At 36.6% G+C, this 144,179-nt stretch overlaps 5 protein-coding genes and 1 long non-coding RNA gene across 13 annotated transcripts in view; 3 read left to right on the forward strand and 3 right to left on the reverse strand.

Moving 5' to 3' along the window:
- nmu (neuromedin U) overlaps window positions 1-3,859 on the forward strand; it is a 12,367-nt gene extending 8,508 nt beyond the window's left edge. For all 5 annotated transcript variants that reach the window (XM_082146544.1, XM_082146546.1, XM_082146547.1 and 2 more), the window contains 3 exons: window positions 2,907-2,960; window positions 3,249-3,308; window positions 3,615-3,859. In XM_082146544.1, coding sequence (XP_082002670.1) covers window positions 2,907-2,960; window positions 3,249-3,284 — 90 coding nt within the window. In that variant the 3' untranslated portion in view covers window positions 3,285-3,308; window positions 3,615-3,859. The remainder of the gene's footprint in view (window positions 1-2,906; window positions 2,961-3,248; window positions 3,309-3,614) is intronic.
- A 4,640-nt stretch (window positions 3,860-8,499) lies between these two features.
- clocka (clock circadian regulator a) lies at window positions 8,500-72,619 on the forward strand. 4 transcript variants are annotated; one of them, XM_082147562.1, is made up of 24 exons: window positions 8,500-8,631; window positions 19,989-20,092; window positions 39,497-39,558; window positions 39,864-40,090; window positions 41,230-41,322; window positions 49,670-49,729; window positions 50,265-50,413; window positions 51,182-51,273; window positions 51,392-51,481; window positions 52,300-52,420; window positions 52,595-52,708; window positions 54,662-54,780; window positions 55,107-55,189; window positions 58,338-58,444; window positions 58,618-58,765; window positions 58,931-59,006; window positions 60,739-60,883; window positions 61,001-61,101; window positions 61,278-61,367; window positions 63,197-63,355; window positions 63,432-63,671; window positions 64,453-64,637; window positions 66,664-66,937; window positions 69,031-72,619. In XM_082147562.1, the coding sequence occupies exons 5-24, from the start codon at window positions 41,303-41,305 to the stop codon at window positions 69,352-69,354; spliced, it is 2,697 nt and encodes an 898-aa protein (XP_082003688.1). In that variant the 5' UTR covers window positions 8,500-8,631; window positions 19,989-20,092; window positions 39,497-39,558; window positions 39,864-40,090; window positions 41,230-41,302; the 3' UTR covers window positions 69,355-72,619. The 4 variants fall into 4 exon arrangements, with proteins under 4 accessions (XP_082003688.1, XP_082003690.1, XP_082003691.1 ...); XM_082147564.1 differs by having other exon boundaries at window positions 64,456-64,637; XM_082147565.1 differs by having other exon boundaries at window positions 63,221-63,355.
- A 5,856-nt stretch (window positions 72,620-78,475) lies between these two features.
- On the reverse strand, window positions 78,476-84,660 carry tmem165 (transmembrane protein 165). Its single transcript, XM_082146527.1, has 6 exons — window positions 84,346-84,660; window positions 82,486-82,711; window positions 80,650-80,825; window positions 80,346-80,531; window positions 79,844-79,949; window positions 78,476-79,737 (listed from the first exon to the last, which is right to left on the reverse strand). The coding sequence occupies exons 1-6, from the start codon at window positions 84,484-84,486 to the stop codon at window positions 79,661-79,663; spliced, it is 912 nt and encodes a 303-aa protein (XP_082002653.1). The 5' UTR covers window positions 84,487-84,660; the 3' UTR covers window positions 78,476-79,660.
- On the reverse strand, window positions 83,194-83,786 carry LOC309481563. Its single transcript, XR_014200056.1, has 2 exons — window positions 83,648-83,786; window positions 83,194-83,481 (listed from the first exon to the last, which is right to left on the reverse strand). It is a non-coding gene; the product is annotated as an uncharacterized lncRNA (long non-coding RNA).
- Window positions 84,661-85,388: 728 nt separating the features above from the next.
- srd5a3 (steroid 5 alpha-reductase 3) lies at window positions 85,389-88,564 on the reverse strand. The gene is made up of 5 exons (XM_082146526.1): window positions 88,313-88,564; window positions 86,660-86,811; window positions 86,172-86,363; window positions 85,834-85,959; window positions 85,389-85,712 (listed from the first exon to the last, which is right to left on the reverse strand). The coding sequence occupies exons 1-5, from the start codon at window positions 88,507-88,509 to the stop codon at window positions 85,453-85,455; spliced, it is 927 nt and encodes a 308-aa protein (XP_082002652.1). The 5' UTR covers window positions 88,510-88,564; the 3' UTR covers window positions 85,389-85,452.
- A 9,823-nt stretch (window positions 88,565-98,387) lies between these two features.
- kdr (kinase insert domain receptor (a type III receptor tyrosine kinase)) lies at window positions 98,388-125,319 on the forward strand. Its single transcript, XM_082147091.1, has 30 exons — window positions 98,388-98,675; window positions 100,925-101,021; window positions 101,193-101,407; window positions 101,968-102,089; window positions 104,393-104,561; window positions 104,832-104,968; window positions 106,777-106,969; window positions 107,173-107,290; window positions 107,449-107,621; window positions 107,818-107,974; window positions 110,148-110,262; window positions 110,855-110,963; window positions 111,071-111,415; window positions 111,618-111,764; window positions 113,615-113,746; window positions 116,056-116,162; window positions 116,557-116,689; window positions 117,253-117,357; window positions 117,446-117,559; window positions 117,809-117,897; window positions 118,176-118,344; window positions 119,272-119,363; window positions 119,482-119,604; window positions 120,080-120,191; window positions 120,299-120,398; window positions 120,609-120,714; window positions 121,662-121,780; window positions 121,997-122,081; window positions 122,990-123,075; window positions 123,160-125,319. The coding sequence occupies exons 1-30, from the start codon at window positions 98,612-98,614 to the stop codon at window positions 123,374-123,376; spliced, it is 4,050 nt and encodes a 1,349-aa protein (XP_082003217.1). The 5' UTR covers window positions 98,388-98,611; the 3' UTR covers window positions 123,377-125,319.
- The last annotated feature ends 18,860 nt before the right edge of the window (window positions 125,320-144,179 follow it).

Genomic DNA, 144,179 nt, shown 5'->3' on the forward strand with positions numbered 1-144,179 from the left:
CGCTACCCATTTCCCAAGCACCAAGGACCCTGTCCTAAGCTAGTGCTGGACCCCGATCTGCCCAAGCATTCCTGAAGCCTCGGGCACAAGGAGGAGGAGACTAAGTCCCGCTGAGGCTGGACCACCCCCAAAGCTTCTATATGTTCACTTCCCAAACCCTGTTCAGTTCCGGGAATTGGAGGCGTTGTGTTGCTGTCAGTACTGGGTCCTCCCCACCAGTGGTATGTGTGCCCAGACCAGCCTCCATCTGTGAGCCTTCACATCTTTCCACGGTGGTCATGAACAAGATCTCAGTGGCTATGGTGCCTTCTACCAGGCCTCGCACCCAAAAATGGTCAATTTTTTTCCGGCTGTTGCTCAGCTCGGAATGTAGACCCTCTGTCTTGTGAGATCGCTTCTATTCTCTCATTCCTACAGGTGCTGTTGGATGGTGGACGCACCCCGTCCACACTCAAGGTATACACGGCAGCTATTGCAGCGTTGAGTTATCTTAAGTCGGCTGATCGCTATGATTTTCAGGAACAGAATTTTGAGAAAAAAAACGGGTTTAATTAACATGTCCTGCTAGCTGAACGATTGCAGCTCTTTTTTATTATTATTCATATCACATATTTGAGAAATCATCATGGATTAGGCATCATTCGAAAGCTTACAAACTCAAAATTCATCTTGTGAAAACCATTTTGAAATTGGAAGATTGAGAGGCGAGCAAGATCTTTTAAGCGAGCAGCTACTTCAGACTCCGTTGTTCTCTTGTGCTCTGCTCCGCATCTCACGATAAGATTCGATAAAAAACTAAAAAAACTTGCGTGCCATTGTAGTTTACACAGGACTGGTGGGAAATGGACATTGATATATCTTTATTCTGTTATGTGGTTTATTTTGATAGGTGAACTGTCTTTGTAGTGTTAAGAGAAGGAGAGCTATGGGACCCTTTTCAGCTTGCCACTATAAATTGCTATTTTTCTGCACTAAACTAGTGAATTTTGCCAAGATATATTCAGAGATGATAGACAAGATGTTATAGAATAATAATTTAATGAAAACCCAATTTTGACCAAAAAAACTGACATTCAATCTATTTTTAGATTTTACTGAAAACGTACCAGCGCGACATCCGACGGGTTTTCCCAGATCGCATCACATATAGCTGGCTAGTCAGTTGGGAAACACGACCTGGTGGTCAGATTTCTCAGGGGGACCAGGAAGCTAAACCCGCCTCACCCCAACACGCTTGCTTCCTGGAACCTGTCTATTGTCCTGAGGGTACTTTGTGGCCCTCCGTTTGAGCCGCTCAGGACAGCCGACTTTCGACCTCTCTTGCTAAAGACCACCCTTCTGCTGGCTCTGGCATCGGTCAAGTGAATTGGTGATCAGCAGGCTCTTTCAGTAGATGCTTCCTGCCTCAAGTTTGGGCCCAACGACAGTAAAGTTGTCCTGAGGCCCAGACGAGGCTATGTGCCTAAGAAGCTTTTTACGCCCTTTAGAGCACAAATCATTTCACTCTCTGCTCTCCCCTCTGCTGAGGGCGAATAGACGCCACACCCACTTTGCCCGGTTCAGGCCTTTAGGGTGTACATTGAGTGTTCCTGCCAGTTCAGGCAGTCAGAGCAGCTGTTTGTGTGCTTCAGAGGCCACTCAACGGGGCTGCCTACTTACAAAGCAAAGACTATCCCACTGGATAGTGGACACAATAGCACCAGCTTACAAGTCATTGGACTTGCAGTGCCCTATCAGGGTGAGGGCCCACACCACCAGGGAAATGGCCTCTTCTTGGGCTTGGTCTAACGGAGTGTTCCGGTTACTAATGTAACCTTGGTTCCCTGGTTCCATTGCGTATCTTGCCATGCTACGGCACCTATGCACTAGTCAACGCTGCCACGCACAGTTGAAAAATTCGGACAAAAATGGCTTTCAGCGCGACTTAAATAGGCAGTCGGCTCCACCCGTTTCTGTGGGCTGAAAAGCCTTTTGTCTGACGTGAACCAATCAGGCTTCAGTATTCAGTGAAAAACGAGAAAACTTTTTTTCCCATAAGCGGAACCAAGGTTATGTTGGTTACGTCTAGTAATTGGAACGTTTTCTATTTGAATTTTAAAATGTAATTTATTCCTCTGATGGCAAAGCTGAATTTTCAGCATCCAAGGTTACATTGGTTACATCCAGTAACTGGAAAGTTCTCTATTTGAATATATTTTAAAAAGTAATTTATTAATATATAATCAAAGCTGAATTTTCAGCATCATTCCTCTAGTCTTCAATGTCTAATTTGCTGATTTGCTGCTCAAGTAATATTTTTTATTATTATCAATGTTGAAAACAGTTGAGCTGCCTAATATTTTTGTGGAAACGTGATACATTCTGTTCAGGATTTTCGGACAATTAAATTTAATATATTTATTTATTATATTAATTTATTTTACATTCCCAGTGTAAGGTTAAATATTTTTTATATTTAACTTTGAAAAAAAAAATTATTTTAAAAGTATGCATTTCTACATACTTGTACACATACACGGTTGCACGAGGCTGACATGTGCATGCATGAGTTTGAGTCCATCTAATTAAATGTACAGGATGTGAAATGGCTCAACCTTAGTTTGATTAACTGCTTCTGTCCATTTGAGAGGTAATTGTACGCTAAAAGTGTTATTGTGCTGTAAGGGTAAAACACAAAAATGAACAAGAATAAATGATGACTGCCTCACTCTCACAAAGGAAATGGTCCTGATGGATTTTGTTGGGTAGATAAATTGTTTTTCCCTCTTACCAACACTGCCTTCATAAGACCTTTAATTCACCTTCGATTCAGTTAGAAACAGTTAAACAATGTTCAGTAGCAGCATCAGAAAGTGTGGTCTGATATTTGAGCATAACTACAGTATAACAATTCCTTCTGTGTGCAGGATGATCTTCAAGGGCCTGGACGGATCCAGAGCAGAGGATACTTCCTTTATCGGGTAGGGTAGGCCTACAGTATATATGACAGCTGATTATTGTCCAACACAATAAGGAATATCTTATTTACTTTGATTAAGTTTTGAGTTAAACCTCTTAACTGTCACCGTCTCGCAAGCGGGATGCGTGGCGCTCTTTTTTATTGTCTTTTTTCCCTATCACATATTTTAGTAATCATCATAAATTAGGTATCATTCTTAAAAATTCAAAATTCATCCTGTGAAAATCATTTTGAAATCGGACATTGCATTACCATGGAAACGTTTTTTTTTCTTCTTTCTTCTCTGCAGCCACGAAATGGAAGAAGATCTGCTGAATATGTGTAAAACAATAAAGAATGGAAAAATCAGGTATTTCATGATGAACTGAGATAATCATTTAAAACTGCTTCTTCAAATCTCATGTGTTTTCTACAAGTGCACTGCATGGGTCTAGAGTCACGGGACAACAATACTGAAAAACAAATTCAGAAACTATACATTTAAATATACAACAATACAATATACATTTTCATATACTGATATACAACAGGGCATTGGCCTTTAATGGCATTAGAGAGTGCACTTAAACCTACAAACACATATTTGAGCTATACTAATGTCTCTGTATATTTAAAAATAAAATAAAAACAGTCTCTTCTTCATTAACAATTTCAGTAGCACCAGACCCCTAACCACAGATGTGATGATCCAAAGCCAGTCAACCTGAAACATCACACAACTCGTTCCAGAAAACACCCTCCTGTTAAATTGTGATGTTGAATGTACAGAATCCAAATAAAGTCTTTTATCTGTCCAAATGTCCTGTTTGTGTAACTGTGCTGTGCCTTTTGAATTAAAAGCATTATAAAATGTTTCCTCATCGTGCCAGTGTGATTTTGACCAAACTGACTGTACGTGTTTTTCCCACCAAAAACAAAGAAATAAAATCTTTTTTTTCTGTTCAGTTATTGAAAGCACTAGTGAGACTCTGGCTGCTCATTCCCTCTTTCTCTTGATGAATGTGTGTGTTTTTGTTATCGTGCTATCTACAACAATTAGTCAAAAAGCATTAATCAAACTTCACTTCCGATCACTTCCATTTTAATTAGATTTGACCATCCAAACAGCATGTTTCAAGAACTGCATCCTTTTTGATAAACGTCTCTTTTCAGTCCTTTATCGGTTTAGCTGAATCTTGCTCATGGTCTATTGTTCTCATAAATAATGTGTTTATTAAGATGTTGTCATACTGTGAGGACGAACAGGGGCCTGAAATAATGAAGTAGGTTACGTCATGGATCGTGACTGCATTTCCTTTAAGAAACTTGTGACAGAAAACATGGGTGTGTAGATGTGGAAGATCACTTGACCGGTTCTAGACAGACCTGAGGGTACAACTCGAAACACATTAGTCCTGTAGTGGGTGTTTTGTAGTGGGCTGGGTGTGAAAACGGAAGCTTCGGGGTTGTGAAAAGACGTCGAATGCAATTAATCTGAGGTTATGAGAAAAATACACAAATGAAACACACACACAGAACCTGCTGAAGATCTCATTTGTTATAGTCTAAGAGCTAATTTGGGTTACAAACACTTCTGGTTTATTGGTAACCAATGACCCAAAAACTGAGATTACTTGCCCCCTCTGATATTTCTATGCCCTTGAGTAAGATATATTTTTATAATAGAAGATTAATTAGCTTAATTTACAATCTTATAATGAACCACTTTCTCCAACCTGCATTTTAAGTGTTGTTTAATTTGCAGTATTTACCTGACAAATGACTGTAACCCATACATGTACAATCAAGATTATAAAGGAAAACAATTCTAGTAAAACTCATTTCATTTTGTGCATGGTTGTATTTGCAAAATTAAATTATTAAACATGGCTAAAACAATAACTGAAACTAATTGTATACTGCCCTATGGACCCTTATAAAAAAAGAAGTGTGCTTATAATTGTATCGAATGTGCACTTAGTGTACTTCAAATCTTAAAAGGTAGCCTACGTTTTTTTTTTTGCAGATTATATAATAATTATGAAATTAAAGGCCACTTAAGTGTACTTAAAGAGTATACACTTTGTAGAAATGTTCAATTAAAAGTTTTACTTCAAAGTACAGTGAAGTTCAAATCATTGTTTCAATCATTTTTGACTTACTTTAAACAAGTACACTTCACTGTAAAAAAAAATACATGATCAATATGTCATGACAACATGTTTTTACATTACTTTAACTCGTCAAAATAAGTTAAGCCATTTTAAACTATTTTAGTTTAAAACTAAGTTTTAATTTAAAACTGTAACTAAGTTGTATGAGATTTGACTCAATTTCCAGTGTTCCAAAGTCAGTTATATTTTTAAGTTGAAATGGCTTACATTGTCAAGTTGATTGTACTTTGAAATTTTAAGGTAGCAAGTTTTTTTTACTGTGTTGATTTGATGTCTTGACTAACATGTAAAGTATCTACTTGATTATAATTTTAACTGTAGTGTGTTGTTCATCATACATTTGAAGTTAATACATTTTATTTGTTTTAAATTGCAACTTCATTATTACAAATGTGTAATTACAAACATATTTATATAGGCTATATGACACAATTTTCAATAGAAATGACATTAAAGTATTTCAGTTTATATGCTTGTCATTCAGCAGTACACTTTAACCTTATTTCAAAGACAATTGAAGTAGGCTAATTATGAGATTTCGTATAAATTAGGCTTCTACTTACGTGGGTAAAAAAAAAAACCTAAAAAAAACATTAATATAAAACATTTAAAATATAGGCTATTTAAAAAATAAATGTTCATTTAATCAACATGTTAATGTCCAAAAACATTACATTCAGTTCGCACTTAAGTAGCCTATTCTTTAATGTATTTTTTAGTAGGCCTATGCAAAATTGTACTTCTTCCACAGAAAAATAATAAAAGCATAATTAAAAATTACAGATAATTTCTTAGTGAGAGTTCAACTATTCAATCTGAATTCTTCAGGTGCCCATTGTTTGCAGAACCAGCACTGCATCCAAACCTCAGCAACTGATCCCTGGATAGTGTGGTAATGTTTTCAAGTTTGAGGCAAGAGTAAATTTATAACGCAAAAATCAAGCCAACCTCACTATAAGTTCAATAGAATGAATTTAATATGATAACAGCACCACCGTGTGGTTATTTTGTCACTGCATTATAGTGGCTCGATGTCTGAAGCTTTGTGCCACTGGGTGTCACGAGATCTCCACTCATAATAGAAACAGTGCGTGACAAACAGTCAAATCGTTTTTTGTTTTTTTATTAAAAGAAATATAATATTTTCATTTTCCGTCATGAAAAAGTTGTGGGCTAAACAAGTTGATGTCTATCGTTACTATTTACAACAATAGTTGTAGGCCTAATAATCAGTCTATTGCTTCACACACGGTTAGCATAGCCATTTTAAATAAGTTTTTTTCATCTTTTAGATGCCATGGACCCCCAAATATGATCATCCTCGAGTGAGGGCCCCTATTTAAAAGGCGTCCACCTTTTATAAACACCCAATGTACATAGCTTACATAAATATATAAAACAAAAATATAAAAAAATGTATAAATCTAAAATTATTTATATTAATCATTTTTATTTATTTTAATCTAATTAAACATATTTAATAGATTAATAACTAACACTTTTTAAACACTATTTAAAAATGTAATCACGTTTTTATTTATTTAGGCCTATTTATTTTAATCTAATTTATTTTAATATTAATCATCTTAATATTTATTTATTTATTTATTTACCTCTCTGGACTTTTCCTCGGACCCCCTGTCACTCATTTAAATAATAATTAGCAGGAAAAAAAAGAAAAAAAAAGAAACATTGTGCAAAATGTGCAAATCATACGAATGAATAGGCCGATCTTTTTTTTTTTCTTTTACCATGAATAATATAATTGTATGGTCTACATCATGTTGAGTTAGATTTAAACATGAACAGTCAGACACTAATTTCCACACGTCTGTGCGTGCTGCTCTCGACCCCACTGATTTGTATGTCACTGAAGCATTTACATGTTTTCACTAAGAAAATTAGTATAGGCTACTATGGACTTAATGCAAATCAAGTAAAGGTTTTTAAATCTTTAAAACAACAACATAGAAATTGCCTTGGTTCTCGTTTAAAACGAGCAATAGGCCAATTATAATTAATATATAATTGTACCTGGCTTCCATTAACAGCTCTGCAGCATGTCGCGCACTCGCATCATCTTTCTATTGGACAAGACAAATGTCATTCAATACGTCATGCACTAACATTTTCGCGCGCGCTGTGCCACATTCAAGATTGGTTGACGTGCGTATTTGACCTAATTGGCATACGGCCAAGAGAGAGAGAGCGACACATGTGGGCCAAAGATTAGGAACGTTTGTATAACATAAAATTCACACCAACACACAATCATTAAAAGATAGCAAGGTATTGTCTTTTTGAAATAACTGAAATTTTAAAACCGCTACGGAAGCAGTGAAATGTAGGCTAAAAACTTCAAACAAACAGAAAGGCTAAACCGCTGCACGCATTTCGTGAAACACCAAGCAATCGCTAAAAATGATTTCAGATGATTGATAGGCAAATATGTCAAGCATTTTAGTGTTACATTTCGTGTATACATTTTATAGTTGATTCTTACAAAGACTGATTCATTTTTTCTTTTTTTTTTCTTTTTATTAAGCCTATTTATGCGATTTCTTATGTGTTAGAGCTATTTTCTTCACTTTAAAACTCAGATTATTAGCAGGATATAACAAAATTACAATATATATATATATATATATATATAAAACTTTATTTATGGTTTGATTTTGTTAAAATTAGCTAAGCTGTCAGGCTATTATAGGACTATATACTGTATGTATGCATATATATATATATATATATATATATATATATATATATATATATATATATATATATATATATATATATATATATAAATAAAGGTTGCCAAAACCTAAAATGCATGATCAAATCTTAGTGTTTATATTTTTTTGTTTTCCCAGTTGTGCCTATTTCTATTATTTATTTATTTAAACTATTTCATTTTTATTATTTCTATAAAGGTGGACAGTTTTATCCTTTATTTATCTGTTATAAATAGCCTAAGGCGTTTTAGGCACTCTCTATGATCTGCTAGGCTACATATTTTATGATTTAATTCCCTAGGCGCTAATTAACCTTTCTGTTTATTGTTTATGAAATGTCGGTTGTATGTTCCCAGTTGTGCCTACTTTTAATATATGTATATTTTTTAATTTAATGTATGCAATGTATTTTTTATTTCGTGTATTTTTCGTAATTTCAATACAGAGTTTCTCTTTTCTCTGGGATTCGATTTGGGCACTCCCCATGATCTGCTATATTTCTATATTTAATTTCCTTCCTGAATTACCTTTCTGTTTCTTGTTTATGAATTGTATTCTAATCTAAACAATGACAAGTAATTAAAAAACTCGCATACAAACTCGAAGCCAGCTCTTACTGTGTGTTGCCAGATTGTGTGGGATTCAGCGCTGGTGGTACTGCGCATGCGCGTGGGAAGCCTAGGGTAGGCCCTGCTGTTTTTCTAACTCTAGTTCAATCCTACACTGCCGTCTCAACCAAAACAAGGCGCAAGAAAATCCCCCTCCTGGACGGCAAATAACCGAGGTAAGGGCACAAGCGGGTTTGAAAGATAGCATTATTTTGAGAAGGAGCAGTGCAGCTCTAGTGTCTTATTCGTGTCGGATTTGTTTCAAGCGTTCTTGCGGTGAAAATACGGTGATGTGTTTTTTAATGCTTGCCTGGGAAGAATCCGAAGGCCCGGTGACCCACATTTGTTCTACCCTAGTGAGACAAGGGGAGTGTACGATGTTGCGCTGCCAAATGTTCGCAACCGATTTAAAGCCCGGACACCTCTTATGCATCGCATGATTTAGTCCCTGCAGACGCTATATCTCTGTGGTTTCGCATTTTTAAACTTTGCTACTATATTTATCAGTTATGCACGCATAACCCCTGTTTATACTGATGATGACGCGCATTTGTCAGACTGTAAACTCGCGCTTCTCCAGGTCATATTTTAATCTGTATTTCAATGAACATATTGATCAAATAACTCGCTCTGAACGGTTAAATGAGTATTTAATTAATCGTGAATCTGCTGTTAATTGTAGCACCATGCAGCCGGACGCTTTCGCTGGGATTGCGACTCTGAGGATGGGAATTAAATCCAATTTAAGCTGACCATTTTATCGCGGCTCTAGCAGAGCAACCTGTAGCGAGCTTGGCTGAATATATCCTTTTAGTAACCACAGCGTGGAATAACCAGCCACACACAGGATTAGTTAACATCTCGGAGATTTCGGTGTTTATTTCAGCCTAGCATGTCGTTCGACTGTTTAACTATCATGCGTCCGGGGAGTGAAGCGACAAAAAAAGAAGATAGTACCGGTAATTAATTGCATTGATTTAAACTGGTCGTAGTGCACATTTTGCGTGCATGTTTCTGTTAGGGCTTTGAGTTTGACGAGAATAAAAAGGTAAAATCGAGATATCCACTGACAGCATGCCAGAGGTGTTTCGGTTTCTATGTGAAGGTGAATTAGGGTTATTTGGCGTTGAAGATGTAGGCTATCTCTTATGGACGGTGACATACTGGAACTGATTACCGGTTACCCCCGTTACGTTTTATATTTGGTGTATGACATGTCTATAAGCGAATGCAATTGTTGTAACATAAAAGCGCCTTGCTGTGTGTCATAACGGCGCGTGCCTAAATGTCTAAAATGTTGTCTTGGTTGCCAGCTGTCTAGATTTAGTCTATTTCACTTATTTCCTCTCACTAATGAACTGATTAATGATTTTTAAATTGAATTAAGCGTTTTCGACTTCCTCAGTTGTAATGTCTGTCATAGGCTACACGTTGATTGTGACGTCTGGAAATTAAGTCTTAGTTCTTGAATATTAATTAGGCAGGCTAATGCACAAAATGTATGCAATTGTAATGTAAAAAAAAAATTGCTGTTACGATATATAAATAAATAGTGATGTATTAAACAGGGTCAGTAGCAGAATATTTGGTACGTTGCTATTAAAATTTGATATTGCATTAAGCATAACCCCTGTTTATAGGATGAGAGGGGGTTATTCCTAATGTTATGTGACAGTGCAAATGCCCAGAAATGCATTTTCTCCCCAATGTAAAATAATTCTTATCATCTTATCACAGAGTAATTTAGATTTTACTTTCCCATATTTCCCACTGTTGGTCCTGGGATTTTGTAGATCAGTGGATACATCCATGGCTCAGCATTTAAAGACAAAATATGATTTATTGACCAACACTGATAACATTTTCCCTTTGAGTTCAAGAGGTTCAATGTTCTAATACTTCCTTATTTAACTTTTTATTTTAATAAATCAAAAGTGCCACTGTATGTCAGTGCTTATCATGAGCATGGACACAAATGCATTGTTAAAAATTACATATAGCATCTGAATTTTAATATAAGATGTATATCCCACCTGGCACTGTTAATTGCGCCTTTGTTTTTAGGTTAGCTCTGGATATGGCGTGTTAGTTTATCATCCGGCATTTCTTATCTAAAAAGCTTGTGTGTACACGTGAGTTATGAATAACACTCTGTAAATAAATGCAACGACCACATGATCCCAATAAAAAGAATCCCAGAAAACAGGTTGTTTTTCACCTTCACAATGTTGTTCAACAGTCATTCACTTTAAGACTGTGGTGGAGAAAGTGTTTTTCTTTGGTGTTATTTCATAGTGGTGGCACTTTATTCCCCTTATTGCACCTTAATAACCAAGAATACAAAATGTTTTACTGTCATGACTCATGATATTAATATCGGATCTCCTTCAAACTGTCTAAGAAATGTATTTGTTATGCCAGTGGTACCAAGCACAGTTTCATTCTAGTAACTGTGTTTTGTGTTTTTTTTTAAGCGATGCCTTATTGTTATGCTATTGAGAAAATCAAAAACCTGCTTCCTATGACTTTTTCAGTGACTTTGTGGTTTATTTGAGTTGTTTGTACTGTATATCCCCATTGTAAGAACCTTTACATTTTTGAAGTTGGTGTCAATGAGGGCATTCAGGAACAAGTCACTTGCAATGACACCGCAGCAAAGTCATGCCCATCTGACTTAACAGGTTTGGCTGATATTACTTTTGGCAGAATGTGCAAATCTCTTATAACCTTGCACCCTACTTTTATCATCTGCAAGTGTGTTCGCTTTGGCTCAATTGTTAGTTTACAAAACCAAACCAGTCTCTGGGTTTTGTTTTGATGTATTAAAGGTATGCCACTCAAAGTGTAAGGTCAAGAATATTAACAAGAAATAAATGAGGTGTGTGTTTTATGTTTAGTAAATAAACTGTAATTTTAGAAGGAAAGGCAGGAGGGCACAGGAGGTGCAGGTCACTGAGTGCATAATTCGTATTAAGACCTTTCAGTGGTTTGCCATGCATACTGTACCCTCTTGGATTCTTGTATCATTTGACACTATTTTCTGATATTAGTACTGTGGTTTTAAAGGATTCAAAGTGGTCTTTGAGGTGATTGGCTTACAAAAAACCAAAAAACCAATAAGCAGCAAGACTGAGTTGATCAACTCATAACGACTTAAACGGATCATTTACCCAATAATTATATATATTTTTAAAAACGAAAATATTGTCATAATTTACATACCCTTGTGTCGTTCCAAATCTGTACGAATTTCTTTTTTCTGTGAAATACAAAAGAGGATATTTTGAGAAAACTGCAGTTGTTGTTCTTTTTGTCCGTATATGGAAGTCAATTGTGACCAAAACTGTTGGTTACCGACAATCTTCAAAATATTCCCTTTTATATTCCACAGAAGAAAGTAAGTCATACAGGTTTGGAACAAGTGAATAATGATAAAATAAAAATTTGTTTGGGTAAACTATCCCTTTAACTGATTGTGTTAACACAGATTGTGTTAACAATAATGTTGTGTTAAGGCCGTCAGTGTGAGTGAGTTTAGCGAAAGAGTCTGCACGAGAATTAAAGCGGAAGTGAAGAATTACTCCGAAGCGGCACAAACAGAAGGCTGATCCTACCCGAGCAATCCAAAACGTGAAACAATTTGATCCCTTAAAACTTTGGTCACCAAAATTACATATTTAAACGTTTTTAGCCCTGCCTCCACTCACTCACACCAGCTCAGAGATCCACTCGTTTACGATCACATGTTGGCGTGATTGGTTACAAGGTAGTTTGTGACGTCAGAAACACCAGCGATTTCAAACCGTGATTTTGAGACTGTCTTTGTTTCACTGCAGTTTCACTGCAATGGTGTTGACTTGTGAATTTGCAAATGGTTTATCTTAAAGCATATTAAAAACAGCACATAGACATATACAAACAACATTAAAACCTTGTTTTTCACCACAGGGGGACTGTAAACATCTTACTTCAATAAAAGAAATGACAGTTGTCCAGTTCTTAGCTAGTGAACAGTTGCCGTATTTGGTTCATTAGCTAAAAGTTGCAGTTTAGTTCATTTAAATTAAATTAGAACAAAACAACAGACTGGCAAAATGATTTATTCATAACATAAGGATAGAGATTAAGATATAGTATAAGTCGTGTAGCCTACTACTTAAAATGTTGTATTTGAGGTGAATTCCTCACAGAATTCCTCGAAATCTAGAGCTGGTCTAGAACGATAGAAATCATTCACCATTCTTGATTATGTTTATACAAGTCTGAAGAGGTAACTTGTTATCAAACCTAATTATTTAAAAACAAATATTAATATATAATTTGGCCTAAATGAAAGTCAAAAATGTTTGTTTATTAAAGAAGAAAATTACATTGAGAGCACTTCATAAGTGGAAGTTTTGATCCGAATCATTTCTGTTACTCATTATGAAGAACTTCTCAAAGAAACGAGACTTTGAAATCTCATTAGGTAGTCCTGTGCACAATGGCGATCAAAGTTTTCCTGTTGCATTATTGTTAAATGCCCCCCAAATCATAGTTAATGTTTAGCTTTTGTGAGTAAGTCTTTATAATACAGGGAAAATTGTTATGGGTGATGAACTGTGTGGTTTGGGATATGGAGCCTGGGCATAAATGCAACCATTGTAGTAGCAGAAGTAAACCAAAGCCATCCATACGGAGTGGTCAGTGTGCCCTGGCAGGACTCTTAAAGCCTTGTTGTTCTGGTCAGTTGGTCTTGAGGCCAGGGTCATGCTTTCTGACGTCTAAGGAATATCTCATTGGTTAAATGTTCACACGTAAGGAATAATCTACAAATTGTTGTCTAACTCTTGGGATATAATGTGATTAGATTTTTTTTTAAATCACGGTTTCCACAAAAATATTACGCAGCACAACTGCTTTCAACAATGATGATAATAAGAAATGTTTCTTGAAATCACAGGAATAAATTAAGGTTTAAAATACATTAAAATAATAAATAAAAAAACTGTTATTTAAAATTGTAATAATGTTTCAGAGTTCTGTATTTCTGATCAAATAAATGCACCCTTGATGAGTATGAGAGACTTCTTTCAAAAACATTTTTAATAAAAAATCTTGCCGACCCTTACCGAAGATAACATCTAGATAGTTTATCTAGTGAGATGCTGTGGTTTAATTTCTCTTTTCCAAACCTGAAACATTAGTTCCTTAAAAATATAATTTTCTGGCCACCCAACAAGAGAACAACAACAGATCTTGATTAACCTATTTGATCTACAAAGATACCTTACTTGGAAGGCCTTACAGAATACGCAGCCGTGACACAATACCTTTCTGATCTTGTCAGCTCTATTCAAACACACGATTCAGACATTTGGTTAAATGTTTATGGTGCTGTTTATATCTGGACAGCATGTGTTCAGTAATAAAATAAGTATAGGGAATGTAGAAATGTAGTTTTACAGTAAGATTTGATTAACATTAGTTAACATTAACATTAGTTTATCATTAGGTATCATAAACTAGTAATGAACAATTTATTACTGCATTTTTTTTTATATGTTAATTTTAATTGTTCTTTCATTTTTTTATAGCTATTGATATATTTTTATAATTTGTAATATTTTTTATTCATATTTGTTCTTAATACATTCATGTTAACCTATACAACTTATAATGGTAAATGTATTAATATGTGTTGAAATTTACATTACACTAGATGAATAAATGCTGTAAAGTATTGTCCAATACACATGATACAAGCTAACTGAAGTTTAAAAAGTTGAGGTGATTGGCTTACAAAAAAAAGACCCAATAAGCATCAAGATTTAGTTGATCAACTCATAACAATGACTTAAAGGCATAGTTTATGTATATAAAATGTATAGTGTTGCCAAAATGTCTGGAAATAGATTACAGTTTTTTTTTTTTTTTATTGCTTACACACTTAAAGTGGTACATGAGGCCCACTCAGTGAAACCATTCACTCATCATGTTTTCAAAACTTTTTTCGGAAATAAATAATTTGTACCCTCTTGAATTTCTGTTTATAGTGTAAATATACCTAATTTGATCATGTAGAAATCAAAACTCAATGTTGAAGATTTTCACCCTAGCATTTCTGTTTATTTTGTAAATATATGCTGACTGACTACATATAAGTCATCACCTTTATTTCTATAGCTCTATACAATACAGATTGTTTCAAAGCAGCTCTAACAAGCCAATAGTGTCATTATTCAGCTCCGTTCAATAACTGTGGGGCAACCAATGGCAATAATAACATTACATATCTTATGGTTTTTCCCTCTCTTTTCTGTCTTTATCTTCATAATGTCTTTAGTCTTTGTTCCTAAACTTACCTTGAAGCTTTTTTCTCTTTGTGCCTTCAGTTTATTTATAGTCGGATTTGTTTGTGTACTTTGGCCACTTGTTAACATTGTCAATTGTGTTGTATTATGGACATTTTTAAAACCATATGCTTGTGAGGTCGGCAGCTCTCAGATGTTTGCTTTTCTTTTTGAGAATGATTTTGGGTCAAGAGGCCTTCTGAGCTCTTGTTCTCTTGCATGCCCGCCATTTCATAAGACTCTCTGAGATTGTCTTTCCTGCAGTGCCAACCAAATTACATTTGCTTCAGCCCACATAGATGCCAAACCCTCAAAGAAAAATTAACTTTCCATTTACAGATCTTCAAATGTCTAGTGCCCATGTCCTATCAACTTGTGTCAGTCATAGAGCGAAGGGAATGATAGTTTCCATTCAGCTTTTTGTGTTTTGATGACATGTGATAGTAACGCAGGAGGCTTGTTTTCCGTACTGCTTCCCATTCCCTGGCAGATGATGAGTTTAATTTCCGATCTATTCAGAAAAGTAAAATTTCCACTCACACTGTAATTTTATTGGGTGGTCCAGGGCAGGCTTTTCCACAATTATCCTACATTTCTCTCTCTGTGTTTTAAGGGATAAAACTGGAGTCGATATCGGTTCAGTTTGGCTGTCTCAGGGGGACGGTATGACCCGATGCTGGGCACCAACCTTATGTCCAGAGGGACATGTGACTGCATTGTGGGAGAGTGGGTTGGAGTGACGAGTCCTTTTGGATGCCCAGAGCTCTAAACATCCACCCACTCCACCAAACCCGCATGTATGCATGCCTCCATCTGCTCGCTCTGCGTTTCACATCGGACTCTGCTTTCAGAAGGCTGTGTTGTGTGTAAGATCAGAAGCATGTTATGCTTAAAGGCACCATGCAATCACAATTCTTATTTTTTATGGAATATTTAATATAAATGATTTATCCATGCAAATCATTATTTATTTTTAATTCATGTCCCCTCGTAATCTGTAACCAAAATTACTTCTATGTTTATTGGCATGTTTACAACCTGCCACTCACATGAGATCACAACAATAGCAAACGACAATGATCCAATCAATTCCCGATGGATAAAACCAAGTCCCGCGGCCGCCCTACATTTTTATTCTTGTTCTAAAAGTTGTTTTCATTTACGTCACAGAAGGGAAAAGGGCGTAACTTCTGTTTCATGCCAATTTAAATGTTGACAATCAAGCCAGTTTTGTTTAAAAGTTGCGATGTAATTGAAGTAGCGATAAATCCTTTCTTTCGTTTTGTGACGGACATCTGAGTGAAACGGATTATTGAAAAGAAAAAAAGAGTTTGGCTGGGACACTTCATCAATTGTTGATTAAGCCGGGGACACACTTAAAAGACTGTAAGGCCGATTATGAATGTAATTTGATACGTCTGATCTTGCCCAAACGCGCGGAGTCATAGACAGTTACGTTCAGTCGGTGTTCACAGTCAGCGTTTAAAACCTGCTCCAGTCGTTGAAAAGTCTGTAAGTGTGTTCAGTTCAGTCTTAGAATGTTTCTGCTAGTCGGTTAGTGTGTCCCCGGCATTAGATGGAGGCAGATCTGAATGCGAGCTTGCATTTGATTGTAAGAAAGGCAGGTTTATGTGGCCAAACTGCGTGTCATAGTCTGTCAATGATTTCTTTCTTTTTAATTTTATATCTTGGTTACATTTGAATTATCTTCATATCAATGGCTCAATAAAGCAGTTCTATCTTTGCCATTCTAAATTTGATATATGACTGCTTTTTTGGTTCGCTATAAGCAGTTGTTTGAATGATCAGATGCATGGAGTTGAATGCTGTAAACCAGTTGGCAAGGATCCAACACACAAAGCCTATATGCTTGTAAATCAAAGATGGCATATTGCAGAGGAATATGAGTCATGTTTTTATCCATTTGGGTCATTGTTGGTTTCCCAGCTAGGGTTTGGCTTTTTGTCATTTGAAGACAAACATTTTTATTATGAGAATATTGTAAGCATTTAGCTTTCACACAGATTCATGAGCTGAAAATGAATTGCGAGTTACTTCCCTGTTGATGTGAAGCTTAATTGCTGTGTGAGTGTAAACATGAGTTAAACCACCTGGGTCCATATAATAGCAGTGTTGTTACTATTAGCAAAATTCACTTAAAAAGATATAAGTCGACAAGATGTTTACATTTTCAGTCAAATCAAGTTTATTTGAATGGAGCTTTTCAAAATATAGCTTTTAAAGCAGCTTTACAGAAATGTTTGTCTCATTGTTTCTTAAGGCCCTATAGTGAATAGCTTTAAACAATTTTTATTGACCGCTTTCACAGTAGTTGCTAAGCTATTGCTAATGTGTTAACAGAGGTTTCCTAGGCCATACATCTTGTTACAGTGTTGCTAGGTGGTTTCTGAGGTGTTGCGAGTGGTTGCTGGATAGTCTAATTATGACACTAATTATGACTAAATGGCAAAAGGCCTGGTCTACATAGATTTATTTATTTTTTCTGGTCAAGAAATGCCTACTTTAAAGATCAAACAAACGGTTCTTTTTTACATGGGATGGCTTCTAAAATAGATTGTACCACAAAAATTGATGGGCATGGAAAAAAAAAAAACCTTAAATAATAGCACAGTTATTATCTGATGTTTTTAGTGTCTCAGAGCAACTCTATTTGCAGCACATGCTGCTTCAAGCAAACTCGTCTCTGCATCTGCTCTGAGTTTGGGTCGCTTTGGAACGCAACATGTTCCAACTATCTTTCTATAATTGTAATGCAAAGCGCTTATAAACCTGCTATTGTCAACAAAAGAGAAACTTTAAAGACTAATTCACACTGCATTGATTCCGGCCAACGGCATTGGAGATGTTTGTCGGATCAGTGTGTTACCTCTGTCTGCGTCAGTTGCCATTTGTCGGCGCCTGTTTTTGATAAACTCGAAATCTTTAATTAAAAACGTTAACCTCCCCTCCACCTCAAAATGATGTTATCTTCATGATGATGTTTTCTCGGCGGAGTTTGGGACTAAATATTCGCCACAACTGAACTGACTGCTAACTGGCATTTAGATCTGCCTCCATAGTTAGCAACACCCAGCTTACTGCTATCCAATAAATTCCAGAAGGATGAAATCCCGCCCTACATAATTTTTCTCATGTTTTGGGGAAATGTCCTGCCCCTCCATAACTGCAAGTGTAAATATTGAGGATGGCGTCAATTTCAGACCAATTCAAGCCCGATTCAGACCCTGACAATGTTAACGAACAAGAGGATCGTCCAGAACGGATTTCATGCACAGACTTTGCAAGCACTGATTTCACAGGACGTAGAGTGGTATGTTTTTTGTAATTTTCTTATACATTATAGATACTTCTATTTACGATATACGATGTTATCCACCATTTAATCATGATATTTGTCGGAAAACTAAGGTAATACAAACCTCAGTCGGTAAAAATAACCATGGTTAATTTTCCTAAGGAGCGGTGAGCCGTCTTACAAAAACGAGAGCTTACAAAAGCAACAGAAAACAAGCTGTTCTCCATGAAATGTGCAGCACACAGATAAACGGTGGGGTTATAATGTTCAGAAACGGTGTTTTAAATAAGTTCTAACCACTCTAAGTTTGTCAGCCTTAGGAAGGTCAAACAAATGAGTTTTGGAAATGTTGTGGAAAAAGCAGTGTCTCTTTGACATGGCCACAACACAGTGACTTCTCTAATGCAGCTCAACCAGGCCTCGTCCCCCTTTTTGCTTATTCTGTGGGTGGGGATTATTTAAATGAGTACCATTTTGACTTCATAAGATCCGGAAAAATCGCATTGTAGCCCAAACAAGTCGTTTGTTGTAATTCCTGGAAAGTGGATTCTGTTAAATAAAATATCTCCCTTTGGAGTGGACTTTGATCTTTGTAACCTTGCAGATCTTTTTTATGCTCAAACAGCAACATTACAGACTAGCTAAAGTTTAAAAAGTGAAAAAGCATAATAGGACACCTTTAATGGCTCCCTGCTGTTTTCCACCAAAATAAAAGTTAGATGGTTTAATGTTTGAAATTTGTAAGAAATTAAGATAGCCATAAATATTTTATTTTACAGTAGTACTGTAAAGTATTATTATTATTATTATTATATTTGTTATTTTGTAGTGAAATATGACAATAATAAACTTTCTCTTTTTTTTTCTTTTTATTATTATTATATATAGTCGTGATAGTCTCAGTTATTGAGAGATAAGCACACATTTTTTGTCCAAATTGTGCAGCCCTACAAACAAGCACAGCAAACCTGGAGCTTTTTTTTATTATCTCATTTTAAACCGCAATAATTTTTTATCAGAAAAATCACAATTCGATTTTTGCCCCAAATCGTGCAGCTCTAAGTTAACTTGTTAGTAAGTGCTTCAAACAAAACTCTGATGCCACTAATTTGGTAATCTGGCAAATTTAGTGATTATTTCATCCCTCAAAAGTGCTGATTGTGACAACCAGTTAAATTTACTCTCAGCTTTTGTCTGTCCTTGTTACCGTCTCCCCAGGACAAATGGATTTTGTTGTAGTATTCGGATAAAAACTGAAAAAGGAATACATGTACTTGGGAGTGAACCTGATCCTTCTGTTTTACCCGCCAGTTGTCAGCTCTTGTTCTTCAGCGCTAAGAATTCCCCTTTGGGTTGGACTCAATTTATGTTTAGAGGCAAAAGGAGTAAGAGCAAGATGTTTGCATGGAGGGACAGTAATTTCTCAGTGCAACGGGAGCCCCATGATTTGTGTGTGTGTATGTGTGAAGACTCAGAATGACCCAGATGTTTTAGTTGTGATTTCATCTCTAATCAGAACCTCTGGGAAGTGTGGAGAAGCTAGCGGGTGGACGCAGAACTTTTCTTAGAACTAGACATAAGGTCTGTTCACTTACACAGCAGCACACCGCATATATAACCCGTGACCTGGTGGTTTGTTGACATTTCGCTGCAGAATAATAGTCAGCAAATTGTGATTGGACGCATTTAAATATTCTTAAAGCTAACATTCACACACACCCAAAATCTTGCAGAGAGTGTGCTGTGGTTAAAGTTACATGCATTCAAACAGTTTCTTTTGTTCTTTTTGCTGTTGATATAGTCATTTATTTCTAAATGTCAGAATAAGGTAGTGGATACACCTGATGTAAGCTGAGTGCTTAACAATTTATTTTTGCCTTTGCAGGGTTGGATTGCCATTGCCATTGGATTGGAGTTACTTTGTTTGGAATTAAAACGCTCAATGACAATCTACAAGAGCCCTTCTGCAACTTTTCCAACCTAAAGAAGGTAAGGTGGAAATGGTGAAATATTCTTTTAAAAACAGTTTGACAGTCCCCAAATGAAGATAATGCAAAGACATTTGTTGTTTTTGGCCATTGCATCACGTCCATGGTATGTTAGAAAGAGTTCATGTGTCCTGTGTGAATGGCTTCTTAGTCATTTTGTGCTACCTTTATTTTGTTATTATGATATGACGGGCTGTGTGCTTATGACGGTGTTGTGATTTTCATGTTGACTGCACTCCAATATTGCTAAGGGTCTGACTCACTTAATAGCTTAATACCCTGCAAGCCCCAGAGATGAAACTACAAATGGCTGAACTGGAGATGGAGCATAGCGTTGATTTGAAAGGAGGATGTATTATTCGGTTAGATATACAGTTCGGCTTTGAACGAGAATGGCAACCATTCTTTAACTGAAGTGAAGAGCAAAAGAGTTTTATTTTTAATGTGTGATTAATCTAGTTCATTTTTTTTTTTATCAATTGACAGCACTAATGTATATGTTGCAAACAGTCGCTTAATATTTTTGTGGAAACCCTGATCTTTTTAAGGATACTTTAATAAACATTTAATAGAAAGCTAAAAAGAACAGCATTTATTTGAAATATAAATCTTTTGTAACAATGTTAAAGTCTTTTTAACCAATGTAATGTATGTAACCAATTTGACCAATGTAATGCATTCTTGCTGTATAAAAATATGAATTACTTGAAAAAGAAATCGTACTGCACTGAAAAAAAAACAATAAAATGCATATTATTGATGCAAAATGCATGCATATTTTTAAAGTAAATTTCACATATGGAATTAAGTAAACTCTATTTAACTAAGTTAAGTGAAAGTAACAAAGAAAATAAGTGATTTTAACCTGGCTAGTAAAATGTTGATTAATATATATATTTAGTTTAAGATTCCCTCGCAATACATTTCTCTCAAACAATATACCATTGAATTAAACCACACTTTTAAAGTATAAATGATACAACAGTGTAAATACAGCTGGAAAACAGTGAAAAATCAACCTTTGCCCAGTGCATGATGGGAACACCAGTATCAGAAAAGTTGAGTCATTTTACTTAATTTTATAACGTTGATATTTACGCTTTCACTTCTACATACTTGAATTGAGTACAAATATAGATTTTGCTTAGTTTTTTTTAAATTATTGCCTGAACTAACTTTTTCATGTAAATAAAAAAAAAAAATATATATATTCTGTAGTATTTACTTCACCACTAAATAATTTGTATCAGTGTGACCTCAAACTTTATCAGTAGTACCAAACATTCCTCTGGCATAAAAATAAAGAAATAAATAAAAGAAAAAAATTATATTATGCACTTATGTAAAAAAAAAAATGTGTAAACTTCAGTACATATGGATGATGTTACATTTAAAAAAAATATATAGTTGGTTATGCAAACGAGTATCCATTTGTATCCTTTGTACAAATTTTTATTGATTGCACACAATTAACTTAAAACTGTGACGAAATGTACAAGAATTATTGCATTCATCCATTTTAATAAGTTAAATCAAACATACAGCAGAAATGTAGTTTTTTGGAGTGTACCAGTCAAAAAGATCAAACTTGCCTACATTACAAACCTCATGAAAGAACTGAAATCATTGTGGTTAACAAACTTAATTCAGCAACATGCTTTACAAGGAAACATTGTAAAGGTCCATTTACATCCCGGTGCTGCTGCAGTGGGAATGCTTTTCACATTATTATTCAATTTTCGCACAGCTTTTTTGTTTTGTTTTTCAGACCTACAGTGTAATTTGCATGAAGATGCCATGCTTGCATTTGTAAGTGATGTGTATTGCGCTAAGCACTGCTTCTGTATTTTCATGTGGATCGATGTGGCTGCAGGCTACAGTCCTGATTTGGGATTCGGAACTGAGAAAAAAACCTTCCCTTGAGATCCCACACACACACAGTTTCCCGTGATCTCAGTGTCTAGGCTTCAGCCCACCTCACGTCACACTTATTTCTGTGTTTTTCTCTCACTAAGAGGAAAAGGGGTGATTGTGCACTAGGGAAAAGTGAGGAATTGGAGAGGCCGTATGACTCGGCAGAAATCGCCTGCAGCGTGTCGTTTTTGAAGCCAAAACACTGTATTATAGCTCTGAGGATGGCATAGCTTTGCTGACGACAGCCCTTCATGTCTGTGGCAAGCCTGTCAGCTGTATGCTAATTTTATATTCTGGCCACTAAAGACCTGCAGGATATTTACACATCATGTAAGTTTAGCCTGGGTTGGGTATATACGGTATGCTAATGGTTCTCTGAAAGGTTCTGACCACTGTGTGGAAAAAACAAAGGCTTTGCAGTTGCCTTCATTTTTATCGGGAAACTGATGAGAAATTCTAGCCTGGCAAGCCAGACCTACATCAAGATGTTAGGTCTGGCAACTCACCATAGACACGGCTCAATCCGAGGGGCGGGATAAACGGCTGTCTTTCAAATTCCCTCTGCACGCAATAGGACAGCGCTTCAACCAACCAGAGCGTTTTCCCAACAGCGAAGCTAACGTTAGTTGATAGATTCAACTTTTGGCATATCTGGCCGGCAAAACTACGAACACATCTTCCTTTTTTAAGAATGACTTAAGTGCCGTTCTTTGCTCTTTTCTCAAAGAAAAACTTAACTCCAAGTCCTCCAGAGTCGCGGCCAAAGCCGATTCAAAAGAGTTTTCCAGCAGCAGCCGCCATTCTTTGTTTTCAAGTAGCGGGGAACCGTCGCAACTCTGTCGTCGTTATGTTAAGCCCGCCCCGCCTACTCTATACACGATGTGATTGGCCTGACCTAATTTAGGTTTTTCCAGCTCGAAAGTCAACGGAGAGTTGCTAGACTACCCTGGCTGCAAAATATATTTTGCTGCCGCTAGGGTGAGTCTGGATTTCTAGGCTAGAGAAATTCTAAAGATTTGGCAAATATTCCTAAATATTTGGTAATAAAAAGCACAAAAGATTTTTTTCACCTAACAATTGAATTAAGAGCTAAAAGAAAACTGTAGTAGATATAGAAAATAAATAAATAAATAAACCGGGGCAATAAGAACTAATCACACTCCTATAAAACCAGTTCACACAACTTTTTTATTTAGTATTTAACACATTCTCTGCCCCTAAATGTGCATGTCTTCATGAAATGTTGTTCATTACCTTTTCCGATTAAATGATCAATTATGTGAATACAACACTTAAGGTTCTGCTGTATTCGGAAAAGTACCGTTGCGACTGCACCAATTAATGGCCAAACATAGAGCATCCTGTGGGTTGACATTTTAGACGATTCAATTACATTTGCTCAAAAATGTGGGGTAACATTTTTGTTGTCCAGTTAGTCCTCTTCCAACTGGAAGTTGTTAAAGGGATAGTTCACCCAAAAATGAATATTCGGTCATCATTTACTCGCCCTCAATTTGTTCCAAACCTGTATGAATTTCTTTCCTCTGAATTCTTTCCTCTAAATACTACAACAAAAAGTCGATGGGGTTCCCGACATTCTTCAAAATGTCATCTTTTGTGTTCAGCAGAGGAAAGAAAGTCATACAGGTTTGGAACAACTTGAGGGTGATTTGAATGATTTACAGAATTTTCATTTTTGGGTGAACTATCCCTTTAAGGTCTGAAAGTATAAGCCATATGAGTAAATGTAAATGTTCAGATTCAGTGTATTGGTTCACTGTCTTATTTTTGTGATTCTGCTCCCTGTATGTGTATTTCCTAGCATGTAAAGAATAAAATAAGTATTTTAGAGCTCTTTAGCAGGAGACTGACATTATTTTTTTTATTTGGAGTATTTTTTTGGTTTTGGAAAAACTTGGATAAACAACATTTTAATCAAGCTCAGTAGTCTTGGATCCCCAAGTTTGTACTACTTTGAAATGTCAATTAGTTAAGATATTCACATGCATTTAACATTCTTTTGCTCTTTTTGCATAATTAAATTATTAATCATTTAATTGCACATTTTAATTGAAGTACTTAACGTTTGATTAATTTAGTTGATGCTCTTACCCAAAGCAACTTTTAAATGAGGAATGCTTTTGCTTGTGTTTTTGCTTTCATGTTTCATGCTGAAATTCTGAAATTTTGTTCCTTTGAGCCATTTCCGTTATGAAACTAGGTCGCGTTTTTGAGAAAAGTCTAATTCTGAAGATTTGACTGGAGATAAAACTGCTTGATTATGCTAGTGGTTGTTTTATTCTTAATTATTAATAACATTTTTTAAAAAAGCGACTAGTAGCTGAATCAAGCGGTTTCCCTTCCATTCAGATATTGTGTGTGTTTTTGTAGGATGTTATATGGTGTGTGTGTGTGTACATACCATAGTTATATTATAGTTAATTCTGAGAAAAGTGCGAGGAGAACATAATGGATTACAACTGTAAATCTGGTGCTTGTAAATCTTTATGATGTTTGTTTTCAAGCGTTTGTGCTGACAAATTGCGCTAGTAGTTTTTTGTGTGTGTATCAGTCATTATTTTGCTTGATTTTTGATGTCTTAAATATGGCAGTTATAAATGATTAGTGGATTATTCGGCTCCCCTTGATGGCTATTGTTTATGTATTTGCATGATTGTGCAGTTTTTGTGTGTCATTCAGGCGTAACAGGTGAGCAAGGGAGAGGAAATAGGATGTTTGTCTGCGTTTGACCTGTGGACACAATCAGCCGCCTTTAGACTGGGAGAGGCTCACGTGAGCTTGGCTATAACAATATACAGAAGCAAACAGGTACACACGTGAGGCCTTTAACCTGAATCACACAATGACTAATGTTATTTTAGTATTTATGTACTATTAAAGTATCAAATTAATATATCTTTTATTTTTATTGTCAGTTTTCATTTTCATTTTATTTGAAGTTTTAGTAATTTTAGTACATCTATTTAAACATACTTATTTCAGTTGGTTGCGAAGACATTTCTTATTTTTAAAAGGGAACTGTGACAATCCGTAAACATTAAAATACTCACTATTTTCAAAAGTATAGGCACAAGACATAAGAGTTAACATGATTTTAGTGTAAAAAACAAACACATAATGCCTCAAATGCTGCTGGTTGAGCTGATTCATGTACTAAACTAGGAATATTCCTTTACTATTTTTGTTTTGTTGATTTAACAATACATTAGTTAGTTGATCTACCTGAAAAGTGTAAACTCTGTGACAATATCAAATCATTGCCATTTTTGAGTATCACAACCAGCTCAACACTTCATTGCTCAACCAATGGTGTGAGATTGGAGCGGGACTATCTCTTTGACCGACCAATGGCAGATGGGGGGAATGTTCGGGGAAACCTGTTTCTGATTCTGTTTTGGAGGCATTAGCTTTCCTTAGTATGCCGGTCCATATGCTCATAGAGGTGAATAAATCTATCACCTGCACAAACAGACCCAGATTTTCTTTGTAAGTTCCAGCAAATCTGTTTTAATGAACAATTTTGAGATCTTTAGAAGTCACCTTATTTTGCCTCTAATCCTCCTTCCATTCTCCCGTGCTCTCTGCCTCCCTCTGGCTGGGATCATGGCTGACCCACTTGGCGTCAGTGCCAGCGGCTGGCTCCTCGCCGTTCCTCTGAAAGACCAGACCAACAGCCGCAGCAACTTCACCGTGGGGCCTCCTGCCAGTGGCGGTGTGAGGCCCTGCCAGTGGAAAGCAGTATTGCTCAGACATTTTCCTGTCTGCAAACTGCTGGACATTCACACTAACAAAGGGCGCTTTTGTGAGATCCAGGCACAGGGGCTTGAGGTTGACTGCAAGCCCACAGAAGGGACTCTAACCCTGGGAAATCAGGGTGTGGTGTAATAAAGTGTCCTGGAGGAAACAAAAATGACCTTTACTTGGTGATTATCGGCACAGAGATAAGAGATGGCCACGAGTACATGGACATAACAACAATAATTGATAATGAAAAACACATCCCAACTTATTTTTGTTGAGCTTGAAAACGTTTCAGCAAAAAGTCTAGCATCTATACACAGTGTCAAATGGAGCCTCATTTTATTATTATTTTATTTTAGTTTTTTTAGTTTTTTTGTTTTTTTGTGGCATCGTACTTTGCAATTCGAATGGGTTAGAACCTGGGGAGTGGCAATTTGTGTCTGAACAGAAGACACAAGTCTTCACTATCTTTAAGATGCAATGTCCAAAGATGTGCATATGATGCATATCCAAAAATAGTGCATCGAGAACATTTTTTTTTTGGTAAACCTGTATTGATGCATTGACAGCATTAAAATATCAATAGCTAACAAGCCAATAACTATTTTCATGGCGATTACGTGATAAATAGGAGTACACAGAGGCTCTCTCTTCTTTCACGTGGAAATCTTTTCCGCTTAATCACAATCCGTGGAGATCAGACTTGACCCACGGATGAAAACACACTGGAGAGCTGCTTTAGGTAGATAATGAAGTTGTACTTCAGATGAAATGAGACACTGACACTCTTTTTCATGTTTATGGTAAAGCTGCATGATTTTAAGCAATCTATCGTATAAAGTGCTCTAAATAAACGTGACATGACTTTAGAGTGCCGAATTGCAGAGCTCGTGCAAACTTATTGCAAACCACATTGCTATAACCAGATGTTTTTTCATGTGCTTTATTTAAAAGAATGCTTGTTGTTTTCTCAAATTTGTTGTTTGTTTATTTTGTTTTTGAGAGGAAAGCGCACAGCACATATTTACATATTCATCTAAACACTTCTCTCAGAAGTTTGTGCGCCGTCAGATGTTCGATAACAGTATATCGTGGATTCGAACTTTGTTTTACCCCAAGACGAAGAATGAAAAAGAACTTCGCTGTGAGTATATCGGGGCCTTAAATAATGACAGAATTTTAATTTTTAAAGGGGTCATATAATGGTACATGCACTTTTACAAGTTGATTGTACTGAAATGTGTGTTGGCAGTGCCTGTACACAACCATCATAAAATGATAGAAATCCATCCAGTGTTTTTTTTTAAAATCTTCTTATGTTTCCCCCCATCTCAAATCAAGCTGTTCGATATTGTGACGTCACAAAATCGACGCCCCTCCCACAATTGCTGATTGACAGGAGCGTTTCAACACAGACCCGCCCTCACTCGTGAGCGAGCTGTCAATCATAGCCCGCGCGGACCGGCGCGGTCATTGTTGAGCAGAATGACGGTGTTCTGTTCTTCGGTGCAATAACGAACACAGCAGTCATATTGATGTTCCTAAATCCGAACCGCTGAAGACGCAGTGGCTGAGTTTTTTTTCGAAGGGAATATTACTCACGATCAACGTCAATGCTTTCATGTTTGCGAGCGTGAATCATTTCACACACCAGACTGCTTTACAAACGAGGGTCAGTATAAAGCTGTTTTTGCTAAGAAGCTGCTCCTGAAAAAAGGATCGGTACCAACTATTCGTGTTCCTGCTGCACCTCCAGAAGAACTGAAGTGAGTGTAACGTTTTACTAACCTTTATATTAATATTTATATTAATCTTTGCAAATCGCTTGCACGCTTCACGAATGCGGCTGTTTACACTCAGGGTACATTACAACATGTTTTCTATGTACGATGTTCTCAATATAATTCATAATCCCACGTTTATAATGAACAACGCGTTATGGTTATTGTGTTATTATTACAAACGGTGTCCGCACAGAACAGAGGGGCGGGGTGAGCAAAGCTCATTATCATTTAAAGACACATGCACTCAAACGGCGTGCTGAAAACAGAGCTGTGTTTGACCAGGTAAAATGAGTGTTTTCTTACAATACTAATGAGATTTTTTAATTAAAGTATATTACAAACTTTTAATTTAGACCCTAAAGAATCATATTAGCTTGTACAAAAATGGCATTATATGACCCCTTTAAGGGTTAAGGCTTTTAATCCTAGTCTTACCTATACGTGATAATGTGGTTAGTTAAACTATTTGTTTGCCTTCAGCATTTTTTTTTTTTCTGCAAACCAATGAGAAGAGACATGTGACCCATTAATATTTCTTATTTATTGAATGCAGTGTGGAAAAGTTGTGCAGAGGTTTCTGGGAATGACAGTGAATTGTTTTATGGCTGAAGTGTTGGCACTGTTTATATAAACACCTCTCTGCTGTGTTTGGATTTTAGAGAACTCATTAAATAGATGTGTTTACTGCTTGCATCTACTGAACCATCTGATTACTTTACTGTCACCCTGATATGTCTCTGTGTGTGTGTGTGTATTTATGGCTGTAGGACCAATAGTAGTTAGCGTGATTCCCCACCATCAAATGTGCCGGTAGCTTGTTTCTGCTTAAACTGTGTCCTTTATCTTGTGTGCATTATTTGGGCATGATGAGCATTATTTGATTTAGATTTTTGAACTTTTTTATTGTACAGTATGTAAATGTTTTGTCACTAAACTAGACTAAAATTGGTTTGTGTTTGGGTCCTCACTTCCCAGCCATGGCTGGTTTTAAATGTCGGCCGTGGTTGCTTATGGACTGATCGTCATGGTTACGGTGTTACAGTCATCCCCGCTCCCGCCCTGTGAGAGCGTTTGACAGAGACGGCAATCCCAGCCTGTCTCTGAAGTGCCACTTTTGCTCTGTCATCATCACCATCTCAACCACCAACCACACCCATCAACATGTTAGTGGAAACTGTCGATATGAAAGCTTTTATGTATTTCCTATAGGGGTGAGAATCTTTATTCACCTCATGATTCCATTTGATCTTGATTCACAATCTGATTCCAAATGCAATTCTCTGTGCATCTCAAGTTTTCAGCAACAGTGAGGGGATACATAATTTTTGCAGAAATTTGGCTTCTTGCTAATTTTGTGTAAAGAATCTACATAAAATTTTGTTTGCTTTGATCAGCCACTTTAGATAAAAATACAGGGGTATAATAACTAAAAGGATTTAATAGCAAAATGATTTAACGCACCCGCCCCGCCCCAGTACTACGAAGGTCTTACAGTTGATTGGTGATGAACATGAATGCAGGACAACAACTTACTGTGTGATGTAGCCTATAGATTGCAGTTAGAATGACCCTAAAATTCAAGATATCAGGGCAAACATGCCCCTGTATGAGTCTTTGTCTCATATTTATATCATATTATATAGTTTAGCAATATCACACGATTGCAAAAGTGATATTGATTTTATACAACAGTTCAAAAAATAAGTTGTTAATATTGTGTTCTTTTAGATACAGTATATCGTCTGTTTTTGCACAATGTTACAAACATAAACATCACCTTTAAAGTCAGACCAGAACTGTTGTGTCTCCAAGCAGCACACAGTGTTTCATTTCGTTTTTCGTTTCTGAATGAATCGCCGTTTTGAACGAATCAATCGGGTGAACCAATTATTTAATTGCCAATTTATAAAGAGAGCCATTTACTCAGACTATAGATATAGAGAGACGGTTCACTCCTATTACTTATGAATGGGAGAAACTGCAACGCACAATATGGCGGAATACTTAAAAAATAAATACGGCCTTCTAAATAAAAGAGCCAATCGCTGATTGGTAAAGTCATTGCGCATAGGACTGCACAGGCGCGTTGGCTGGTCTAGCCTGAAAAGTACGCTTTTTTTAACGCTATTGGAGCATAAGAAACAACATTTATGGGACAGTTCATGTCAGATTTTGTTGCAGATTTGAAATATGTTATTTAATTGTGAGCTCTGCAAGCAGTTTTTGAGATTTCAGGATTCCCCTTCAAGAAGATATGACTTGATCTTGGATGCCCGAAATAGCTGCCCGGAGGCGTTGCAAATATGGCTGCCGAGTAAACAGACTTTCCTTAAAAGGGACTTTTTAAAGAATCGAATGAATGAATTAATTAATGAATGACTCAATAACTTAATGACTCAATGACTTACTCATTTAGACATTTACCGCAACCTACTGGCAGCTTTAGTTTCTTATTTAGAGTATCATTTCATTAAAAATAATTGGGTATAGTTTGCCCAGAAATTAAAATTCTGTTTATACTTACCCTCATGCCGTTTCAAACCTGTATGACCTGTATGTCTTTCTTTTGCTGAACATACTTTTTTTTTTTTCTCTATATCTAATTATATCAAAATAACAATTCAGATACAGCTCCTGAAAAAAAGATCAGGCCATTGTAGCCTAAAAATTGTATAATAAATTCTGTTGAATAAAAAAAAACTTTCTAAAGCTACTTTTCGTAATGTCTATTTAATGCTTTTCTAATTTAAAACAATAATGATTTCAAAAGATCATTTGGGGATAATTTCTCAGCCAAATTTGATGTGTGATTCATTTGCGATTCATTTGATTTAATTAATCCGCATATCATGTAATTAAAAGATTAAAAGTTTTATTTAATTTATTTGATTTGATCAATTGAATAATGTATGTGTTTACAGTCTTAGGTTTACTACTAAGAGTTGACTCACAAAAGAGAAGAGTTCTTCTCCACTTAAATAAATACCATCCATTTCAGTTCATGTTCTCTTGCCATTTTCTAAAAGATGTGCAGAGGTGTGACTTGTGAATGGAGTTTGCGCTGAGTGATGAGTGAGAAATCCCCTGCCTTTCTAGACTTCAATGGGAGGGATGTCATTTCAGGTTGATAAGGATAAATATGGCTTACATACTGCACTGTATTGACAATTTAACCAATGTTATCTTAACGGTAGTAACTACACCTAAAGATAACAACGACGTCCCTAGAAAAGAACAATTACATGTTTTCCGGGAAAATGGTGTTGGCGTGGAATGTATAAAGGTAAGAGGAGAGCAATGCTATAAATGGAAACCTCTTCATACCTAAGCATGGGAATCACTGTGCTCTAGATTTGGGCATAAGAGTTTCCTCATGATTTTCAGTGCACATTTATTCTTTTTCAACTGTGGTCATACTTTTGTGAGGATAAGTATACATTTAACCAATATCTGTGTTTCAGCTGGTTGCGTGATGTATTTTTGTGATTTATCCAGGTAGAAATAAATAGCGAAGAACCTCTCTTGAAGAGCGTTTCTAGATGATTGTGTAGATTGCCGCATGAGTAATGGAGAAAATGCTGAGAGAGAGAATATGAGAGGGAAACTCTGCTGTGGAGGAATTCAGTACATCTATTTTTACCCCGCTTGGTGAGAGTGGTTGCTATGGCATTGCCGATGGACACCGTTGTCATGCCGGCGTCTCCGTGCGTGCAGAGCTGCACCGAAGATCCATGCTGGAGTGACTCACATCCTCAGAGCTTTACTGACCTACATCTGAGAGAACACACGCACGCAAACACACAGCGAGCCTGTAGAGACTCGATCTGACTGAGAGAAGGCAAAAAAAGGGAGAGTGAGAATGTGTGTAGGCACCTTGCATGAATTTATTAGAAATGGAAAGCAGACTGTGCGGTGGAAAAAAATGAATGTGGACAGGACCGGAACAGGAAAAGCCATGTTTGGTTTTCTCGACTGTATGGATACAGTTAGTAATGGTGGTGATTAAGTTTGTGTTGAAATTAGACATTTTTTTCAGAGAGTTTAAAGAAAAACTTAGATTTGAATGTAATTTGACTAATCATTTAACCAAAAATGTCTTGTGTGAAACACGAAAGAAGTTTTAGCTATCTGACGAAACACATCGCGATACGTCATGCATGCGTAACAATTTCATTGACATTTTTGTGCATTTTTTGGATAGACGCTTTTATCCAAAGAGACTTGCATTGCATTCAAGAATACATTTTATTATTTCATGAATTTCCTAGAAATTGAATCCATGAGTTTTACATTGCTTGCGCCATGCTCTGTTGAGCTACAGGAATATGCCACCTGTTGTGTAACCTAAACTAAAACTATAAGAATTTTTTTTTTTTTTTTGCAAGTAAAAAAAAAAAAAAAAAAAAATAGATAGATAGATAGATATTAATGAAATTAATGAAAATTATAAATGAATTAATGTTCCCTCGTCAACTTGACATAAAACTGAAATAAAACAATTAAAACAATTTAGAAATATTTTCAAAATGCAAAAGCTAATAAAAATGTCAAAAGCACATAACAATATTAAAATCAAATCAAATGAAAATGGAAAATATAAAAATAAGAACTAATTCAAAATATGAATACAAAATGAGATGAATAGAGATAAATGATTATATAGGGATGCACCGATATGAAAATGTTTACTGATACTGATAACCGATAATCTTTATATTTGAAAGCGATAACCTATAGATTGGCCGATAACTCTAACTCTAAATTTGAATCCAAACTTTGGTATAAATTTTGATAGCCTGATTACAAAAACATAAATCAAACATATACAGTACAGTAGCCTAGTTTGAACCAGTGTACATTTTAAAATTAATTTTACACTCCTATGGCCAACTTTTTTTATCAAAAAAAAGAAAAGAAAAACTCTGTTGCCTTACAAAGAAATAAAATAATGCCTAAATAATGCAGACAAATCATTTGACATCATTACTTGCATATAAAGAATCAAAATGCATGTGTCATAAATAAATCGAATTAGCTTCCGCACAGATAATAGCCTAATGAAATGATTTTAATTAAACCATATTGATGGTGAAAATAATACGAGAAAAATGAAAGTGCTAGATGTAAATAATAATGTGTCAAAGCTCAACATCTAAAATTGATATTACTGTTTCAAATAACATCATTGCTGTTTGAGCTAGGCGCGCTGAATCTGAATAGCTGAATGAACACCGGGAAACTAAAGCGCTTTATTAGAAGGTTAATTAAATCAACAAAATGCATATGAGATTAATCAGATATTTATACAAAATACAAATAATATTACAACTTATATATACTCACTTCAACTAATTTATGCACAAAAAGGTGCAAATGTACAAGTGAACTTGAACTAAGTTTTGTAGTCAGAATGTGTTGTGGATGAGCTCTTCCCTCAACATGGCAACTAAACCCAAATAATTCACAGCACTTTCTTACAATAGTGTTCTATTTATAAAGTTATGTATATGACAGTCCCATTCCTAGTTATTAATGTCTTGCATTGCTGTTTGAGCTGCATGCGCTGAAGCTAAGGATGGTCACCCATTTTGATATACATCACTGTATATGTGTATGTGTATATATACAGTGATGTATATCGAAATAGGTACAGTATGTTTTTTCCCATTCAAATAAATGATGATCATATAATGAAAATGAATGCTGACCACAGAGAGCAGCTTGGACATAAATATCTCCTTTATGTTTTACACAAGAAAAAACACGAGGATGAGTAAATAATGACAGAATACATTTTTTTGAGTGAACTGTCCCTTTAAGAGCTAAAATAAAAGCAAATGACGGCGCAGTGGAATCCTTACATGCAATTACACAGTTGAAACGTATATATATCGTCCATCTGTGACTGTTTTAATACGGTAATTCAAGATAATGCGCTATTGTGTGAAAATATTCAAGAAATAGGGCAGTTTATAGCGTACAGAGCACCTAAGGGTAGCTGTGGGTGTGTGTGTGATATAAAAGAGACCTCATTTGTTTGAGTGTACTGAGAGGGCGGAGGAAGAATTTGTTTGTTTGTCGTGCTTGTTATCTGGCTTTAACCTAGTGCTTTAGGCAGATCTTTGGTCGAATAGGTAAATGTCACTCTGTCGCAGGAGAAGCCTGAAATACTGTTTCCTTCTGCTATTTCTCACATTTTCCTTCCTTTCTTGTTCTTGTTCGCTTTTTACTCTGCTTGCTGTTGGTTAGCCGAGAGTTTGTAGACTCTGCGTTTGATTGGCTGGAAACCCCTTTTATTTCTACCTCAGCATATGATTGGCTGCTGTTTGTCAGTGGTGAGCTACTCCTGATTTCCTGATTTGCTGGTGGTGAGTGTGTGGTGACTCAGCCTGCCGCGTGATTGGCCGCAGCTGCCTGTTGAGCTGTGCTTAAGTCGCAGTAGAAGAGAGGAACAGTGAGCGAGCGAAGCAAAAGTAGGTCACTAGGTCAGCAGGTCAGTGAAGCATCTACTGACATCACAGTTACAAAACCATTGCTCAGCCTACTGTTAACGCCACAACCGCTCTGCAAGAAATGCTGGGGACTGCCTTACTTCCTATTTCTTTTGCTCTTTCGCTTTTATGTCTTGATTTATCCTTTTTCACCATGATGGGGTTTTTTTCACAAGCCTTCCCCCTCATTTTTTTCTTCTTGCATGCCTTCTTATCCCTTTTTCTCTCGTACCCTCTTTCATGGCTTTACATGCCTCGCTTTTTCTTGCGAAATTCACTCCATATTTAGGTGAACAGAAAATATTTGACTCTATCCTACTTCTTTTTCCAGTTCTTCATCGCCTCTCCACATGTGCCCTTCTCTTGTTTTTCCCAGAATACTCCCTGTCCCTCTCCCTTTCTGTGTTCTCCCCCATTCTAAGAAATCCTTTGGATATCTATTTTTGTATGTGCAAATGACATGTTTTATGTGTTAAGGAAATATCTGTGGCACAAAGTCGGAGGATTCCTCTTCCTTATTTCCCCTGTAGTTTAGCAATTGTTTTCATATTGGAATTCAATTCCACCATCATTTTAAGTTATTGTGACTCATATCTGGAAAGCATCTAAACGCCAGATATCTTCATTTCACAGCCCACAAACATCAAAAAGATTTCAATGAAAACTGTCAGGATTTTTTTTGTGCCTTGTCAAACAATCCTGAATCCAATTTTGAGCATTCCTGTCATAATTTGGAACCGATCCTAAATGATCCTAATGGAATCCAAAATGATCCTCCTGGATGAACTGAAATTCCCATAGGATTTTCTTTTCTTTTTTTTATAGTCCTCTATGTATTAGTAGTCTTTGTAGAGTAAAAACTCTACTTTTATTATTTTGGAATCATGTATTACTCAGGACAGTTGAAGAAAAAAAATAAAAATAATTCCTTTTGATATTCTACAAGGATATTTTATTATATTGCTACTCATAATAGTCGTGAATATGTTCTAGAAAATGTGATTTTTATGTTGTAATCCTGTTAGAAAATTCCCATTTTGTTTTTGTCCAAAATTTTAACCAGGGGTTTGTGTTCATTTGTTTTTAATTCTTAGAATCCTGTTGTATGTTGTATATGTAGTCTTTCTTAGAACTCCATGTACATTGTATTGGAATAATGTTTCGCTTTGGACAGCTAAAGGAAATCTCAAGAGGAGCTGTGGGTGTTTTAAAATTCTGACGGATTTATTTTAAATCCCTTTTGATGTTCTACAGGGATATTTTATGCTATTGGTTTCATAATAGTCCTACTGGGAATATGTGCTGGAAAGATCTAGTTTTATTTTGTGTTTATTTGGAATCCTATACACCAACTTTCAAAATATGTTCACCAAGGCTGCAAATTTGATAAAAAATACAGTTGAAAAAAGTAACACCATTACAGTTTAAAACAGCTGTTTTCTATTTTAATGGTTTTTTTTCTTTTCTTGTGATGGCAAAGCTGAATTTACAGCATCATTACTCCAGTCTTCAGTGTCACATGATCCTTCAGAAATCATTCTAATATGCAGATTTGCTGCTCAAGAAACATTTCGTCTTATTATCAATGTTGAAAACAGTTGTGTTGCTTAATATTGTTGGGGAAATCATGTTACTTTTCTTCAGGATCCTTGATGCGCAAAAGTATTCATTTGTTAAAAAATTTCGTACCATATTTCCATATTCTATTCGAAATTCCAATACTTTTTTGTGCTTTAATTTAATTTAATTTAATTGTTTTTCTTCATTTACACACTGTAATTTAGTATTCTATTAGTTTGTGTCGTTATGTTTCTTGTTTGCGGTTGTTTGTGTCGGCTTTCTCTTTCTTTTACTGAATGTTGCAGGAGTGGCGGAATTGGGTGTGATCTGAGTCGGTATGCCGTTCTTTATTTTGTTTTTGTGTGTTATCTGGGTCAGTAGTCACATGTAGTGATCAGTAGGGGGACATAGCTGGTGTGCAGCGTGCCGTGACCGGAGCTCCAGATCTGCATGTGACACTCATAGTAAAACTGAGACCTTGAAAGTGAGATTTCCAATTATTACCAGTGTTATCAGTAGCACACTTGTCAAACACCTCCGAGAACCATGGACCATAGTGCATTATGGCGATCATCATGAGTTAGTGTGTCTTCCACTGAATCTGTGCATTTCAGCTAATGGAATGTGGCTATGTTAGCAGCTAATTAAACTCATCCAATCAACTATTTCCTTCTCAGAGGTTTCTTTGTTGTTAACCCAGCTTTATAGAATTTGATGAGACTTATATACAAACCATTCAAATGCAGTTAGTACATATATCTAGATATCTTTATTAACATTTCTGGTGTAAATTTGTTTAACATTTGTTGTACAATATTTCTCTTGATCCTATTTTGGAAGCTGGATTTAATAGGCAGTTGGGTCATTCTTCATTTGAGGTGGCAAGTGGTGTCCCTCTACTTTGCAACTGTTGAAATAAACTTTAAATGGCAATAAGTCATAAAGAGTTTGCATATTGGTATTATCTAGGGTTAAAACAATTTGTGAACTCTTAAAAGTTGAATTTTTGGTTTTAAATATTTAATTAAGTTGGAGAGATTTCACATGTAATAAAATCTGCCTGTTCCCAGTATACATCAAAGAGTTATCCTGGGATGTAATTGCAATTCACAAATAAAGGGGTTATATTGTGAATATAGATTTTGTTTACCATGTACAATTTAATGAAATTGTTATATATATATATATTCTTTATTGTCATTCTTTCTTATTAATTTTCATAGGCCTAAATGTTACAAAATTCCAGACAATTTCATGTTTTAGAGTATGTGATGTTACCTGGGTGGTGCACACGTATTTGACTAAAATTATAAATCAAGATGTCCCATGACACAACACAATTTAAATTGTGCAATTTAAACATAGCAATACATTTTATTATAAAAAATTACAATCATTTTGTTTTTCAAATTCTGTCTCTCATCACTCCAATTGAAGAATGACCCAGTTGCATGTGCTTTTTTTTCTTCTTCTTCTTTGAGCTCATAAGAATCTGTGGGTGTGTTTAGGTATGCGTGTCCGTTCTGCGTGTGAATGTCATCCGAAAATGAACTGACGCCACTCCAGAACTGTTGCTCAATCTGCGTGGTAGCTGATAAGTCACGCTAACTTCTAGCATTACGCCATACTCTTTGCTGTTATCCTTTTTATAGACCATTGAAATGCCCATAAAGTACAAGCTTGTAAACAAGAACAACTGACTGTTTCTGGCAGGGGGACAAATACAGTAATGGGTTCTATCATTATGCTGTATTTGAGTGCTAATGAGAGGTGAGGTGTTGTGTGACTGACTGACAGAAGGCTTTTCTCTGCATTATGCAAAAAAGAAATATCTTTTTATGGGAGTTTTAAGAGTGTCTTGTGTTGGGAGCTTTAGTGATGCTTTCACACTAGAGAGGACTCGTTTCATTTGGTTGGTGTGAAAGTGGTTTTCTGAAGTTGGGTGAGCACTAGCGAATCATAAAGGTGCAAAGGCTTGGAAAGGTGGTCTGAGGTTTATGGGAAGCAATCCCAGATTATAATTTTTTTTTAAAAATTTTACATTTATTTTTATTTTATGATTTTTATTTAATGATTTGTATTTTATTGTATTTTTTATGTTATTTATTTATTTATTTATTTTTTATTATTTCATTTTCACTGTGCTTTTCATGCTTCATATTGCATTTTATTTGTAGTTTTAATTATTTAATTAATTTTAATTTAATTTGGACCCAAATAATTCAGTGTAAAAAGAGACTTGCGGCGGAAATAGGATAGAATCAAACTCTGGTTCAGACTAGACTATCAAACCATGCATGAAAATAGCCTAAATGTTAAGTATTTAAGAGAATTAGCCAAAATACAGTCTGTAACCTGTATTCTGATAGTGGTAATCTTGAAAAGCACATGCACTTTGACCCAACTTTTATCACAAACCTAATGCTTATTAAAGAACTGAACTGGGTCAAAGTGGCTACTTTTGTTTGCGAAGTTGTGTAAATTTTTACTAAATTTTTAAGATATTTTTAATGCATTTTTTATTTTTTTATTTTTTTGCATAATGAAGTTTATAATAAAGAGAACAGGATGCTGTCATCTCTATTCAGAAGATGCTCATTGATTACTGCAGTCTGCCTGTTCAAGACATGGAAACCTAATATCAGTGATGTGAAGGCAATACCGCACCACCACTGCTATATATAGACTCCCCTCAGGGGTGTGTGCCTTTGACACATGCACTTCCCTGGACACGTCTTTCAGCTTGTCTGTGTACTACAGCTTCTTCACGTCTCACCCAGCTCACTCTCACGGCTTCTTTCATGCTGGGTGATTTCCATAGAGAACGAATGCCTGTTCTCATTTTACCAGAGTTGTATACAGGAGTACAAAGAGTTATGCACTCCCACATGAAGGGAGGCACTCATACATTTTATTTATTTAATACATTTATAATTTTTATTTTATTATTATTTTGATATTTTATTTATATATATATATATATGTATGTATGTATGTATGTATATGTGTGTTTGTGTGTGTGTGTGTGTGTGTGTGTGTGTCATTTGTTATATATATATTTTTTATATTTGATCTTTTTAATTTAATTTAATATCTTATTTTTATTTTATTTTATCCTTTTAATTTACTTTTTTTTTTATGCAAACAACAAAAGGACACATTTAAAAGAAAACAACATTACAAACTTATATTCTTCTGTGGAACACAAACAAAGATTTTTAAATTTTTTCCCCCTTCGTACAATGAAAGTAAATTATAAAGCAAATTAAGTAAATTATTTCTAGGTGAACTATCTATTTATAAATTTTTTTCCCCGGCAAATGAATGTGAATGACTACTGTGATTAGTACAGCGCACATCAGACTGCAGTTAACTGGTAATGCCAGTGAATTCTATATGTTCTTATGAACGTTTGAACTTCGGCTCTGCTTTTACTGTATTAAGTGTTTATCTTTGGTGGAGAAAGTCTGGCCAAGTCATCTATCAAGCTTGGCAGTACATCACAACATCTGTGGCCTTGTAAAATATCCTGCAGGGTTAGGCTGAATAGTTTATTTTGGGATGGACTGTTAGTCCAGGGTGAAATGTTAAATGTCAGTTCATCATTTAGGGTATAGCGGTAATTATGCTTTTCTCCTCTGCGTTGCAGAATGTTTACCAGTTTAACTTTCAATGTCATGACTCTTCCTAGGCTTACTGAGTCAAAGTGATGTTTTTATCTTGAAACCTGAACGCCTAGTTTTATGAATTCAGATGTTTTTATTTCATTTTATTTTGGTTATAAACTCCTTAGGCTCCTGAGAAAACTGCTTCAATTACATATTAGAGGAACTAATAATACATTAGCATAACTGGTGCTGATGTTTATATGACTAATTTCTGTTTCTGTTTCAGATTTAAGAGCAGATTTACCGTGGTTCAGGAGCGTTGCTGCTATTACAGAAATAATGACATGAGTGAGTGTATTTCTTCCCAAATTATTTCATAAATAACAATTCAGTTGTCTTTAAAATCACAGCATAATTTATTTCTTGCCAGCTATGCTTGCATATTAATTCACAATTGAATGATTTACAATTTAATTTAGGCTTTTTTATTTCATGTCTGGACAGTTATTTCATGTGACATATATTTTCTTAAATTAAGCATCATCTCTTCTAAACCTAAAGTGATTTAAGCAATATATATTTAACATGCTACCTTCATTACATACAGTATAAAATGTGTAATCATAATGCAGATTGTTTCTGTTTTTTCTTAGGTAGTGCTAACATGTGGTGCTTCCAGTCTCACACCCGACTGAAAGCACATACACCCCACAGGGACCCACAGCAGGCCTTTCTACCTTGACCTCAGAATCCTCTGATTGACCCCGCACACGAAAACATTCATATTCACACGCACCTTCTGTCTTGCCCACCGATTGTCCTCATCCTACATCCTGTGGCAAGCTTCTCTCTTCCTTCCTTAGAGCAAGCACGCCTGAAGGTTAGTTTGCTTTTGAATGAATTAGCGTATTTAATTGTTGTTTATTTCTCATGGGTCATTGTTGCATTTTAATTTAATAACTTCGTGGACACTTTTATATAAAATAAATTACAAATGAGGAAAAAACACAAGCAATTCATCGTACAAGAGATGCTTAATATCAGGAGCAGTAATATTGTAGCAATATTGTAACCACATTAGTGAAAAATAAGGACGTCAAAAAAAGTACCAGAACTTCACTACAAGGTAGTGTATTAGTAAAATAAAAAAAGTATGAGTGAAAAAAAAAAGATCGGCATAGTAAAACTGTCATTCTTTCTGCTTTATAAACACAGTCATTTTGTCTTATGTTAAACAAGTCGGCATAGAAAGGAAGTTTCATCTTTTCTTCCCTATTGTGACGTATATATTCGAGTGAAACAGCTTCTTGTTCTCAAGAAAAAATTTTGGTCGGGACTTGATTTTGAGTGACTGGTTGTCCCGCCCTCACGCCAGAAAACATGTCATCAGAGAAGAGAAGAGATCATGTTGCTGCAAGAGGGAGGAGAAATTATTTTGATTAAAGATTACAAGGGAATTAAAAAAAATATAATGACGTGCACTGATCAATTATTTATAATAAATACTGCAATATTTAATTAAAAAAATAAGAATTGTCCATTTTGATTTTATGGTGACTTTAATGTAAACAGATGTAAAACAAACAAACAAAAAACAAAAACAACAACAACAAAACAAAAAAAACAGATGTGTGTCAAAGTATGAGATCTTTACATTTACACCTTGCAGTCTAAATGCAACTTAATAGATCTATGTTTTTTATTTTTCATTATTATGAATGTTTTCTAATTCATTCTGAGACTTTTATGCTGTTAGATACCTGAAAAATGTCAAGCATTATCTACTTTATGTCTTTATTCAATTTTGTTTCTTGAAAAACTGGAAGCACTTACTACTACATTTCATTTTTGCAGTAGTAAATAACTGGTATTTGTATTGACTTTGGTATCATGACAGCCCTAATAAAACAGTAGAAGTAGAGAAGATTTTTTAAATGTATTTTAAGGAGTGCCTTTTAAATAAACACATTTAAATTGCATTAAATAAAAAAAAAAATGTGTTGTCATTTTGTTACCCAGGTTAATGTACAAATGTCTACCTCACGCTTAAAGATCCTCTCTCTACAACTGCGACCCTGAACACACTACAAAAATGACCTCCAGCATAGACCGGTAAGTCCTTGGTCGACCCCAAACCATCCTTTAAAGAATCGATTAAAGGGATAGTTCACCCAAAAATGAAAATTCTGTCATCATTTACTCACCCTCAAGTTGTTCCAAACCTGTATGAGTTTCTTTCTTCTGCTGAACACAGAAGTAGTTATTTTGAAGAATATGGGTAACCAAACAGTTGATGCTCCCCATTGACTTCCATAGTATTTTTTGTCAATGGGGCCCATATTTTTTGGGTTACCCATATTCTTCAAAATATCTTCTTTTGTGTTCAACAGAAGAAAGAAATTCATCAGCTTGAGGGTAAATGATGAAATAATTTGTATTTTTGGGGAACTATCCCTTTAACAATAGCCAAAATCTACAAAAAACATGTATCAGAAAAACACAGAACATCTGTAAAATGGCTAATAAACATCTCCATTATTATTTTCATTCAAACCAAGACAGTTCCTGCCCTCCACCGCATAACAGCATCTTTTGCCTGACACCGTTACCATGGTTACAGTTACGGCGCAGCAGAGATGAAGCGCTCCTATTAAACAATCTTAATATCCCTGTTCGTAAACAGCTTTCCTTCCCTCTAAAATGCAAATGTAACACACCCATGGCCGGTTGCTATAGAGACAGCAGTGAATGGAATGACATTAAACATGCCCACTCTGGCCGGCCTCGATGCACCCGGCTTTTTTCTAACTGGTCGAGCCTGTTGAGTGACAGTGAGATGGGCCGTTGTGTGGCAGCGGTGTGGAATTTTTCAGGCTAATCTCTGGATTACCGCCACGCTGAATAGAGCAGCAGCTCCATTTTCCTCTCTCAAAGGTTTCCTGGTGAAGTAACTGGAGATGGCACCTACGGTCGAAAACAGAGACTTAAAACCATCACCATATGGCGCTTGAACAATCTGTATTTTCTTACCTTATTCAGTGAACTCCTCTCGTCTCTCAGACCCTCGTGAGCTCTAAGTGGCCCTTCACACAGGACACGTTCTAGGCAGAACACTGGGGGATTTCATATGCATTTTACACAGTCGTTTTAACTTGTACGAATTTTTTTTTTGCTCATGGTTTGTGTTGATTGATTTGAGTGAGAGAGAAAAAGGCAGCATGTGAGAATGAAGCTCCACACCTCTGACATGGGTTGAGAAGTCATTGTTTTTATTTTCCCCTTTTTTTATCTAAAATATTTTTTTTATTTGTTATTCTTAACAATTTTGAATATTTGATGTTCAGCATACTGAGTTGCATTTTATACTAGCATCTTTATTACATGCATTGCATGTTAATATAATTACGATAGAACTAATAGCAATGTTTAAGCTGCTTTAGAAAATAATTGCATATTAAATATTTATTTTAGTAGTTTATTTAGTTTATCATAATGTAGAAATTAGAAATTAATATACACATATTATTCATTATTATTTAGCTAATAATGATGCCAGATAAATAACACAATAAATGTGCTCTTTGCTGTTTATCTTTATTTATCAGATTTCATGCGTTTTCAAATCCAGAATCCAATATCCTGGTACTGGATAATAAATATTATATGTTTCCGCACCATCGAAAGAAGTTATTGCATTTTGATATTTAATATGCAGCAGTTAACATTATTCTTAATATAATATTAAAAAAACACACCCCACTGGAACTCTTAATTATTTTTTTAATTATGGTAAATCTTTCATTTTCATGATAGCGCTTTTTGTTCAAATTCAGTCTGAGTTTGTGATTAACTTTGGTAACACATTACAATAGGTTTCATTTGTTAACGTTAGTTAATGTATTAAATAACATGAATTAACAATGGGCAATACATTTGTTACTGTATATTCATCTTTGTTAATGTTATAAAAATACAACTGTTCATTGTTTGTTCATTTTAGTTCACAGTGCATTAACTAATGTTGACAAATAAAACTTTAGATTTTTATAATGTAATAGTAAATGTTGAAATTTACATCAACTAAGTTTAATAAATGCTGTAGAAGTGCAGTTCATTATTAGTTCATGTTAACTAATGTAGTTTACTAATATTAACTAAAGAAACCTTAAGTGTTACCTTAACTTTTTTAATGTGGTAAGCTGTTATGCACTCATATTCGCTCATCCTGAAGTGATGGGACTGGTCCTGCTGTACAGTTAAGCCAAAGTGAAAAAGTGCAAACGGATACATTTAGACTTCACCACGCAGTGACATCTATCATGATTGCATTTGTTAATATCTACACATTTTAACCTCTATGACTTTGGGACACGTCACAGTTTGTTAGTTAAGGTTCTCTGGTTTTTATCTGTCATTAATTCTCAAGCCGTTCATGTCACATCTCATGTTATAGAGTTTATGTCAGGTTTAAGTTTTAAATATGCAAAAATATAAATATGCACATAAGTGGGGCAAGTAAAACATATCAGTAAAGCAACACATGTCAGATTAAATTTGACTAAAAACCTAAAACTACTTGTTAAACATCCAGCGGGCTCGATGATGTACATTCCAGCATTATGACACATATTTTCTTGTTGATACAACCAAATTTGTTCAGACATTGTTCTTTGGGATGTCTGATGAAGTTAATGATGATTTATTTGAATGGTCATACCTGATATTTTTCTTCCGCACACATATTTGGCACTTTCCAAACACCGTCTGACAGAAACTTGGGTGAAATTCAGTCACAACTTCTTGTGATTGTCCAAACTGGCAAATGTTAGTTTTAAGGATTGTAATGTTTGCCAGGTCAAGCAATAGGACTTGAGTTTAAGTCAGGAGTCTCAAGTCCACATCTCTGATATCCACTGATAAACATTTCATCGAGCAAATCTAGGTCAAATGTGTGTTGAACAGGTCTGGGCTGCTTTAAAAACTCTTGAGGAAAAGTTACAATTAATGTGAATACAGATGAAGTTTGGACACTTAAGCTTTATTGAGAATTATGTGTACATTACTTACTTAATTTATTCCTGTGATGGCAAAGCTGAATTTTCAGCATTATTTTTTTTTTAACCCTAAACTTTTGAACAGTGTTGTAAATGATGACAGCATTTTCATTTTTGGATGAACTATTATCTTAATTTTATCTTAAATTAAATTAAATTTTTATCTTTAATTTAAATGAGCATGGGGCATTGATATTGCCATTTGGATCTCATTTGAAAAACAATGTCCAATCAGGAAGTCCACTTTTATGTGGCCAACACTGCTAAATTATGTTTTCCTTTTGGTTTCTAGTTAAATATTGGCTCTTAATATTTGCCAGTAATTTATGCCTTTTGGTAAACATGCAGCACTATAACACATACTCCTCTTTTTCCAGTCCTTAGCAAAATTTACTTTTGATAATAATAAACATTTGATAATAAACATCATGGTTAATTGACCCTTCGCAAAGAACTTTGAAATAAACATGAATAAACATCAAGAAGGTATGTTGTTTCAACCGCGGAAATGCGTCAATACACACCATTTTTCAAGTTCAAGTCCACCGACGACAGTCTACTAGCTCTCCTGTCTGGTTAGTTTGTCGGACACAATGGCGGATTCGGCGTTATGAAACTGTGAATAGAGTGATGCGGGTATGACAACACTTATAGGCCAATAGGTAGTTAGCATCACACTGGTTCCCTCTCCAAAAACCCAATAGGATTTTCCCATAAGCTTTTGGATTATCGCTACAAACAAGCTCTGTGATCAACAAAAGTTTATGATACTTGCACGTTTTGTCCATCAAGATAATTATCACAAATGAACACAACTTTTATGAATTTTGAAGCCTAAATGCATTAGCCAGAAGTAAAAAGCTAAAGGTAGGCTATAAACGAACCAAACAACGGTCCCACGACTTCAACGTCACCATCACTAAGCTTCCGACAACTCTTTCAGTTATCTATAAAAAAAAAAATTCACAGAAAGTTTGAGTTAGAATAGTTTAGAAGAGCACAGTTATAAGCATAACAAGGCTGTAAAAGCGAACTGAGTTTACCTTTTCGGCGTGATGACGTTTACTCTCCTCGACAGCCTCTGTAGTCTCATTTAGCCACTTGTTAGCCACCGCCTTTTTCAAGACATGTAACAGCTTCAAAAATAGTACTGATGTAGAATAAACCGTGAAAGTGTCTTGAGCTTGTGTTCACCACATACCTTATTTCAGCCATTTTACCAAAACCCCATTTAAAAAAAACATTGTGACTTCGGGACGATGGAACCAGAAGTGCTAAAATCCTAACTCGTTTCTGTGTTTTGGCCTACAAAGTGATGTCATTCCTGCACTCTACCACTCTATTCAGGGCACGTCGAGCCTCTGTGAATGCATTGTGATCAATGCTGTGCTTTGAAACTAGATCTCTGGCATCAGTTGACATCTTTATTGCATTGTTGTGGTCAACTGTTGGTGTGTTTGCTTTCCAGGAATCAGGAAGATGGCAGATTAAAACGGTCACTCTGTCTATCTCACGACACAAACACTATTAAAGTTAATAATCAGCCATCCACATCCTCTAGAGAACTGTGAAATTAATACACAAGCACTGCATTGTTTTTGTAGTATAAATGTAGGTCATAATTTTTCTACTTCTAATTGCTCAAATTAGCTTAATTTTAGTATACTTAAAGAGGTGCATGTTCAAAACAAGTCGTTCGAAGGGTAGTTGCCTAGTCGGATAGATTGTTTGAGAAATAAAATGCCACACAATGAGCGTGCAGTGACTAATGGACTTGTTTGTGTCTTCAAGACAATTACAGCTCTCCTCTCACTTTAATTTGTGTGAGTGTGTGTGTGTGTGTGTGTGTGTGTGTGTGTGTGTGTGTGTGTGTGTGTCCTGTCACTGTGTGGAGGGTCTTTTAGATACAGCAACTTTAAGCCTAAAGACAGGTGTGGAATGAGGTCAGTCATGAGCCGATACACAATCTCTAATGCTGGCTGTGTGTCACGCACGAGGCTGTAGTGGCAGACGCAGTGACGCATTTGGAAGTGAATGATGAATGTTGAGTGTGTGGCTTTAAATGCAACTGAAGCATTCAATTGCAATTCATACATAATGCGATGGTACTACGGCTCCAAGGCTTGAAAACGTACTAAATGCATCTTATGTTCAACAAATGTGTCCTCTCTTTTGTGATGGAAAGTAGCCAATCATGATTTGTGGCTATGGTTTTACACTAATGTTCAAAAGTTTGGGGTCAGTAAGGATGTTTTTTGGAAAGAAATTAATAATTTCATTCAGCAAGGACACATTAAATTGATCGAAAGTGACAATAAAGACATTTGTATTTTTATGTTACAAAAGATTTATATTTCAGATCAATTCTGTTCTTTTCAACTTTCAACATCAAAGAATCCTGAAAACAACTGTTTTCTAAATTGATATTAATTAGAAATGTTTCTTGAGCAGCAAATCGGCATATCAGAATGATGTCTGAAGGATAATGTGACCATTGAAGACTGAAGCAATGATGCTGAAAATTCAGCTCCGCCATCACAGGAATAAATTTCATTTTAAAATGTATTAAAATAGAAAACAGTTATTTCTAATTGAAATCATTACTATATTGTTTTTTTAGAAAATAAATGCAGCTTTAATGAGCATAAGATACTTTTTTCAAAAACGTTAAGAAATCTTACCAAACCTAAACTTTTGAATGGTAGTGCTGACTAAAACATAATGGCTATTTTTATTTTTAAATAAAAGACAAGGCATTTGTAAGCCCTTTGCAAGCCACTAATTAGAAAAATAAATCAGTACTGGAAAAACTCGAATGATCAATACATCATTTTATGGGCTTTTTTTACACTTGTTTTTCTGTGTTCACAATGTAAACTGAAATTAGGTGAAAATATTTAGCTTTTTCTGACTCTACTACTTGTACTTGACTCTACTACTTACTAATTGTTTCGTTAAAATTTTCGTAGTCAATCTTGCCTCTTCGTATTATATGTGGCCACCATTTTAAGCAGATTGCTTTGTGTTCACAGAGCTGATATAAATATATTTTAGTTTGGCAGGCAAATGACGTCAGTGTATTTTTAGAATCACTAATAGATGTTAGACATTATTTGCATTTTTTTTCCCCTTTATTTTCTGTTTCTGTTTCCTGCAAAACTGCATATCTGTAATCTAAATTGAAAATGCAGTTTTCACATGCAGCAATAATATCGAATATATTATGTGGCATTGTTAGAGTAGTTGGTGCTTCCTCACTCAAACACACATTCACACACCCACAACCATTAATGCAAATGGACTGGGGCAAACTCGGGATTGTTTGTGTAAGAATGTTGGTAATGGACACCCAGCGGCAGAGCAAAATGCACATTGGTTTATTTACCCAGCCTGTTGTTTGCACTCATTAATTTGTAACTTTGCAAATACACATTCATATGGTTGACTTGCATATTGTCTCGCACACAAACACACAATAAATGAAAGGTCATTATGATCTCTTCAGTTCCAGAGATAGACACACATTTGAACACCCTGTGTAAAAGACCAATTATCTCAAAGCTGAAAAAGACAGAGTGACTCTTGTCGTGTTGAGATGACCTTTAAAAGATCATACATAAACTGTAATTTACTCACTCGACCTCATGTCTTTCCAAACCCATACTGTTACAAACTGTTCTCAGATCCTCTGCCATGACCAGCTGGTCTTGCTTTCTGTCTTGTGCTCACAAAGCAGCTGAGTCAGAGAACACTGGGTGTCTAAATATATACTGACACACACACACACACACGCACACGCACACGCACACGCACACACACACACACACGCACACACGTACACACACAGAGCGCCCCTACAGACCTTTATGTCCGCCTCTCACTGCCACCTCCACTGCTGACCTACTGCCTGTTTTATCAATGATTTATTGCCTGATCTGATTATGATGAAATATTGTGGGGCATCAGAAGAAATGGCTTAAACATTTTCTCGATTTAGTCGTTTTTATATTTCCTCATTAACTCGCTCACTCATTTACCCACCCTCATGTCGTTCCAAACCTGTATGATTGTTGTTGTTTTTTTCAGTGAAACAGAAAAGAGGACATGTTGAAGATTGTTCTGGCTGCTCTTTTCCATGCAATTACAATGAATGGGGGACAGAAAGAATGTCAAGATAATGATTCAAGCATCAGCAATATTTGATTCAGGGAATTAATTTTACCTTTTGAGTTTGATCTTGCAGTTCACAAAACCATTCCGAATGATTTGTTCACAAATCTGACTGATCTAGTTTCAGCAGTTAAAGGGATAGTTCACCCACAAATTCTGTTATCATTTACTTACTCTTATGTCGTTCCAAACCCATAAGACTTTCGTTGATCTTGGAAACACAAATAAAGATATTTTGGTAACACTTAAGTTTAGTTTGGCTGTTTATTAGTACTTTTGAAGCACATATTAATGCCTTATTCTACATGACCATATTCTACATGACCATATTCTACCCAATACATTAAACTTAACGGTAACACTTTATTTTGATGTTCCCTTTTGAACATTCTGTTGACTATAAGTAACTTTGCAACTACATGTCAACTTATTCTAACCCTAACCCTACCAGTCTACTAATACTCTACTAATACTCTAATGAGAGTTAGTAGACATGTAGGTGCAATGTTACCTCTAGACAACAGAATGTGTTAAAGGGACCATCAAAATAAAGTGAAACCAACTTAACAACTACCTTGCAAACATTAATAAACCATATTTAGGAGTTTATTGAGGCAAAAGTCGTAGTTAATAGTAAGTTAATAGTGAGAACTGGACCCTAATCTAAAGTGTGACCGATATTTTTAATAAAACATGATAGATTTTTGTCCCTCTAGTGACAGGCCATTCCACAAAAACATTGATGCTTCAAAAATTTCATAAAATTTCGTAGAAGAAATCCAAGCATGTTTGAGCTTCCGATACCTGATGTGCCTTATGAATTAGCGTTGATCAGTGTTTATATGTGAATAAAAGCCTAAATTAAATCTGTTCATCATATAAGTGATCATGTCTCTTCAGAAGACTCTGATTAAAAAGTAAGATCAACGTTTTGGTCTTATGGGTTTAGAAAACATGAGTAATTGGCAGAATATTCATTTTTTGGTGAACATTTGAACAATGAAAAATGATTTCAATTTCAGTCTGTTCCTCACACAAAGCTATCATATGACTTCAGAAGACTTATTGTGCCCTGTTTGAAATCTTGAAAGCTTTAGTTCCTCATTAATTCATTTTTGGGGAACAATCCCACTAACATTGGGATGGGTGAAGAATGAAGCTGTCTTTGATATAGCTAGGTAGAGCTCACTCTGGTCAAGCTGGTCTAACCGCTTTTACTATTGGTCTCTTTTCAGGGATGACAGCAGTATCTTTGATGGGTTGATGGAAGAAGATGAGAAGGACAAAGCAAAAAGGTGATTATACAAACAAAACATTATGATTATGGTTGCTCAATGGGAATTTCTTTCTCTTAACCAAGACAAACTTCTATTGTGAGCCAACCCCTCATTCCATTATCTCATGGAAGAATGGATTAAACATGATTCATTACACTAGAGGATTGTATAGACAAGTCCTTTTCCACGTTAGTATATCTAAAGTGGTTTTGCATCAGGAATAGAAACTAAAGTGTGACCTAGTTATGACTGTTTAGACCTGAGTGCACAGATTCACCCTCATCTTCTGTATACAATCACAGAACCGTGAAATGGTTTCTCTCAGCATTGCAAGATTTTTCTCAGATCAGATAGTGTCCCATTATCACTTTTAGGGGTAAATTGAAGAATTTAAGATACTTAATAGGTAGTTACTTGACGTGCAGTTTAGAGCTCAACTGTGACTTTGACAGCTTCTGAAATACCAATGAAATTATGTCATTATCTTATTATCTTAAAGTCAACGATTGATTTCCACTGTGGAATTTTCCACCTCTTGTTTTTCCACCTACAGAGTATCTAGGAACAAGTCGGAAAAGAAGAGGCGAGACCAGTTCAATGTGCTCATCAAGGAACTGGGCACCATGTTGCCGGGTAACACCCGCAAGATGGACAAGTCTACCATCCTACAAAAGAGCATCGACTTCCTGCGCAAACACAAAGGTTACTGCAGTTTCATACCAATTATTAGTTGCCATATATTTTTTGATCTAGATTTGTCATGCGTTTTAGATCAGTTATCATTTTGAAAATACAAGTCAACTTAATATTTTCATTGACTAAAAACAAAACAAACAAAAAACAGAAAACTCATTCAACATTTCATATTTTCAATCAATAATGTATTCAACATTTTTGACATCCAACTTTTTCTCTGTAATTGTTTAGTTGACTAGTTACTATCGATGTATTCTGGCCAAGAACCGCCCACTTAGACAGGAAGGAGCCGTCTGATGACATGTAAAACGTGTAAAACCTCCACCACAGTTTGCTTTTCTCACTCAACATATAGAAGTAGATATTTCTGATATAGTCTTATTGATAGACAAAAGTCTGCATACAACAATTAGTCTGCATACAACAAATTGGAAGCTGCAGTCAAAGCAAAAGTTTGAACAGGCACCACCAAAGAAATTAGGACATCTTTTAGTCGCTATATTCCTCAAATGGAAGGATTGCTTTTGGTATTATTTTTGGGGATTATACCATTTTTGAAAGAGATTCAAAACTATAAAAACCCTGTTTTACGGTGCTAATATTGATAAGTACATAATTATGCTCTATGAGTTCATTCTCTTATAAATAAAGTAAACGTTTTATAATTAATCAGACATTTAGTTTATTAACCTTATGAAAATAAGCTTGTATTGTAAAGTTTGTCCTGCTGTATTTGAAACCGAACTCTTGTTGTTTTTATTGTCTTACCATCAGAAATTGCTGCGCAGTCTGAGTCAAGTGAAATCCGTCAGGACTGGAAGCCGCCCTTCCTTAGCAATGAGGAGTTCACACAGCTGATGCTGGAGGTGAGGACTTCCTCTTACTGGTACACACACTTGCCTAAAGCCTCTACTCATGTGTATTAATTCAGTAAACGCTAAAACGACAGTATTATGGATATTTTTCATTGCTTTATTCTTTTAGGCGTTAGATGGCTTCTTTCTGGCCATCATGACGGACGGCAACATAATCTACGTCTCAGAAAGCGTTACGTCTTTATTAGAACATCTACCTGTGAGTATGAACTCACTTCATTTATCTGATCAAAAATACTGTGAAACAGTCATATTGTGGAAATGTTATCACAATTTTAATATATTTAAAAATGTAATTTAATCTTGTGATGGCAAAGCTGGATTTTCAGCCTCGTTACTCGAGTCTTCAGTGTAACATGATCCTTCAGAAATCATTGTAATGTGTGTGTGTGTGTGTGTGTGTGTGTGTGTGTGTGAGATGTGAAGGCCTAGTACGGTAACCCATACTCGGAATTTTGTCCTCTGCATTTAACCCATCTAAGATAGTGCACACACATTAGGAGCAGTGAGTAGTGAAGACACACACACTGCAAACCGTGGACACACACACCCGGAGCAGTGGGCAGCCATTCACTGCGGTGCCCGGGGAGCGATTGGGGGTATGGGAGCAATTGGCATTGGTATTGATATGCTGATTCGCCGCTCAAGAAATGTTTCTGATTGTCAGTGTTGAAAACAGTTGTGCTGCCGAATATTTATGTGTAAATACATGTTTTGAGGATTCTTTGGTAAATAGAAAGTTCAAAAGAACAGCATTTATTTGAAATAGAATTTTTTGTAACATTAAATGCAAATGAGCAGTGCAAATGAGCAAATGAGCAGTGGCACAATGCAGCGAGCACTAAAGGTTTTGCAATTGTCCGTCACCTGATCAGTTATGAATACAATGGTTGATACAGAATGTTTGCTAGAAAAAATAACTCTGCAACCTCCAGCAATTTAAACACTGTCCACGTGAATGCAGCTTTACTGTGCAAGTATGAGAGATACTGACAAAGTCTGTTGTTGTTTTTTCAGTCTGATCTTGTGGATCAGAATCTGTTGAATTTCCTCCCACTTGGTGAGCATTCAGAGGTGTATAAAGCCCTGTCCACACACATGCTGGAAGGAGAGACCCTCACCCCAGACTACCTAAAGAGTAAGAATCACTCTCATACATGTTTATCATCTCCTCATGACCAAATCATTGGTTTCATTCTCATTCTGTTTCCTCTGTTCTCTCTTTCTCTCTGTTATTGTCTTATTTCTGAGACTAGACTAGCTCATTAATGCTGTTTTCTTGTTTTGTTTTGTTTTGTTTGCTTCCCTGCAGCAAAGAACCAGTTAGAGTTCTGTTGTCACATGCTCCGGGGCACGATCGACCCGAAAGAGCCGCCCGTTTATGAGTATGTCAAGTTCATCGGAAACTTTAAGTCCCTCAACACTGGTGAGTGTCAGAACGAGCACCCGCGGCATCAGCCGAGTCTTTCATATGGATCCATTTATTGAATTACCCAGCCAAGTGCTTGATTGCTTGTGCTTCTTATGAAAGAAGATGGAGCAAGGATCATTATTTCAATAGGAAGTGTTGTGTAAAGCCAGTGTGCCAGAGAAACAGGCTTCTGACCCAGATTTTAAGATGGAAAGTTTACCATTTGTGGCTAGAAGTGAAGTGTGTAATTTGACTTGTGTCAGTAAACATAATTTAAAAAAAATAAGTGTGTGTGTGTATATATATATAATAATAATTATTTATTTATATATTTATTTTTATTTATTTATATATATATATTTATTTATTTATATATTTATATATATGTATTTATTTATTTGTATATTTATTTGTATATTTATTTATATATATATATATATATTTATATATATATATATATATATATATATATATATATATATATATATATATATATATATATATATATATATATATATATACATATATGTTGTTGTTCTTGAAAACAGATAGCCTCGTCCTAAACTCACACCATTGGTCGAGCCAATATGGGTTAGGATGATCAAACAAGAGAGTTGTTTCCCCACAGCGCCGCTGTGTTCACACTTTTCCCCCCAGGGGAATCAACCTACACATAGACTTAATTATGGTTGATGGGGGAATATTAAAACTTTTACACCTTTAAGATGTATTTATAAGCACAGGAAGCAGTTTTTTTCAATTAAATTACTGATACAAATGTTTGTTAATTAAGTTTTTTTTTTAGCAACAATAAAGATAAGACAAAAAGAACATCCACAATGACAATTAAATCATTTTACTTAAAATTTTTAAGTAGATCTTACCTTAGGATTCTTCTAATTATATGCTATTATTTCATAAGTTCAGGTTTTCATAAGGACAATTTTCATGTTATATTTTATGTTAAGAAATACGTTATATGCTTAATGCTTGACACATTAATAAATGTTTATAAATGTTTTAAATCATGGAAAAACTTATGTGTCACAGTTTAACGTGTTATTTTTGCTGAAATATTTTTTATGAATTATTATCCTTCAGAAATGGTTCTAATTTACTGATTTGGTGATCAAGAAACATTTCTGATTATCAATGATGAAAACGTTGTGCTGATTAATATTTTGAAGAGACTGATTCTTTTTATTTTTATTTTATGTTAAAATTATTAGCATAATTTTTGTAACATTTTTAGATGTCTTGCTGAAAAAAATAAGTATTTCTTTAAATATTATCTTCTTAAATCTTACTGCCCCCACATTTGATTGGTAACTTCTCAGAGAGATACCATGACAGTTTTGTATACTGTATGTGTGTGTGTGTGTGTGTGTGTGTGTGTGTGTGTGTGTGTGTGTGTGTGTGTGTGTGTGTGTGTGTGTGGCCTGGTAAACCTTAGATTTTTACTAGAACAAAATGTTCCCACAAAAATGCCAATATCCAAAATCCTTGCCCTTGTGGGGAAATTTTTTGGAAAACAGCTTATAAATGTTATAAATGTGAAAATGTAAAAATGCAGAAAATTTTGTGTGATGAGTAGGTTTAGGGGTAGAGTTAGTGTAAGGGGATAGAATATACAGTTTGTGTAGTATAAAAATTATTATGACTATGGAAAGTCCCCATAAAACATGGAAACGCACATTTCCCATTTCAGTGAGAGTAAAATGAATGAATATGATATATGATAATAATATAATATTGACTAAATTTAACAGACATTTTCATCAAAAAACATTAACTACGTGTTAAAATGAACACTGCAGGAGCTTGCTGTTTTAAATACAAAAAGTGTTTGACGTTTCCTCACAGTTTGCTGCCCCCTAGTGGTAGACTGAAGAAAATAAGCTTACTGTTCATTATTTCTCTCTTAAAAAACTTCCTTTTATAAAGATTCGCTTGTCTTTTTGTCTTTAGTGCCTAACTCAACACGTAACGGCTTTGAGGGAGTGATCCAGCGATCGCTGAGGCCCGCTTTTGAAGACAGAGTGTGTTTCATAGCAACTGTGAGGTTAGCCAAACCTCAGTTTATCAAGGTGGGTTGAGCAAAAGCCGACTTGGCACCTTCTCATTGGTCCTGTGACTTCTAACATTTGCCTGACAGACAGTGACAACCTCAGTGAGATCTGCTGTGTACATGTTCATCATGACAAAAGATGAATACGTGTGGGGGTGTGTTGATGATAGACACTGTACATGTTTGTGCAAGTATTAGCTTTGTTTGTGAAGACACTGATAAATGACCAGCATACAAAACACTCAGTGTGAGAAGTAGGTCACTTGGTTTCTGTTCTCGTTTTTTTTGTCTGCTAGACGTGCTCATAAGTTCGAATGGTCCTGTTTATAATCTCTGTTTCGACAGGAAATGTGTACTGTAGAGGAGCCCAATGAGGAATTCACCTCCAGACACAGTTTAGAGTGGAAATTCCTCTTCTTGGACCACAGGTACAAACCTCATCTGTTCTCACGACTGGTTTTGTGTTGCTATGAGCTCATTGTCAAGAGCACGCATCACCTTCCCCCTCCAGTAAAACTAAAGAGTACCTCTGCTAGTTTGTTGTTCCACTTAGGCCTTGCTTAAGTGGAACAACACCGGATGTTAAGATCTGTCTCAGGTGATTTGATCACTAGAGGTCAGACGAGGACAGGGTCTATGATTTCATGACTAAATAACTAACTATGTCAGTGTGTTACTAGTTTTTGAAAGACAGACAGATAGATAGATAGATAGATAGATAGATAGATAGATAGATAGATAGATAGATAGATAGATAGATAGATAGATAGATAGATAGATAGATAGATAGAAAAAGAAAGAACTAAAGGATGAAATTAAACAAAGAAGGGAAGAAAATTACAGGAAAGATGGAAAAAGATGGAAGTAAGAAAGGAAATAAAAAAGAAAGTGAGAAAGAAAGGAGAAAGAAGCAAATCATGTGACTGATCTTAACACGTGCGTGCCTTAAAGGTGTGTGTCTTAAAGGTTTTGTGTTTTGTTTCCAAGCTGTGTGTAACCATCAACGTTTCAAACCTCTTTTTTTTAGCACAATGGTTGATTGACAGTTGAGTTGGTGACAGATTAACATTGACACTGTAATATAGATCTTAATGCCAGGCGTAAACTTAGTGCAGTGGTTCTCAATAAGGGGGCCTCGGCAAACTTTCAAAAGGGCCTCAAGATGACTTAAAATGATTTAAAACAAGACAAACCAAGCATTAAAATATGGCCAAACAACTAAGAATCAAGTAAGGCATAATCTACGGCTTTAACCGATTTGAATGCACTACGTTTAGGCAAAGAACCACCCGACTCGAAGCACTGAGCCATGAATTATCCTGCTTATACCATGGTCATTTGCCAGCAATGACAACTTAAAGATGTTATTGATATTTGCTGCATAATAGTTGACCGGAAGGGTAAAAATTATGGTTAGTCAGTTACTGCTCTTTAGATCTAGCATTCTGCCTGCTTTGAATAAGACTAAAGTAAAGTACTGTGTACAATTACTTTTATTTGAGTAAATGAATTTATTTGAATTAATTACAGAGAGAGAGAGAAAGATACCTTCATCTGTTTAGAGTCTCCCTCTATTAACAACGAAGCTGTGAGTTTAATTACTTCAAAACCAGCAATGGTACCCCCTCATTCGGTAGCGAAGCTAACTTATTAATAAAGGTCGCAGGGCAGTTTCTGTGCTTCTGAATGTCTGTGTGTGAGGCGCAGCATCATCTCCGAGTGACGTTTGCGTGCGTGTGTTTCAATGAAAACAGCGCATTAATGTTATAGAACGGTGCTAAAACTAACTTTGAACTACCCGTGTATTAAATGGTTTTATTGTACACCTTCCAGCCAATCAGAATAGAGTATTCAGAGAGACTAAAGTATATATGATTTTTTAAATTCACCCTCGCAACAACTGTTTGTTTCCTTTGAAAAACCAAGATTCACACTATTTTGGAAAACCTTCAAAAAAGAGGTAGCCCATTTAAGGTAGCCTAATTTTTTTTATTATTTTTTTTATTAATGTAAGTGTAACGTAAATTAATAAAATCATAAAACTCCATGGGCATTTTTATAATGAATATACATTTTTCTAGTAATGCCAAGCTCTAAATTATACAAATTGTGTGTACAAAATATGTTTATAAATAAGTCTTTATAAATAAATCACTGTCCACGTGCAGCCTAATTTTTGTGTCTATGCAGACGGTGCGCATACAACAGCGTTCACTAGACAGCAAAGTCCACTAGATAGTGCGCACGCGCCGAACGTGTCTTTCCGTGCTCACGGCCATGGAGTATACTGGAGATGGAGCGGAACGTGTAAAACCAAGTATACCCAGGCCTTGATGCTTCCTTTAAGATGTTTATTGTACATGCTTACATTTTGTTAGCGCACAGTATATCTCAGAATTATCAATAGCTCACATTCATCCCACAGGCTCAAAGGCTTGTACATCTGGAATAGCATGAACATAATTTTCTCTATAAAATCTAATACTGTTATGCTTGGAAAGGTTTATACTGAATTTAGTCGAGTCGTTTTGGAAAAATAGCTGCTGGCGCTGCTGCTACTCTATATGTAGTTCAAATCAAGGATTCAGTTTATTCGGCACAGATGCTAGATATTAAAGCGATTGAATAAGATTTTCCACATAATCGGTTGTTTAGCAGGGGCTATTGATGCTTCAGATCTTTTTATCCCAAAACATTTGCATGTGACTCAAGGAATGCCTAAAAATCTGTTCCCAGTTTTGTTTTCAGTTCAGTTTAGTTTTCGCCTCTAAAATATCTTGACATTTCTAGTCAAAAAGTACAACTTGGCATTTGTGCTTTTTTTATTGTTTTATTTTATTTCATAAAAGAAGACACTGATAATATATTTATTTATTTTTAAGATGGGGTGTCAGTATAATCTCAAAACAAATACCGGTGAATAAAAGATGAGTAATCAGATTAAAATCAATAAATTATAATATTTAAAACTTTCAATGTTAATCATTCACAATGACACATTTACATGAACTATATGAACACAAATATATTTAAATGTAAATTAATAACTTTATTAACTTTTTTTTAACTGGGAAAATGACCATGTGCAGCTTCTTTGAAGTCTGAGCTTTGACCTCGAAAATTATTTTACAATAAAGTTTTTAACATTGATATCACCAATGACAAGAAATAAATGGTTCCAGGGTATTCATTAACAAGGGTATTAATTAAACTTATTTTGTTATACTTTGCACTAATGTTTAACCTGAAAAAAAATGTTATAAAAAAAATTAAATGTCATAGAAGTGGTATACCGGATGAAGTGCACAAGGGTTTTTTTCAGGCACTTGACAAATTCTAATAATTTTGAAGTATTTTTTTCTGTGTTGTTGAAATGGGCAAAACACAAAAGAGTCACACAGTTTCATATTATTCAACAAGCAGTTAGGTTATAGAATTATGTTTTTTATATAGTTTCTTGACTATTTGAAATCTTTTTCATGACTGAAATCTTTTTCTTTTTCAATGAACATGTTTTTGACCCTACTGAATACATGCATGCGGATGATGTGAAGTTGTTTGTGTTATGTTTTGCAGGGCTCCTCCCATCATAGGTTACCTTCCCTTTGAGGTTCTGGGTACTTCAGGGTACGACTACTATCACGTGGATGACCTGGAGACTCTGGCCAAGTGCCATGAACACTGTGAGTTGAACTACTGTTTGTTTTTGTGTGTACCTGTGTCTCCCTACTTCTAAAGTTTGAAAATTATGTTTGAATGACATTGTCTTGAGTTCTGACTTTGTAACAATAATACATATGATCTCTCTCTCTCACACACTCTCTCTCACTCACACACTCTCTCTCTCTATCTGCAGTGATGCAGTATGGTAAGGGCAAGTCGTGCTATTACCGTTTTCTGACTAAAGGTCAGCAGTGGATCTGGCTTCAGACTCACTACTATATCACCTACCACCAGTGGAACTCGCGGCCGGAGTTCATCGTCTGCACGCACACTGTGGTCAGGTGAGACTATCAGAACATGTAAAGTTTGATTGGATAACTACTAACAAGAAAGGAACAACTGTCATTTTGTGGTTTTACACTGAATCCTAACCAGGCACAGCACTATAAAGCGTAAAGCAGAACATGGTGCTACTGTTTCTTAGTTTTATTTATTTTTTGTCTTAGTTATGCTGAAGTGAGGGCTGAACAGCGCAGGGAGTTGGGCATTGAGGAATCGCCTCCTGAGATCTCAGCAGACAAGGTGAGACACTTTCAGTTCAGTTCAGTTGTGAGGCCAGTAGGGGGTGCTCACCCTGTGGTCTGTGTGGGTCCTGACCAAGCGGCGACCTTCCTGTCTTTCTCTTGAAACCAATACGGAAGTGACTTAAACCGCAATTCATCGACTTGCCGCTAGAGACAGGCTGCAAAAGAGAGTCAATCCCATATACCCCCCATGTTAAATTGCCCAACTTTACAGCAGAAAAAAATGTGTTTACAGCCTGGTGCAAAAAGTGGTTTTGGTCTAGTAAGCTAATTTTGCCCTTCATGACACTGTGAGTTCTTTTTATAACTCATCCGTTTAAATTGTATAAAGCCTTAAAGTTCTGCATAATTAAGTGCGTGGCCACTTGAGTGACAGGTGGATTGGCGCTGCTGTTACTACTAGCCGTTTGTCTGCTGTCTGTTAGCTGTCACGTCACCTCAGCTAATCCCGCCTTTTTGCCCATTTTCGTTTACCCGGGAATGTCGCGCGGTGACTCGCTAACAAGATTGCGACAGCCGGCTCCGCCCACTTTGGGCTTAAAAAATACTCTTCAGAAACCGACGGGTGATGTCACGGACACTACGTCTATATTTTTTTACAGTCTATGGTCCTAACGCCCCAGTATAGTGACGGGAACACTATACTGTCAAAAAGCACCGTCCTTCCATTGAGATGTTAAACCGAGGTCCCGACTCTCTGTGGTCATAAAGAAATCCCAGGATGTCTTTCGAAAAAAGAACAGGGGTGTAACCCCGGCATCCTGGACAAATGTGCCCATGTGCCAAATGTCTCCTCTCCACCAATAAGCTGGTGTGTGTTGAGCGTTTTGGCGCAAATATGTCTGCCGTCGCATCATCCGGGTGGATGCTGCACATTGGTCTTTGGTCTATAAGACATTTATTTTGTTCCTGTTTTATTATTTATTCAATTCTGAATTCCCATTCATCCACAAAATATAACAGACAAATATGAAAAATAATATTAATAAGTAAATATATTATACACATTTACATTTATATATTTCATTTGGGCCTGGTTTCACAGACAGGGCTTAGATTAAGCCAGGATTAGGCCTTAGTTCAATTCGGGCATTCAAGTGGCTTTTATGAATGTGCCTTAGAAAAAAACATTGCTGGTGTGCATCTAGAGACAAAACAATGGCACTGACATATTTTAAGATATTCCAAAGCAAGTTCCTTTCAGTTAAAACAGCTCAAACATGCATTTTAGTGTGGGAATAGGCTTTAAGACTTGTCTGTGAAACGGGGGTTGATATATTAATGTATTATTATATTTAACATTTTAATACATATTTTCTTACATAAATTAAATACATTTATTCATATTTACATATTTTATTTATTATCTATTCAATTTTAACATGCAAATATGTAAAATAGCATAACGTTTATTTACACCCACACACACACACACACACACACACACACACACACACACACACACACACACACACACACACACACACACACACACACACACACACAACACATATATATATTATATATAATATTTATATTCATGTGTATGTCTGTGTGTGTATATATATTTTTTATTAATATATTAATAAAACATTTCATTACCCTTTTTATTTTTAAGGGATGTTTTTATTTTCTGTGGTAAGCAACATTATTGCACAAATGTTGTTGATAGATCTTAACTGTTGAACCCAGAACTATCCTTTAACCTCACTCCGTTTCACTCTGCTCAGTCTCAAGACTCCGGCTCTGAGTCCCAATTAAACACCTCCAGTCTGAAGGAGGCACTAGAGCGATTCGATCGCAGCCGCACACCCTCTGCCTCATCACGGAGCTCCCGAAAGTCCTCCTCACACACCGCCGTCTCGGACCCCACATGTACGTATTCCATACCAAAGAGAGACAGTGTTGGTAAGCAACACAGCCACTGCATGTTGAGATGTTTACACATATTTCAGTAGTGTGACTGGCCCATGTATGTTTGTGTGTCTGTAGCCACACAGACAAAGCTGCAGACAGACCATAGCACACCGCCCCGCCAATCAGTGTCTGCCATTGAGATGACATCACAGCGGAGGTCCTCCATTAGCAGTCAGGTTGGTACATGTCATCATCATCAAAAATACAGTGGAGCCGACACACAAAACCCATTTTAACATGGAAATAAACAAAACATTTGGATTAAAAAGTAAAAAGAAAAATAGAAAATAAAATGAAATTGTCACCTCTTATGTATGTGGGAGTTTTGACCTTGTGTGTCGTCCCTCTTCAGTCGATGAGTTCTCAGAACACAGGACAGACAATGGCAACATCTCTTGTGTCTCAGCCTCAGCAGCCTCAACCACTTCAGCCCACTGTGCAGGTAATTCAACATCCACATTACTGCATTCACTAGTATCACTCTTGCAAATCAGTGTTCGACTGATATGGGTCTTTCACTTCCTGGTGTCACTAGAGCGAGTGCGGTGGTCGATGTATGTACATATCTAATGAACCTTTGACACATGTAATCAATGAGGTGTACATTATTCTTTGGTCGTCCACTGACCCAGAGAAAGGGTCTGACTAAGCAGTTGTCATTTGAATGAAAGAAACAGCTACTCAAGCAGTCTTTTCACCACATTTCCACAATAAACAATGGTAAATAATGATAAATAATCACAGTATTAAAGTTTATAGTTTGCATACTAATGTCAGTGGTGGTTAGGGTTGGGAATTGAAAATCGATTCCAGTTCTGGAATCAGATAATTGTTATAAAACAAAAATTTCGATTCAGCTTATCAGTTACTATCTGCGCATTTTAATGTGGTTTTAAACCATTCAAGTGCAAGAAGACGCGAACGAGAACTCAATTTGGCACTCGCACGCTGTTTTCCGTGCTGGACACATCCAGAGCCTGTGCACAAAAAGCCACCTCTCATTTAGTGCACAATTCACAAATACTGAATTGAGTTCTCTTTCGCATCCTCTTGCGCTTGAACGGACAAATACACTCAAAATGATGTCAAAATAGCCTTGTAAACACAGACGGTTATGTTTTAAGTGAACTTAAACAGTCGATGGGGAAAATGCATGTGTAACAGTATATTGGATCCATGCATTCGATCTTAAAGTGACAGTAGCCTAATCAACTTGCTGCCATCTGTGTCATTAATGTTAATTAAAGAACAAAAGAAAAAAAATCAATTACTGATCTTGACTGAATAATCTTTGTAAGATTAAGGATTAATCTATTTTATTTATAAAAAGAAAACCATGCAGTGTTATTTTACATTTGATTTCAATTTCTGAACTTTCAGTTGTATTTATTTGTGCTATTGCTAATTTGCTTATTTATTCTTATTGTATTACTGACTGTATACTTGTCTTTAATACTGTTTTAAATTTATATTAGTTAGTTTATTAGTTAGTCTAGTTCATTACTTGTTCTTTCAGCTGTTGATTTATTTATTTTTTTGTTCATGGTATTCAGCTGCAACAGAACGTTTTGCATAAAGACAGATTAAATGTTTTATTTGATATCTAAATGTTTGACTTCTTTTTTAATTTTTTACCATATTGGAATCAAAACTAGAAATCGATAAGAATCAGAATTGATAAGCAGAATCAGAATTGTAATTGTAATGCTAAAACACCCAACCCTAGTGGTAATCACCATAAATCATCTACAATTTACATTTACCAAGTGTAAATATACTCTACCATTTTTTTTTTAAAGAAATATTTGTATTCAGCAAGGATGCATTCAATTAATCATATGCGACAGTAAATACATTTATAATGCTACAAAAGATTTCTGCTTCAAATAAATGCTCTTCTTTTGAACTTTCTATTTATCAAAGAATCTTGAAAAAATACGCATCACGGTTTCCACAAAAATATTAAGCAGCACAACTGTTTTGAAAATTCAGAAAAGAGTTATTGTAAATTGTAATCATATTTCACAATATAACTTTTTTTCTGTATTTTTTATCAAATAAACAGCCTTGATGAGCATATGATACATCTTTTTAAAACATTATATATTTTAAAAACATATAATTTAAAAAGTATTAATATCACATGATAGGCAAAATAAGATTTATTATATATATAAGTTCTGAAGACCTGTATTGTGCTGGTAGTGTTAACTCTTAAGGCCTATTCAAATTATTATTAGATTATACCTGGTGCTGTTTATTGTTTTGTAGCCAGTTATCCAGTTTTCCACACAGATGGATGCAATGCAGCATCTTAAGGAGCAGCTGGAACAGCGAACACGCATGATTGAGGCTAACATCCACAGACAACAAGAAGAACTGCGGCAAATCCAGGACGAGCTGCAAAGGGTTCAGGGGCAGGGCTTACAGGTGAGAGCGTCTCCTAGCGTTTGTTTAAATGTGCACTCTCTGCTACAAATTGACACCCTTGTGTTTGGGTGTGTAGATGTTCCTACAGCCAGGAGGCGGCAGCCTCAACCTCGGCTCAGTACAGCTGACGCAGGGATCGTCCGTGCAGCCAGGGGGCGCTCTGTCCATGCAGGGGGCGGTGGTGCCGGCGGGGACCCTACAAAGCGGCCTGCAATCCACACACACGGGGACACAACACACTGTCACACAGCATCCTCAGCAGGCTCTGCCACAGCAACAGAACCTTCTCAGAGATCAGAGCTCCACCCTAACTCAGGTGATAGAGAAGAATAGTACTGTAAGCTTTGACCATTTTTCATAGAAAAGTGAAACTGTCAGAGTACAAAAAAAATTGTACTAGACATTCATATTTACTCGTAAAATTTTAAGATCATGCATATGCACTCATGAAAACAATGTTTTTCAACAAAATTTTGGTTTTAATTTTACCATAATTGAATCCTTTAGGTAACGCAAGTCATAATATGTTTCTATCTAAGTTTATATTAAATTCTATGTTCAGCATATTTAAATGCACATATGAAGTTTCAATGGAGATGACCATCACAGTACTTAATGACAGAAAAATTTATTTCAGTGCTGCATTACAAGGTTATTATTATTTTACAAAAACAAATCTTTTATTTTCTGTTCATTGATAAAACTGTGATAAAATATATAAATATTATATGTGTATTAGAAATGTTGTCTTGGCAAATAACTGAAAAAAGTTACCCTAAATAAATAAAAGCTAAAACTGCACTAAAACTAAATTAAACCTAAATAGTAAATATTTATGTTTACTGATAAAAATGACAAAAGCACATACATTTATTAAAACTTAAACTATAATTAAACAGTTAATCAAAAAAATAATATAATTTTTTACATTTTAAATCCCAAAATATCAAAGACTGATCTGTAAACAAAGTCTGTGGTATGTTCAGATAAAACATCCCTCTATCAAATACGAAAGTAAATGTATAATATAGTATTAGATTGTGTGTACATCCTACTATAATCTAATATCAAGTCTTTCTATCTCTGTCTTTTCTTAGCAGTCTCAGAGGTCGTCTCACACGTTGCAGTCTCCTCAGGGAGCACTGCCGGCATCTCTGTATAATACCATGATGATCTCTCAGCCGACGCAGGCCAATGTTGTGCAGATCGCCACAAGCCTGGCCCAGAACAGCAGCCCGAGCGGAGCCGCGGTCGCCACCTTCTCACAAGACCGGCAGATACGGTACATGTAGCACTATTACAAACACACACTGACACTTTGACTCATCATAAACATGAAGCGCACATATACGGTTAAATTTGCACATTAGAATACTAGACTAACTTAAAAGAGTATATATACATTTATACCATGGTCTGGGTGAATACTCGATTCTGATTGGCTGCAGGGTGTCCGTTAAAAAGTGATAATGTACACCTAGGAAAGGCGTCCTTATAGTGTGTAAGTTACGTCTGGCATAGGCCTGCTGCCATTGCCTGTCTTTCTGTCTTGCTTGCTTTCCTTTCAACACGTGAGTGAATGGTTGACAATATTTGCTGTAGGCCTAATAAAAACGATTTAGGAAACTATCTGTGAGTTTTGACTCTTTGAAACAAAGTTTCGCATCGCTGCGGTCGGGTCGCTGTGGCCACGTTGCTTGGCAACGCCTGTATACGGGAGATATTAAATAGTGCGCTCGTCTTAATAAATAAAAACCCTCACGATTTTTACTCTAAAACACATTAAAGTATTATTAATTGATTAAATATTTCTTTCTTTCGTAAGTGACCATGGTATAAGCGGGTTAATGCCCTTCGAGGTGTCCATTGTCAGGTATTAATGGACAATGGACCTCCGCTGCGCGTCGGACGGTTCACGCCTCGCCATCGTCCATTAATACCTGATAATGGACACCTCGTCGGGCATTAACCCTTACATATGACATTTAACTTTTTTCCTGACTGGCCACAATTTTGACCGATACCATGGGGAAAAACTGCCATATAGATATTTTTTATATTATCTCATAATTTGGAAACGGGTATATTAGGCTGCTGTCACTTTAAGACCTGACACACGCATCCATTATACTTTTACACATGCATTTTCTTTCTCAACTTTACATTCACTTAAAACATAACTGGCTGTTCACATGAATACTCGCAAACACCGGCATTTTGACATTATTTTGTGTGTATTTGACCGTTTAAGGTCAATAAGCAGTGAAAAATAACTCAATTTAGTACTGAGAGGAAGCTTTATGTGCATGCACTTTGGGTGTTTCGGGAATGAGTACAATTATGCGCAATACACAAATTCAGGCCCTGTAACACCAACAATGTTCATCTGGAGCTAATGAAACAAGTGTTTTAGGGGAGGCGGGTTTGTGTCAACTCGCTGTTAGAGAGATCATGAGAGAGTGAGAAAGCACAGCTGGTATCGTGTACCTATTCTGCGGAAATGAGTATTGGAAGCATTTCAGATATTTCAGTATCAATATACATCCAAAAATCTATATTTTTGACAACAGTAGTTTATTCTTTCAGATACCTTTTTAAAAGACTACAATTGAAAAATGTGCATATTATATATAAAATTCAACCTGCCAAAGAGGCTAGTAGGAGTGACTGCGTTACATGACACTGCTGAAATCCACCCGCATTTGGCAGGTTGTCTGGTGTTAATGTCAAGCCCTGTGTGTGTGTGTGTGTGTGTGTGTGTGTGTGTGTGTGTGTGTGTGTGTGTGTGTGTGTGTGTGTGTGTGTGTGTGTGTGTGTGTGTGTGTGTGTGTACTTGTACAACTATCTTTGTGAGGACCAGTTTGAGTTTTAGACCATTGGAGTGAGGACAAAGAGAGTAAAGTGAGGACATTTTGGCCGGTCCTCACTTTCTGAGAGCCCTTCAAAGGCCCGTTTGAGGGTCAAGACTTGGTTTTAGGGATAAGGTTATAATTAGGTTAAGGGTCGGTTTAGGGTCAGGGGTCGGGTTAGGCACTTAGTTGTGATGGGTAAGGTTAGGGTAAGCGGCTAGAGATTGCATTGTGTCAATGAATGTCCTCATAAAGACTGTACAAGAGTGTGTATGTGTGTGTGTGTGTGTGTGTGTGTGTATGTGTATTTTTCTCCTTTGGAGGCTATGGAAACCTACTGGGTAATTTTTGTTGAACAATAAAACATTCTAGGGGACCCCCAACCATGTCGCAGTAAAACTGGTCCCAACATTTGAAAAGAAACTTATAACTAAAATCCTGTCCTCCTGCCTCACACAGGTTCCCTGCTGCCCAACAGCTCCTCACTAAGCTAGTAACTGGCCCAATGGCATGTGGTGCAGTTATGGTGCCTACCACCATGTTCATGGGGCAGGTGGTGACTGCCTTTGCCCCGCAGCAGGGCCAGCCTCAAACAATCAGCATCACCCAGCAGCCACCTGCACAGACGCCGGAGCAGCAGGCTCAGACGCAGTCACAGACGGCTACAGGAACAGCCCAACAGCAAGGACAGGCCCAGGCTCAGCTCGCCCAGCAGCAAACACAATTCCTACAGGTACCAAGCAGAGAACTGAGAACCTCTTAGCATCGATGACTCCTTCACTGTAGCATATGTTTGGTCAGCTTACTGATTAAACTGACTGTTTACCGAGTACAGCTTACTGATATAGTTCAGCCATAAATGTAAATAATTTACTGTCATCAGTTACTCACCCTCACTTCACAAAAAGTGAAATTTGGAAGAATGTGTTGGTTGTTTTTTCCAGACAGTTGCGATGAATGAGGACTGTGATGCGAAAGCATTGTAAAAACAATCAAAAGTGGATCACATGACACATTCCTATTCATTCAAGAGAGTAGTGTTGTCTGATTTGTGAAATAATCATTCTTTGGAGTCAGATCTTTTAAAGGAACCTAATAATGTGGTTCACAAAAGCGGTGTGAAAGATTCTTTCACAAATCAGACAATACTACCTTTTTTATTAATCACCAATCACCATGTAATCAAAATACACTCTCCTTATTTTTTCTATTGAATGTTGCAGTGTTAATGATGAATGATTTGTCAGAGAACATCATTCTTAAAAAAAAAAAAAATATATATATGCCTCTGTAATCTTTAATTAACTCTTCTTTAAAAAGTTGCCAGCCAGCTCCAGCATTATTGATCATTTTCACAAATTTCATGGCCCTCATAATGTTTTGTTGTATGAATATCTGAACATACAATATATCAAATGAAGAACAGAGACTCTGATTTTACAAAACAACAAAAAACATCAAATAACTTAATACATTCTTTTTTATCAACATTTGAATGTGGGTAAGTTTCATAAAAAAAGCAACATTTTGAATAAAAAGCTGAGAAAATAACGTTTTTGTCAAAGACTATGTCTGGATCGGATTCAGAATGATGATTAAAACATATTGAACAGATCACGTCCATCAACACCCCCAAAGCTTCACAGTCCTATACCTCTTTGTGGGTTCGATATTTCATTTAGTAATGTTAGGTAGATGCGTAATAGCACCCCTACCTTATAACAGTGAAAACATGGATTGCTGGAAAAATCTGTCTGTGGCAAGGAAGCGTTGTGTCATAAATGATGGAAAATTCTATCAATGGCAGGAAATCATTGTGTCATTAATGATAGGAAATTCTATCAATGACAGGGAAAGAGTAAAAAAAAAAATTATGTCCCCCTCGCTATGTCATCTCTTCTCTGATCACCGGCAATCGTCCATTTAGTTTCTGGATCACTTCAAGGATCAATTCCAGATTGACAAACATATCAATTCCAAATGGACAATATCAAGTCCCGTCCTAATTTTCTTTTTTCACGTTCAATAGCCGTCACGTGTATGTATATCACGATAGTGAAGTAAACCCCGGGCACAATTTTGTTTCATATCGACTTGAACTTTGATGAAAATGGAGAGCTTGGGTGGCTGACAATATTTTTTGTGAATAATAACCTAAATCTCTGTCTGTTCCACACATATATGGCTCTAGAAGACTTTGAATACAGCAAACAAGTTCAGCAGACTACTTTTATAGTGCTTTTGTATCTTGATTTGAAGCTTAAAAATTGAATGAAAGAATAAGTCAGTCTGCCTATTTATTCCAAAAATGTTTAAAATATTATTTTTAAAAGAGATGAACATTTTTGAGAGAGCTATTCCTTAAAGGGCACCTATTATGTCCCTTTTCACAAGATGTAAAATAAGTCTCTGATGTCCCCAGAGTGTGTATGTGAAGTTTTAACTCAAAATACCCAACAGATCATTTTTTACAACATGTTTAAATTGTCACTTTTTGGGGCTGAGAAAAATAAGCCGTTTTAGTTTGAATCCCTTTAAATGCAAATGAGCTGCAGCTCTCGGCGCAGAGGGCGGAGCCTCACGAGCTTGCGCTCCGTCAGGACAATCTCATCTCACAGAATGAATATCAAAACAGAAACTCTCAGTAGCGGTGTTCATTTCTACGCTAAAACTGCAGTGTCAGTCAACAGTCGTGGGAGGGGCTTGTGCAAAAGTATGACACATTGCCCCGAATCTGAGAACGGGTTGTTCTGTCTTATCGTGTTATCAGCAGGATTTGAATATCGCTACCACATGTATATTTATGTTGTGCATTTCCTCCTGCAGGCCCCTCGGCTTTTACATGGCAACCAGTCTACCCAGCTGATCCTTCAGGCAGCGTTTCCTCTGCAGCAGCAAGGCACCTTTGCAGCTGCAACACAACAACAGCAGCAACTGCAACAGCAGCAGCAACAGCTGCAGCAGCAGCATCAACAACAACAGCAGCAGCTGCAGCAACAACATCAACAACAGCAGCAGCAGCTGCAACAACAACAGCAGCAACAGCTGCAACAGCAACAGCAGCAGCAGCAGCAGCAGCAGCTACAGCAGCAACTGGCAGCTCATCGCTCAGACAGCATGACGGACCGCTCCAATGCGCCACCTCAGTAGCTGACCGCACGTCAGGGACACAACCAAATCTCCACTGAGCAGTCTTGCATGCTGGGGGGCTTCTGAGGGGGGTGTTTGAAGCTAAAAAAATAACAGTATTTGTACTGTACCCTCTCAGATACCCTTCCACTGCTTATAGGTGAAGGGCCAGACCTAATTGGGCGTCGTTTTTTCACCCCACGCCCCATTCCACCTATAGGCAGTTGATCAACGGCTGCTTGCACTGAATTCTGGGAGAGGTCCGACCACGAACGCCGAACTTATCTGCTGGCTGGCAAAGGGAGCAGCGGCGCCTGGTTTTCCGCAAGCTGTCACCATCACATCCCCTTCGTCTCGTATGCCCAGTGTGTGCCGTCATCCCTCTTTCACAGGTTTAATTTATGCAGAACGAGTGCTTCGAGACTTCGAAGAAGTCCCACAGGACAAACAGCACCTCTCTCTTTCTCTCCCTCTTTCCTCCTCATTTTACTTGTCGAAGTAATTATGGGTCAGAAAATATTTTTAAGAATGTCGTGTGGATTCCACTTTTATTGTACAGTTCACCTGTAAAATAATGTGTAAATATATGGACAAAAGGAAAGAGAAACTAATATTTTATATGATGCATGAGATGAAAAGCGTAGTCTGTTATTTGTAGCTTTGAATATACTTTTTTTTTCTAATATTCAAAGGAAAAAAAAAGCTAAACTTAATACACATAATGGCTGATCTCTTCACAGACTTCCTTTTTCCAGTGGGATGGGGGTGAGTGTGTGTATGTGCTTGCGCACGTGTTCGTATGTATGTGTGTCTGCCAAGCAGGCAATGCTGGATCCTCAGATTGTGTCACAGTTTGTTAAAAAACGAACTTCATATTTTTAGTAAAACTGTTAAAGGAACAGGCAATCTTTAGATGTTTTGCATCTTATGCAGTAACACCATAGTAATTGCAAAAATATAGATATGAATATTTTAGAGAGATGTTTTACATTTGTAAATACTGTAAAGAGAAGGCTTCAGATTTAGTATATCTTGCAGTTAGTCAAAAATATTGAAATGGGGCTTCGACTGTTTAGCGTAGAATCATCACAGCTGGAAATGTCCTCACGACGTTCGCTATTATGTAACGATGATAGTTACGGTACTCTGCTAAACTGGAACTGACGCTTAAAACAGCAGGGTTATGATGGGGAAAAATATATTCAAATAAGCGTGTTTGATCTTAAACATACAGGTAAATGAGCTTAAGGCTAAGCCATAGCTTCCTCTAGTTTTAAAATGGTTTACATGGTTGTTAACACTGTTATACAGTGTTTTCGGTATGATTCACTATGTAGGTTTGAATAACCATAAATATAAACAACCAAACCTGTTTATCATTTAGAGATTTTCACATATTTGCACAGCTTTAATGCAGGAGTACTTTCACTTGCCTTTTTCGGGTTTCCTCTCATCGTCAAACGATGACATTTCAATGATAACGACTTGACTTTGCAAACTTCTTCCGTACTGATAGACACTCTTGAAAATCAGGAATGTATAGGTTCCCTAGTACCTCTATATAGCAACTTCTAGCTCTTTGCCCAAAGCACAGAACACAAGCCTAGGGTTGACAATCTGATTCTGTTTATTGACCCCAGTAGTATTACAATTAAAATATGCCAGATTGAAGTTGATTAATTTGATATTTAAACTGTTTAACTGTGTCTTCAGGATCTTGAGATTTATATTTTATGCATTTTTTGACAAGACAGTCATTGTTAGAATTGCAGTCTCCTCAAAGTTGTTCGATAAGACATTAGCACTTAGTCATCAGCACTTAGCCATCATGAATGTTCAAAATAAATAGTTATGTTTTCCTGTAGGGTCAACGTAAATTAAAATTATATAAATAAATAATCATATATTTAATTTGTCACCAAAAAAAATTTATAGTTTTTATTTTTTTAATAACATATTGACATATTTTTGGTCTCACTTTATATTGTTTTTAACTACTATTCACTAATTCTTTAATTAACAATATAAAACAAGGAACTTATTTGTGTACCTACATGTTTTACATTGTATGTATTTAAAAAGAAATGCATGCATGTAATTACAGCTGTAATTAATTTCTGTAATTATATCTATGATTACACTGTTGACCCTTCCCTTACCACTTAACCCAAACTTTAAATTAACCATAGTACCAAACCTGTCTCTAACCTTTCCTGTATCTCACCTCAATAGCAGAAAAAAAAATACAACATAAACACAATAAGTACATTTTAACAATAAACATTTTGGTAACACTTTATTTTACAGTGTCATTGTTACATACTGCATGTTACATGTAGTTACTTTTGTAATAACTATAAATAATGCATAATTACATGCAACTAAACCAAACCCTAACCCTATAGTATGTACAAAAAAAAATAAAAAATGTTTTCAACTTAAAATAGTACGTTTTCGTACTGCATTACATTTTTAAGTTTAGTCAACTCAAATATCCAAGTTGTCACTCACTTACACAACTTCACATTTCAAGTTGACTAAAATTACAATTTATGGCAGCACAAACACTTACTTTTTTAAGTTTACACATTTTTTACTTTGTAGTTACTTAATTTTACTCAGTACTTAAATGCATAATTACAGTGTAACAAAGACACCTTAAAATAAAGTGTAACCAAAAATTGTTGTGTGTGTAAGTAGTAGTTGCATCTAATATAAAGTGTGACCATTTCATATTGTAAAAGCTGAGAGTAGCAGGTAGCAACATTTTTACAGTTGTATTGGTCTTGTGAGACAAGACCATGTTATTGTTTTAATTATTCTAATCGTCACATTTTAGTGCACTAATGAGCAATATTGCCTTTTTAAGGTTAGTACAAGTAGACAGTTTCATTCCAATATTTTCCATATCAGAAGTGCCAGTCTGAATGTTCAGTTTGTGCGGGATGTTGAAGCCTCCCACATGGAGTGCTGGTCCAATCGCTGTTCATTTTGCAGTATCCACCCGATAGAATATCCCAAGTAGTCTATGATAATGCAGTATGTAATCAAACTCATCCTTTTGTTCATTTACTCTTTGAGTCGCTCCTATAGTATATGATGGTCATTAATGTGTTGGTTATGGTCTCTGTGGTCATGTAGACGTAATGGATGGCTGTACATTTCAGTGCCACAGACATTTTGTGACCGAAAAGCATGGCTAGAATGACCAAGGCGAGATTATTGATTGAATGTAACTGTCACTTAGCTTTATAGTAACTTTTAAAGAGGATTATATATATATATATATATATATATAAAAAATAGATGTTCTTATTTTTCTACAGCAAGGTCAGAACAGAGAATTTATGCAGATAGGCTATAGTTGATGTATAAAACAACTGTTATACACCTTTTGCACGGAAAGTGAACAGAATATCAAGCTTACTCCACATTGTAACCTCAAATGAAGGATTTTAACAAACTGTGACACACTGGAGGACCAGTTGAACTTTCTCCCCACAATGCAGTTGGATTCAGGAAGTGGTTATTTTAAGGTCTTTGTCCGAGTAAGAGAGGTCATTGATTTATGCTACAGACTCCTTCTTATGTTTTGGAGTATTTGAAGGTAATACGTAAAAATAAAGTAAGGCACCATTGCTTAAAAAGTAAGACGACCAGTCTGGGTCACAAATGACCTTCTGATGCATAGTGAATCCTCTCAAACTGGCATCAGATGTCAGTTGTTGACACATGCAATGATGTTTTGGAGTACAAGGGGTTGTTTTTCTGTTTTCTGCACTGATTTGTATTATGTCAGCCCTAAGGTAACAGAGAAATACTACAGCTTCCTCAGGGTGGTCCAGAATAATCAAACCCAACATCAATCTTGCCCCTTCTTTCTATTCCTCACTTGGTCTTGTGATAGTGACCTATTCAATATCACACATTCTTCTACATTTACCATAAAGAGCCACAAAAAAACAGGATCTGTCATAATGGTTGCCCTCTATGTACCTCTGGATTGTCTGTGGTGCTCAATGCAACTTCATGTCAGCTGGCGTTTAGTAATGAACCCAAAGAGCTGTGATGAAAAATGAGAGAACATGCCGAAATCCTGTTGAATTTGCTTTTGAAATGTTAAAAAGCGTCCAGTGGAAAAGGAGGTGGTGAACCATGTTAAATGTTCTGTAGTTCTGATGTACGCACTAGAAGTTCTGAATGTCTATCAGTGTTCTCTTGCTATCATTTAATCTTTGTACGTGTGATGTTCTTTGCTGAGCACTCGTGTTTGGCTCATGAAATTTATCTGGTCAGTACACGTTAATACAGGGGAAATATAGGAAATTATTTAAATATACCTATAAATAGATTTAAACTTTCACCATTTGTTAGGTTTCATCAAATTTCAGAGCTCCATCAGGGGCTACCAGAGCATAGCTCTGTTTTCCTAAACTCAATTTTTAAAATAAGAAATCTGTAATATCAGAAATCAGTGTGCTGTATTGGGTTCATTTTGTGAGCCAGGCAATTCTTACATTTAACAAAGAAATAATGGAATCTTTTTAAACGAACAGTGCCGTTTACTCCCCTTATTCAATTTTGAAAATAAAAAGATTACAAAAATTTGTATTGTCGACTGTTTTTATTCATTTCTTTTTGGCCTGGTAGGTTTCCCTCTAAATAAGTGTCATAAATAAGGTTTAGGGATTTTTCCAGTGACTCTTTTTTTGCAGGTCACATTGTTACCCCAGAAGGTGGCGACGAGTGATTCTCTTGCCAATGAATCATCAACTCAACCAATTCGTTCAAAAACATTATTGATTAATTCTGGAGTTACTTCACACTGTCCGCCACTGCGTGTTCCTCGAGACGACAATTGATGCTTCTTTGGCTTTGTTTGAAAATATTTTTGTGTTGGGAAAACAGCCAAAGTAACACCGTATTTAAAATGTAAGTTATTCAATATTAACTTCTTGTTTATTGAACTTGTATGAAAGCAATAATCATATCCGCAATCAAGATTACTTGGGGCCTCGAGGCTTGATCCTACCCCCGAATCACAGTGGTCCAACTGTGCCGAGTTTACAATGCTGATGGGACAGTTTGCTAAATTATGGGTACCACTTATGAATCTATGTATGAATGTACTATAACAGATTTAAGACACGATTGTAAACGTTCCCGAAAGTTCTGCCGTTACAGCGCAGTAACCCCACTCCACACACACTTTAACTAGGCTATATCACGTAAAACACTCCCATATGTATAAATAATTATAAAAAAAATAAAATCAACTGAACAATTACACTCAAGTGAACCTAAAATGCAAAGAAATAAGCCCAATTAGGGATAGTAAAGAGACATTTCCAAAAACACAGGATAAGATGTTAGAAGCTGTCTCTTGTGCCAATAGGTGGTGAGCACTTTTTCGAGAATCACCTTGTTGCTGGGAGTGGTAGACAAATCAACTGGTGGGGATTCTCCGAGTTGTGTGGGAGGTAAATCTTGGCCAGGGTACCATTCCCGGTCTATCGGGCACGGGACACATCAGGAGTGTGCCCTTGCATCATTGGGTGTTTCAGCCTTTCAGCACTATACACCCTTCACAAAGGTTGTATGTTCATTGTAATGTTCTTGTAATGTTCAATCCTCAGCTTGTGTGCCGTGCTCAACCGTTCCCAAAATTCACCCTGTGGATGAAGTCTGCAGCTGGCTGAAAGCTTGACAGGTTGGAGTTCTAGAGTGATTTATGTTATTTTACTTGTGGCCCAGTAATGGGTCATTCCGCTTGAGCCAAATCCACTGGCTACTTCTTTCCCGCCACCTCTGAGAGTTCTCTGATGTTCTTCCGCAATGCCTGACCGTGTTCGATTCCGAGTTCTTTCAACAGTCTGATAGATTACGTCACAAATCCACTGCATTCCATTCCACTGGATAAACTGGTGTTCCAGCCACGTTGCTTCATTTCTGCTGCAAGCTCTGCATAGCACAGCTTCTTTCGCTCATAGGCCTCCTAAACTAAGTTCTCCCATGGAACTGTGAGCTCTATGACATAGGCCATCTTAAGTGAGGGGGACCAGAATACCAAGTCTGGGCTGAGGTTGGTGGGGGCAATCTCATGTGGAAAGATTAGCTGTTGGTCGATGTCTGCCAGCATTTTCCAGTCGCGAACCATGCATAGTTGTCCTGATTCTGACTTGGTGGAAGGATGTTTGGGTGTTTTCTGCCCTTCTCTGACAAACGTTGTTGCCTTCGGGGGATTGCTTGCTCTAGGTGGCTGGGAAGTTGCTCATGCTCCGCTTGCTCTCCAAAGCTGATGCCAGGGTCTTGAGGACCTGATTGTGTCTCCAGGTCTATCTCCCTTGCGTGAGGCTGGTCTTGCAGCCTGTCATGATGTGTTTGAGAGTTGCTGGAGTTGGGCAGAGGGCACAGGTTGGATCCTCGCTGTACCACTGTTTGCGATAATTTGGTGATGGAAGCACGTCATACGTTGCTTTGATGATAAAGCTAATCTTGGTTGCTGCTATTTCCCATAGCTGCCTCCAGCTGATCGTTCTCCTCTCCACACATTCCCACCGCATCCATTGCCCCTGCTTAGCAAGAGAGACAGCCTTCACTCTTCTCACAGCCTCCTCCTGTCAACGCACCTCCTCGACCACCAGTGTTCTCCGGTCTGATGTTGTAGCCTTTCACTAGGTTTGTTCGTTTGCTTTTAGGCCAAAACCTCTTACCTGCTGGATCTGCCCCACAATGTTTTTGAGCTTTAAGGCTGATATAGCTTGCTGCACAGCATCGGATGGTGTCCATTTCCGCCCAGTTACTAGGGGAGGTGCAGCAGTACTGATGGTCTTGTCTCTGGAATCTTTCAGTGTCAACTGTAGTCTTTCTTTAGAACACTTGTATTCCTCGGTTAGACTATTGAGAGGTAGTTCCAGGACCCCTTTGCCATAGAGGCTAATGTTAGTGACACATCGAGGGACACCAAGCCAATTTTTTACGTATGAAGTGATTGTTCGCTCCATCTTCTCCACAACTGTTAATGGGACTTCATATACGGTGAGTAGCCATATTGTCCGGGGGAGGAGTCCATACTGTAGGCGTTGAGAAGGCAGATTGGCTGATGTCTGATGCACCCTTTTCTTTTGGAATTAGCACGCCGCCAGCCCATTGCCAAGCCATGGGTATGTTTTTCTTATATGCCATACTACCCTCAGAAAGCATAGGACATCCGGTGCGTTCTTATGGTACTCTGTTAGGCCCTGGAGCAGATGCCTCTTTCCATTTAGTTGGGCTAGTGTCCAGGTTGAATTCAGTGGATGTTTTCCAGGTTTCTCCAATTCCTGTCTTGATGTTTTCAAAGTTCTGCTTTTTTCCTTTTCAAAAAGGTATTTGACGAACTTGAAAGGGTCTTTATAGAAACATGTTCTTTCTTCTTGCACAGTTTCCTTAAGTTATCTGCCCTTTGCAAAGTCGCCAGCCGGATCTTAATATCCACTTGGAGTGACATGAGACCGTCTCGCTCAGCGTCAGAGGCTCTTTTCCACTGTTTTTTAATCTGTCTCCTCTTTTTGACTTGCCTCTCGATCTCTTGCTGCCTTCTGGACTTGGCTGGTGCCCATCCTTTCAAGCTTTTACGCTGCTGTGCCTACTTGTTGCTCCAAGACTTGAGTTAGGTCACAACTGATTGTTTCCCATTCTTTTTTGGTGATCGCTTTGGGACATTTCACACCAGGTTTGTGGCCTTCAATCTTTTTCTCCTTGGAGGTTTTTGTGGTTGCGTGGGCTCCTCCACCGGCATTTCTGTGCTTGTAGCTCTCTCACTAGTAACAGGGGTGCTGATGCTCTGCAAACTTTGGTTTGTGTCCCGTGTGCCCCGCTGTGCTTCACACAACCAATATGACCGGTTGCCTCGTAAGAAGTACTGGTCAATGTGAGGCCCTTGTCTCTGGTCTCTCAAGCGCCTTTTTCTCCCTTGGTGGATCATCAAGCCCTTCTCTGATGTTATTTTCTCCCAACCACAAATGCACACCTGGAGCTTGCTGCCATCGTGAATGTCTTGTGTGATGTGCTCTCCTTGTCTGTAGATGCTTCCATACCTGGGTCTGTAACAGTGTTATCAATCAGTGAGCCATCTTGCTCTCGCAGGCTCTGGGGGGAATTTTCTTTTGTTGACTTTTTGTTGCATTTAGTGGGTGTCTCCAACTAACTGAACTAGCGTTGAACAAACATATTGAAAAATCACTGTATTCAGTAGCCTATATTTAATAGTTTGTGAAGATATTAAATCAGAAAATGTAAAAAAAAAAAATGTTAAATAGTTTTATCTATCATATGTTGATGTTCTAATATGTTTTATTTTTGTAATGGGTATTTTGTAAAGTCATAATTTTGCATTGCGGTTTGTTATTTGCAAATGTTACGATTTACTAGTATTTTGTCTGTTTTGTTGTTGTTGTGTGAATTGTATTAAAGGATCAGTAAACCATAATTATTATTATATTGTCTCATGTTTTAATTCATGGACAACAGCAAGTGAAATTCAAGTATATTTTTACCACTGACTGAACTTAGGAAATATCCATATTCCTTAAGATTTGAATATAATACATATTTACAGTGTTCCCAAAACTTTTTTCGACACTTAAGCCGCAATTTAACATGTTTATGTATCTGCATTATATGGCATCAAAACGAGGTATTTGTGGAAACATAGCACAAGCATACTTTTCAGTCAAAACATTTACGTTTCTTAAGATTTTGATGTATGAGCAATAGATATATTGTTCAAAATTAAGACAAACTCACTTTCTGCTTGTCAAATACTTTGGAACGTGTATGTGATGGAACTACACCGGTGGTTATTCTGCTAGTAAACCTGTGTGAACTTGATGGCCACAAAAATTCAATAATTAAAAATGGGGCTCAAAAAAGCTAGTATCATTTGATTACAGATGCCACATGGTTTGATATTTTCCATCTAATGCAAAGAATTTCACACAATTGTACATGTGACTTAATTGCCCAAAAACTATTTGAGAGCACATTTGTTAACATCTTAGAAAAATTTACTTTATAACCTTGTAGGTTATTACATCTGCTTGCTCCTTGGTTTAATAGTGTTCATATTGTAAAAAGAAAAAACATACAAAAAAAACACACATGAGACTGACCTTTTAATTTAATATTTACAGGAATAACATTTTTTGTAGTTCCTCTAAAGCTCAGCACAATTTTTAACCACTGTCAAATATTGACAAAGTCACCCTGAAAATGTTACAAAAAAAGAAAGAAAAAACCCAATCTCCTCCTCGACTGAAAAAAACTTCAACCATGACAAAATATCAATATCTGTGCTCCGTACTAGAATAAATAAAACCGTCTGAGGAAAAGGGCAGACTTCTGAAATTATAATTATAGTTACAATTCCTTGACAAAGAGACTGGAAACTATTTGCTGTGTGCCTCTTCCATGGGAGTCTGTGACAACATGACTGTTCTTAACACTTCATGACCAGTGACGCAGAGGGGAGGAGTAATCACCAATGCATTTATGAGTGCACAATGATGACCAGTAAATACCATGGCCGGGTTTAAAGGCCACATGTGATGATGTAATCAGAGCCCACGTCATTTCATACTACATTTCAAGCCTTTGGTAATATGGTATGAAAGAATACAAGGACAACTCATCAATAGGCAGTTTACACTCCAGGCAGTTCCTAAAGAATACTTTAGTGTTCAATTCAAAACTGTAGTTTGTCATTGATGAAGGAATCATGACCGTTATATTGCTGAGGCTTTTATCCACTGAGACGTGTGTAGACGACACAAGATGTCATAGGGAAGAGTGACGGTGCTCGTCTTGATCTGGTTGTAGTTTTACAGCTGTTGTAGTCGAGTAAGACTGAACTTAAATAAAATAGACTGGACCCAGGCCAGCATTTATCCATAATGCACTGCTCAAACAGAGGTAAAACAATATAGAATCAAGATTCATTATGTGTTATTTAAAATGTCACTATGTGCAACGACAAACATCTGGCAAGTTCAAGTAAACTGTTAGGTGGCATACTGGAGAAATATAAGGATCACCTAAAAACAGAATAATGTCTGGTTGAAAGAAAAGCAAGGAGGAATTAAGCAAAAAAAACACTAAATGCTCATTAAGACATGAGCAGTAAATTGTTTTTCATTCATTCACTCACTCACACAAAAGAGATTCACAAAAAAAAAAAAATTAACAAGCAAGCCATCCGCAGTCTTTGCGTAGCCTCTCTCTGTTCCACTTCTTCGGTGTTGTACTGTGGTGACTATGTACAAAATGAAACCAAGAGTTACTTCATCCATCAGAATCCAGAATCGGGCTTGATAAAGAGGGCAGAGAACGCAAAGGCGAGGAATACGATCCCACCAATGATTGTAACTGTAGACATAACAAAAGGAAATATCAGCAAATAAATCTGGACATAGATCATTGCTCATGTAAACCTACAGAACATTAAGTACTGTAGTAAATGACTCAATCTCACCGGTTCTGACAGAGATCTTCTGAGCCACCATCCTTCCACCAATAACAGCCAGTCCTGTGCACAGACAGTGTCCCAATGTTCCCCCAACTGCTACTCCAAATGGATTCTGCAGCACAAAACCAGCCAGTTATTCACAGGTAACATCTCTAAAGTGATTTGCTAGCTGCTAATAATGAGCAATACAAAGTGCTGGATTATTACAGTCATCCTACATGACTTTACTGAGCTATTAAATGAGATTGGTAAATTGTAATATATATATTAGTATACATTTTAATGTATCGTTTAGTGTACGTTTTAATATTTAGACCAGTTCTATTATTGATTGCTATCAGGATGTAAAGAAAGTTTCAACCAGTATAACAAAAAGTGTTCATGAAATACATTTACCACTCTATTAAAATATATATCACATTCAGGTTTTTTAAATTCATGCACAATGCATTTTAATGGGCTTTAAAGAATTTAAAATAGGGGTCTAATTTTGGACTCTGTACAATACCTCTCTTGCAGCCAGAACAATGGTTGCAAGCTGAGATCGGTCACCCCATTCGGCGAGGAAGGTGAGGGTGAGTGCCTGAACGAATATGGGTGAGATCACATTGTGCCACTTCCTCTGAGGCAACAAGTTCGCCGTCGACCCCGCTTCCACGTCAGGTGCGCCGTTTGCCAGTTTATAGCGCTGAATCTGAGGGAGGAGAGATCAATCAGTCAATCAGAGGTCAGATAAGATTCTTCAAATATTCAGGTGGTGTTATATATAGCCATACCTGCGGACAAACACACTTCAGTTACAAAGCTGTTACCTCCTCATCTTTTTTCTTTATCTCAGCCTGGACCTCCTCCAGCTCCTCTTGCCCTTCATCAGCACTCATCCTCAGTCCCTCCCTCAGCATCCTCAACCCAAAGATGGCAAACAGCGCTGTTGAAATGTAGTAGGTGTAGATCCGTGGGATAATGGTGGTGGCATAACCAAACAGGACTAATGGGAATACAAACAGAAATATTGGTCATTCATGCATTGAGAGGGTTTTATAAAAGACACACGGTAGATCATGCATTAGACATTAAGCAAACAAAAAAAGCAGAGGCCTAAGTGCTGAATTATGCGCTATTCTCTGTAAAACCTTTAAGATATAATATTTAATTATATAAGACACTGATAAAGCTGGCTAGACAAAAAGAAGTCTTTCATTAGAAATCTGTTAGATCAGTATGGCATGATGATATTGTTTTGGATGGATGTAAATGTACTATGAAATTTGGATTATGAATGATATCCTGTAAATATCTCACAAAACTTGTACTGACACTATGCACTGCTAAGCTAGATGAGAAAGATATGAAAGACAAGAATAGGAATTAAAGAAGCACCGATACGACACATTTATCATATTAGTAAATAAGCTCCTCTCTAGTATTTTTTTTTTTTTTTTTTTTAACAGCAATGTAAATGCAACGTTCAGTGACATTGTTCTCAAGCTGTTTTATTGATGTCTTTCCATGGTTGAAACACTGATTGAGCGACTACATGATACATGCTACATTTCGGTAAGTTATATTGTATCTTTCAACATACCTTCTGATGTGCAGTCGTTTAATATACGTCACGTCACATTTAAGAGCGCCAAAACACCATTTATTTTTTTACTTTAGTGATAAAACTGACAGAATTTGAAAGCTGAGACTTTGTTTCTTATCAGAAGTAACAAAGCTGTTTGCGGTTATTGGATGAGTGGCGCGCGCTACAAATAATGTTTGGTGTAGGGAAAAACCGTGGACCTGCCAACCCTGGCTTGAACTACAGGTGATTCATAGGGTCAAATAAAGCCTGCTTTAACGTTGCTATTATTTCAGGTAGACAGCTCTAAATTCAACACAAGACATTTTCTTTACACACAGTATGAGATGTAGCCTGATCAGTTTTCCACCTCCTTTTGATTGATGGTATAATCGGCCCTGATCATAGGCTATTTTTAAACAATCGGCCGATAGAGAAAATAATTGCTTAACCGGCCATTACCGATTATTGGTCGATACATCGGTGCGTTCCTAATAGGAATCCAGAAAATTTGGAAAAAAAATGACAACAGAGCAAAGTAAAAAAAACTCAAAGGCTCAAATAAAGCTAGAGTGAAATTGACCAAATTTGGGACATCTAAACTGATTTTTTTTATTATGTTCTATCCTTACACATTAAAATAAAATAATAAAAAAACGAATTAAAGAAATGATTGTGTCAGACTGGGTAAAATTATTGCAAAGTTTACTTAAATTAAACTGTCACTCAGAGATGATCTAGTTTTGCTTTTTAGACCAAACGGAGTTTTATAATTACTGATATATTCAATAGATTGTCACATTATGATACTAATGTATCATTTAAATTGCTGGATACAATTGAGAAGGTCAAGGCCTCTGAGGTGGGACAGGCCAAAAGTCAAGGAGGTGGGGGTATTTGATTTTGCTTAAAACTTGCTAAGTTCAATTTTATGTCAGATAACAGATTATACATATATAATACACAAAAACGATTTTTCCCCACTCTAAAGTCATGTGACACTAAAGGTCTTAGCATATCAACATTTGTAGATGATTTAAGAAAAATTAAAGGTGCTTTGTAACAACTGAATTTCACCTACCTGACAGACATGTCATGAGTCCCAAAGCCAACATGGCACCCACCAAAACAGTGAGGCGATTGTAGCGCATAGCCATGATTGCTGCGATGAAGAATGTTTTGTCTCCCAGTTCAGACACGATGATGACTGAGATGGCTGCCACAAAGGCATGAATAAAGCCCAGGTTTCCCTTATTGGGTTCATTGATGCTCACTGCCGGGCCGAGAGCGTGAGCGGTGGTTGCCTTCTGCAGCAGGACAGAAATGATGATTCAGATGTTAGATCAATTAATAGTAACAACTGTCTAAGCAACATCATTTCTACAAAATATGGAACAACAGAAAATCTAACAACATTTTTCTTATTTTGTAGCTTACATGTTACCTCAATAACTTGTTTTGTAATAAAACAAACAAACAAAAAAAATATTATGTCAGTTTAAAGCCCCCATGAAAGTTTGCCGAGAACCCCCAGTGGGCCTTGGTGGAGAATCACTGATTTAGACTGTCCACTGACTTAAAGGCACTTGACACACAACATAATGACGGCAATTGACGCCTCTCGCGGTCCAAACAAACAGGACTGGGCAACCGCGTTCGACATTACGTTGTGCGTCAAGTTCAAGAGTTAACTCTTTTGGCGTAAATCGATGCGTACGGCCATCTGCCAGAAGCTAGTTATTTTAGTCGATTAAGTTTTAAATATGGATATTTTTCTTACACGAACGCATCGCTTCACTTCAGAAGACCTTTTTTAACCCCCCAGAGCCGTTTCGAGCACAATTATCATGAATGGATGCGCTTTGATGGACTTCCACAGTCAAACAGCCATTCACTCCCATTATCAAGCTTGGAAGTGCCAGGACATTTTTTAACATAACTCAAATTATATTCGTCTGAAAGAAGAATGTCATATACACCTAGGATGGCTTCAAGGTGAGTAAATCATGGGCTAATTTTCATTTTTGGGTGAACTATCCCTTTAACATGTTAACAGCAGCAACATAACTAAAAAACACTTACTACTAGGGATGTAACAATATATTTAGTCAATATATCGCAATACAAAAATGCAACAATATGTATCGTGGATAGTACAATATGTATTGAGTATAGTACACCTAAAATTAAAATTACTGTGCGTGAAAAAATTCAAGTTTACAGAGTTTTAGGGTCAGTACTACATTACTACTATGTAAAACGTTGAATATAATATATAATAATGCAATGGAAGAATATTTGTGGGTCCTCCAGTCTCCTGATAATGCCAAATGTCTTATGTTACCAGTAAAAAGTGGCCTATATTATTTAAAATATAGAGGGTATCGTTACACCCCTAATTACTATATCAATGCAACTGGGTTCTTTAATTTGATCTGCTCTCATACCCTCAGAGAAAAAGCTTAATTTCAATGCCACAATGTGCCTCTGACTGATCAAATTTAACTGGTCCTGCACTTAATCTTTGAGAAGGGTGGGAAAACTCCTGGGGCTCCAACACTTCACATAAATAGCAGATGAGTAGATTAAGCAACTGACGTTTTTTTAAGGTTATACATGTAACTTATGTACATGTATATATACATGTATATATACATGTAACATGTAAATATAAAAACGCACATTATCTACAGCAGAATATCCTGGATGATCCCTGCTTGACAAAATGACATTCATCCGTTTATTCCAGCCTAATAACCAAGTGAACAAATCGGTTAGCCAGTGTGCAAGTTAGTCAAACTAGTTTCCCTTGAATGACACTCTTTAACGTTACCTAGCTAGTTTTAGCTCCAATCCTCCTTGAATTGGACACATTTATACAGTTTTAATAATCTTTCTTATACATGTTTCCTAGCAAAAAGGAAAATGTGTTCTTACGCACCTCCGCGGGCTGCTGCTCGTTAATGACTTTATTCTCTTCTTGAGTTGCTATAACTCGGGCTGAAAACAACACGACGTTCAGTAGAACAAGGAAGCATTTAAACCTGCCACCGCCATGCCGCTCGCCGGCCCGGAGAGGCATCTTAAGGGATGGCTAATGCGGTTTCTTCTGTGTTAATACTCTGCAAATTAAGCTAATAAAACCGCCAATTTATAAACATTAGCGTTTTGTCGTTACAATCTGGCTAGCCCACCATGGTCATCATCTTCGCCGAGAGAGAGACTAACACCAAAGGATAAGACAAGACTGTCGTGTGGAAACTAACCGTGATTTGTCAGTTGGGAGATAAACGTGTACAGGAGAGGCATACGTCACTAAAATCGAGGTAGACTGTTGGTTGAAACGTTGCCAGTCTTAATAACGTATGAAGAAGAAACGCCTTCAAGTTAGGTAGAGTTGCAACGTAAAAGGGAAATATGAGATTAGAAACTCCTCTCAAAAAACAAAAATAATTTATAGACACGAGTTTGGCTTCTCAATGTTACACGGATTTGCACATTTCTGAAATGTATTTATTAGCAGCTGAGTGGAAAAGCAGTGGATACTATTACTTAAAGTGAAAATATCATCTTTTCACGCGAAGTTCAAAATAGTGATGGACGATATTCACACAATCGGTGTAAATAGAAACGAAAAGCAATGGTGGGTACAGAAACATGTATACTTTGTTTCGCAATGCTGACCTCAAGATTATTGAATCTAATTCATAAACTGAATCATAAACTAGTAAAATCTTCAAATATATGTAAATGCACATTTTATTTGATAATTTACCACTGGTGCTTAATCATTGATATTTTATAATTGTTAACATTTCTGTATTTGCTTATGTTTTCTCGTAAAAATGAAAATAAAGTGAATGTCATCGATTCACCAATAGCAAGAAGTAGGCAGATGTTGCCCTGCATGTTTCTTACACATTAAGCATGAACCATGTATCATCAGCTATTCCAATTTTTAGAGAGAGCAACTGAGATCAGCTATATTTTCATTAAGCTAATAGTTTATTTATTCATTAGGTACATATTTTCATATAAAATGCATAAATCACAGGACAAAGGGTATAAAAGCTTTGCGTTGACGTGGATATGTCTCAAACTTGCTCCTGTAGTAATCATGGCAGAGCTGTGCAGCCAGTGCCTGGTTATAGAGTACATACAGTATCACCAGCCACCAGGTTAATGAACTGCAGCCACAACAAACACTCATGGCAACATAAATCAGAAGCTCAGCCAGGTAATGCGGACAAGAGACCAGCTCAAACCAGCCCCCACATGGCATCTTGTGGGCCAGAGTCTCTACTTTACCTGTATTGCATAGAGAGAACAAAGATTACATTTTTGCAAAAAAAAATATATATATAATAAAAATAATTTATATGTATATATAATTTAAGAATAATTTAAACAAACTCCAGCGGCTTCCTACCCGAGTTGTCAGTCCTCATCTTGGCCAGCAGTGAAAGGGACCAGTGCTGGAGGAGTGATGCCCCAATGAAAAGAAGAGTCCCGATTACATGATACCATGTGAGCTGTTTAAAGAGAGGAAGAGCCCCTGACGTTGCAGAGAGACACAAATAGTAAAATTCAGGGAAATATCCAGATAAATCCAGCTGCTATATTCTAAAATATTTTTTTGTCAATTTAACATGAATTAGGTTAGGAGTTTGCAATTTAAAGTTGCATTTTAGTAAAAAAAAAAAAAAACAAAGCAAAAAAAAACAATATGAAGTGTTTATAGAATCTTAAATAGGAAACTTTACTAACCTGATTGTGGCAAAGAGGCATTTAAACACAAGACAGTTAGTCCAAGTAGGACATAGTAGCCCATACCAAATGCGTACTGGACTATATGGATCACACCATTAGAGAATACGCTGACAAACAGGCACTCCAATAGCCGTCTAAAGGAATGGACCCATAGTAGCACTTGTAAAAGCAGAATGGACAAATGTAACTCTGAAAATAACACATAATTAAGCATGTGAATAATCATTGGATGGTAAATGGAAAGTAACAGATCAAATTAAATAGATATTCGTGAGAAATAAATTATATTAAAAAGATGGGGTCTCCCTTAAAAAGTGTACACAAGGAGCTTTCAGAATTCTTCTCTGATTGTATTTAATTTTTTTTAATGGCATAATTGGTTACTACATTATTGCGGTTTTAATATAGTAACATGCTGGTCACCATGTTTTAAAAAAGTAAGATAAAGTGGAAAAATAAATATCTTTCTTTGCAATTTGAAGTACCGTTCCAAGCATCTCTTGGTCTGCCTGTCAAACAACAAAGCGCGTCAATCAGCCAATCAGGGAGTGTCTCACTCATGACGACAGAACGTATGGTGAACAGTAGGAGCAGCCCATTCCACATGACAGACACCGCGTAAAAATGAATGAAACACCTAAAGAAAACATAAGAGATAGTGGTGAAAATTTTGATTCTTTCCAGAGACTCGTTCATTTTCAGTTCGTTCACCAAAATGATTCGTTCAGATACGTTCACTGATTCGTTCAGTGACAATTTCTTCCTATTACATATATATTGCAGCAGGAGGCGAAAAAGAGTGTATTTTATGCTATGTTTTAACGAACGTATTTACTTGTTACAGAAAAACTGATTTGGCTTTGTTAAAATTTGTGCCTTATTTACTAAATTAATCAAATAAGTCTAAATACGAGGTTCAGATGACCAAACCAAGGTTTTCTTGCATAATTAACATTTTAGTTGTTTGGTCAGACATACACATTTATAAATCTGGGATTATATTAAACGTTGAGTTATGTTAAATATGATAAACAATTATATGCACACCTATAACTGCGCTTTGAATGAGATTGAATCACATGCTAAATGACCGATCTACCCAGTACTCTCATTCACAAACGAAATGTACCAGTTTGATCAATTCGTTCACGAACGAGATCTCTCTCTCTCGTTCAGACTCGAAACAGAGCGATCTCGGTCAGTGATGGGCGTATTCGTTCAGTAGATCCAACCAATGACATGCCCCTTCACAGCCCGAACTGAAATGTTATTTGCTGACGTTACGCAAATGAGACCTAACCAATACTGTCATATTTTTTGGTTTGTTTTAGTTTTTAAAGAAGTGCATATGACATGAATAAAACGTAATTAATTCATTTTTGATCATACAAAATGAACACAAGTAGTAAAGTAAATTTTTCAAAGTGCAAAATACCACAAAACTAATTAAAACACACAAACAAAAGAAAAGAAAAGCAGGTAAAGAGAAGTGTAAATTTAAATCAAGTAAACAGTCAAGTACAAAATGACAATGTTAATTTGTCTTTGTAAGCCTATATTTAACCATGCTTGCGTTATTAAATTGTTTTCATTACAATGGTAAAGTGTAAATTTCCTTCTTTGATGCAAATATGCTGACTACACAAACCCAGCTCTATCGGTTCGCCATCATTATCGTTCAAACAACTGGTTATTTTCGTTCACGAACGACATGTACCAGTTCGTTCACGAGAGGATCTCTCTCTCTCATTCAGACTCAAAAGCAACTCGGTCACAGTCAGTGAAGGGCGTATTCGTTCACTACATCCAACAAATCACATGCTCCGTCACATCTCATACTCGAACGCTATTGGCTTGAGGTTTAGTCATTCTTGACAGGTTGAAAACACAGAGCTACCCGGTTCACTGAGCTGCGCATGCGCTGCTAATAGCGCCGCGCGGCTGTGGAGGGAGGAATTTCAGTGAACGAGAAATATGAGTCAATGGATTACGTGAACGAGAACGATTCGTTCACCTAAAAGATTCGTTCACGAACGTAACATCACTAATAAGAGAAAATGTTTCCTGCACAGTCGTCTTGGCGTGCTCAAACCATGATATGTGTGGAATATACAGAACTTTAATTAATCCAAAATCACCTCTTTGATACGTCAAAAACGCGCTGCCTGCTTGGGCGCTTGATGGGTTCCTTAGTTTTTCCATATCGGATTAAATCCTGAAACACGTCCTCGAGCCTGTTTGGCAGTTTCAACGAAAATTTATAAAGGCAAAAGGCTACTATAAAACATAGTGCTAACAAAAACCATATAATATTAACTATTGCTATTGTATGCATCGCAGCAGCACCATACTTCCGTCCTCTCGTGTAATTGTGTCGAAGGAAACAAATACTGGATATTTTAGGTTCCACTGACAGAAATTTACTGGTAGACCCCACGCTCTATGGTCAGGTAATCTTCCAGGCCATCTGGCATGATTAAACACACTTAAAATAAACATTACTGCATAGCTCTCTATACAAAATATTTTCATATTCTTAAAATATATGAAAATGAATGTTTATTAACACAAGCTTTCGATGATTATATTCCCCACTGTGGATCAGAAAACTGGAGAAAAAGAATCAGACCATCTTGATACTGATAGTGAAAACATTACATGATACTATAATAGACTATGATAGACAGGAGTAAGCCTAGATCTAGATAGAATAGTTAATCGTGGCTTTAAAAAATGGCTTTCTGAAATCCAGCTGTGGAATCAAAGAAAATGAATGCCTGGAAATCTATTTGTAATTAATTCAATGCAAATGAACAAGAACAATACTTCAGGTAAGAAATAACCTGGAGGAAGTCTAGAGCTACTCCAGGGCTAAATTGAGGGTTTAAATTAAACCTACCAGGGGGCAGGTTTAACTTCTGATTAATGTGTTTCAAAGAAACAATGTAAAAATCATGGTATATAGATATGCGTAAGTATATGTAGGCTATATTGATCTTCATTGGCATAGTCCAAGCAATCCATGTGTCTTCTCTGAAGGGCTTCTCTGTATGTGCTCTATAACCTATTTAAAACCACGACAGAGAAAGCAGATTTCGGTTCATCTGGTTTAAAAGGCTATTTTAGTCTATGTTTACTCTCTGGGTCACCGAATCGGCCCGTACAAGTAGGCTACTACAATTTGCAATTCTACATTATGAACACAAGGGGGCAGCAGGCAAAATATATTTGGTCAGTAGGCCTACTCTTAGAAAATAATTGGTTCACTGGATACATTTTTTAGATAATGTTTTTCTATCATCTACTCCCATACATAAAAGCTTTTTAGTCACAGTTATGTTTTGATTAGGGAGCACATCTGTCGTGTGATCCCAGAAAATCACTACTAAAATACACAAAGACAAACCGATCTCAAGTGTATTAAAATATGTAATTTTCTGAGGATGTATCTAGTGCCTGTGGATGTTTTGTTTTGATTCACAATAGTCTGAGCACATATCTATAGAGGTAAACTGGTCAAGTTTAAATGCCGGAAATATGTCAGGATGTCTACTTCAAAGTATACTCCCTTACTTGAGTGAAAGTACAGATACTAGTCAAATATTACTCCGTTACAAGTAAAAGTTGTAAAGACCGATTTTTACTAAAGTAAAAGTACAGAAGTACTTGTTTTTAAAAGTTCTTAAGTATCAGAAGTAAAAAGTAAATGTCAATGCATTGTTTTATTATTGTTGCATTGTTGTATGTAATACTTACAGTAGGCCTACCTTATGCCTCTGAATCTATGCCTGCCTACCCTCATATCAATATTAAATTTATTTCTAGAACACAGTTCCAGTGGGATTGAATGTGAGATTGAATAAGTGCACTCAATAACGTCCAAAATGGTTTCGGACACCTAAATGGCTGTTCCCTCAAATAGTGCCCTATTAAAAGTTTTTTGGCTTTAAGTATGAATATGTTAGCCTTACTGTTATAAGCTAGTGTGCTCCAAAACAATGACAAAATTCTCATTTAGAAGACCAAACCCAGCGTTGAAAACGAAAATCAAATTGATTTCAGAATCCAACGTCAGATTGATGTTAACCTCCAATGTTGGAGAGACGTTGTAGTGTGGTTGAAAATGAAAATCGGGTTGACGTCAGAAACCCGACGTCGGGTTCTGACGTCAATCTGATTTCAACCCAACTTTCATTTCCAACCAAAATGCAATCCCTGCAACCAAAATCATCCCCTGACTGACGTTACAAGGGCCTTGACAAAAATGTAGTGGAGTAAAAATTACGATAGTTGTCTTTCAAATGTAGTGAAGTTAAAGTAAAAAGTTTTCAGAAAAAATAATACTCAAGTAAAGTACAGATACTCAAAAAGTGTACTTAAGAACAGTAAATGTACTTTGTTACTGTCCACCTCTGAAAATAATCTATAGCATAGTGCCATAGAAATATGATATGAGTGGTCCAGTGACACAACTTGACAGTTGATGTACAATCCCAGTCTTATTTTGTACTTTCATGGCCCATCCAATAAATAATAGTATTTGTGATTTAAAAAAAAAACTGGTCACCAATACTTGATATGTATTACACCTGAAATCGTGTGTGTGTGTGTGTGTGTGTGTGTGTGTGTGTGTGTGTGTGTGTGTGTGTGTGTGTGTGTGTGTGTGTGTGTGTGTGTGTGTGTGTGTGTGTGTGTGTGTGTGTGTGTGTGTGTGTGTGTGTGTGTGTGTGTGTGTGTGAAAGAGAACAAACCAAAACCTCTGAAGTATTTGACGCAGGATGATAATAGAAAAGACCGTGTTTCCTATCTGAGGATGTGTGCAGTGTTTCCTGCCCCCTCCCGACTCTTCCTCACTGTACACAGTGCTGGACCCTATTAAGATCCCTTCTGACACTCGTTGTCACCTCTCTCCTCTTTCCATTCTTTTGTCCCCCTGCCCATCCATCCATGCTGCTTCTCCACCCATTCTCTATGGCCCCTTCTGCATCTTCCACTTTGTGTTCCCCAAACCCGCACACTAACCCCATTTGTCACAAAACCTTTTCTTTACAGTATGGAATGCATCCATACATTCATTCTCCAAACCACTTCCCTGTCCTCTTTAGGATCGCAGGATGTAAATCCATAATATTGCACACAAAAAAATCGAATTATTACCATTTCTAATTATTCCCCCACACCACACATTTTATCCCTTAATATGGGTCAAGTTGTGTCACTGGACCACTCATGTCATATCACTATGGCACTATGAGATCAGAGATGTCCAAACTCGGTCCTGTGGAGTTTAGCTCCACCTTGCCTCAACACACCTGCCCGGAAGTTTCTTGTATGCCTAAAAGACCTTGATCAGCTGGTTCAGGTGTATTTAGTGGAGCTGAACTCTGCAGAACAGTGGCCCTCTATGAGCAGGGTTGGACACCTGCTATAGGTACTTTCTTATAATTTTATATTAGACATTCTGATATAAGCCACCATTTAACTCCATGTCGCCCAGAGGACAGCTTAAGTACATGCACAGTTTACCACAAACACAGAACACTGAAAAAACAGGGAAAACAGTGACAGTTTTCTTCTCTTTTTGTGCTGTACAGTCATATTTTTACATTGACACAGACCGTTTCTTAAACTCAGCCATTCAAATGTATATTATTGACTTTGCTCTTCTGTTTGAAGACATATAAATGGGCCCCCTGTTTTTCACCGCAGTTGCTTTTAGCTTAGTGCCACAGTATACAGTACACACGCAGCTTTCTCTCCCCGTCACCGGTCTCGAGAACTGGTCTGTACCACGACGGGAGTTGAACATGGACGATCTTCGTCTTCAATCTTTGATCTTCGATTTCACGTCATGATAAATTGCATCCCATATTGATTCAACACACACAGGTATAACCCTTACTCTGGCATGCACATGCACACTCTCCAAAAACTAGCATGTTCAGTCGCATGAGCCACATGTTAAACCACTTTCTCTTAATCCCCAAAACCACATTTATATGACATTTCAGAATGCCGCTTTCTCCAAAAACCCTGAATAAGCCATTTTTATTAGAGCATATTTTATTAAAGCGCTAATATGGTTAGATTGTATAAACCATATTGCTTTCTAACTCTTTATTGTCTTGTTCTGGATGACTGAATAGCTTCATTTTTCATGGCTTTCCCTGTGTTTTCTTTTCCAGTAACCAGTGCTGATGACAGAGCAGGAACTGGCACACCTTGACCAGGCCCATTGGGATGTGGTAGGCAATAGAGTATTCAATTATTGCATCATGGTTAAACCCCCCACCCCAACATTTTTGAATGTTTTGCTCTTTCCTATATCAAACAAACCAACACAAAGAGTTCCCTTTGAGGGCTTTTCCATGCCTTATGGAGCTTATAATATGACAAAACGATTTGAATTTGAATTGTGTAAATTTGAATTATTTGCAAGTGAAATCTAACAAAATTGAATTTTAGGTGGTAGTTTAAATAGTTCTGAATTTGATTTTTTTTAAACGAATATTGAACATTTGAAATTTAACAAACTGAAATGTTTTTATGGCTGAATTTTATAGACATGTATTTTCCAACAGCTAGTTTTTTTTTGTTCTGAATTCGTATACTGCAAATATTCAGTTTAAGAAAATACAGATTCAAGTTTTCAAGATGAAGAAATTCGGAACTTCAAATTCAGTTTTCTAAAATTCAATCTCAAAAATTCAAGTTCAAAAATTCAGATCTTACAGAAAGTAGGTCACAGGTCATCCACAGGGAAGAGTAAAGGATCTCAGATAAGTCGAACAGAGCATTTTGGCTGCACTGCAGTAGTTTTCTGCCGCAAACGCGGTGGTGGTTCAAGAGAATCCGTGTATCTTTCGTTCAGTCGTTTTTTTATTTAATATTAAGAGTAGAAAAATGAGAAAACAGCTTGAGTATTAGATTTCTAATATTCTAGTAATAATAGTCCGCTGTTGCACGGAGCTTACAAAAATTGTGTATTGCAACTATAGGCTATATTTCATTTCCTCATCAAACAACTAGACTAACGAATGGCTCGGCACAACAGAAGAGCTTAGACAGGGCTTTTTCTCTGAATAGACCAGCAGTTGGTCTGAATTTGCTATAGCCTATTTTCCGGACTGTATAGGCTAAGTCACGTTTTATGAAACACGCTGTGATTTATTCCAAAGTGACTCTGGCATATATAATGCATTTAACATTAAATAATATAAATGTTGACTTTCAAAAGTAGGCGCGCCAAGAAGGCTATTCTCTGTATTTTGGTTCATTTTTGGTGAGCGCCAGAAAGATCTAAAGAGACCGAGACGTGCTAAAGCAGCGCATCATGTTGTTTTATTTATTTTTCAATGGCATTATATTTTGTAGTCATTTTGAATGTACACAAATTGACTATAAATAACAGAGTATTAAGTTATTTCCCAGCAGTGGAACAAATCCAAGTGATGGCGCTCGCGCATCGCGCTCTCACACAACATAGCCTACTATCAGACCTGGCGTTGCTTCATATCGCAAACTGCTCATTATCAAAATGAAACACAGTCAAACAAACATATAAAAAGGTATTCTGCCTAATTTAATTGGTCTGTTGTACAATATAAAAGGCAAGCTGTGCCGCACACAGTAGCCTACAGTCCAAACATTTCCCTTGAAGACGCTGATTTAGCCTATAGCCTAGGCTACGTGTATTTTGGGACTCGACTGAAGTATGACGCCTTTTTATTTGTATTATAATATAATATATTAAAATACATCATCTTCTGAGTTTTATGATGTATAGGCCTTTTGTGTTTTATTTAAATTAAAATGTATTGTAATTTACATCTCAAAAGGATGCGCTTTGTGCATTCTCTGACATTACATTTATTTATTCCATTAATATTGAGTATCAATTGATGTTAAACAAAACTGTGTTATTTTCTATGGCAACTAAACTTCCAAAATAAATAATAATAAAAAAGAATAAAAAAAAAAAAGCTCTGCAGCTTTTCCACACAGATTTTGAGAATTGGCCAGCTAAAAAAATAGGCCAAGGAAGTAGACTAACGGCTAGTGTCCGGGAGATGCGTTCATATTTATGAAATAAACATAACTGATTTTGTCTACACCTAAATACATTTCCAAGGAACCCCTAATTATAACAGTGATTAAGCCCAAATGTGGGTGGGGGTAATGAACACAATATGTTTTTTTTTGTTTGTTTTTTTGTTTGTTTTTTGCCCAAATGGTCTCCACCAAGAAAAAACAACAAGAATGAAAAATAAGTAGCCATGTATAGGCCTAATAAAATAATATAGGCTACATAGCCTATAAAAGAGGCTATATTGTGCCCTTTATTACAAACAACATTTAGCCTATTTTAAACGCCAAGCCTAAACAAATTTATTTAAATCGAAACGGTCGCGCATCTCTCATTCAGTCAAAAGTTTTCATATTTGCAATGTAACACGTGGATGCTAACTATTAATATAAAGAAGGCGTCATACTTCAGTCGAGTCCCAAAATACACGTATAGGCTAAATCAGCGTCTTCAAGGGAAATGTTTGGAGTAGGACTGTGTGCGGCACAGCTTGCCCTTTATATTGTACAACAGACCAATAAAATTAGGCAGAATAACTTTTTATATGTTTGGTTGACTGTGTTTCATTTTGATAATGAACAGTCTGCGATATGAAGTAACGTCAGGTCTGAAAGTATGTTGTGTGAGAGCGCGATGCGCGAGCGCCATCACTTGGATTTGTTCCACTGCTGGGAAATAACTATACATATAATATGACATAATTCGAAACAGTAAAATGTATATTTTTATTTGTATACATTCAAAATGACTACAAAATATAATGCCATTGAAAAATAAATAAAACAACATGATGCGCTGCTTTAGCACGTCTCGGTCTCTTTAGATCTTTCTGGCGCTCACCAAAAATGAACCAAAATACAGAGAATAGCCTTCTTGGCGCGCCTACTTTTGAAAGTCAACATTTATATTATTTAATGTTAAATGCATTATATATGCCAGAGTCACTTTGGAATAAATCACAGCGTGTTTCATAAAACGTGACTTAGCCTATACAGTCCGGAAAATAGGCTATAGCAAATTCAGACCAACTGCTGGTCTATTCAGAGAAAAAGCCCTGTCTAAGCTCTTCTGTTGTGCCGAGCCATTCGTTAGTCTAGTTGTTTGATGAGGAAATGAAATACAGCCTATAGTTGCAATACACAATTTTTGTAAGCTCCGTGCAACAGCGGACTATTATTACTAGAATATTAGAAATCTAATACTCAAGCTGTTTTCTCATTTTTCTACTCTTAATATTAAATAAAAAAACGACTGAACGAAAGATACACGGATTCTCTTGAACCACCACCGCGTTTGGCAGAAAACTACTGCAGTGCAGCCAAAATGCTCTGTTCGACTTATCTGAGATCCTTTACTCTTCCCTGTGGATGACCTGTGACCCACTTTCTGTAAGATCTGAATTTTTGAACTTGAATTTTTGAACTTGAATTTTTGAACTTGAATTTTTGAACTTGAATTTTTGAACTTGAATTTTAGAAAACTGAATTTGAAGTTCCGAATTTCTTCATCTTGAAAACTTGAATCTGTATTTTTTTAAACTGAATATTTGCAGTATACGAATTCAGAACAAAAAAAACTAGCTGTTGGAAAATACATGTCTATAAAATTCAGCCATAAAAACATTTCAGTTTGTTAAATTTCAAATGTTCAATATTCGTTTAAAAAAAATCAAATTCAGAACTATTTAAACTACCACCTAAAATTCAATTTTGTTAGATTTCACTTGCAAATAATTCAAATTTACACAATTCAAATTCAAATCGTTTTGTCATATTATAAGCTCCATAATGCCTACTGTTAGCACGAGTCCAAAAGATAGGAAGTGCTTTCTTTTTCCTGATCCCCTGCTCAGCGGGGGAAGTGTTTTAGGTGCTTCGACTCCCAGCAGAAATGACCAGGACAGGAAACATGTGGTGGTTGGAGACTCAAACTCTAACCCTTTTGATCAAACCCCCAAATGAACAACCAAGACCCATAATGCATCAGTTCACAGTCCCTGCAACAACAACAACCAAAAAGAGACTAAATGAGCATGCCAAAGTGTAAAGTTGCTGCTTCTAAAGTATCAGACAAACCAGAAATCAGATATTTTTTTTTTTTCAGACAAGATAATTTCATGCATATACCTATAGTCAGTGAAACCCCTTTTTGGAACCTTTATTTTAAAGAGTGTCTTCATAATTAAGCCCTCCATTACATATGCACAAACTTATCACACCATAAATTGTGTAACCACTGTAAACAACCAACACTTGACCCAAGACTTGATATTGTCCGTCACTCATACACAATACATGGCCTTAGTGCATTGTTTGCCTGGAGATGTCCTGTGTCATACGGCTTACTGTTACACAACAAAAGGTAACCCCCCCTCCCTTTCCAGTTTTATCCTTTGGATCCACCCATATCCCACAGGCAGATTCTCTGGGACATTCTATCTCAGCTTGCTAGAAAAACAAGGGAGGTTACCAGTATTCTGCCAGCCTCCTCACCTCCAGAGACGGGGGAACAGAAATACTGTTAATGATTGTCCTGTAACACTTTACAGTTCAGGAAACATGGCCACACAGATTGTTTACAGACAATGGAATGGTCAAAGTGTCTTCCTCTGCAAAATTAATCTGCCAGTCATTTACACATAAGCCAAAATGTAGCATTTCTTTCAAGGCAGTCCAGGTGGAGATATTCAATGAATTATCTATTTAGAAATGTACAGAATTTATTCTAATTATCCTGATTATTAAAAAAAAACTCCAAAGGTGCCATTCTGATACAAGAATCAGTTCCCATTATTTCTGTTTGACTGAGATCAGTGAAAATGTCAATAAAAAAGGAATTTCTGTCAGAAACCAAAATTGTCTTTGGCCCCTTTACTTTTAAAATGCATCTTTTGATCATCTTTTAATAAAAAAAAAAGTTTTTACTTAAGAATGCTTACTTTTTTAAACTAAAAATCAAACACTTGATTTCATACAAAATCTAAAACTAAGAAAATAGTTACATTTGTTCATGAGATTGGGATTGCATGTCTATTTAGCGCACTCAAAAAACTTGTAATGAAACTTTTGCTTTTTTGTATCTATTTATTTATTTCCGTGCTTGTTTACGCATGAAATACAAACTATGTCATTGAAATTTCCATAAAAAAAATCTGACTTAAAGTGCTAGGGTGATCTGCCATTACCCCCAGATTGGCCTTGCCCAAACCTGGGACAGCATCCCGTACACCAAGTGTGGTGACTTCCGAGCATCACTCAAAATCCCTTTCACTTGAATAATTTGTGTTTTTGGTTAAAGAATGTGAACTTAGGATGATATAAATACTTGTCATCCAGAATTAATAGATGTTTTAGCTCTGTGTGTTTTTGATTAGGCTATATTTATTTGTGTTACGTTTCAAGTCACCGTTAGAGTGATTATTTCAATTTAGATAGGCTATATCTTTTGCTAGAGTAATGCCTACAATCTATTAAATTTGCTCAACTGACTAAACACAAGGTTAGCCAATTTATTGGAAGGTTCTGCTAAACAAAGAAAGTTCCTCATGACTATTATGTCATGTTAATGCTCAACTCAGCTTAACTTAAAATGGAACCCATGGATCCACAAGTAAAAATCTCTTATTTAGTACAACTTAAGATTTTTTTGTGTCCTAAGATGATGCACATAAGATATGCACAGTTTAAAACAAAATTGGACTGCAAAATAAGTATGTAACTTTCAAGATTAAAATAGAAATTGATCAAATTAATTAAAAAGTAGGCCTATTTCCATATTCCTTTAAAGAAAACACTTAATTAACCATTTAAAAAAACAAAAAAAAAAAACTTTCTTTGGACCATGATGATTAAACCTTAATTGAGGGGTTAGAACCCCCAACCCACCGTAATTCTCACCCCGGCATGAAAGACATTTGTTTAGTGGAAATTGTGCATTTTCCATATCTTCACTTCTTGATTGAGTTAGGTCCCCTATCGTAATTGATCTCTGATAAAGTGATTTAAACTGTTCTGAAGGTCTATGTTTTTGGGACCTTCGACCTCTGGAGTCTATGGATGGACATTAAGAACGGTCATATATTTGATAAGCACATGTTGCGCGCGCTCCTCCCTCGTCTTCCTCCCAATCAGCGCACTTTAGTCACGCGCACATCTAGCGCACGAATCCATCAGTGAGCGCGCAACAGGTCTCAATCAGGGGGAAAACTCAGAACAGCACAAGGATTTATTTTCCTTTAAGGATTTTAAAAACCTATCTTAAAGTGCACAACTGTGTCGTATAATCGGGATGAGGAGTTAAGGAGTCAGAATTTTGGTTTCATGCCGGGACGGTCCAGCGTTACTGTCGGGCGATGGCAAAGACATCTTATGTGCTTTCTCTCGTCGACATCCTCTTAACCATCAACTTGGTTATAGGTATGACATAAACATCTAATTAAATACACAAATGCTCACGTCTTCATTACCTTTCTCACCATTACATTGATTCAACTCATTGTTAATTGGCAATTGAATTGGTTTGCAGTTGCTGAGTTTCAGCTCATGTAGGCTATAGGCATAATTATGCATTATAAAATCTCGTATTAAAATGTTAAGTGTAGGCCTACACCTGTTGTTGATTTGAAACAACTGTAGCTATTATTTTTTATCACTTTCCCCCGTAATTGTATCTGTAGTAAATAGTAGATATTTTTAGAATAGCCTACAAAAAAAAAAAAAAAAAATTAAATGCTCCTGCTATAGGCCTAAATTGTAAAGTGATTCATACTTTTTATTTATTAAAAAAAAGGTCATTCATAGGCTATGCTATTTTTTAACTATTCCAAAAATATTTGCGACAGATAAAATAATGGGAATAAGCATCCACAGAATTCCATGAACAAATTTTAACATTTGTTTTATTATTCAAATGAGTTATATACAGTTTTTGTTTTATGTTGCCTTTATGTTATTTAGTTATATCTTTATTTTAGTGTTGTGTTTTTCTAATGGTGTTTTGTGTTTGTTTGGGTAACATATGTGCTCTGCCTATTGGTTACAGTTGTAGAAGTCAGTTTAGATAAAATGTAAGTCATCGTGGTTTTACATAATTTAATCAATGTTATTGTCAGTACATTTTATATAGGCCTAGCATATAATGGTTTGAATGTTAAATTATGCAGTACTTGTAACATTGTCGCTGTATTGTTTAAAGAACCGCTTAAATCTATACCATTTAGGAGCTAATATTTAGGCTATGTAACAAAAAATTTATGTAAAATAGTAACAGAGTTGTTTCAGTAGCCCTTATAATATTTTTCAAAATGAGATCTAGTGAGAGATTTTTGCTTTTAGAAAAGTTAAAAATAAAATGTCCTATTCTTTCTTGCCCTTATCTTGTAATTCCTTCAGTTCACTCTTATTCATCAGATACAATTAAACCTTTGCCGCTATTGTTGTTTCAAATGTTTTCAGTGTCTGGCCATTTGATGTTAAAACAAACAGTTGAATAAGTAAGTCTCCATGGAGTGCATGTATTTTAGCATGATTGTGTGTGTCTATAAGAGTGTGTGTTCCCAGTTCTAGTTCCTCTGGAGCAGGAATCCCACCTCAGGTTTTGGTGCGTGGGGCCATTTAGCCTGGCCCCGGCCCATCTGCCCAGGCTTCCTGTTTTGACACATCCAGGCCTCTGTGCTGCACTTGCAGCTCCAGTGGAAAAATATCCCAGGGTCCCACATCACACTGCTCTATGCCATTCTGTGCTGTTCTACACGTCTACATCCCTTACTGTATATCCAATGTAAAACCAGGCCAAGCAACGGACAGGCATTCATGGTCCTCACCGCTCTTGTGCTCTCCTGATTGACTATGTGAATCCATGCTTATGCACAGAGACAAGCAGTGGTTTGACTGTTAGTTTGAGTGGCTGACCAGCACAATTTATTTTTTGAGTGAACTTTTTTCAGACATATTTTTGTGGTTTGTTGATAATGAAGCTGCATATTTAGCCTGATGGTCGAGCTAAAGCTGTCAAAATGGCTCACACACAGTCACTTTATGTGTGTTACAAGCATAAAGATGAAAAGAGAAAAGGGAGTCGCTTTTAGATGAAGATGGAGATTAAGTTTGTTAATAAACTAAATTGTTCTGGATTAATATTAACCATGTTAAAAGCACTAGGGAGATCCTAAGGCGCATGTTGTACTCCTCTTAAAGTTTATTTAGTCTTGATGTTAATGTGATATATTACAGCCATATTCTCAGTGGTTTATTGCTCTGAGGATGGCGGTCCTAGTGTCCAGAGTTTAGTTTTAATGTGAAATATTGTTATATGTTGTCTAGATTAAAATTTACACTGGATGTTTTGTGTCTTTCTTGGTTTAAGTTGGTTTAATAAAATAAGATAAACAGCAGAAATCTGGTAAAATTTGTTTCTTTATTGCACTTTATAGCATAATATTCGTATATTTTTCATTAATAAAAAAACATTTCATCCAAACTAAATAAGTTATTTGCATTATTAATAAATTAGACCAGTCAGTGTAAGAGTATATGAATATCCTATCCACTAAAGTCATGATTTAAATCACTCAGTGATTTTAATTGAATGCGAGTATATCCATGTGTTTATCAGCAGCTTATTCTTAAACAAAGCATTCTGGATGTATTTTTTCTTTTTCTTGCAGCGATAGAGCTCAGGTTTGTGCCGGATCCTCCAACCTTAAACATCACTGAGAAAACTCTCAAAATCAATGCTTCAAATACACTGGAGATCACGTGCAGGTAAGCGTTGCTTCTGGAGAAGAGCAGTTCTGTCTGTACTTTTTTCTCATGAGCTGGGAAAATGGTGCTGCTTTTGTTAACTATTTGATTTGATGGTAAAAACAAAAAATAAAGAATGTCATTTTTGTTAGAATACATTTCTGACACTAGTCTTTTCTACCTGTTACACAGGGGGCGGCAGATCCTGGAGTGGTCTACACCTCACAACCGATCCCGTTCTGAGACCCGGCTCACCACATCAGACTGTAGTGGTGATGGACTATTCTGTAGCACTTTAACGCTCTCCAAAGCAGTAGCCAATGAGACGGGAGAGTACCGCTGCTTCTATAAAAGCCTGCCTATAGAAGATGGGAAGACTTCTGTAGCTGTATATGTCTTCATACAAGGTATGATTTTCATGTGTAATCTCGTTGGACAAATTTTCAACAAAAAGATCAGCACATTTTTCATAGTGTTCCCACTCTCTCTCTCTCACTGTCTTCCAGAGAGAATGGGAGAGAAAGTCGGAATGTTACAAAAATGTGTTCATCGCATACTTCCTTTGTTGTTTTCAGGATAACCTTCTGACCTCCTCATTCTTCATAACCTCTTCACTCTAGTGGCACCACCACATTTTACTTCCCCTTTTGACCTGTAAACTGTTTGTCCAGACAGACAAAATATATAGGAATTGGTTTGTTTTAAGTTGCTTGTTTTTAAGTGTTGGTAAGTGTACCTGTGGTTGTGTGCGAACTTGCACTGCATTTCATACCTATTCACATTTGATAATCAGGTTTCATAACTGTTTGTTAGTAGTGTCATATCTCTTATACTATCAAAAGAATGTATTTAGTATAGAGATATGTCAAATTATACTAGATTATGGCAACTTCATCTTTTCTGCGTGTGGTTTGTAAATATCTGGTTGTTGGTTAAGTATAAATATCAGACATGCCTATGTTTTTAGATTATCGGACGCCATTTGTCCGAATGGCTCAAGATTATGATGTGGTGTTCATTCGGGAGGGAGAACAGGTGGTCATTCCCTGTCTGGTATCTGTGGAGAACCTAAATGTCACACTGTATACAGTAAGTATTTCTACAGCTATTTCCATTTGATCTAACCCTAGATTTAGTTTTGTCAGTGTAATTGAATGTATTTAGGATGATTCAGTAATGTTAAATAATATTTGTGATTTAAAAACCATTTAGATGTTGTTATGTTGAGTACATAACTTTGAGTGAGTTCAGCAAAGATCATCCATATCATACAAACTACATTATTGTTCACAAGTTTGGGTTCTGTTATATTGGGTAAACATTATGTTTTAATGTTTTTGAAAGAAGTCTCTTATGCTGCAAGGCTGCATTTATTTGATACAATAAAGCAGTAATATTCGTTGCGTTCGATACTATAGATCACACAATACTCTTAGATCGACTACAAAATTATACTGGTGTTCAAGGACAAGCACTAAGCTGGTTCAAATCATACCTATCTGACCGCTACCATTTTGTCTATTTAAATGGAGAAAAATCGATCATAACTCCAGTAAACTATGGAGTGCCGCAGGGATCTGTATTAGGCCCTCTGTTATTTTCAATATATATGATGCCACTTGGAAATATTATAAGGAAACATGGAATTAGTTTCCATTGTTATGCTGATGACACTCAAATATATATTTCATCACGGCCGGATGAAAACGCTACATTTTCCAAATTGACAGAGTGTGTTAAAGATATAAAAGATTGGATGACGCGTAATTTTCTTTTATTAAATCCAGACAAGACAGAGGTAATACTTATCGGTTCAAAAAACCGCCCACAAAACCTCGCACAATACAACTTTAACATCATAGGATGTCCTGTTACTTTATCCTCTACAGTAAAAGACCTGGGTGTTATACTCGATTGCAACCTGTCTTTTGAAAATCATATTTCTTATGTTACAAAAACAGCCTTTTTCCACCTTAGAAACATTGCTAAGCTACGTAATATGCTATCAGTTTCTGATGCAGAAAAGTTAGTTCATGCATTCATGACCTCGAGACTGGATTACTGTAATGCTTTATTAGCTGGTTGTCCTGCATCCTCAATAAACAAGCTACAGTTAGTCCAAAATGCCGCCGCTAGAGTTCTTACGAGATCAAGAAAATATGATCATATAACACCGATTTTATCATCACTGCATTGGTTACCTATAAAGTTCCGTATTAATTACAAGGTATTGCTACTGACTTATAAAGCCCTAAACGGCTTAGCTCCAGTCTATTTAACGGATCTTCTATCGCCCTATAATCCATCGCGCTCTTTGAGATCACTAAATTCAAGGCTTTTGGTCATACCTAGGATATCCAGAACCACCAAAGGAGGGAGAGCATTTTCACATTTGGCTCCAAAACTCTGGAATAGTCTTCCTGATACTGTTCGTTGCTCAGACTCGCTCTCCCAGTTTAAAACTAGATTAAAGTCGCATCTCTTCAGCCAGGCATTCATATAATCCTACAGTTCAAACTACAATCCGGCCTCTATCCAATGCCAGAGGAGAACTGGCCCCCGACTGAGCCTGGGTTCTCCCAAGGTTTTTTTTCTCCATTAAGGCACCTGATGGAGTTTTAGGACACCATTAGGTCACTTGATGGAGTTTTTCGGTTCCTTGCCACTGTTGCCTTTGGCTTGCTCAGTTGGGGATATTTTGGGGATATCTAATTTAATTTTATCAATCAATAAATTCCTCTTGAAACAAACTTTGTTGTATTATTTTAATTTAATACTGTGAAGCTGCTTTGATGCAATCTGTATTGTGAAAAGCGCTATACAAATAAACTTGACTTGACTTGACTTAATATTGTGAAATAATAATAATACAATTTAAAATAACTGTTTTCTATTTTAATATTTCTCCATCATTACTCCAGTCTTCAGTGTCACATGATCCTTCAGAAATCATTCTAATATGCTGATTTGCTGCTCAAGAAACTCAATTATAATCAATGTTGAAAACTGTTGTGCTTAATATTTTTGTGGAAACCATGATGCATTTTTTCATTCTTTGATGAATATAATTTTGTTTGTAACGGTGCCAAGGTTTTGCGTCCTTACTGAATAAAAGTACTTTTTTCCTTGAAAAAGGATCTTACTGACCCCAAACTTTTGAACAGTAGTGAACATTGTGAAAATAGCTTTTTATGGGAAGTTTTTTGTTTTCTTTTTCAAAATGATTTAAATGTAGCTATATGTATAGGTCTTTTCTGTTGACTTCAGATCCATATATATATATGAAATGTATGACTATAAAATATTTAGTGCTTACTCATCAAGATCCCTGTGTTGTGTGATTCGCTGCCGGTGATATGATGTGAAGAATGTTTGTGGTGTCTGCCCAACAGAAGTATCCAGTAAAAGAACTGACCACTGATGGGATAGAGGTCATCTGGGATAGCAAGAAGGGTTTTATCCTGCCTAGTCATGTGGTCAGCTATGCTGGCGTGGTCTACTGCCAAACCATTATTCGAAACGAGACCTATCAGTCCTCACCTTACATTGTGGCTGTTGTAGGTAAGCCAAAAAAAAAAAAAAAAGTTCATTTGGGCAGGTGAATGTTGCTTGAAGTACAGAATGAGGCTTGTACATCTAACCTATCATTTATTTCAGATTTGCAAGCATGTCAGAAATTGATCAAACTTTTGTTTTTGTGGAGGCGCGATTGCATGTTTCAGAATCATTTGTTGAGACTGTTGAACAGTCTGGTGTGAGATCAGCTGCCCTGGTCTCAAGAGAACAATGCTCCACCCGGCACGTCCCTTACACCCCTTCCCTCTTCCGCAGGATACAAGATCCATGACCTCACCCTGAGTCCAGCTCATGAGAGGCTGACGGTAGGGGAGAGGCTAATGTTGAACTGCACTGCTCACACCGAGCTCAATGTGGGAATCGACTTTCAGTGGACCTTCCCACATGAGAAGGTCAGTGACTTAGAGAAATGTTCAATACAAGTTAACCTCAGTCGGCACCATTTGTGGCATAATCTTGATTACCAAAGAAAATAACTAGACCACCCCCTGTTTTTTTACTTGTCTCCTTCCTGTTCTCTACATAAGTTTAGCAATGTCCGGCGATGGAAAAACAGCCAGAAACAGTCTAAACAAAAATGTCTGCTATGTCTTTATTGACTTGTATTGACCCAAAACATCCTTTAAAATGTATCATCAGACAATCTTCTGTGTGACTGTCAATAGCCGCGTTTCCATTACCCTTCAAATTGCGCAAATTGAAATTGCGAATTGAAAATACGCCCAATGGAAACACGTCAATTTCGCAAAAACTCGCATTTATCGCAAAAAAGTTTTTACGCTCGCATGAGGTGGTTTTTCAGGCAATTCGAAAAAGAAATATTTTGCAAAACTGCAATGGAAACAGTTTTTGCGCATTTGCAGGTCACCTGACGTAGATGACGTGGTGTGTTTGGACAGAATACGAGACAGAGTTCTTTATTAAATTCATAAAAGACAAAAGAATTAGAGGAATAATGGATTCTAAACCTCAAATAAATGCCACAATCAAGACCTCGAAGCAGATATGAGGGAGAAACACTCAGAAACACCTCATATGTGCTGCTCACAAGTATAATAAGGGTCGTTCCTTACCATTAATGCTTTGAGAACACACATACATCTCCTTCGATTAATAATAATGGCTAGTGCAGTGGCTGGGAAACCTACCAACGTCCGTTGCCATGGTTTTTGGAATGATTTTACTTTTTGATTTTAAGTTTTAGTCGCATAACATCGGTTAATGGAAACGCTGTCATTTCGAAATAGTTTTTTGTCGACATTTAGAAAAAAATCGCAAATCTGTAATGGAAACTTGCCTAATATCTGGCTACTTAGTAGGGGTTACACAGACTAGTCGACTTTAATGCTCTGCCATTACGCTTTAAGCTTGATGTCGTCTAGTTGCTGATCGTGGCCTATAGAGGGCGCATCAGGATAATAAATATTTGAAGTCCACTTTAATGCTCCGTTTCCAACAGTTAAAATGACAAATAAATGCATACTCCGAGAGCGCTCCACAAGACATGTTTGATTATACACCTGGATGCTCAAAATTGATCAGGTGAATGCACGTTTTAAACAGCTTATTGTACACGCAAGTTAATCACCATTCTAAACTAATGCGCTGAAGCTTTGTAACACACATACAGACAGTAGCTTGCACGTCACTTGAACGCGTGCACACGGAAACATTCAGTAGCGGAGAAATGTATTGTCAACACTGTGATTTATCAGTAAAATAGCATATATTTCTTAGTAACAAAAACCCACAGCTTCACTATTAGTAGAAACGCTGCCAGGTAGAATTAATTCAAACGCAATCGCTCTCTCACTAATGCTGTGATAAAAATAAGCTGTTATATAGGAGCAATAGCCTTGTGGGCAGCGCTGTGTCATATGCCATAGCTGTGCACAAGGCAACACGCGTTCGAGTCTCAGCTCGAGGTTCAGGCTTATTTGTTCATTAATGACGTCATCAGCGACTAGACGACGTTGACTCGATTTTCATCACATAAATGTTGACTTTAAAAAAATCTAAAGTCATTCAATCCCTACTACTTAGTTATGCTGACATTTATGTTTTACTGAAGACACTTGAAGCATAAACTCAATTCAATTCAAATCCAGACCAGTTCAGCAGATTTAGTTGAAATGCAGTTTCATAAATAACATCATGCATTTCTCTGGTGGATTTAAGTCGTCTCTCTCACCTCCTGCAGAGAAGTGTCAACAGCTCAATGCCAAGGTCACGCTATGAGACCAGGTCCTACAAGAAGAAGCTGTGGAACTCCTTAGAACTGTCCAATACGCTCATTGTAGAGAATGTGACCATAAATGACACAGGAGAGTATATATGTACAGCCTCTAGTGGTCAGATGCACAAGATTGCCCGAGCATCCCTCATCGTCTATGGTATGTACTTTTAGGAATAACCACTTAGCAAAAAAAAAAAAAAAAGCTTTATATCATTTCAAATATTAGTGTTGCTGGCTCACCAAGGTCAGTTATAAGTTGCTGGCATATGGTAGCATAAAGACCATATGTTTTACAATACAAATAATACAAAATACAATGTTTTAATAGCATTTGCTCTAACATATCGATTGATATTTCAGAGAAACCATTTATAGCGCTCAGTGATCAGTTGTTGCAGACTGTGGAGGTAAATGCTGGCCAGGAAGAGGCAAAAATCTTTGTTAAATATTATGCGTATCCAGAGCCTTCTGTCAAGTGGTAAGTGGAGTGTTACTTGTGTGTATGTACGTATGTATGTGTGTGTGTGTGTGTGTGTGTACTAATATAAATATAGTGCCTATAAAGAATAGATTAGAATTGTCTGTGCTAGTCAGACTGAACTTGCATTAAGCTTTCTTTCGCTCTTGACCATCCAGGTATAAGAATGATCAGCTGATAGTGTGGAAGGATGAGTACAGGATGAAGCCTAACAGAGGATCTCTCACTATATATGGTGTTACAGAGAAGGATGCTGGGAATTATACTGTTGTCTTAACAAATAAGATTACCAAGGAGGAGCAGAAAAGAATATTTCAACTATTGGTTCATGGTAATGAATCTCTTCTCTTCTCTTCTCTTCTCTTCTCTTCTCTTCTCTTCTCTTCTCTTCTCTTCTCTTCTCTTCTCTTCTCTTCTCTTCTCTTCTCTTCTCTTCTCTTCTCTTCTCTTCTCTTCTCTTCTCTTCTCTTCTCTTGACTTGACTTGACTTGACTTGACTGTATTAACTTGTGGGTTTATATGTTCAGTTCACCCTAAGATCTTTGAGAAGGAAGTGCCGTTGGATCGTGATGTCCATATGTACGGCAGTAGTCCTACACTCAGATGCACTGTTAGCGGAGGATCCAGCCCTGTCACAATAAAATGGCAGTGGATGCCCAGAGAGGACTGCCCAAACAGATTTCTGTAAGTAATATGCCACATGATTTGATGCTGTTTTCTTGTTTTGATTCAAATGTAACCTTTATAATACAGCTAAGAATTTAGACTGTCAAAAAAAGTTTTGTCAGATAATGTTAGATAAATCTGCTTCATGTGGTAACATCTAAATTAACTGGTCAAAATATTACTGAATATAACTCAATTAACATGACTAAATTAGGTTAGACAAATGAAAGTCATTTTAAGGTTATAAAGTACGTAAAAAAAATGATCCCTTAGATATCAGTTGCACATCACATCACAGTGGATGTAATCCAACCAAGTTTTACCAACATATTATTTTTTGCTTCAATGCAAAGTGCTAATTTAATCTTTAATCACATTGTATTATATTATAATATCGAATATTAAAAATATCTAACATCTTAGGTTGGGAAAAAAATAATAATAATACAGAGTGGCATAGTGTACATAAAACATACCTTAACATATGTAGAGTATGTTTCTTGTTCTCTCGTTTCTTTACATTTCTGCATTTTCATATCTAATCTGCGCCTATAGTACTGTAAATATTGTTTTTCTTGAATGACAGATTGTTCGTGATATTCCTCATTTGTACTTTCCTTGATGAAATGCAATCCAAATGCTGAAACACGTAGATCACAACAAAAACTAAATTTCCATGGCCCCAGAAACATTTACCTGTAGCAAAACCATTCAGAAAGAAAGCTAGAAGGAAAGCTATAAATTAAAAGTTTCTTCCTGTATTTGTATGGGAAAGTCATTTACCTTGTTTAGGTTGATGACAATATCGTTAGTCATTGTTTTTGCAGACAAAATATGCACTGAATAAAAATGTTTGCAGGTGCTGATTTGCTCTGTGCTTTGACATATTTGTGTGGTCGGATTATCTATTAATTCCAATAGAAGACATATAAGAACAGTGCTAGCATATTTGTTCCTGGTGTTCAGTGCAATCCATTCATCATGATGTGCTCTAATTGGGCATTCATCCGGAAACAACTGTTGTGATTGGGCCAAAAAGAGAGGACTTAGAAATCAGCTACTGTGAGTTTTGGTTGACTTGTGACTTTGATTGGCAGCCTGCATACACAGAACATCACTTCCAAGGATGTTGTGATCATGCAATGAGTGTTCAGGACCAGGCATTACACAAGCCTTATCTTCAGATTGCAGCCTCACCTACTTCCGTAGTCCTCATCACAGCTTCCTGTTGTTCTAAAAGCAGACACATTCAAAACCTGTGTCCTTGATCAGACATGAAAATAGCACAATGTCTGTCACTGTATCCTACAAACAAGAGTTAAACCATCTTTCATTGCGGCTTTTATGCTAACCTACATGAGGTGCTAATGTCAAACCCAAGTCTAAACCCGAAGTCAGTTTATTGACATGGCATATAATATTCCTATTGCTCATCATAAATATGTGTGGCAGAAGTGGAATTACTGTACAGTAGATCTGAGAACAGTTATGGGATGGTCTAAATTTAGACCGTTAATAATAGATGCATTGTTGTTTAGGATCCAGTTTAATGTTTTTCCGTTTTTCCTGTTCCTGCTGGAGATATGTAGATAAATAGATGTTTATTTTTTGTTTTCTCTCTGTTAATATAAAATGCTTGTTTTTCCATAATTATAAGTTTTTTAATTGTAACATTTATTTATTTTATTAAAAAAAATTTGTGGAAGTGGTCATACATTTTTTTTCCAGGATCCTTTAATGAATAAAAAGTTAACAGAAAGAACAGCTTCAATTTGATTATTTTTATTTATTTATTTTACTTTATACACGTCTTTATTGTCACTTTTGATCAATTTAATGCATCCCTGCTGAATAAAAGTTAATTTCTTTTTTTCTTTTTTTATCTTAGTGACCCCAAAACTTTTGAACGGTAGTATTTACATTTATGCATTTAAGAGATCATTTTATCCAAAGTGACTTACATTAGAAGACCATTAAGCAATTCTTCACAGAGCCAACAATATTGATACTACACTATTCAATAGTGTGCAATATTTTAAATGTGTTTTGCAGACCTGGAAAACATGAACATTTACAAAGTATTTCAAAGTAATTTATACATTTTTAAATAATAATAATTGTATATTATTATTGTTGTGACAAAAAAATGTAAATAATAAATAACTTTTAATGTTTTATCTTTTACTCTCAGACCAAAGTCAGACCAGAGCGTGGTGAACTGTGACAAGTGGAGGGAGATATCAAACAACAACACAGGGAAGAATCCCATCATCAGCCCCACATCTGTCATTGAACGCTCTCTGAAGGTAAACCAGAACTGTGCTGTGTTTAGCTCAGCCTTCGAACGTGCAAAGAAAATAAATAAAATAAATAAATTGTAAGCAAAATATATACAGTTGGTTCGTAATGTCTGAGACTGGGATTCAAAATCTAATTTAAACCTGGTAATACACCTGAAAAAAGATGTAAAGGAAACAAAAAATATTTAAGATCCATGCACTGTTTCTAGGTCACTAATCAAAAAAGCAAATGTATTCTGCTTTGTACATACAGTCAGATGTATTTGCTTCTATTGAACCTCAATATGCTCTTTGGAAATACTCAAATCATGCTGGAGAACATGATCGTCAGGTTTTATTCAAAAACTTGTTGAGTTCACGCAGCTCATTGAGTACAGCTGTCATTAAAGCAAAAAGACAAACCAAATACGAAGACATTTCAAAATGATGTATGAAATTATTGTTTTAAATCAATTTTCTGATTTTTAATGAAAATGCAAAAGGAGTCCGAGACTTTTGGACCCCACTGAATTAGTGGTTAATCTTGGTGAATCTGGTTATAATTGTATTTTTAAAATCATCCACTGCCTGTTTTGGTGTATTGTGTGTTCTCACATAGACCATCAGCTCATTGAAGATCCAGAAAGCAGTTGATCATGCCCTCTACAGGTGCCTTGCCACCAATAAGATGGGAGAAGAAGAGCGAGTCATTGTATTTCAAGTAACTCGTGAGTGCTTCCAAACCAGAGACATTCTCCACTGTACATCCCAAATTAACCTATTGCAATTGAAGTGATTAAATCTGAACGTTTCGTTATTTTTGTCATCTTTACAGGTTTCCTCAACCTAAGCGTGCTCCCCTCCAGCAGCCCTATTGAGGGAGAGGACGTGGTAATGCGCTGTGTAGCCGACCGACTGCTGTACTCTAACTTACGTTGGTATCGGGTAACAAACGTAGCCAACCCTGATGCCCTTCCAGCGGCCATGCCTTGTGATACCCTCACCCTGTCACCTTTCCACCAGCCCAATGTCACCATATCAGGCCTGCAGGGCACCAATGCAACGCTGGACCTGCCCATACCCAATGCCACTTTGATGGACCAAGGCCTGTACGCTTGCCAAGTGGAAAACGTGGGCACCAGTGAGAGAACCTGCTTGCTTCACAACCTCAAGCTCAGAGGTTAGTCGATAGCTTTACATAGTGTTCAGGAAACGTGTTTAAAAACAGTCATTATTTGTGTCGTTTAGTTAGTTTGGTGATAAAATTACACACTTAATTGACTAAATTTAATTCCTGCTTGCTTCAGTTGGTTGTTCAGATGGGATATATTGCAGAAATCATGTGCAAGCTTGAATGTGCATCAGTCTATATCTTTCCACAGCTCTTGAGATGTCAAGAATTGTGACCAATCTGACTAACCAGAGAGTGAATGTGAGTGACTCTACCACTCTAGAGTGTGAGGTGACCGGCACACCAACCCCTACTGTAGTTTGGACTAAAGACAACCAGACCGTCATGGAGGGATCAGGTGCGCAAAATAAAACATCTGTAGATGTACAAAAAAATGCTAGGTGTAAGAATAAACTACCCTCTCTATATCCTCAGTATTGTCCTGGGGTGCGTTCTCCGAAACTACCTTAACGCTACGTCGTTCTTAAGTTGTACCTTAAGAAGTACCTTATCGTTAATACGTGGTTTCCGAAACCTTCTTAGTTAAGTATACCTTCTGTAAGTCATACGTTCGTAAGGTTGGTCTGGAGCGCTCTTAGCTATACCTTATCGCTGCTGACGGTTCATACCGCTAGTGGCCACCACTACGCAAAAAGCTTTTTTACATCGCAGTTTAATTACACATAGAAATTTTTATATGAACATTTAATATAAAATCTGATTTAGTATTAAAATTAAATTTTTACTTTACTTAAAAAATTTACACATAAAATACTTATGTTGTTATAGCCTACACCCAGTGTATGGAAGTGTTTTCATTAATAAAGTTTCCATACACTAATGGTTGTTAGCTTTTTTTAATTAGGCTACTATCCTAAGGCACATCAGCTGGCGAACCATTTGACAGAAAAGGCTTAGGAGTCTATATAAAGAAAGATGAGTTTACACAAACTTTATAGCTATGGCAGCGAGACAGCGAGTACTTGTTTTAAATCAAAGACGGCGCCGTCCGCGGAGCCAGTTAGTGTATGTCAACTACATGGCTGGTGGATAATCAGCATACGTTGTGGAGAACATTAACACACTTATGGCCGTGAGGGTTTGGGATTGCACACTTGCTAAATTATAAACACATACTCATATTTATTTCTGCATGTACATATTTCAATGAGCCCCGATAAATGCAGTTTGTACTATTTCTAAAACGCTTCTTTATAAAGAACATTGTTTTCTCAATACTTTACCTATACCGCTGTGAAGGAAAGAGCGCACAATCGATCATCGAGGCATCGATATCAACCTATTCAGCACCTCCACCATGGACAGCACCTGCTAAGGTCGAACTTTAAGGTTTACCTTAAGCAACATCCTAAGGTATAGTTCGGAGAACACACGTAGGAAAGGTATACCTTTGAGTCTTCGTAGCGCGCTAAGAGACAACGTTATCGGAGAACGCACCCCTGAAGAGTAGGACAATTCTAATTAAGGCTGGAATAAACTACACTGAATGTTTGCCCCAATTTGCTGTGCTATTATAATGCTATATAAATAAAACTAAAATAACACTGTGGATGAGTCGACACTAGTTGCCGAAGGCCAGAGCCAGTCTGCAGATTTTGAACTGTCAGAGTTGACAGATTTCACTGAAAATCAAATATTGTATGATGGGTAGACACTATTTTTAATCTTCAGTCTATGAATCCATACAGTTGGAGGATATCAAACATGTTTGATCTTTTGTTAGGATTTTAAACACAGTTTTCATTTGTCATGCATCTCCTTACACTCGGGCGTATGTTTCTGCGTGAGTTCGCTGTGTTAGGGACGACTTTAAAGTCTGATAGTGTGTGATCTTCTGCCTTTTTTTAGTGTATGATGCCCAGTTTTTCTCTGTAACCATTTACAAAATCGATAAGTGTACGATCCTTAGAGTTTTAAAATCAGTTCATACATGTAGTGTATTCCATCATTTAGTTTGCTTCTCAGATCTGTTTCACATGTTGAAGGCAAATCTCATTTAAAATACAATTTTAGTTTGACCGCTATTCTAAGGCTTGAGTCATTTATTCGTTTATTGTTAAGTTACACTGAATCTCATCATAAAATCAGTTTGGTGTTAATGTGTGCTTTACAGAAAATAAATTATCGTCTGAAACTGTCTCTGAGGGGTGACTAGTTTAGTGACTTTTCATGCTTTTCTGTTGTCAGGTGTGATTCTGAAGAGGTCAAATCGTGTCTTGACCATCCAACGGGTGAAAAAAGAGGACAGTGGTCTTTACATATGTACAGCCTGTAACCAGCTGGGCTGTGACTATGACGAGGCTCATATCACTGTGGATGGTGAGTCTGTAGACAAAGCTCACTGCTTGATTTATTTAATTTTTAATTTTTGAAGATAGGGCAGTTAGGACATATACATTTTTTCGGTAAAGTTGTGCAGAATTTTATTATATATATTTTTGGAATATTACAATTGACCCCTATGTCTAACACTAATAGATCTTGATATTATGATTTAGTCTTTATCTTTACAAATATATAAATGGTAGTAATGTTTGCCACATATACACTACTGTTCAAAAGTTGGGGGTCGTAAGATTTTTAAAATGTTTTTGCAAGAAGTCTCTCATGCTCACTTAACATCCATTCACACAGAACGTTTTGCATTCCACTGCGCTGCTTTTCCATTGTTTTTCTATGTAAACATGTAGACGTGTTTGACCATTGCGCCCGTGTCTTGCATCTTGTGTAGCATCTCACGCATGAAACGCCATTCTAAAAAACCGTGTTAAAAGAAGTTCAACTTTTAAAACTTTGCGTTTTTAACCACAAAAATGTGTTCTATGTAAATGGTCCTTAAGGCTGCATTTATTTGCTAAAAAAAACAAACAGTAAAACAGTTATATTAAATAGTATGTTAAAATAACGGTTTTCTATTTTAACATATTTTAAAATGTAATTTATTTCTGTGATGGCAAAGCAGAATTTTCAGCATCATTAGTCCAGTCTTCAATGTCACATGATCCATCAGAAATCATTGTAATATGCTGATTTGCTGCTCAATAAACATTCATTATTATCATCATTGTTGAAAACAGTTGTGCTGCTTAATATTTTTATGGAAACAGTGCTTCATTTCCCCCCCTCTGGATTCTTTGATGAATTGAAAGGTTAAAAAATTTTTAATTATTTGAAATTGAAATCTTTTGTAACGTTGTAAGTGTTACTTTTGATCAATTTTGATAAAAAAAAGTATTAATTTCTTAAAAAATATATATATATATTATTGACCCCCAAACTTTTAAATGGTAGTGCAAATGTTTCTTATACCAAAACATGGCAGGTAGAGATTCATAGTTTGTCAGTTTTGAAGGGAGGTGTGAAGGTAGCCAAACTATTAAAGATCCCATTTTAAGAGCAGACGTTCAGAGACGTGTCATGGGTGTGAGGCAAGCTCAGTCTCCCACTGACTTTTATCCTCATTGAGATTTTGTTTTAATCAAGACCCTGTGGCAAAAATAGCTCTCTTTTTAGTCCGTCAGGAAGGGGGCTCTGTTAGTGTACATCCTTTAGGGAGTGCTAAAAGAAAACAAAGCAAAATCCCAGAAGACAAAAGAGAGAGACGCCTCTCTCTCTCTCTCTCTCTCTCTCTCTCTCATATACATACAGTATATGTATATGTCAACATTTGAAGTCGATCAAAACCTTTCATCAAAGTTGTACATGAATTTTGAACAATACCCGTTCTTGTCGTAGGACAACTTTGAATAACTTTTTTGATCCACTTCAAATGTTGACTATTGTATATATATACTCTTCAACACACGGTATGGTATGGTTCCGTCTCTTGCCTCACACACATAAAGGACAGAGAGCACAGAGGCACACAAATAACAGAGACATACTCCATGTGTACGTGACTACTCTCTCGCCTACACTCTTTCTCATTGTCACTGCAAATGCGACTGTCAGACGGCAGTCATATTCACTAACAGCACCGTTCCCACAAGGAGAAAGAAAGAGTAAAAGAGAGGAAGGGAGAGAGAAATAAACTAAATAATCTACATGTAATGATTGATTGACCAGTTGCATGTTCTAGTATAGAAAAGAACATGATACTTTTTATCTAATGTGAATCGGTTCCTACTGGTTGACTTTGGCTTCATGTTGCTGTTCGCTCTTCAGGCTTATTTTGATTGGATGTAATATCAGGTCAGCAAACAATTCAAATTCTTTGCTCCTGGAGCCATCATACACGCCTAACAGTATACAAATATTTCCTGTAAACTAGGTTTGTCCAGGCAATTCCAGCCTTTCTTCCATCTTAATATAAAACTAAGAAGCATTTTTCCAGTTTCTCTCCAAAATAAAATATTTATCTGGTTAAATAAAAATTTTCTAATTATTTTTTTGCCCAATTAGTATCAAACCGGCACACAAGTATGCCAATTCATGTCATAGATTCACTATTAATATTTATTAAAATATCTGTCTGTCTGTCGATGGGTCAGTCTAGTCCGTCCGTCTAAAGTTCTATCTATCGGTGTCGTTCGTTCTATTTATCATTCTATTTAGGTTGTTTTGGTTAAATCTTTTTTTAAATGTCTTTGTGAGTCATCTTTGTTTGTGATTTCTTATTGATCCCACAGGTGCAGAAGATAATATGAACGTGGAATTGATCATGCCTATTGGTGCCGTTGTCATCGCCATGTTCCTCTGGCTCCTCATCGTCTTTGTCATCCGCAACAGGAAGCGGGTAACATTCCATCAATTTCCCTTTTCCTTGTTTTCTCCCACTCTCTCATTTACACGCACAGGCGCTCTCTCCGCTCTCCTCTGACTGATCAGATCTGACTACCCTGACTTGGCTTAAGCCATCTCTATTGTATGCTCTGCCCACATTCTTCTGCGATGCATCACGTACACCAGCCAGCCATGGGCCCCAGTGCCCACTGTTCCCCAGCCTTAATTCTGCCTCTTAGTATGATAGTGGCTTCCAGTAACTCATTAGTGGGTGTCTTTATAATGAGGGCTTGATTCTAGGAGACTCAAACAGGACAGAGTTTCATTCAGACAAGCTCTTTCTCCCCTTTTGACCTCCATTTCCATTCCATTTTGTCATCCATCCTTCCCTCTTTCCTCTCTCACAGCCTAATGATGGAGATCTGAAAACTGGCTACCTGTCAATCATTCTGGACGATGATATGCCAATGGATGAGCACTGTGAGAGACTGACCTATGATGCAATCAAGTGGGAATTCCCGCGTGATAGACTGAAGCTAGGTGAGACTTGGCTAAATATGAGAAATAAAACAATAAAAGCCCAAATAAATAAAATCAAATTGGCCAAGATCAATCCTGAATGGCTTTTCAGTAGTTAGAAAGACTCTGTCTTCATTAATTTTTTTTTACTTTTGAAGTTCATTACATTACCATAAAAAAGCAAGATTCATACTACTGGACCAATGTATACTGTATGTAAAAGACTTAAGTGATATGTTTTTATTTATCTATATTTACAGTATCTGTATATCCATGCATTTAATTTTGAATTATCATTTGTTTAAATATGCATATATATGCATTATGTAGCATAACAGGGTGTTAAAATGTTGTGGAACAATTTATGCATGTTTTTTTCTCTTTGGTATGGGGAGGGGAGCATATCATAACTTGCCTTGAATCACTATCCGATTTTAGGATTTCAACATCTTTAAAGATCCAATTTAACCCCTGCAAACAGCTAAAATCTTTGTACATAAATGTTACTATATATATATATATATATATACTGTATATATATATAGACGTAAGTGTTCACAAATGTATAATACCATATTTTTTAGGAGAGCCGCTGGGCAGAGGGGCATTTGGTCAAGTTGTGGAGGCGATCGCATATGGTATTGAGAAGGCCACCACCAGTACTACAGTAGCAGTGAAGATGCTCAAGGGTATGAGGCATGTGTTGACTGGCCTTAAACTGGCTTCAAATATCTTCCATTTAACACAACTGACTGCAGTATTCTCAATCTCCGACAGAGGGCGCTACCTCCAGTGAGTACCGCGCTCTGATGTCTGAGCTGAAGATCCTCATCCATATTGGTCACCATCTCAATGTGGTCAACCTTCTAGGAGCCTGCACTAAACAAGGGGGTGAGTTTTCCTTTTAAATTTCCCCTCAGATATTGACAGAAATTACTTCTGTAATCTTCCTTTTCCTGTGAAGTTTGTTGCTTGCACGTTCTGTTCAGGAAGTGTGTAAATGTCTATGGGTGACAAAATGTGCAGTCATAGTAAGAAATGTGTCAAAAACGCCACAAAGTGGTTGTGCATTGTTGAGAAGAACACAATGTGCCCACATTAAAGGCCTCTTCTTCCTCTCTCTCTTTCTTACTCCTTCAGGACCCTTGATGGTGATTGTAGAATACTGTAAAAACGGAAACCTCTCCAGCTATTTAAAAAGCAAACGAGGAGAGTACAGTCCCTACAAGGTAAATTCCATCATAACTTAGTGTAACTTGTAAAATCAAGCTGTGATGTACAGTAGTTTCAAAGATTTCAGTTCTTCCTTTTAACAATGTCTTCTGATGTGGCCAGATTGATTCAAGAGCCTTATGGAAGACATTGAGCGTGCTTGGCTTGGCCTTTAAATGTTGTTCAAGGTTAAATGTGTTATGAAGGGGTTGCTACTTCACCCTGACAACCTACTAATTTACCAACTAGCCTAACAGCAGCGGAAAACTGATCCACACGTGTCTTGTTTCCTCAGAAGCGGATGCCACGGATGCCGTGCAGGAGGGAGGTAGAGCCGGAAGAGGATTTACATGAGGGAGATCTGGGTCTGGGAACCAGCACTCGACTGGACATCTGCACCGGCACCGCAGTGTGCACCAAGGTGGGAGAACAGACCTCCACGACCCAGCTGCAGGATGAACTAGGTACAGTATATTAGTTTGTTGGATACACTGTACTGTCTTCAGACTCTTAAGTTTATGGACTCGCAGCTACTAAAGCCGAAGATGGCGCATTTAACAAAGTTATGGAAACTATATCAAATGTTTTGATTAGTATTGTCATTTAAATGTTACCACATAAACTACATTTTTTAGGTTACATTACAAAACCTTTTTTATTGTACTGTATGTGACATGAAATACATTTGGGTGTGACATGCTGTACTTCCTCTAAAACGTATTTAACAGCAAAATAAAAAAAAAGATAAGATAAATTAATAAACAGCGTAATTATTTTATTATTGATAGATAGTTATTCTAATTATTAAGTAGCTTTGATGAGCTCGTTTCTACAAAACTACATGGAAATTTGTACTTTTCATTTAATTGGTCACACTGCAAATTAAGAAAGAAATTAAAAATAAAATGAACTCCAAAATAAGTAAATAAATAAACAGCATAACTATTTATTATTATAAAAAATATATATATAATTATTAGTTTGCTTTAATGAGCAATTTGGTCAGCAAACAATATTTGTACTTTAAAAAAAAAAAATTATAAAGATATTAAAAATAAGATTGACAAAGAAATAAACAGCATAATTATTTATTATTAATAATATTTTTTTCTAATTATTACTTTGTACTTTTAAAACAAAATGTTCACTCTGTAAATTAAGAAAATATATTTAAATAGAATGAACTTCAAAGTAATTAATAATAAAAATAAACCAAATAAACAAGATCATTATTTTATTATTAATAATAATAAGTATAACTATTAAGCAGATTCAATAAGCTTATTATTTGAGAAACTGTATGGAATATTTTTACTCCCAGAATCAAGCCCTCATTTACACTGTAAAATTAAATGACCTAAGATGTATATGTGTCATCTGCTCATGTACAGAGAGTTCAGACTGGGATCACCTGACAATGGAGGATCTCATCAGCTATAGCTTTCAGGTGGCCAAAGGCATGGAGTTCCTAGCCTCTCGCAAGGTAAAACTGAAACACACAACCAGGGCCTACTTGTGTGTATATACAGTACATTGATCTTGAGCTTTTACTAATCACTGAAGAGAATTGCTTGAGTCATACTGCTACTTTGTGTTTGTAGTGCATCCACCGGGACTTGGCAGCCAGAAACATCCTACTTTCTGAGAACAACGTGGTGAAGATATGTGACTTTGGGCTGGCCAGAGACGTCTATAAAGACCCCGATTACGTCCGTAAAGGAGATGTGAGGATGATTGATTTCCTTTTTCTATTGTTGTCTGATTAACATTAAGGACATGCCTAAATGAGGCTGCTGTCACTTTAAGACCTTATGCATGGATCCAATATAAGGATAATTTCACCCTGTTTACTTCACTTTAAACTGACTGTGTTTACGTGAAATCTAACCAAGACGGACATTTTGACACATAAAATGTGTGTATTTGACCGTTCAAGCGCAAAAAGCCGCGAAAGTGAACTGAATTCAGCACTCGTGCACCACGGAAAGCCGCATGTCAGTACCAAATTCGGTTCTCAGTCGTGGTTTATTGTGTTTATTAAAAAAATTCATCATTAAGCATGTCCCACTCTTTCTCCTCATTCATCCATGTTTCTTTGCTGCTCTATCGCATTTAAGCAGACCTGCGCTATATGGATATATTTACACAGATAAACTATCGACCAACTTACACTTGAGCATTTCCTTTCCATCATCACAGGCTCGTCTTCCTCTCAAGTGGATGGCTCCTGAAACCATTTTTGACCGCGTGTACACCACGCAGAGTGATGTTTGGTCTTTTGGCGTGCTGCTCTGGGAGATCTTCTCACTTGGTAACACAATAGTGATATTAACATAATATTATCACATCGCTTACTAGACAACATATACCTACTCTAGTTAGCTGACATGTTCTGATGGCCCGTCTCCTTTGGTGCAGGTGGGTCTCCATACCCAGGTGTGTGCATTGATGAGTCTTTCTGTAGGCGACTAAAGGAGGGAACCAGAATGAGAGCTCCAGATTACGCCACACCTGAGATGTAAATACACTTCACAGTTATTGATGTAAAATTGAAGATTGAAGGTCTTTGACGACTGTGGATCTAGATTTTTGTAGTTCTGGCGATGCCAGTCATAGTGTTTCCAACAGAAAATGGGCACAAGTAGTACCTAACACTTTGTTTCATTCTTTTGGAGATACAGAAGTACTTTCATACTGTTTTTTGTGAAAACATGTCAAATTCTTCCAGATACCAGACCATGCAGGACTGTTGGCTTGATCGACCTAAAGACAGGCCAACCTTTACTCAGTTAGTTGAGCATCTGGGTAATCTGCTACAGGCTAGCGCTCAACAGGTGAGACTTGACTCCAAGTGTTTTGCTTTTGTTTGTTTTTTTGTCTAGTTTATGTTTTTAGCAATCAGTAATTCAAGTATTTCGCCAAAAAAAGAAAAAAGAAAAAAGGAAAGGAATAATTTATATATATAGTATATATATAGTCAGTATTTTTGTCTTGTTTTCCAGTAAAAATATCTAAACATCCTTAAACCAAGATATATTTACATGCAAAGTGCATTTAGATAATATATTAATACTTGGTTTTTTTTTTTTATAAATTGAATTGTTATTTTCCTTATTCCTTTGGAAAAGCCTCAATGGAGCCTCAGCCAGTGTTATTTTAGTATTATTTATATACTATTGTAGTATTTATCAATATTTTGAATTGGCTTTTATTTAATTTTAATTTAGATTTTTTTATTTAATTTTACCCTTAAATTATAATTTTTTTAGTTTTAGTACTTTTTTAATACCTGAACTTACACTTATTTCAGTGAGTTGCCACAGTTATTAGCAACATTATTCATTTTTCATTTATTTATATATATATATATATATAGAGAGAGAGAGAGAGAAAGATTTTTATTTATTATTATTATTTATTTTTGTATTTTTTGTGTGTGGCATTTTTGCATTAATGCATTTTTATTATGATAGGACAGTAAGTGAAGTGGGAGAGAGAGTGGGAGACGGGATTGGGAAAGGTCCGTGAGCCGGGACTCGAACTCAGGTCGCCCGAAGTGCCACGGTGCTAAATGTCGCCGCGTTATGTTATCATAATATCTTATGCAGTTTCTCACATGTTTCAAGGATGATTAGATATTTTTACTGGAAAACAAGACACATTTTTTTTTAAGAAAGTGGCTTTTCCACATAATGGAACGTGATCCCATTTTTCATATGACAATTTGAATTATTTGACTATTTATAATTAATTGAATTATTATTTGTTGCCTGTGTTTAAGGATGGAAAGGACTACATCCCACTGACAAATGGAGAGATGGAAGAAGAATCATCTAAAAGAACACGCTATGCAGGCAGCACAGAGGCGCAGCTCCACTATGACAATGCTCCAGCTCTGGGGTTAGTTACAGTAACTATTCGGTCTGGTGTTTTTGAGCTGTTGTTGGCATCATAGACCTAAAATTAATCAGATTTAATTGATACTTATCCCTACCCGAGTTGACTTTTGTTGTGTCCACACTACATTCAAGAACTGACATTTGAGGATATAACTTGCTTAATCTCTCCTTTGACAAACTAATGCAACAGTGGTCCCACCCGTGCCTCTCCTGACAGGTTCCCACATCAGATGGACAGTTGTGGTGTGCCAATAAGTATGATGACTTTTGTGGACATTCCCCTGGAGCACACTGCTGTAATGGTAAATAAACTCTGTGTACTACTAGCATCTGGTCATGATCCATAAACATTTATTGTAGAAAGGACAAACTTTGCTGCTAAAAAAAAAAAAAAAAAAAAGTTATATATCACACTTATCGTAAAATGAAGCATACACCATTTATCTTGTTTAACATGCTCATTTGTGTCATAATTTGCTATATCCAGCAAAATACCCCTTCATATTGAAGGGTGATTCTCACAATGTATTTTCTGCAAGCTTTTTTCAAGGTAAATTTAGGTGTCCTTAAAAATTCATAGATTTATGCACACCAAAGCACCCATGAAAAAAAAATGAAAAAAAAAAATCCTTCAGAATTCAGCGTATAGTATGTATACAGTGCAATAGCAAAGAGCTTGAACAGGACCAAATGAAGATAAACAAACTGCCTTGACCTGACTGTATAAACACACTAAAGTTACAAGGATCCATTCAGAATTACTTAACACATGACAAATCAAAACATAATCCGAAATGTGTGTGGAAACAATGCACTGAATGTAGTGAGAAGTGTCTGTGCATAAATACGATGTGCGATCATTGCATTGAGAGCACAGATTCATGGTTTGTTTGCGCATCAATATAACAGACTTGCGCGTGCATACTGTTTTTGTTTTGACGTCTGTATTTCACAGCACGATGCGCGAGGGCTCGCACTCTTCACAAACAGTCACAGAATATGACGGAGCTTGTGTTTTTTATATATATACATATCTTTTTTTTTTTTTATGTTTTAAATATTTGTATTTCAGTAAAACCATTTAGATGTTACTATATGATAACACAATATAGGTTATCTGATAAAACATTTACAGAGTGTTCTTGCATCCCAAAAATCCCATTTATGATGATGAAAACAGTCAATTTTGTATGATCTTCCCTTCCTATAGAATGGTCACATGGACTGTGGAGTAGGCTTATCACGTGAGCAGATGAAGGCTTTGGATAGGCAGGTGCAGAGACCACACAATTTCAGGTGACAATTCATCCTGATCTCAGTACAGTCACAAATGAGGACAATTCCACAGACATATAAACATGTTCATGCTTTTATCCACAGCCCACTACTGCGGTGCAAGAGTAAGGAGTCTTTAGCTTCTGAATCGTCCAATCAGACCAGCGGTTATCAGTCTGGTTACCACTCTGATGATGCTGAAGCCCCGATATACGCCAACGAAGAGATGATCCTGAAGAGAGACATTCGGAAGAAACCTCCACTGCCCAAGAGGAACGACAAGTTCAGTGCAGAGGTCCGTTATAGTGCACCTCCAGTTTAACATCTATAAAGCTTCAAACAGTCTTCCTTATTATGATATTCAAAACTTTAATGTAATAGTTCAGCCACTATTACATTCAGACACAATTTTCTCACCCTCAGAAGACTTTCTTTCTTTAGTTATTTATAATAGAATGTCCAAGTTGCACTTTTCCATAAAATGAAATGAATGGTGACCACTACAAAATATTCATGAAGTAACAACTTAAAGGGAAGGTTCATCCAAGAATGACAATTCTGTCATTAATTACTCAACCTCATGTTGTTCCAAACCCGAAAAGACTTCCGTTAATCTTCGGAACAGAAAGATATTTTTTATGAAATCCGAGAGCTTTCTGTTCCTCCATTGACAGTCTACGCAACTACCACTTTGACGCTTTAAAAAGTTCACAAAGAGATTGTAAAAATAATCTATATGAATCAAGTTTAATCCAAATGTTCTGAAGAGACATGATCATTTTATATGATGAACAGATTTAACTTAGGTATTTATTCACATACATACATACATTGATCAGTGAACACAAACAGAAGCTCAACCGAACCTGCTTGATGCGCAAGAACAAACCTCATTGGTTCTTGCAGAAGCTCAAACGTGCTGCGTAACACGAGAATGAACCTCATTGTTTCTCACACATCAAGTGAACATGCTTGAGCTTCCGTTTACCACAACTGATAAGTGAGTTGATAAATGTTTCTAAGTGAATAAAAGCCTAAATTCAATCTGTTCATCATATAAAGCGATTGTGTCTCTTCAGAAACTAAACCTCTCAATTCATGTGGATTACTTTTACGATCTCTTTATGAATTTTTTAAAGCGTCAAAGTGGTAGTTGCGTAGCTGCCAATAGAGGGTCAGAAAGCTCTTAGATTTCATCAAAAAGATCTTCTTTCTTGTTCCCAAGATGAACGAAAGCCAGTTATGGGTGAACTAACCCTTTAAAACTCATTTGGTTCCTCACATAAAATAATCGAATGGCTTCAGAAGATAATACGAGATGTATGGGCTAAAGAAAAAGAAGCATTTTTATGATGCTTTTAAGATGTTTTTGTTCATTTCACTTTCGTAGTCTGGTAGAATGCAACTTTTTTGTTTCTTTGAAAAACACAAAATGAAGGTAAATTATAACTTTTTTTTGTTTGTTTTTTTCTGGTGAACAATCCTCATGCAACAGAGCAGCCAATTGAGTAGCAACCTTTTTTTTTCTTTTTTTTTATCCCATATTAGGCATTTCCTGCCATTACTCATAATGACTCTAGTATGGCAAACCACATGATTGCATGATCCAAAAACAACAAACCGTTTAATTGGCCCTCGAGCTTCAGTTGAGGTGCACCGTTATCGCTTCTTTCATAATTGTATGCCTAAAAGAATCACTGACTCTGTTAACTGTTTCTTTTATCATGCTCGCTATAATGAAATAAATGTAATATATTGTGTTGGAACAGACTGTTTTGGAGCAGATAAGATGTATGTTTTAGGTTTATTCTTCTAAATGTCAGGGGAGTTTGGCGAGCGAGAAAGCCTTAGCAATACAATCATGTTTACACAGACTGCGGAGCAAGAGTGGTCTCTCAGTGTGTCCACGCCACTTCCCGAGCAGAGGCATGCCCTCTTCCTAGCGCACAGGAAATAGCAACTGGAATGTTAGACAATTGAGTGTGTGAATGTTTTCCATTTTTTGTCTTCATCTTTTGCATTGTCTTAAAACGAATCGTGACCAGACTTGTTCTCCCCCAAGCAACAAACAGTCTGTCTGATTTTTTTTGTTTTGTTTTTTTTTGTTTCTTGGTTGGCCTTTTGATTGTACAGTTTATAATGAGGGCCTTCTTTGTCTTTGTAAGAAAAATGTCAGTATTTGCCATTATGATTACTATTTAGATACACGTCCATTAATGTTATTAGTTTTTTTTTAATAAACACTCTTGTCAGTTAAAAACAACATTTATGTGTGTTTCGGTGTTTTGTGACCCCTCTCTTCCTCTATCTGTTTCTCGGTGACCCTGACAAGACAATGCATTCATATCTCCATTTATTTTCCACGCTATTTGTGTGTCTGAGAGAACAGGACAATGCATGCTAGCCTGTGAACTGGACTTACTTTTTTCTTCATGCGTGTGCATTGTGGCTTTCATGCACTTTTATTTTTGTGTATGTGTGGGTGTGAACAAACGGGCATGAGGAAACAATGCTCACGCAGCCTTGGGTGTTTTCCTAGGAGTGCTGGTTTCAAAATGGCTGCCCAGAATAGCATGCACAAGGCCATCAAAGCATAGTGAGCTCTGCGCTCTGGGCCTGACTTTTCATCCAGCTATTGTTTGTGCTTATTGTTGTATTAATGATAATGAAAAACTAGGTCAGGATTCATGTGCCTCTCCCATAGTGGAAACAAACTTATGAAAACAAGTGAAAATGCTTCTTTAAAAGATCAAATAATATTTAGTTGTGAAATGTTTCATGTAAAAAAATTACATGAATTTCAATTTCATAATGATGATGTTCTCCAGCATGATTTGAGATTATTTAAAAGAGCAACTTGAACTTCAGTGAAATCAAGAACACAGTATTACTCACATGATCAATTATCACAAATGTGAATAGTAACCTAGGAATAGTACAGAATATTTATAATTTCTATTTCAATATTTAATTCCACAAATAACATTTTTAATGTTTTTTCCCCCCTGGTATAAATTAAATGTTTCTGAATTTAAGACCACAGTCTATATTTTGTAATGAGAATTATTTAGATGCTCAATGTCCCTAAAGCATGCCTCTGTGTGAAGTTTATATCTGGTGTTTGTGTAACTGGATTGGAAGTTGTAACCCTGCTCTGATCCCCACTGTGTAAGGAAGCTGTGCTTACATTAACGTATTCTTAACTGGTGCCTGCAACTCCTGAGAACCTCAACATCAAAGAACTAACCACAGTCCCGCTGCCAAACACTGGCACACTCAAGTAGGCTACATGTGATTTTACAGTGGTTGCCTTGAACCATGCACACACACACACGTTGGTTTTTCGTGTTTTATGGGGACTTTCCATATAGACAATGATTTTTATACTGTACAAACTGTATATTCTGTCCCCTTACACTAACCCTGCCCCTAAACCTATCCATCACAGAAAAATTTCTGCATTTTTTCATTTTCAAAAAACATCACTTACTCTGATTTATAAGCTGTTTTCCTCATGGGGACCAAAAATGGGACAAGGGACAAGGATTTCAGATATTGACATCTTTGTGGGGACATTTTTCCTCACTATGTAGAGTATACCTGAACAGGCTATTACTATTATTGAAATAGTTGGGGATGATCAAAAATGGGCATTATCTTTATCTTTCATGATAAAAATGTATCCTTCTTAGCTGCAGGAACTCAATCTCATTTCCTTTGGAATGGGGGGAATTGGAAATGTCCTGCAATGATCTGCCAAGCCAGGAAATATCTTTAAACACAAACCCTGGCACACGTGGATATTTCTGGAAATTTCTGGATGTGGATATGCGCGCACACACACACACACACACACACACACACACACACACACACACACACACACACACACACACACACACACACACACACACACACACACACACACACACACACACACACACACACACACACACACACACACACACACACACACACACACACACACACATACACACACAATATACAAAACACTGGAAAATTTTGAGAGATCTGACAATGGGCCCCAAAGTAGTCACCCTATAATAAAGTGTAGTTAATGGAGATGAATTCCTCTATAAATAGCACAGTACGTTGTATCCTCCATTACTCTCATTCCTTTGAGTTTTGAAATACACCATAAATATTATCCAAAACAAAATGAACCACCTCCTTAATATTTGTGATCCATATGATCAACATGATCTTATTTTTCATATATTCACCAGCACTTTCGCTTAGAGAAATAAATCCATGCACCAAAGTTCTGCCGCCACCTGGTGGGTATATTGGGTGAGTGAAGTTGGGTGACGACAGGTCCAGGAGCAGTCCTGTCGAAACTGCACAAATACATTTAAATAAATAGCCTAAATAAATAAATAAATAAATATTTTATATACTAAACGTTTTAATATGAAATATGATGTAAATAAATATGATTAACCTATATGGCAACAGACTATACACTAGCCACGCCCTTACTTTTCTAACTAATCTTACACAGTGATCAGAGTTGCCAAATCCTCTTATAACACGCGACTTATTCTTCTTTTTTCGGTAAGTCTTCTATAGGCTATACTCACAGCTAACAGGTTAAGTAAAATATAATGAATATATAGGCCTATATATATATATATATATATATATATATAGGCTAATAGTGCATATATTTAGCGAAATAATTCATTTCTCTGGAGAACCAAGCTGAATATGGACACTGAAATTATTTGCCTGAGGTAACGTAAAATGCAATGTTATTTGATAATGTTTACAAGCTGTTTTATTGATGTATTTCCGCCGTTGAAACACTGATTGAGGATTACACGAGATATACATTTCAGTCATTAATCTTTCAACATACCTTCAGATGTTCATTCATGTTAAGTCATGTTTACTGCCGCTCATACTGCGATCTGCCACTCCACATCAAAGAGCGTTAAAACGGCCATTTTTTGTTTGAATTTCGTGATAAAATGTACAGAATTTGAAAGATGACACTTTGTTTCTTATCTTATTATTAAGTATCAAAACGCAGAGCTTATTGCGATTATTGGTGGTTGCCTGGTGGCTACAAGGCTGTATTCGTCGTGTACACACAAGACATAGGCCTACCGAAAATTACAATTTAATCAACTGTCAAGCAAGAAAAAATAATAATTTTATGACATAAGGTAAATTGAGGTCAACCTCAACAATGTGCAGGGCTCCTTCTGTAGCCTACGCCAGCTATCATCGCGGTTTTTCGGTTCGGTTTACTCGTTATGTGGTGCCCCTATAATTGATGAATATTGGGCTTGTTTTGAAGCTGCGGTTGCTTCCTTAATTGCTTACTTGTCTTGCGAGAGTTGACAGCACTGTTAGTAAGCTAATGGTACAGATCTCAAATCATTTAAAGGGGTGGATGATTATGAATTCACTTTTCTAACTAGTTAGTGTGTAATGTTGCTGTTTGAGCATAAACATCATCTGCAAAGTTACAATGCTCAAAGTTCAGAGCAAAGGGAGATATTTGCTTTTAAAGAAATCGCTTTGTAAGGACTACAACAAACGGCTCGTTGGAACTACACAACATTCCTCCTGGGTTAGTGACATCACCAACCCTAAAATGTACATAAACCCCGCCTCCGGAGCACGATGATTATCAAGACAGAATATGCTACTCAATGACTAGAAGATGACTACACATAAACTACATAAATTCATCAACTAGCCTAACCATTCAGAAACGTCCTTTTGCATTCTACATGTCACTTCTTCTTGAGTCTCTCCATCATTGTTTGAATCCGATTTGAACATAAAAGGCTAAAAGTTTTTGAATTTTTCAGTGCATGTCTGTGTGAGTGCAAGCTGTTGAAGCTCCGCCCCCTGTACTGGGAGCAGCAGCTCCTTTGCATTTAAAGGAACAGACACAAAATGGTGCGTTTTTGCTCACCCTCAAAAATGTAAAATTTTAACATGCTATATCAAAATATCTGTGGGGTATTTTGAGCTAAAACTTCACATACACACTCTGGGGACATCAAATACTTATTTTACATCTTGTGAAAAGGGCATTATACCACCACTTTAAATCAGGGGTGCCCAATCCTGTTCCTGGAGATCTACTGACCTGCAGTGATCCAACACAGATTACTATCAATCTGGATTATCAAGAGCTCCTGAAGATCTTAATTAGTGGGTTCAGGTGTGTTTCATAGGGTTGGAGCTGAACTTTGGAAGGTAGATCTCCAGGAACAGGATTAGGCACCCACGATTTAAATGAAAGGAAAAATTAAACCTTGAAAATTTTAAAATCAACTACAAGAGAGTTTATAAATCTATAAAAAAATAAATAAATGAAGAGGACGATAATAGAAGTGACAAAAATCATATCTGATGATGACATTCCTTCTCATTTGCGGTGCATTCTTTGATGACTGCAGAGTCCAATCCTTGATCCACAAATGTTGGGCATATAAAGTCTGAGTTTGTAGGGGCAGGCATGGTTGTTTGTCTCTCTAGTCTTTTTTTGTTGTTTTCTTATTTTTGTCAGATTCCAGCTGCACTATTCCTGTGTCGCAGAGCTGCTTCCAGGTGGTACGGTTTGCTGCTAATTCTTCCAGGCATGAGGGGTTAATTTGACACTTTCTTAGTGATGTTTTTAGTTGGTCTTTGTACCGCTTTTTCTGACCCCCTGCAGAACCCCCTGATGGAGCTGACCATAGAGGATTTGTCATGGCAGACGATCTTGACGAAGCCTAATAACATGCCCAAGCCAGCGTAGTTAATGTTCAGTGACCATGCTCTTGCCGTTTGTCCTAGCAAGTACTTCAGAATGTGGTACATGGTCATATCATGATGTGATCCCCAAGATTCGCTGCAAGCACCTTATATGGAAACGCTCCAGCAACCTTAGGTGATGGCTGTATATGACCTAGGCTTCACAGCTGTAAAGAACAGTGGTGATGCAGACAGCTTTATAGATAGTAACTTAAGCGCACAATTGAAGGTGCTTATTTTGAAAGACCTTATAAGTTTGCCAAAGGCTGCATAGCCTTGCTTTATCTCTCTTTTTTTTTCGTAATCAAGATAATTCAGTCTTCTGATACAATGCTGCCTAGATACTTAAGATGGTACTATTGTAAGTGGTTGTTGTTCTATGGTAAAAACAGGAATGTTGGAGGTGGAGGGTTGAGCCTCCTTTGGCATATCACTTCAGTTCACTTCAGTCAGCTATGGGTCTTCACAGCAGCATTTTTATTATCCTTTTATTATCCACAAGCACGCAGTTATCAGCATACTGCAAACTCAAGGTGGCAGCCTGGAACCTTCAAATATTAAAGAGGTGTCCATCAAACCTGGAGTCAACAGTGATCCCATGGCTGCTTTCAAATTTATCATGCCTTGTGATACAGGAGGTAAATGTTAAGAAGTATAGGTGCCAGCACTCATACTTTTCTTACCCCAGTACATACTCTAAAACAGGGTTTCTCAAACTCGGTCCTGGAGGGCGTCTTGCACAGTTTAGCTCCAACCCTGATCAAACACACCTAGCTGTGAGTTTCTAGTGATCCTGAAGACATTGATTAGCTTGCTCAGGTGTGTTTGGTCAGGGTTGGAGCTAAACTGTGCAGGACAGTGGCCCTCCAGGACAGAGTTTGAGAAACCCTGCTCTAAAAGTATCCGACTCTTGACTACTTTTGGTCACACAAGCTACCATTCCTTCATGGAACTGTGACAAGATGTTACAAAAAATTGTGGCCAGCCAAATTTTGTTAAGATGACCCAGAGGCAGCTCTCGATTCTCAGTGTCGAATGCTTTGGAGAGTTTGACAAAAGCCATGAAAAGGTCTCACTGTGAAAATTATGTCCACTGTACTATGATTCTTCCTGAAACCACACTGTGATTCTGGCAACAGATGTTCAGGATCTCCACAAGCCTATCTGCAACACCTAGGAGCGAGATAGATTTTTCACCCATGTTTTTATATAAAGTGACAATGTTTGCAATGCATTCCTCCATTGTTGAGGGACACACTCCTGTTCCCAGACCTGCAAGATGTATTAATGAATCATCTTGGTATGGGTAGCCACCCTGTTTAAGGAGCTCTGGTGAGATGCTGTCATTCCCAGGGGCCTTATTAATTTTGAGGGAGTTGATAGCTGCTAGCACCTCTAGAAAACATGAAAGTATAGAATGAAATTCATTTATGACATAACCAAGATAGTTTTATTTATAGACATTTATAATATTATAAACTTATATGGGCCACAGGGGCAGTCATAATACTTTCTCTCAAGTTTTGAGAATCCAGGCGGGCGTGCCTGTGTCTATGCGGGTTTGTTGTGACTCCTTGTGCATCTGAATCATCTTGACAGTCTGTAGAAGAGCTGATGGTGGCTTCAGATGAACTTAAAGGAGAACTCGGTAACTCTAGCGAACTCTTGTCACTTCTTCGCTGATTTTCCCTTTTGTTGTCGCATGTTTTCCCCACGAGCTCCCCCTACAGCTGTGGGGGGGGGCGTATATTTCACAACACAGTTGTAAAAAACTCACTTGCGGCGGCCTCCTCCCCCTCTCTACCGCTGCTCATGTGCGTTTGTTTTGATCGGAGCAAGCCAACTGTATCGTGTGGAGCTATGTCTTCCGAGGTGGGTAATCTGGTAATACATCATACATGCGTGTGTGTTTATGTCGAATTGCCGTAAAGCAATTTGTGTTTCGCGCTCGTTCTCGTTCTAGTTCTCGCTTCTCACGAGACTTCCAATTTCTAACTTGCCGGGACGGTAGTGTTGCAAGTTGCAAGGTTGGTTTTCCGCCTGGGAACGCTGGGGGGAGCGGGGAAAGTCACCAATATCACCAGAACAGGTTTTTTAACCATCCAAATGATTTCTAGACAGTTTTATTAAGTTAAAAAAGTTACCAAGTTCTCCTTTAACAGTGAGTTCTGGGCTGACCGAGATCTGGCCGTGCCTTTTCATTTGAAAGTATAGCGAGGGCTTTTAACTTCTGTTTCTTTTTTCAATTTTAATCCTTGTCAAAGTTTCTCTCATATGCACTCTGTGTAGGCTATATGCAGAAAAATATTACAATATGAATTCAAACACTCATTTTTGAGCATGGACGAGTTCAATCATGAAACATGCATTGCCATCTGCTATAAATTAAAAGGGTGTGTTCAATATGTTGTAGTGAAGTCATGATTGATTTATTGAGCTACATTTTAGAATTTTACTTAAATTATTCATTTTCTTTTATGTCCTTTAAAGAGATCGTTAAGCTGAAAATGAAAATTCTGTCATCATTTACACGCCCTTATGTCATACCAAACCTGTATCTCTCTTCTGCTGAACACAAAAGAATATAGCCTATTTAGAAAAATGTTGACAACAAGTTTCGGTGACCATTATCATCCATGATATGATTTTTTTTATTTTATTTTTTATTCCACAGATTCCACAGATGTCATACAGGTTTGAAAGTACATGAGGTTGAGTAAATGATGACAGAATTTTCATTTTTGGCTGAACTATCCCTTTAAAGACATAAAAGAAAATGGATAATTTGGTTAAAATTCTAAAATGTAGCTTAAATCATTCATGAGTTCAACATAACAAACAAGGTGCTGTGTGTTGCGTAATGTAAAACAAGTTAGCAATTATGCCTATGCAATTCATGTCAACGTATTTCATTTCTTGCATTCAAACAAGACAGCAATGACAATGAAAGACTTGGACATGACATGCCTCAGGGCTTAACATGTAAGTTACTGTTAATAGGCCAAACCCTGCTTTCTTTCACATGCTTTCCTCTTCATCCTAGGTGGAAACAAATGAGTGAATAAAATTATGAAGGAAAGCAGAAAGGAACATGTGTAAGTGATGATTTTTTTTACGAAATAAACACGAAAAATGATGCTGGGTAGTCCATGTATGCCTAAGTTTCAATCTGTTATCAGATGCCAAGATGGATGCATAGCTCAGCCTGGGCAGCAACCGAACGTCCTGCAGCCTCTAGAGGGAGTATGTATCTCACTTTCCACAGCAGGCTTCTTTACTCCAATCAAATTCTGTGCATGAACTAGTCTTGCTCCTAAATTCTTCAAATATGAGGGACAACATTAGCACAGACGATGACACACCAACACCTTTAGGCAAAGTTTGTTAGACGCTATAAAACATACAAAAGAGTATGTGAATTATGTTGAGCTTTAATGGTTTGCTTTATCAGACTTGCTCTTGGATTGCTATTCACGTCAGGAACAGAAACTTTTGAATGCATTCAATATAAATCATAATTTTCCCCAAAGCAATATTCTTTTTTCCACTTTAAGAGACTGACAGCTGCCCTGAGGACCATCTGTAAAACTATCTGGGAAATATGTAGACATCAGTAGAGAGATAGACACAATTTAAAGCTTTAACCTGTTCAACATGCCTAATCCAACAGTGGCTCACCAGATTAAACTCTGAAATAGACAAGACTGCAGATGATTATCACCATGAATTATTAGAGGCTTCCCTCGTTTGGCCATATTAACATAAAAGCATGCAAATTAAATTCCATCCCAAAGTAGCATTTGTACATTAACAGGACTCAAACATCTTTAAAATATTCCTGAATTCTTCACTTCGTATGTAATGCTTGAGGTATATCATTCACAACTGCACCTTGACACAGTTGTGTTATGGTTACACATTGTGCCTGTGTTTAGAGTGTAGCCTAGTGTAAAAAGGTGATGTTTTGAAGAGTTTAAGATGGTATCGCTTTGTCGGCTTCTTTATTGTCAAAACCACGTCATGGAGGAAACTGAAAAACATTCTTTTAGTTGACTTTTTTTCACCCACAAATGGAATTTCGAGCTGCATTTAATACTATAGGCCTATTTTTGAAAATATGTTTAATCTATGCTCACATCATACAACTCCAGTTGGGAGTTGTAAGTCAACTCCAACTTAAAGGGTTTGTTCACCCAAAAATGAAAATTCTGTCATTAATTACTCATCCTTCGTTCATCAGAAGACCTTCGTTCATCTTCGGAACGCAAATTAAGGTCAAGGTCAAGGTCAAGGTAGCATTTATTGTCTCCCTTAGGAGAAATTTGTTTTAGATTAGGGAAACTGCTGCCACATCAAGACATAACACATATAACATACAACATATGAAATGAAAATGAAAATAAAAATAAAACACATTTCAATCCCAAAATCCCACATCATAAAAACAGTACATATATCATATATCATAACACAACACAGCCCTCAATTCCTGCCTCTTGTACCCTCTATTACCATTATTTATCCTCCTGCAGTTGCTCATGAATTAATTTAATAGACAACGGTAAAAATGAATATTTATATCGGTTATACTTGCATAATGTAACCCTGTATCTCCGACCAGAGTTCATCAGCTCTTCAGCAATTAAGATATTTTTGATGAAATCCAAGAGCTTTCTGTCCCCCCATAGACTGCAATGTAATCCCCACTTTCAAGGCCCAGAAAGGTAGTGAATTGGGTAGGTAGAATTGGAAAGGTAGTGGTTAATGTTATGAAGCGACGAGAATACTTTGTGTGTGCAAAAACAAAAAGACTTTATTCAACAATTTCTTCTCTTTCATGTCAGTCTCTGATGCGGTTCACGTTGTAAACACAGCACTTCCGGGTTCTACGTCAGAATGCTGGCTCAGTATTGGCCGGCTCCTGCATCAGCAGCACATGCATGCATGGTGGTGCTTATGTGAACAAGACTGACACGGGAGAAATTAAATTGTTGAATAAAGTCATATTTTACTCTATAGAGTTGTCAAAAGTACCGACTTCTGTTCCAAGTTGGTACTGAAATTAAAAAAATGTGACAATACCAGCAATTCCCTCTAGCATTTTGAGGTTTGAGGTTGAGCATTCAAAGGGTTAGTTCACCCAAAAATTCAAATTATCTCATAATTTACCTTCAAGCCATCCTAGGTGTATATGACTCTTCTTTCAGCCAATGGATCTTCCAAGCTTTACAATGGGAGTGAATGGTACCTTAGAGTTTGAAGCCCAAAAAAGTGCATCCATCCATCATAAAAGTAATCCATATGGCTCCAGGGTGTTAATAAAGGCCTTCTGAAGTGAAGCAATGTGTTTTTGTAGAAAAAAAAAAAAATCATATTTATTACTTTATAAACTATAATCAGTGGCTTCCAGTTACAGTCTAGTTGCAGCGGAAGAGTGACCTTCCAGTGTGAGTTGCATTGGCCTCATGGGATAGTCAAGTGTTCATCGGCACTTCAGAATCTCGCGGGAAGTAGTTTTTGAATACATACTACTCTGTTGGCTTACTGTTTTTCGCATACTATATTGTAGGGAAGGATTTCGTTTTCGGCACTTTAAACAGAGACAAAACAGACAAGACTGTCAGGGAGGACCCTGACAACATTTTTTTATAAGGAATATATTCCATCCATCACGCCAGACTTTAATTAAAATAATCAGTCACTGATATGGAAATATTAATTTATGTGATGGAAAAAAGCAGAAACAGTATCTCAATAGTTACAATCTTTTAGCCGAAGACATGATACAAAGAGGATACATTTCAAATGAGATCCTGACATTAATGTTTGTTAGGACTGCATGAATCATGAAATAATTGAATAAATCTCAAAAGCTAAACTGGAAAAGATATTAAATTGGGAATGCTACATAGAGTAGTGGACAAATGGTTTCACATAAATACAGGGTTTTATCTTTTAATGGGCTATTACTCATTGCAATGTTTTGGTGATGTTTTTAATTAAGTCTGATTGGGACCCTCTGTCCACATTTTAGTTTCAAAAGCACTGTTAAAAAAAAACTAAAAACACTATCATTAAAATTAAGTATTTTGATGATATCAATAAATGATAATCAACAGCTTGTTTTGGCCAACATTGATAAACAATCATTTTAATTTTTGCATTTTAACACTTTTAACAACTACTATAATTAGCTAGCTAATTTATTAAAACACAAACTTAACAAAATATAGTTATCATTAATCTTATAATCAATGCATATAATGGTAAGTTTGCATGACAACAATGTACTAAAAATGGAAAAGTTTTTTCTTTGCGTTTTTCGCATACGACAACGTTGTCTAAGCAAACCCCGTTCACACGGATCCACGAAAATGATTAAAAACGCTGTATTACGCTGCAGGCCAGTAGTTGGTGATGTCACTTTGTAAAGAAAAACTATGCATTTAAAGACTGAACACGTAATACACATGCAAATGACGTCACCGTTTTCACAAATTCACGTTTGGCATGTAAATGAATGGCCAAAATGCATAAAAAGTTGGCCCCTAAGTGATCTTACCTCAAAACTTCTTTAATTTGCTGATAAATTAGAAGACAATAATGGGTAAATTACTTATTAGCTGCCATCCAATACAATGTTTACCTCAAATAAAAATGACTAGATTTTGATTTCAGGGGCCTGTACCATGAAGGTAGCTGAACAAACTCGAGGTTACAGGATTAGTTTTGAGTTGACAAAACCAAACCGATGCAATCAGGCTTTATTGGTACCATGATGCAGCTCATCAACTTTCTCTGTCAACTCAGGCTTTGATCCTTAAGCTATGATTACTCCACGCGCGCGTGCACATAAAAGAGTGACGTCGACACTGAACAACCAATCGCGGGTAGAGCGTGAGCGATATATTTTCCCGCGGAGGAGCAAGAGATAATCATTCAGAATTACGATGAATTTAAATATGTATTTCAAGCTCGAAACAATACGGTCTCTGCTGCCAAAGCAAGAGAAGACTGTTGGAGAAAGATTGCTGATTGTTAATGTGTAAGTTAAACAAATACGTTCTATATTTATGTAAAATTATGTATGTACTGTATAGCCTATGTGTAATATAGCCTATAGCCTATTTTTATAATATATAAAAAATGATACATGCACATTTTTTATATATTATAAAAATAGGCTATAGGCTATACACATAGGCTACACATACATAATTTTACATAAATATAGAACGTAGGCTATTTGTACTACTAAGAAAGCTAGGGAATCCTATCATAAGATTAACAGAATAATAATAAAGATTTAAAATAATTCTTAACATGTATTATATTGTATAGTACATTTGTGCAATTTGCTTTTTGAAAAAAAATAAAATGTGTTCATGTGATGTCACCCTATCAATATATCTTACCGGCAATTTTATAAAAGCCCTCTTTTATGGACATGGCCGATAAATGTCCGGGGAACACTATTAATTAAACTATTCATGTACTCCTGCAGAGCGAGGACCACCTTACGAATGGTTCGACAAACCGTGTTTTCCCCTATAGCTTCTGTGCGTCACCCACCGTGCAGGAATGTTCCACTTGCAACAAAAAAAACGCAACGCAACGCAATATTTGCGGTACAGTAAGTGCATGAATTCGACGTGTTAAATTCTTTATGTGCGGCTCAAGAAGTTCGCAAAGATAAGACATTCCTTCCGCGGAAAATCTGTATCTTTCATACAAGTAACTATCAGGAAAGGCAAGGGGATTTTGTCTGGCTAAAAACTCTTTCTCTACGAAGTGCTCGTCAAACAATTTGCGCTGAGATGTCACAGGATTTGGAAGAAAAGGTGAAGTCATTGCAACAGACACTGGGAATAAGTTACGTCACCTATATGTTTCTTTGCTCTCAGCTGATTGGTCAAACTTCAGTCTGAGATCTTGAATCCAGAACATAACCTGCCCCGGAGCAGGTTAGCCGTGCAGCGTAAGATACCATGGCAACGAACACCGATTAAAGCCAAGCTACTTTCATAGTACCTAAAACCCAGGGTTGGCGGAAACTAAACTGAAACATAGCTGGCTAGCCACCTAAACCGGCTTCATGGTACAGGCCCCAGATCTCCTTTATATAGCCTATAGTAAACACAATGACATCACATCACAATGAATATCTGTCACAAACTAATTAGTTTCACTATAAACAATTAGTGTTATTCAAACTATCAGCAGCTGTGATCTAGGGATTACCTCAATCAGACTGATGCAATTATGCTCCATAAACAATACAAATCCACAGGTTATGGTAAGTGCAGTGAGTTGGACAGGATATGTCCTCTCTCTCTCTTTGCTTCGGGAGTGTGTTGCCACAGCTGGTTTGAGGAGGTCTGTAGGGAGTGATAAGGCTGGTTAGTGATAAGATTCAAATCTTGAGTATGATGTCATACATCTGAATAAGGGTTTAGAGAGCTGGAGAGAGTTGCTGGATTTCAGGATGTTTGTTTTTAATTCATAAATGTAGAGTCTCTCTCCCTGGGGACAAACGGACATAGTGAATGGATCTTATACCTGTGTGTGTGTGTGCACAGTAGTGAGTGCCTGTACAGTGCCTCTCCAGCTGTACAGGAAGGGGGTTTGCTCTCAGGTTGTCAATTCCACGAGTGTGAGTCTCCCACATCACATTCCACTCATCCACACAGCTGTGTTTGAGAAAAACAATCTCGAACGGAAAAGACAAGCAAACTAATGAAGAGACAATAGCCCTCCTCCAGCTCCGCTCATACGCATACACACTCTTTTGACCTTCTGTGTGGACAATTGAGTAAATCCCCCCTGTTTTATTCAGGCCCACTGAATTTACTAGGCATTAGACCGTGAACAGACATAAAAACCCATTTCTGATTTGTGTATTTCAGCATTTTCTGTGTGTTAGTCATGGCCTGGCATTGTGAAACCATTGTTAGTGTGTGAAAGGTGTTGGTGAGGTAATCTTTGCCAAGCACAATTTATTTGTCATTAAGACTAATCACATATGTGGGTTAACTGTTAGCAGACATAAGAAGAGCTTATTGTTTGAGAAAGACATTTTTACAATGTGTGCAAGTTGTGAGTACAGAAACTGACTCTATTTGAGCTTGAATGGACTGGATAACAATAAGATTTTATTTGTTCTGCATTTACAAAGCAGGATGTGACAGCTAGGAATTTGAATATGAAGTGAGTGTGAGACTGTTATACTGATTTCTTTGGATTAGCTTTGTTATGGATGAACAAGTACATTTTTTTTGTGACAAGAACAAGGGCCACGGAGATTTCAAGGAAAATTAGACATCCATAGACTGTAACCCTGCAATTTATGTGAAAAGAAATGTCTTTTCACTGGTTGAAGCATTAACAATGTGTGTTTTTCTTCCGATGTTTTTTTTTGTGTGCTCGTGTGTTAGCGTCTGTGATGGTGGACCGCTTTGGGTTGTGAGCTTGTGAATAGATTGTAGAGGAAGGAAAGTTGATTTCCTTGTCCTGTGCGGATCCAGAGAAACAGGATGTTTGTATGATGTCCACAAGAATACAAAGTGATATGATAAAAGGTAACACTCTTCTTTTGTGCCTGATGAGTCTTCAATCTACTGTATGTAGCCAGGATGCCCTGGAGGATGTTTTCTGTGCGTGTGTATTTTCTTTATCTCGTTTGAAGAATGTAATTTATGCTATAAACAAACGTCATGGAGGCTTATTGACTTAGTGTCAAATTGCATGAATGAGATACTGTTGGCCCACCAAAACATGTATGGGGAAAAAACTTAAGGTTCAATACTGTAACGTTTAAAAAACAAACACTGACCTGCTCAAACAAACTGCTGCCCCTCAGACATTCTACAGACTATAAGTAACTTTGCAAGTACATTTGCAAGTCAACTTGTTCTGCTAATCCTAACCCTAACCTAACAGTCTACTAATGAGAGTAAGTTGAAAATTAATGAGAGTTAGATTACATGTAGCAAAGTTATTTATAGTTAGTGGAATGTGTAAAAAGTGGACTATTGAAGTGTAACCAAAAATGTTATGCTATTATTCAAATGTTTTTCTATTATTGATTTATGCAAATGTATCCCTTAGGTAAAATATTATTTAAATTATAATGTGTAACAATGCATTACTGAAAAGTGTGTAACCCTTTTTGAGTTATCACTGCTCAATTGTTGGCTTTTCATGAAGTGCTAATCTTATGTTGTCTGTATGCAAAATTATTTGAATGTCCATTAATCAATCAGTCGACAGGCAGAAATATGAAATAAAAAATGATGCACTACTGGCAACATTGAGACCTTTAATAGAAAGGAAATCTAAAAGTTTTTTTTTTTTTTTTTTAAGCTTAAGCTTTGTTAAGCTCTAACTTCATTTAGTATACGCGGAACCATGAATATGCAAATTAGCCCCACCTCCACTCACTCTCAGCGGCTCAGAATACCTGATCCACTCGCTCAACTTTACTGTAGTAAATGCTGCAAAACGGTATCGCTCTTTACAACGTTGGAAACATTACGATAATTAACATGATTAGCCTTTTGCTTTACTAAGTTATCAAACAGCTAATAATGTGTTGCTAATGTTACACAAACCATGTTCCCGTTCGCCGTCTCAGCCTGCCTTCTAAAACATCAGTATCCTTAGAAATGCTTTGAACATCATTGAACGGCTAACCAAAACATCATATAGGGCCTACATAATTCACCCATATCGCTAAATGTATCCTATTTTTCATATCAACAGAAAAATATACGGGGATAACTTGGCTTCTTTTGAGACTCCCTGCTTCACAGCAGTTAATGATATGCTAAAGCCCGCCCACACGTTGACGTGATTGGATACAAGGTAGTTTGTGTTGTAAGAAACACTGGCGATTTTCTTTGGTTCACTGCCGTTTTAAGGAGAAAATACTCAGCAATGGTGTTGTATAATGAATTTGCACATTATTTATCTTAAAGCATATTAAAAAAACACCGCGCAGACATATAAACATTAAACATTAAAAACTTGATTTTCACCACAGGGGGACTTTTAAGTGGAAAAACCCCCCAATTTCAATGGTTTCATTATACATTATACATTTAGGCTGAATATTTGAGGAATCTGTTTGAAAATTGCTATCAGCTGTAATGTAGAAAAATATGCAAAACATAAAATCAGCGCCTGCTGTCACAATGTACACATACAAATATTTTTCTTGAATTTTAAATTGGTGAATGCAAATGCCAAAAAACATGCGCATGCCGAATAGATCTCTTGCAGCACAGGCTGAGTTTCCAGATAAAGTGGCAAATCACGCTCTTTAGATCATCTAACTTACCTTGTACATTATTGAATAGTGCCGTAACACCTGATTCTCAACGAGCTCTTTATTTAGCAGAACCTATGTGCGTCATCACACGATCTGTCAGTTCAAGAGGTGCAGAAAAAAGGCCAAACTTTAGCCAATATCTCTGTAATCTGTGAAAATACTACCAAACACCTGCTCCACCCCCCAGAACTCCTCTGATTAAAGCTTGTCTATACAGAAACAAATGTTGTTGGTTAGATGTTTATTTCTCAACATTGTGTAGTGTCAAAAGAAGGGTCAAATTCATGGCTTATTTAACCTGGCTTAAATAGGATCTCAACATGGAAACTTGTGAATAAATTACCTTAAATGAGAGGACTGAATATGATGAAGCATGGCAGCACTTGTACACAGTTTGTGTGCCTGAAAGCTTCCCAAGTGGTCTCTGGAGTTCCAGAGAGCATTCCTAACTGAATCCTGTTTTAATAACATGGCCTCTAAGTGCTCAGAAAACAACTTCCTTTTTACCCATGTCATATTGGAAAAACCTTGAAGGTGGATGCCCTCAGCATGAAAACTAATAAAGAAAGAGATCCCATGGTCTCGACTGAAAGAAAAGAAAATATTTTTTAAGTTAACTAAATTAACTATAACACAGATTCAAGGAGTCAATTTGCAAAGAAAATGGAAAATAGTATTTGAGTAAACAAACGTAAGTTCACAGGGTTTCTTTGAGAGTTCTTTTTCTTTTTCTAATGAGAGTGGGAAAAAACTCAATGTGAGTGAACAAGACTGAACACACTGTGGCAAACTTATTGTTCAGCTGAATCCATGTTAATGACGAAACAATTGTCATTCTGGGGCCTAGAAAAAGACACAAAGACAGGAAATATAAACAGTTAGAATTTGAAAACTTTTTCATTTGAAAAAGTACAGCCGAGTATAAAATGATTTTGTAATTCAGCATGTTTTTCCCCCCCTTTTGTTTGCCTAGACATATTTGCTGAAACTATTTCTATGGAGTAATTATTTATTTTAAAGAGGTCATGTCATGAGGAATCAAAATGTCCCTTCTGTTGGGTTCTTAATGTACTTTGAACAAATACTCCCCGGTCTAAAAATTATTTAATGAATCATTTTTTAATCATTTAAATTAAAACCAAGCTGCTAAAATCACCCAATCAGAACTTCTGCAACTATCTGATGCCTGACAGATGTTTTATTTTATAAAATCCCAGATTGTTTGATCTTCCAAATCTTTTGTAATATATTTGAGCCTGAATTGTTTTATGCATCTGTCACAATGTGACACATTTGTCATTGATGTATGGGGCAGTTAAAAGTAGCCTGTGCTTTTTAGCTTCTGAATGAAATTAGAATGTGCTGTCCGCATTTCACATACGAGCAATACATTTCTTAAAGGCATAGCAGAGTTTAAAATTAAGGTCCTGGAAAAAGGAGAAACAGTATATGAGTAACAACGAAGTGACAGTATAAGTGTAATGTATTTACAGTGATGTTTGAACTTGATAAGACTCTTGAAAGAGTTACATTTCAGTCAAACTAAATTCTGAAGAAATAAAAAATACATTACAAATTAAGCATGCTAGAAACAGAAAAGACTGACAAACTATAACTAGAATGGCTTCAAAAACTGAATTCAAGCAGGAAAAGTACAATGAGACTAATGTAAATTTATTTATTTTTTCAGTGTGCTGTAGCATTTTAATGCTTGAAAGATCTAGTACAACTTATAAATATTATAATGACAAGTTAAGAAAGGGATCAATCTGAAGAAAATAATGGAGCTTTCGGTTAACAAATGATAAATGGGTGTGTCATTTTTTTTTACATGACATACTCACAAGCACAGAAAATGAAGCACAAACAGTCTTTGGAAAACTCTGTTTTTACTGAGCTTTTGCTATGCATGCCCCATTGGAAAACAATGCAGTTATGCAGAACCATACAAGTACTCTGACACTTTCCATGATCATCCCTTTCAGTTCCTCCCTATACAACTGCACAGATCTTATAATAGTAGCCTGTCTTTGAGCTATGTGATATCTTGTGTAAACCTGCATGCAATTGATCATCACTTTGTTTTAGACTGCAGGAATGTGGCACCGGTGTGGACAGAACAAGACTCTGCTGATTTTGAGGGCATTCTTACAGCCAGTTTCTGTCAACATGGTGATCATTTTCCACTGACATGGCCATGCATGAATACAGTCTGACCTGTCTGAGAGTTTTCTTTGTTCTGATTAAATACGATTTGTAGTGACACACAAAGCTTTCAGTGGTGCTGCAGACCTGCGTTTAATCAGCGTGCGGAACCATAAATACCAGCTTGTGCTTGATTCTGTTTTTGTCCTGCGTGATGGAGGACATGGGCATACCCTTACCATGCCTTCACCCAGACACCATCTGTGCATAGTATGGGAGCCCAGATGGGAGAAAATGTTTGTGTCCATCGCACTGTAAAAACACATGCTGATGGCACATCTAGTGGTTCTTTAGACATTTTGCTAAATGAAGTTTCCCAGTGTTGTTAAACATAATAATAATAATAATATTTAACTGTGTAGTCTTCTACAAATGACGCAAGTGTCAGTGGCTGGTCAAACACAAGACAGCAGAACAAAGGAAATGGACGAGGACAACAAAAATGAAACCTAATAGGGTGTCCTTTGTGACCCCTCACACCTCTGTTGCATATTTAATGTGCAGATAGCTGATAGTCCCACACCCTGAATGTTCCAGGACCGAGTGCTTTTCTGATACGCTAAGATTCCAGTATGCTGAGCATCCAGCCTTTTGTTTTGAATGGTAAAATATTCATGCAGGGGAGTAAAAGAGTGATTAGATGCTGTATGAGCACATAAAGTGGGGTTTTGAGCCTAAGCCTTTTTTATTGTATCTGGCTTATTCCTACAGTATATCGTTTTATTTCTGTAATGGTGTAGCGTGTTGTACGCAGTGCTTTGAAACATTATCCTTTTGTAACCAGTGGGTCCAGTGCATCATTACAACACTAACG

This window comes from Leuciscus leuciscus (assembly GCF_965113295.1).
Source record: "Leuciscus leuciscus genome assembly, chromosome: 19".
NCBI classification, from domain to species: Eukaryota; Metazoa; Chordata; class Actinopteri; order Cypriniformes; family Leuciscidae; genus Leuciscus; species Leuciscus leuciscus.

Bases quoted from the DNA above. Each gene is read 5' to 3' on its own strand.
- clocka (XM_082147562.1), top strand. From the start codon at position 41,303: ATGACCTCCAGCATAGACCG. The intron at 51,482-52,299 runs GTGAGTATGAAC...TTGTTTTTTCAG, and splicing joins CTTTATTAGAACATCTACCT to TCTGATCTTGTGGATCAGAA. The intron at 61,102-61,277 runs GTTGGTACATGT...GTCCCTCTTCAG, and splicing joins GGTCCTCCATTAGCAGTCAG to TCGATGAGTTCTCAGAACAC.
- tmem165 (XM_082146527.1), bottom strand. From the start codon at position 84,486: ATGCCTCTCCGGGCCGGCGAGCGGCATGGCGGTGGCAGGTTTAAATGC. The intron at 80,532-80,649 runs GTAACAGCTTTG...CTCCTCCCTCAG, and splicing joins TAAAGAAAAAAGATGAGGAG to ATTCAGCGCTATAAACTGGC. The intron at 79,738-79,843 runs GTGAGATTGAGT...TTATGTCTACAG, and splicing joins GAAGATCTCTGTCAGAACCG to TTACAATCATTGGTGGGATC.
- srd5a3 (XM_082146526.1), bottom strand. From the start codon at position 88,509: ATGCATACAATAGCAATAGTTAATATTATATGGTTTTTGTTAGCACTA. The intron at 86,812-88,312 runs GTGATTTTGGAT...TGTTTTCTTTAG, and splicing joins GTTTTTGACGTATCAAAGAG to GTGTTTCATTCATTTTTACG. The intron at 86,364-86,659 runs GTACTTCAAATT...TGTTATTTTCAG, and splicing joins ACCAAGAGATGCTTGGAACG to AGTTACATTTGTCCATTCTG.
- kdr (XM_082147091.1), top strand. From the start codon at position 98,612: ATGGCAAAGACATCTTATGTGCTTTCTCTCGTCGACATCCTCTTAACC. The intron at 110,964-111,070 runs GTGAGTGCTTCC...TCATCTTTACAG, and splicing joins CATTGTATTTCAAGTAACTC to GTTTCCTCAACCTAAGCGTG. The intron at 123,076-123,159 runs GTGACAATTCAT...TTTTATCCACAG, and splicing joins CAGAGACCACACAATTTCAG to CCCACTACTGCGGTGCAAGA.